Source organism: Bufo bufo, chromosome 6 (genome assembly GCF_905171765.1).
Source record: "Bufo bufo chromosome 6, aBufBuf1.1, whole genome shotgun sequence".
NCBI lineage: Eukaryota > Metazoa > Chordata > Amphibia > Anura > Bufonidae > Bufo > Bufo bufo.
In genome coordinates, this window is record NC_053394.1 from 82,340,547 (window position 1) to 82,484,725 (window position 144,179).

Here is a 144,179-nt window from a genome sequence, read left to right on the forward strand (position 1 = left end):
TCTACCTTCCAGCAGATGTGGATCAGCAAACCAGAATACGATGAAGCTGGCCCCTCCATTGTGCACCGCAAATGCTTTTAAATGTTCTTTCTTTTTATATTGTCTTCAATTCCAAGATATATCTTCAAGTGTACTCCAAGTACATGGCCACCATTTCATTCCAAAATATGTCTTAGGCTCTAATTCGATAAAGTATTATTATTTTTTTTGTTTGTTATGAATAAAGCTTAATCTATTCTACAAATGTACTATGTAGTGGTTTATAATACTGTATAACGGATATGTCTGTACTGTATATGGACACGCAGTTAGAGTGACACCTAGTGGACTAGCTATGAATGACAAAAAAACGGATAGAGTATAAATAGGTGGTAATCAAGCAATTTTGGTAAAAAATTACAGGTCATAGCAGATGGCTGCTGCAGAACCTCTTTTGAAAAAGAACTGTGGGGTCATGTCAATAGCTGATTCGCTGACCTCCAGTTCCATTTTATGTTTTTAAAAGGCCTCTGCAGCAGCTGTACTGTGTATCACATAAGTCAGACAGCACTGTCATAGGTTGGGTTTTCTAAACCAGGAGCAAATCTTCATTTTGCTGCCCAAACCCCGTATCTGAATACCCTGGTCAAGACAGTGGCCAGTCCCTGGGTCACCTGCTCCGCCAGCACTCCCCCCCAGGTCAAGACAGTGCACTGCCAGTCCCTGGGTCACCTGCTCCGCCAGCACTCCCCCCCAGGTCAAGACAGTGCACTGCCAGTCCCTGGGTCACCTGCTCCGCCAGCACTCCCCCCCAGGTCAAGACAGTGGCCTGTTCCTGGGTCACCTGCTCTGCCAGCACTCCCCCACCAGGTCAAGACAGTGGCCTGCCCCTGGGTCACCTGCTCCGCCAGCACTCCCCTGGCTACACCCCAGCTGATGTAAGTCTATTGAAGTATTGCATATATGAACATAGCACTAGCACTTATTGCTTTGTCACCATCAGGATAATCTTCAGCTTCTGGGCCCCAATGAAAACTCTGGTCTTCCCAACTATAACAAGCCACCCTGGTCTCCTTTTAAACAGCAGAGGTATCTGATGAGCTCAATGGTCCAGGTGCAACGCCCTATAGATATACTCTCCTAATCGCCTATATTGAATTTGTGCAGCAAAGTAATTGAATTGGCTCTTATTGATTGGTTGAGTTCGATTTTATTTTTTTATCTATGAGGTCCATATGTTTTATTTCATGCAGTATTTCATGCTAGGAGAACACACAGCATGGAACAGCCTTAGTCTCTTAACAGTTTTACTAAGCAACAAAAATAACAAGATACAGTCCTGATCAAAAGTTTAAGACCACTTGAAAAATGGCAAAAAAAACATATTTAGCATGGCTGGATCTTAACAAGGTTCCAAGTAGAGCTTCAACATGCAACAAGAAGAAATGGGAGTGAGACAAAACATTTTTTGAGCATTCAATTTAATGAAAACAAAGAATAAACTGAAACAGGCTGTTTTTCAGGTGATCAAAAGTTTAGGACCACACCTCCCAAAAAAAACTAAACCCCCCCAAAACAGAAATCCAACTTCCAAACATGAACTTAGTAATGAGTAGCTCCGCTGTTATTGTTTATCACTTAAAAAATTTGTTTCGGCATGCTTGATGCAAGCGTTTCCATGAGGTGAGTGGGAACATTTCTCCAAGTGGTGAAGACGGCCGCACGAAGGCCATCTACTGTCTGGAACTGTTGTCCATTTTTTGTTGTCCATTAAATTGGATTTAGATCAGGGGAACACGCAGGATGGGCCAAAAGAGTGATTTTATTCTCCTGGAAGAAGTCCCTTGTCCTGTGGGCATTGTGTACTGTAGCGTTGTCCTGTTGAAAAACCCAGTCGTTACCACACAGACGAGGGCCCTCAGTCATGAGGAATGCTCTCTGCAACATCTGGACATAGCCAGCGGCCGTTTGACGCCCCTGCACTTCCTGAAGCTCCATTGTTCCACTGAAGGAAAAAGCACCCCAGACCATTATGGCGCCCCCTCCACTGTGGCGCGTAGAAAACATCTCAGGTGGGATCTGCTTGTCATGCCAGTAACGTTGGAAACCATCAGGACCATCAAGGTTAAGTTTTTTCTCATCAGAGAATAAAACTTTCTTCCACCTTTGAATGTCCCATGTTTGGTGCTCTCTTGCAAAGTCCAAACGAGCAGTTCTGTGGCGTTCAAGGAGATGAGGTCTTTGAAGATGTTTTTTGTTTTTGAAGCCCTTCAGTCTCAGATGCCGTCTGATGGTTATGGGGCTGCAGTCAGCACCAGTAAGGGCCTTAATTTGGGTCGAGGATCGTCCAGTGTCTTGACGGACAGCCAATTGGATCCTCCGGCTCAGTGCTGATGAAATTTTTTTGGGTCTTCCACTTGACTTTTTTGTTCCATAACTCTCAGGATCATTTAAGAAATTCCAAAAGACTGTCTTACTGCGTCCCACCTCAGCAGCGATAGAGCGCTGTGAGAGACCATGCTTATGCAGTTCAACAACCCGACCACGTTCAAAAAGGGAGAGTTTTTTTGCCTTTGCCATCACAACGTGTGACTACCTGACAGAAAATGACAATGAATCCACATCTTTGCACAGATTTGGCCTTTAACCACCTCCGGACCGCCTAACGCAGGATCGCGTTCCGGAGGTGGCAGCGCTGCGCAGAGTCACGCATATACGCGTCATCTCGCGAGACGCGAGATTTCGCTCAAAGCCGGCCCGCGCATGCGCATCGCGGGCTGGCAAAATTAAAAGAAGTATTTCGTCACCAGCCTGCCAGCAACGATCATTGGCTGGCAGGCTGGCGATTTTCAAAAAATCCAATCAAAAGTCATATAACAGATCATATTAGTAAATATGATCTGTTATATGGCTTGTCTGCTCCTGTGCTGGTCCTTTTCGTCGGTTGGATCCAGCACAGGAGCAGACTGAACTGTGAGTACACCAAACACTACACCTTAGCCCCAGATCACCCACCTGCACCCCAATTAACCCTTTGATCACCCCTTTGATCGCCCCTGTTAATCACTAGTGAAAGGAAAAAAAGTGATCAGTGTAAACTGTCACTTTGTTTTTTCACTGGTATTTGCTGTTAGGTTTTAGGGATAGTTTAGGCCCCTTGGTTAGGTAGTTAGCGTCAGTTAGCGCCCACCCCACCGCACCGCAGTCACTTTTATTCGCTGTTTAGCGTATCGCTAATCAGCATTTGTACTTTTATAGTATCTGTAAGTGATCAAAACTGATCACGGTCAGATCTATAATAGTATTAGTGTCACCTTAGCTCGCCCTCCACCCAAAACGCAGTGTTTGCCCGATCAGGCCTGATCGGTCGCCCACACGTGCGTTCACCCACGCCCGCCCCACCGCAGTGACAAAGAATATATATTTTTTGATCACTGCACATTCATTTTACACGCACTGCGGCGATAAAAAAATCAGTTTTGATATTTTTTATCAACCGCAGCAGCCTCCGGTACTTCGCTAGCCTCCCCTTTGTAAGACAGGTTTGCTTTTTTTCTTGGGTAGTCTCAGGGAATACCCCTAAATTTAGTAGTCCAAAATGACAAACAGGGGGTATTCTTCTGAAGAGGCCTACAGGATTCTGACCCAGTCGGATGAGGAGTGGGAACCCTCATCTGACGAATCTAGCGGGTCAGAATATGAACCTGTAGAAAGCAGTGGCTCTCTGACCCAAAGTTCGGACGAGGAGGTTGAGGTCCCTGGCAGCACCAGGCGTACCCGGCCCCATGTCGCTAGACCACAGGTTACGCAGGATCCGCTTCAAGAGCAGCAGAGTGGGGCTGTCGCTGCCGGATCACGTGGTGAGGCATACACCAGCAGCGCAGCCCTTCCTGGACCTAGTACCAGCACTGCCGTACAACCTGGTGAAGTAGCGAGCACCAGAAGGGCAGTTGAAGCTGACAGACAGGCCCGTAGAGCCCCTAGAGTCCCTGAGGTGCTGGCAAATCCTGATTGGCAGTCACCAACTTCAGCCGCACCAGTAGTTCCCCCTTTCACCGCCCAGTCTGGAGTTCGGGTTGAGACGGCTCAAATCGGTTCGGCCCTGGGATTTTTTGAGCTGTTCTTGACTGCGGAGCTCTTGGACTTAGTCGTGGCAGAGACCAACCAGTATGCCACACAATTTATAACCGCAAACCCGGGAAGCTATTATGCCCAGCCTTTCCGGTGGAAACCAGTCCAAGTTTCCGAACTTAAAAATTTTCTGGGCCTTCTCCTCAACATGGGCCTGACAAAAAAGCATGAATTGCGGTCATATTGGTCAACGCACCCAATTCATCACATGCCCATGTTCTCTGCTGCTATGTCCAGGACACGATTTGAGACCATCCTCCGTTTTCTGCATTTTAGCGACAACACCACCTCCCGTCCCAGAGGCCACCCTGCTTTTGACCGGCTCCACAAAATTCGGCCCCTCATAGACCATTTCAACCTGAAATTTGCAGATTTGTATACCCCTGAGCAAAACATCTGCGTAGACGAGTCCCTAATACATTTTACCGGGCGCCTTGGCTTCAAACAATACATCCCAAGCAAGCGTGCCCGGTATGGGGTCAAATTGTATAAGCTCTGTGAAAGGGCCACAGGCTATACCCACAAATTTCGGATCTATGAGGGAAAAGATCAGACCCTGGAGCCGGTCGGTTGCCCTGACTACCTGGGGAGCAGTGGGAAGACAGTCTGGGACTTGGTGTCACCCTTATTCGGCAAGGTGTACCATCTTTATGTGGACAATTTCTACACAAGTGTGGCCCTCTTTAGGCATTTGTTTCTAGAACGGATTTGCGCCTGTGGCACCGCGCGAACTAGTCGCGTGGGCTTCCCCCAACGGCTTGTAACCACCCGTCTTGCAAGGGGGCAGAGGGCTGCCTTGTGTAACGAAGAACTGCTCGCGGTGAAATGGAGAGACAAGCGTGACGTTTACATGCTCTCCTCCATTCACGCAGACACGACAATCCAAATTGAGCGAGCAACCCGTGTCATTGAAAAGCCCCTCTGTGTCCACGACTATAATGCGCTCATGGGAGGGGTGGACTTCAATGACCAGATGTTGTCTCCGTATTTAGTTTCCCGCAGAACCAGACGCTGATATAAGAAGGTGTCTGTATATTTGATTCAATTGGCGCTGTACAATAGTTTTGTTCTCTACAGTAAGGCTGGGAGAACAGGATCCTTCCTCAAATTCCAGGAAGAGATCATCGAGAACCTCCTTTACCCAGGAGGTTCCGTGGCCCCATCCACCAGTGTAGTTAGCCGTCTACACGAGCGACATTTCCCCAGTGTCGTTCCTGGTACCTCAACCCAACCGTCACCCCGAAAAAGATGTCATGTCTGTAGCAGGAGTGGAATAAGGCGTGACACCCGCTATTTCTGTCCTGACTGTGCTGACCACCCTGCCCTATGCTATGGAGAGTGTTTCCGGAAGTACCACACACAGGTACACCTAGCATAGGGATCACATCTCACCAGGACAGGCACACAGGGCTATTAGGGCCCATTCACTCACAGCTGCTGCAAACCTCTCCTTTCACCTGGGATAAAGTGCATAACGTACTTCGCCACATCTTTGGGCGATTTGCGCTTTGCACATTGTCCCATGGGGAAGGAGAGGTTTGTTCTATAAAGGTAAAAAAAAACTAAACAAAAAAAAAAATACCGGTAAGTAAAAAAGTTAAACGTTCAGTTAAAAAAGTTTAAAAAAAGTTTCTATGTTCTGTTCAACAGTTAATAAATTTATTGCGTTGCGGCCTGTTTTTTTCTTTTTTGTTTTGTTTTTTTTACCTTTCAGGTGGACCAACCGATCGACTAGCTGCAGCACTGATGTGCATTCGGACAGAAGCATTGCGCTGCTGTCAGATTACACGCAAGTCGGTGTATGCGGCGCTGCAAGACGAGATTTCTCCTCTGCAGTAAAAGATACGTTTGCCGAGGCATATGAGCTGAGGAGGTGGCGGTGTTCATATACTTTGGCAAACACTTTGTATATATAAAAAAAATAAAATCCCGGCAATGATTTATTCATCCACATCGATTGATGTGAATGGAGAAATCTGGTTTGCCAGGGCATACGAGCTAAGTGGGCATGGATGTTGGGCGGAGCTCCTATGTCCTGGCAGACGCCTTTCCCCTCCTTTTTTTGGCAGAGATTTTTTTATCCACATTGATCGATGCGAATGAAGAAATCTGTGCCGTTCATTTTTTTCTTTCAGCCCAGTGGCTGAACGGAAAAAAAAAATCTCATTACCTGTATGCTCAATATAAGGAGAATAGCAGAAACTCCTAATGCTGGGCATACATGTAATGATTGCGGAGACCCTCAAATGCCAGGGCAGTACAAACACCCCACAAATAACACCATTTTGGAAAGAAGACACCCCAAGGTATTCGCTGAGGGGCATATTGAGTCCATGAAAGATTGAAATTTTTGTCCCAAGTTAGCGGAAAGGGAGACTTTGTGAGAAAAAAATTAAAAAAATCAATTTCCGCTAACTTGTGCCCAAATTTTTTTTTTTCTATGAACTCGCCATGCCCCTCATTGAATACCTTGGGGTGTCTTCTTTCCAAAATGGGGTCACATGTGGGGTATTTATACTGCCCTGGCATTTTAGGGGCCCCAAAGCGTGAGAAGAAGTCTGGTATCCAAATGTCTAAAAATGCCCTCCTAAAAGGAATTTGGGCCCCTTTGCCCACCTAGGCTGCAAAAAAGTGTCACACATGTGGTATCTCCGTATTCAGTAGAAGTTGGTGAATGTGTTTTGGGGTGTCATTTTACATATACCCATGCTGGGTGAGATAAATATCTTGGTCAAATGCCAACTTTGTATAAAAAAAATGGGAAAAGTTGTCTTTTGCCAAGATATTTCTCTCACCCAGCATGGGTATATGTAAAATGACACCACAAAACACATTCCCCAACTTCTCCCGAGTATGGCGATACCAGATGTGTGACACTTTTTTGCAGCCTAGATGGGCAAAGGGGCCCATATTCCAAAGAGCACCTTTCGGATTTCACAGGTCATTTACCTACTTGCCACACATTAGGGCCCCTGGAAAATGCCAGGGCAGTATAACTACCCCACAAGTGACCCTATTTTGGAAAGAAGACACCCCAAGGTATTCCGTGAGGGGCATGGCGAGTTCCTAGAATTTTTTTTTTTTTGTCACAAGTTAGTGGAAAATGATGATTTTTTTATTTATTTTTTTCATACAAAGTCTCATATTCCACTAACTTGTGACAAAAAATAAAAACTTCCATGAACTCGCCATGCCCATCAGCGAATACCTTGGGGTCTCTTCTTTCCAAAATGGGGTCACTTGTGGGGTAGTTATACTGCCCTGGCATTCTAGGGGCCCAAATGTGTGGTAAGGAGTTTGAAATCAAATTCTGTAAAAAATGACGAGTGAAATCCGAAAGGTGCTCTTTGGAATGTGGGCCCCTTTGCCCACCTAGGCTGCAAAAAAGTGTCACACATCTGGTATCTCCGTACTCAGGAGAAGGTGGGGAATGTGTTTTGGGGTGTCATTTTACATATACCCATGCTGGGTGAGAGAAATATCTTGGCAAAAGACAACTTTTCCCATTTTTTTATACAAAGTTGGCATTTGACCAAGATATTTCTCTCACCCAGCATGGGTATATGTAAAAAGACACCCCAAAACACATTCCCCAACTTCTACTGAATATGGAGATACCAGATGTGTGACACTTTTTTGCAGCCTAGGTGGGCAAAGGGGCCCATATTCCAAAGAGCACCTTTCGGATTTCACTCGTCATTTTTTACAGAATTTGATTTCAAACTCCTTACCACACATTTGGGCCCCTAGAATGCCAGGGCAGTATAACTACCCCACAAGTGACCCCATTTTGGAAAGAAGAGACCCCAAGGTATTCGCTGATGGGCATGGCGAGTTCATGGAAGTTTTTATTTTTTGTCACAAGTTAGTGGAATATGAGACTTTGTATGAAAAAAAAAAAAAAAAAAAATCATCATTTTCCACTAACTTGTGACAAAAAATAAAAGATTCTAGGAACTCGCCATGCCCCTCACGGAATACCTTGGGGTGTCTTCTTTCCAAAATGGGGTCACTTATGGGGTAGTTATACTGCCCTGGCATTCTAGGGGCCCAAATGTGTGGTAAGGAGTTTAAAATCAAATTCTGTAAAAAATGACGAGTGAAATCCGAAAGGTGCTCTTTGGAATATGGGCCCCTTTGCCCACCTAGGCTGCAAAAAAGTGTCACACATCTGGTATCTCCGTATTCAGTAGAAGTTGGGGAATGTGTTTTGGGGTGTCTTTTTACATATACCCATGCTGGGTGAGAGAAATATCTTGGCAAAAGACAACTTTTCCCATTTTTTTATACAAAGTTGGCATTTGACCAAGATATTTATCTCACCCAGCATGGGTATATGTAAAATGACACCCCAAAACACATTGCCCAACTTCTCCTGAGTACCGCGATACCAGATGTGTGACACTTTTTTGCAGCCTAGGTGGGCAAAGGGGCCCACATTCCAAAGAGCACCTTTCGGATTTCACTCGTCATTTTTTACAGAATTTGATTTCAAACTCCTTACCACACATTTGGGCCCCTAGAATGCCAGGGCAGTATAACTACCCCACAAGTGACCCCATTTTGGAAAGAAGACACCCCAAGGTATTCGCTGATGGGCATAGTGAGTTCATAGAACTTTTTATTTTTTGTCACAAGTTAGTGGAATATGAGACTTTGTAAGAAAAAAAAAAAAAAAAAATCATCATTTTCCGCTAACTTGTGACAAAAAATAAAAAGTTCTATGAACTCACTATGCCCATCAGCGAATACCTTAGGGTGTGTACTTTCCGAAATGGGGTCATTTGTGGGGTATTTGTACTGTCTGGGCATTGTAGAACCTCAGGAAACATGACAGGTGCTCAGAAAGTCAGAGCTGCTTCAAAAAGCGGAAATTCACATTTTTGTACCATAGTTTGTAAACGCTATAACTTTTACCCAAACCATTTTTTTTTTTTACCCAAACATTTTTTTTTTATCAAAGACATGTAGAACAATAAATTTAGAGCAAAATTTATATATGGATGTAGTTTTTTTTGCAAAATTTTACAACTAAAAGTGAAAAATGTCATTTTTTTGCAAAGAAATTGTTAAATTTTGATTAATAACAAAAAAAGTAAAAATGTCAGCAGCAATGAAATACCACCAAATGAAAGCTCTATTAGTGAGAAGAAAAGGAGGTAAAATTCATTTGGGTGGTAAGTTGCATGACCGAGCAATAAACGGTGAAAGTAGTGTAGGTCAGAAGTGTAAAAAGTGGCCTGGTCTTTCAGGGTGTTTAAGCACTGGGGGCTGAAGTGGTTAAAAGGCATGTGGTCCTAAAATTTGGATCAGCTGAAAAACAGCCTGTTTCAGTTTAATCGTTATTTTCAATTAATTGAATGCTCAAAAAATGTTTTGTCTCACTCTCATTTCTTCTTGTTGCATGTTGAATCTCTACTTGGAATCTTGTTAAGGTCCAACAATGTAAAATATGATTTTTTGCCTTTTTTCAAGTGGTCTTAAACTTTTGATCAGGACTGTACATAAAAAAGACCAATAAACATATCATCGTTAAATGTCCTTAGTTGAATTTGGTATTGGCGTATGCGAACATTGAAAGCACATATTATTTTGAACTGCATTACTGCTGCACCTACCATACATGAAAATTTATGGCACTTTGTGCACATTTTTTCAAAAGTGTGGCCTCTTTTAGATGGGACCCTACACTTTCCTGGGGTTAGGTCTAGAATATAAATTCATGGCAGTAGGATCCAAATGGGGCATGGCTCAAATGGACATCATCTGATTCTGGCAGGGGATTGAAACAGGGACTTGTGTCTGCAGAGAAGTGCTTATCGCAGGAGCCAGGAATGGTGAGTCAAACAACCTCAAGTCGCCAGTCTCTGCATAGTGATCCACTGCCACCGGAAGAAGGCAAGGTAATAGAGTATGCCATCAATGTGATGAGTGCCTTGTGATATGGTACTACACAGTCCGCTTTACCCAACTTGTGGCCAACTTGCTCTTGTGACTCTCCCCTCTAGACCAATACATTTGTGTTTTCAGCGAGTATGCTCTGAGAGAACTTATTGCATTCAAGCTGTGAAGTTTTTGGTGATGCAAAATTATGTCTATGGACAGTTTCACACTAGCGCTTTTATATCCGGCAGGGAACAGCCTGACAGATCTGTCAGCATTCTGGCATTGGCGGAAAGGACTGCGTTGCCATCCAGCCCATTAACTATAATAGGAACTGGCAAATATGCCGAGAATCGGACCTGCGCTGTAGGACTGGATGCATTACCTCTCTTCCAGTCTGTAGGGCTGGATACAATTACCTCGCGTCCACTGAAATCCTATTCAGTATTCAGTTGTTGTAAAAACAAAAAATACAACTCCTTATACTGCAGATATCATCTGCACATATGTATATAATGTTACTGGAAATCAGCTCTGGAAATGTGAGACACAGTAGTGATCATGGGGAAGATATTTTTCAGGATTTCCTTTATATCCAGTAGAAAAACTATATGGTCATTCTCTACATTGTGTTAGTAAACTGGAAAATACCTAAGACGGAGAATACCATCACTCTCTTCCCATTTTCACCATGTATGTAATAATCTCTAGAGCGGGAAGTACAACCTTTTCTGGTTGGAGGCCACATTTTTAGACTGATCCAACCCTAAAGGATGAAAATAAAACTTAAAGGCCATGTAGACCTTTGGGGCAATTTTATTATTATTATTTTTATTTTATTACAAATATGGAACCTTTTTTCTGTTCAGATCTGAGATGCTCTAATATAGGGATCTGCATTTTCTCTCTGCTCTGTCAGCCAGATAATATGACAGCTCCTTATCTCTGCTCTCTGACATTATAGCTCATTTCTTATCTTACTGATACGAATGTGGCTAAAATAAGTGTTTATGACCTTTTAGTAATTTAGAGATAAGGGTTATTAGATGACCGGCACAAAATAAAAGTAAAAAGTAAAAGTCACACAGCTAGTCAAACAGTTAACCCTTTGTAACAGGCTCAATATTTTTAATAAATACCAATTGAAAAAATAATTTTTAGCACAAAATGAGTAAAATGCAATCATAAAAAAAGTTTGCCTCCAAAAGTGTACATTGCCTTTAGGCCCCTTTCACATGAGCGAGTTTTCCGCGCGGGTGCAATGCGTCACGTGAACGCATTGCACCCGCACTGAATCCGGACCCATTAATTTCTATGGGGCTGTGCACATGAGCGGTGATTTTCACGCATCACTTGTGCGTTTCGTGAAAATAGCAGCATGTTCTATATTCTGCGTTTTTCACGCAACGCAGGCCCCATAGAATTGAATGGGGCTGCGTGAGAATCGCAAGCATCCGCAAGCAAGTGCGGATGCGGTGAGATTTTCACACACGGTTGCTAGGAGATGATCGGGATGGAGACCTGATCATTATTATTTTCCCTTATAACATGGTTATAAGGGAAAATAATAGCATTCTTAATACAGAATGCATAGTACAATAGGGCTGGAGGGGTTAAAAAAAATAATTATATAACTCACCTTAATCTACTTGATCGCGCAGCCCGGCTTCTCTTCTGTCTTTTTCTTTGCTGTGCACAGTAAAAGGACCTTTGATGACGTCACTGCGCTCATCACATGGTCTGTCACATGATCCATCGCCATGGTAAAAGATCATGTGATGGACCATGTGATGAGCACAGTGACATCATCAAAGGTCCTATTCCTCAAAGAAGAAGACAGAACAAGTGGATTAAGGTGAGTTAAATAATTTTTTATTTATTTTAACCCCTCCAGCCCTATTGTACTATGCATTCTACATAGTAACATAGTACATAAGGCCGAAAAAAGACATTTGTCCATCCAGTTCGGCCTGTTATCCAGCAAGTTGATCCAGGGGAAGGCAAAAACCCTGTGAGGTAGAAGCCAATTTTCTCCACTTTAGGGGAATAAAAAATTCCTTCCCGACTCCAATCATGCAGTCAGAATAACTCCCTGGATCAACGACCCCTCTCTAGTAGCTATAGCCTGTAATATTATTACACTCCAGAAATATATCCAGGCCCCTCTTGAATTCCTTTATTGTACTCACCATCACCACCTCCTCAGGCAGAGAGTTCCATAGTCTCACTGCTCTTACCGTAAAGAATCCTCTTCTATGTTTGTGTACAAACCTTCTTTCCTCCAGACGCAGAGGATGTCCCCTCGTCACAGTCACAGTCCTGGGGATAAATAGCTGATGGGAGAGATCTCTGTACTGACCCCTGATATATTTATACATGTTAATTAGATCTCCCCTCAGTCGTCTTTTTTCTAAAGTGAATAACCCTAATTTTGATAATCTTTCAGGGTACTGTAGTTGCCCCATTCCAGTTATTACTTTACTTGCCCTCCTCTGGACCTTCTCCAGCTCTGCTATGTCTGCCTTGTTTACAGGAGCCCAGAACTGTACACAGTACTCCATGTGTGGTCTGACTAGCGATTTGTAAAGTGGTAGGACTATGTTCATATCACGGGGATCTATGCCCCTTCTGATGCAACCCATTATCTTATTGGCCTTGGCAGCAGCTGCCTGACACTGGTTTTTGCTGCTTAGTTTGCTGTTTATTAAAATTCCTAGATCCTTTTCCATGTCAGTGTTACCGAGTGTTTTACCATTTAGTATGTACGGGTGACTTGCATTTTTCCTTCCCATGTGCATAACCTTACATTTATCAGTGTTAAACCTCATCTGCCACTTATCTGCCCAAGCCTCCAATCTATCCAGATCCATCTGTAGTAGTATACTGTCCTCTTCAGTGTTAATTACTTTACACAGTTTAGTGTCATCTGTGAAAATTGATACTTTACTATGCAAGCCTTCTACAAGATCATTAATAAATATATTAAAGAGAATAGGGCCCAATACTGACCCCTGAGGTACTCCACTAGTGACAGTGACCCAATCTGAGTGTGTACCGTTAATAACCACCCTCTGTTTTCTATCACTCAGCCAGTTACTTACCCACATACAGACGTTTTCTCCCAGTCCGAGCATTCTCATTTTATATACTAACCTTTTATGTGGTACAGTGTCAAATGCTTTGGAGAAGTCCAGATGCTATTATTTTCCCTTATAACCATGTTATAAGGGGAAATAATACAATCTACACAACCTTGAACCAAAACCTGAACTTCTGTGAAGAAGTTTGGGTCTGGGTACCACATTCAGTTTTTTATCACGCGCGTGCAAAACACATTGCACCCGTGCGATAAAAACTGAACAACGGAACGCAATCACAGTCAAAACTGACTGCAATTGCGTACCTACTCGCGCGGGTTTGCCGCAACGCATCCGGACCTTATCTGGACACGCTCGTCTGCAAGGGGCCTTAAATGGTTATTTCTTAATTAAATACTGTATTTATGGCATATTGAACATACAGTATATACTGTAAATGTCTAGTTACACTTCCACGACTTCCATCTAATGAAAGAATATATGAAAAACACACGTGAGTTGCCACAAAATATAGACATACGTCTGTTACCAGATGTTTGAGGGTCGCATCAATAGTATCAAGGGCCACATGTGGTCTCCAGGTCACAGGTTGTGCACCCTTGATCTAGAGTATTGCAGGATGAACGTGTACAACCACTTCAAGAGTTTTCACCATAGATTCAGGCTGTTCAGCTTATACAGTACGCATGTGATGAGGCTCTACTGATAAAACTACTGAGGAACAGGATATGTACATGAGGTGCAACGGTGTACACAGAAGACAGGGACCCCGTAAGAAAGACAAAGTTGGCTCCCATTATGGTGATGGGTTTTGCAACCCAGGACAGACAGGCCTGCTGTTTGTTTCCCTCTCCACACCCTTTTCCCTGACACTTGGGCTAGTTCCCCACCTTCTTTCTGACCAAGGACATAGGACCAGCCAGATCTGGGCCTCCTTTCTCCATGTGCATGTAGCAGCTAAATGGTCTACCAGATATTGGACCACATTTTGTAATGTGTCTGTGCTTATAATCGGTCTAAAAAGTAGCACAATTTTCTTCAAGTAGGATTCTTAGATTTTTTTGTCTGAAAACAGCTTCATAGGACAGGACAGAGTTTCATAGGAAAGGGATGGTGCTTAAGATGCTTTGTTTTGCACCAAAATTGCCCCACAGTTCTGATGTATAATGAGTTATTGGAAAATTTGCCATTGAGCCCCAATAACCAGTTTTAATCTGTAGGGGAATCTGAAAGCAAGTGTTCATTTTCCCTAAAGCGCCTCCACAGGGAAAATGAAGCATTACACATTTCTCATTGAACTCATTGAGTTGTCCATGTAATGTAAAGACCCGATGGTTCCTCCAGAAAAAGACGCTCTTTGTAGTTGCACCCTCTGACTAATACATCAGGGTGCTAACTACAATATATAGGAGAGGGAAGGTTTCGCAAATAATTTACAAAATTGCATTCCTGCTCCATAGCTTGGGCGTCAGTGGGAAGTAAGTAATCTGATTCTTACTAGAAAGTCCATTAAAGTTAATATACAACTACAGAATGAGAGCTGGGTGACCTCAGTCTATCTGACCTGCCAATGAAATGTGGTTTTTCAAACAATCTTATCAAGGGCACCCACAGTACACTCTATACAGGATACTAATATTTCAGTACTACAGCACAATTGCCATGAATGGGCTGTGATATCAGCAAAAGTTTCATAGGTACAAGGCTACTCCACCCCAAATTCTCCTTGTATCTATTATATCGGGCATTTGTCCTCGTTTTACCTGTGCAGCCGTTTCTTATTCTAGTATATTACATTCTGGCACAACTTCAGATACCAGAGCCATGTGTAAGAGGCTGAATAGAGGCATATGGTGTTCCTGTGGCTCCATACAACTGAGCGGTAGGCAGTATGCCTCTTTATGGTGCTGCCATACCAAGAGTCAGCAACCTCCTGCAGTCCAGCTGTTGTGAAACTGCAGTTGAAAGCAGGCGTAAAACTGCTTCCTCCGCTGCCCTCTCAGGGGCTACTTTTGCATTGTTTACCTTTTGGTGAGAGATCATTGACTGCTATACATGCCTCTGCAACACACTTGAAGACATTTTGCCCAGTTGACAGACGGAGGGGGTGCATCATTGGACTGAGAGAACCAGGATGGTTATTTCTAAGAATTGCCCACCATCTAGGCCAGTGATGGTGAACCTTTTAGAGACCGAGTGCCCAGACTGCAACCCAAAACCCACTTATTTATCGCAAAGTGCCAACATGGCAATTTAACCTGAATACCAATAGATTATATCTCCCATGTACTTTATCATTTAGCTATAATATCCTGCCTACATTCAGTGCGCTGCCTGTGCTGTTCATAGTGCGCCCTGCGCTGATGAATGGCAGGAAAAATCTAAAGCATATTGATACGCCTTAGACTTTTACCAGGGTGCAGGTGCCCACAGAGAGGGCTCTGAGTGCCACCTCTGCCACCCGTGCCAATGGTTCGCCACCGCTGATCTACGCCATTGTGACCTAGCTGTTAGGAGGTGCTGAGAGCAGGGATTACATTAGGGCCTGCGCACACAGTGGAAAAGCTCCAGACGGCCCAGACAATCCACCAACATAAACAGCTCTCACAGTTTTTGTTGTCATGGTCATGGTTTGGTGTCATGGTGGGACCTAGAAATAGGACCTCCACCTATCAGACATTTTTGGCTAATCCTGTGGATGTATAATACATGTCTTATTTACATAAAACCACAAAGCTTCTTCAACATTTCCCTATTGCTTGGATTTAAAGCGACTGTGAATGGATCTACTTAAAGGGGCTGTCTCACTTCGGCAAATAGCATTTATTATGTAGAGGAAGTTATTACAAGGCGCTTACTAATGTGTTGTTATTATCCATATTGCTTCCTTTGCTGGCTAGAACCATTTTTCAATCACATTATACACTGCTCATTTCCATGGCTACGACCACCCTGCAGTGGTGGTCATATGCTTGCACACTATAGAAAAAAGCGCCAGGTTCTCCGGTGGCTGGAACTTTGGGACCACACCTCGGCTAGTGCTTTTACCTATAGTGTGCAGGCACGACCACCACTGCTGGATTGCAGGGTGGTCGTGACCATGGAAACGAGCAGTGTATAATGTGATGGAAAAAAGAATCCAGCCAACAAAGGAAGCAATATGGACAATCACAATACATTAGTAAGTGCCTTGTATTAACTTCCTCTACATAATAAATGTTTATTGATGAAGTGAAACAACCCCTTTAAGCAGCAAACTTAAACGTCCAAAAAACAATATCACACATAAAAAGCTAATAATGGGGCAATGTGCAGCTGCTGGATAATTATATGTAACTTCCCTTCTTATGTAATTTATTATTGCATTGTTACTGTTTGGAACATAATATATGTTGCCTGCAATTTTAGTTTATATTTCTGCAAATACGTATCCTAATAGCAGCCATTGGTTTTCCCGAATCATCATCCACAAGAGCACTGTACACCAGGAGACCTCAACACAGGACATGGATGTATCTGAAGCGCACTTTTAATTACAGGCCTCGTTCGACGTCAGAATCTACACACACCGGATGGTACGGATTTTCATTTTTATGGCCTGTGTGGTCACAGAAATCAAAGTAAACAAAATAAATTTCAAAATGTACAGGAGCAATAAATAAACCATCACATTTAAAATGTATAAATGAGAAAAAAGTCCATGGATTAATTGTGGAAATGGGTTAAGAAAACTGGCAGCCTTATCGTCATCCTTCTGTGGAAGGCGGATACCGACGTTCCTTGATCACCTCAGATCCAGCACGGAAATTTTTGCATCTTTTACAATCACGTGTCTGCAAGTCTGAGAAGGAATGAAAGATGGGGTTATAATCTCATAAATAACATTAAACCAGCCATGCTGCCTGGTAGTGATGATCATGATGATTAAAACAATACCGTTCTTTTGTTGTTAGCTTGAAGAGCCAATGTTGACACACTCACAGGTGATCACACAGTGAAGGGAGGGGCACACCCTTTCTTCCCCTCAGGTCACACCCTCGTTTGGGGTCTACTGCCTGATGGCGGTTGGGGTGCCCTTGGCATTAGAGGTGATGGCCGGGATCCGGGCATGGTGAATACACAATGAATAAGGCTGGCTTTTATGAAACCAGTAACCACGTTTTTACAGAAACTTTTGGCAAAGTGCAAATACACGTACTTTTGGGAGTAGGTACAGTTCTTTTTAACAGTTCTCATAAGGCCACATTCAGATACAGTCTTTCAATATTACTATGCCTCAATCTAGTTCAGCCTGGTTGTACATTATACTCTTCAAGAGGACCTGCCACCTCTCCTGACATGTCTGTTTTAGTCACTAATTGCATTCCCCTCTAATAACAATTCTGGAGCATCTATTTTATGACTGTGTTCTGCCATTCCGATATTATTTCTGCTAGAAGTTTGCAAATAAATGGCCAGTAGTCTGCAGTAAAGGTACTGCTGGGTGTAACCAGTAGTGGGTGTGTCTGACTCTGTCCAATCAGTGCTGCTGGTGGCAGAATGTGCAAGGACACACCCACAAATGGGAACACCCATCTGTATATTTACTGCAAGCTGCTGGCAATTAATTCATAACTTCTAGTAGAAATAACAGAGGAACGGCATAACATAGAGTCATAAGAATAGAGGCTCCAGAATCATTATTACACGGGGAATGCAAGTAGTTACTATAACAGACATGTCTGGAGACATAAAAGGTCCTCTTTAAAGTCAGAATCCTCTTAAAATGTGCTTCTACAATGCCCACTGAGGGGCACAGTCCTTTAACAGACTTATATCTGTCTCTTTCCAATATGACTAGGGATCTGAGATTTCTACTGCTAGTCAAAATGGTGTGAAGTCCCAAGCCAACATTCATGGGTTACTTTCACATGCAGTCGTCCTTCACCAACCAATATGACTGCTAAACCTTTTCAACAGACCTACCGTATTTCTCACCCCATAAGATGCACTTTTTTTTCCCCCCATCACTGCATCTTTTGGGGCAAATACTAATGGGCACTTCCATTATGGAAGCGCTCATTAGTACTGGAGGACCAGGAAGCGGCTAATGCAGCGCTCCCCAGGCTCTGTACTCACCACTTCCTGGTCCTCTGCCATTGGCTGTACTATGGCTGCACAAAGTGTGAGGGCCCTCTGTGAACTCACGCTGTGCGCGTTGGGTCACAGCACAGCCGATGGCAGGAAGAAGAAGAGAGAGCGCTGGAGGTAAGGAGCGGCAGCATCCGGAGCAGGAGAGGTAAGTTTATTTTTTTTATTTTTTTTATGTAATCTGAGGCTGGGGGCTGATGTATGGTTGGAGGCTGGGGCTGATCTGAGGCTGGGGGCTGATGTATAGCTGGGGGTTGATCTGAGGCTAGGCGCCGATCAAAGACATGGGGGGCCTCATCTGAGGCATGGGGGGGTCTCATTTATATTGGGGCTCTTATCTGTGGTCTGATTGGGGATGATTCACATGGGGGTCTGAGTTGAGGTTTGATTGTGGGTCTTATCTGAGGTCTTATTGGGGTCTTATTAACATTGGGGGTCCTATTAACATTGGGGGTCTAATTGGGGCTGTGAGCTGAGGTCTGATTAACATTGGGGGTCTGATTGCTGGTCTGATCTGAGGGCTAATGAAAAATATTGTTTTCTTATTGTCCTCCTCTAAAACCTAGGGGAGTTTTTTGGACCGGTGCATCTTATAGGGCGAAAAATACAGTACTTTCTGTACTCTCTGGATGGATGGATGGCTGAACCCGGACAACCCCTTTTAAGCCTCAACTACTTGGCTGTATCTCCTCACAGGACCCACGTTCCTGAAGTTGCTTGCTTGCCAACTGCAGACTCACTCAGGGAGGAGGTTGAACCAAGCGGGGTGGACATCCACCCCTGCCTGGCAACTTCAAAGCCGGAGGAGTTAACCTTCAATGTGCTCGCCTAAAATCGACATACATTTACAACATAGCATTTAAAAACGTATTTATGCATTAAAATACATAACATTTAGTTGATTTGGTTATGAGGTGGTCAGTAAGACGACTCTCCTAGTGCAAACGCCCCACTGCTCCAATATGTTTTTGTTTTTTTTTACATGACACAATGCTCAGAACTGGAGATATTTGGAACAAGCTGTTTACAAGGGAATAATGCATGGCAATGTAGAGATATATTTGGCATTATCTGAAAATCTACCCCACGCTATTTCACCATGTGTTACTTAGCAACTCAAAATGGAGCTAGAAAGCAAGGCAGTCTCTGCAACTTCGGCTGTCACAGCATCAGCGTCTACCTGATATTCCATCCTCAGACAATAATATTTATTCTCTTTATCCGCTTGTAGGCAGAATAGCACACATAGCTTTGTAAATGTATATAATGTGTATGCATTCACTTACATTGAATTGCCTTGGTTCTTTGCTGTGTGGATGAAACCCTTTCTTTTTACATCCAGAAACTTCCAGCATGCCTGCATTCGTGAGCCGAAAGATCCCAGTACTGAACAAGAGAAAGGAAACAGATAAAAAGCTCAATAAAGCTAAAACCATAAACTGTAAAAATGTTACAGCCGAAAAATAAGGTCATGGCAGCAAAGTAGATCCAAGCACGTCCCCCTGAGCCACTCGTTGAAGGGTGTCCAGTGGTGGTGAGAAGGAGCTGCTTCTAGATTGTTACTATCTGGCCTGGTGTAACTGTAGTCATGGGTAGGCACAGGGAATACAGAGAATAAAATGCAGAAAACGTAACCTTTACTTTAAGAGTCAAGATCATCCCGCGTTTGTCTCTGGAGGTCAATAGCAGGAATCACTATGTATAAGGAGATGCAGGCAGTGGGACTGATCTACCAGATTTATGTGACCTCCATCGACCTTTAATGAGATTGATCTGGTTCCAATGAGATGTCCATGTCTTGTTTAGAAAAATTGTCAGAGGCTCCGAACAGAATTGAACATAACCTTTTCAGTTGTGTCACCTTAAGTTTAAACAAATTGCGTATGTGACTTGATTCTCCTCCTGTGGTTCTGACAATTGATGGAGGATGCTGGCAGGGTACTGAAGGCAAAAGCCTAAGGCTGGTTTCACACGGGCGTTGCGGGAAAAGGTGCGGGTGCGTTGCGGAAACATGCACGATTTTTCCGCGCGAGTGCAAAACATTGTAATGCGTTTTGCACGCACTTGAGAAAAATCGGCATGTTTGGTACCCAAACCCGAACTTCTTCACAGAAGTTCGGGTTAGGTATTCTGTAGATTGTATTATTTTCCCTTATAACATGGTTATAAGGGAAAATATTAGCATTTTGAATACAGAATGCATAGTACAATAGCGCTGGAGGGGTTAAATTTTTTTTATTTAACTCACCTTAATCCACTTGCTCGCACAGCCGGCTTCTCTTCTGTCTTCTTCTTTGCTGTGTGCAGGAAAAGGATCTGTGGTGACGTCACTCCGGTCATCACATGGTCCGTTACATGATCTTTTACCATGGTGATGGATCATGTGATGACCGGAGTGATGTCACCACAGGTCCTTTTCCTGCACACAGCTAAGATGAAGACAGAAGAGATGCTGGGCTGCGCGAGCAAGTGGATTAAGGTGAGTTAAATTATTTTGAAAAAAAATGTAACCCCTCCATCCCCATTGTACTATTCATTCTGTATACAAAATGCTATTATTTTCCCTTATAACCATGTTATAAGGGAAAATAATAATGATCGGGTCTCCATCCCGATCGTCTCCTAGCAACCGTGCGTGAAAATCGCACCGCATCCGCACTTGCTTGATAGAGCATGCTGCGATTTTCACGCAACGCACAAGTGATGCGTGAAAATCACCGCTCGTGTGCACAGCCCTATAGAAATGAATGGGTCGGGATTCACTGCGGGTGCAATGCGTTCACATCACGCATTGCACCTGCGCGGAATACTCGCCCGTGTGAAAGGGGCCTAATAGAATAGGCCAATTATGCAGACTCACGAGCCATTAAAGGAGTAGCTAAGCAGCTGGGACAGTTCAGTTTAGAACAGCAACTTCAGCACTGGCAAGGAATGGATCAGCAACAAAACACCAAATACTTGCTGAGCAAAAGATAACTAGCACAAGGCTTGCATAGATGACAAAAGCCTACTGCAGCCCTAAATACAAGGACAACTGTGAATCTTGCAATGCAGAAAATGACTGCTGATGATATTGAGACTCATTTGGCCATGTTTAAAGGAGGTTTCCAGTCCTTTTATATTGATGGCCCATCCATAACTGATTGGCGGGGATCTGACACCCCGCGGTCCAGATGATCAGCTGTTCTGCAATAGCGCTGATGCCAAAAGTTCAACTGGGACATTTTACACTTTATATATAAAATGGACCCTCATAAAAGGGATAAGTAACATTGCAAATACATTCACCGTCTGATCCTTTGTTACAATCTGTATTATACTCCAGAGCAGCATTCACAGTTATGCAGGTTTCAGAGTTAAGTTCTCCCATGCTACCTCTATATCTATACTGATGGGCGGGCTTTAGCGCTGCCCTAGCCTGTAAAACGGCTAGGGCAGAGCTAAAGCCCGCCCATCAGAGCCGGTGACGTCACCAAACACACTGCTGGGCGGAAGCTTCCACCCAGCAGTCTGTTATTGTAAATAAAAGAGCCCTTGCCCTGCGCGATCCAGCGCAGGGCAAGGGAGAGCATCGGAGCATGAAATGCTCCGATGCCAACATCAGGGGGGCTGCCTGGGTGAAATTATGGGTATGTCTGGGTTCAGCTCTGAACCCGGACAACCCCTTTAATGCAATATTTGGAAAAAATTACATATAGTGCTACAAAACATACTGGTTAATATAGAGATACTGTTGAATATGAAGATGAACACTTCCAATCGCCTCACCTGGCCTCATTGGCGGTGCACCTCTGTTGTAGAGGCTCACCCACACACATTAGTCTTTTGTCGGCCAAACCCACTGAGAAAGGAGAGTTCGACCGACACAATATTTGTGGGAAGTTCCCAGGTCTCCCCCCAACAGATGATGTAGGGGGAGACAAAGATCGGACGAAATGAATATTTTCGCCTGATTCTTTTGTTCTCCTGGGAGAGAAGTGTCTGGCAGTGTCTTTCTCTGTTCTCCCCACAGAATACACCTACGAGCCAAATGTGTATGTCTATGGGGAGGCTGAGAGGGAGTCGGGAGGGGTAGCTGTCAGCCGAACAATCATTTAGCTAAGAGTTATTGAATGTGTATGGTCAGCTTAAGTTGATGTCTGACGCCAAGCTTTTAAACTGTTTGCTATAGTATCGAGTAGATTTATAAATGTAGCTCTTGACTATAAAGCCTCATTTACATGTCAGTGTTTTGGTCAATGATTTCCATCAGTGATTGTGAGCCAAAACCAGGAGTGTAGGCTACACAGAGATCAGGTATAAGGGAAAGATCTGCACCTGTTCTGTATTTAGAGCCGTACCTGGTTTTGAAATCACTGACGGAACACTGATGTGTGAATGAGGCATAAGAATGGCTGCACATGATGCAGATTACACAACATTTTTTGCGCGGATTTCGTGCAGAAAAAACCTGCATAATACAGTACCAGCAAAGTGAATAAGATTCATGGATTTTAAAATCTGCAGCATGTCAATTGTTTGTGCAATTCTGCACTTTCTGTAGAGTGGTTTTCTCCATAGACATCAGTGAGGTTAACAAAATCTGAAAATCTGAACCAAAAATGGCATAAAAAAAACATCAAAACCACAAGAAATAGTGCAGATTTATGTGCACTTCTTGTGCAGATTTCATGCGTTTTTTGCACACAAATCTGCACCATGTGCAGGCATCCTAATACAGACTGTAAAGATCAATTTAACAAGCTTCAAGCAATGTATTTACTAAGTTACTCAACTTTTTATGTATGGTACATAATTTCTACATACAAGATGTAGTAATGTAGTAACTTGACACATCATTAAATACAGTTTATTAAGTGTCAAGTTAATGTTTGAGCAGCATTTTACGGTTTATAAAGGTGCAGCAAAGGTGAACATACCAATTAAATATCAGTGTATAATGTTTTCTATTACATCCAGTCAGAAATTCAAAAACACACGGTAAAACATTTTGATTTTACAATTTACATACTCATTGTGCTTTGGTGAACAGACAATAGCAATGGCTTCTGGTAGCATGAGCTGGTAGGAACAGTGAGTGTGAAGATCTACGCTGGACAAGAAAGCTGTCTGTGTTGGATGTGTCTGCAAAAGAGGAGTGAAGAAAAATAATTCATGACTGACACAAGACATATAAGCAATTTAAAGGCTATGTACACCTTTGGGGGCAATTTTTTTTATTATTATTGTATTGTACTCATTTTTATAAAAAAATGAAAATTATTGAACCACTGTCTTTGTGCAGCCTTGAGTTTTTCTAGTAAAGGGAACTGAATTTTTACTCTGTTCTGTCAGGCAGTTCACCTGACAGGCTCCTTATCTCTGATCAATGACCTCCTATACACTCATTATAGCTCAGTTCTTATCTTTCTGATAAGAATGTGGCTTAAATAAGGGTTTATAACCTTTTAGTAATTTAGAGATCAAGCTTATTAGATGACCGACAGAAAGTGAAAGTAAAAAGTACATTCACACAGCTAGATAAACAGTTAACCCTGTGTGACAGAAAGGCTAAATATTTCTAATAAAGACCAATTGAAAAAAATATTTTTAGCCCAAAATAAGTAAAATGCAATAATAAAAAAAATACCCGAAGGTGTACATAACATTTAATACATTCTGGTACCTAGATAAATTTCAGGTGTCAAATTTAAAGGGGTTCCCCAGGATTTACATATTGATTACCTATACTCAGAATAGGTCATCAATATAAGATCAATGAGGGTCCAACTCCAGGCACTTCCTCTGATCAGATGTTTGAGGAGGCTGCAGCATTTCTGTGAGCGCTGTGGCCTCCTCACAGCTCACCAAGCACAGCTCCATACCTTGTATACAGACTGTGTTTGGTATTGCAGCCCAGCCCCATTCACTTGTGCCTAGACCATTTGACCAATGAACGTGATGTTGCGTAACCTAGAAAGAGGCCTAAGTGCTCATGGAGTGCTGAGGCCTCTTCATACAGCTCAATCTCATATTGGTGACCTATCCTGAGGATAGATCATCAATATATAAATCCCGGAGAACCCATTTAAAGGGGTTGTCCAGCCTTCACTGATAGACCAGGATAGGCCATCACTAGCTTATAGGAGGGGGACTTAACACCACCCCCCCCCCCAACAATTAGCTGCATCAACCTTGAGGTGGAAGGAGCTTGTTACTACAGTGCTGCTCGCATTTAAGTCATTGACTTCCCTTCTGTATAATGATCAGACTATAGTCCATCCACGTCATTATTAGAGAGATGGAGGCTCAACTGTCATCTACTATGTGAAGCATGTGCAGCCACCAAAAAACCCCAAGGAACACTAGGCGTCCCCAGTACCACTTGTGTTCCTGATTTGCTTTCTCACTTTATTGACTCCATACCGTGCACCATCGAACCCCCAAACAACATCAAAGAAGTAGGAGAGGCACAGGATTTCTATTTTAAAAGTGTTTTACTACTTTATCGCAATATGCTACATCAGCAAAATTTCTATGATTTAAGTCCGAAATGTTGTCTATATTTTGCGGATATACCATGTTGCATTAAAGTACTAAGTCACATTTAGAACTGGAATCTGGAGCCTTGCCATCAAACATCTTGGCAACTTTAGACGTCTTGACTTAACACTGTATGGTTCAATGGTGTAGCACCACCCGTCAGCATGATCTATTACTAGCAGAACTTTGGCACCAGGAATAGTTTTGCATTTGCAATACTTACAAAACTTATTGAACAGGAAGGCCTAGCAGACACAATGTGCAAATATTCCACATTTGGTAAAGAAATTTCACATCGTAATCAGCTTCAAATGGCTTGAGAACCTCCATGGTTCTGGACCAAAATGTCCTCTTGAAGTTGTAATATCAGATATACTATTACTGAAGGTAACATTGTTTGAGGGCATTTCTATCATATACTCTATAGATTGGTATAAAAATCTTATTGGAAAGGATCCAATGACTATGGTCCCCTCTGAAGGAGAATCAGGGCGATTGATAACACCAACATGAATAAATGCCTTTAGGCCCCATGCACAAAACCAGATTTTTTTTGTCCGCATCTAATTCGCATTTTTTGCGGAATGGGTGCAAACCATTCATGACACCTCCCAGTAATTAGAAATGATTAGAAATGCGTCTTTGGTGTACATCGCTATCGCTCTTGATCTCCTCATACACATGCCTACCTGACTTGGCCGAGCAGGTACAAGTTCTAATTAGGGGGACGGGGGAGAAAGCTGTTGCCTGACTCCTCTGACAGCATCTTGTTATCCTGAGAAAACAGGATCAGGCATTTAAAGGGCATCTGTCAGCAGATTTGTACCTGGCTGACCTGTTACCTGTGCTCTTGGCAGCCGAAGACGTCTGTGTTTGTCCCATGTTCATATGTGCCCGCGTTGCTGAGAAAAATGATGTTTTATTATATGCAAATGAACCTCTAGGAGCAATGGGGGTGTTGCCGTTACACCTAGAAGCTCTACTCTCTCTGCAACTCCCACACCCTCTGTACTTTGATTGACAGGCTCAGGTGTGGTGATGTTTTCACTGCCTGGCCCTGTCAATCAAAGTGCAGAGGGCGTGGTGGTTGCAGAGAGAGCTGAGCCTCTAAGAGTAACGGCAACGCCCCCATTGCTCCTAGGGGCTTATTTACATACATTAAAACTATTTTCTCTGCAATGCAGACACACATGAACATGGGACCAACACAGATGCCTTCAGCTGCCAACAGGTCAACCAGTTTCATAAGTACAAATCTGCTGACAGATGCCCTTTAAAATACAACTGCCCAATCTATACATCCCCAATATGTGATGTTGGAGGGACAGAGCTGGTAAGCCCTCATACATATTAGATAGTTGTCCAGTTTGGCCACCATACATCTAATCTGTATGGCCAGCTTTAGCTAGACAAGAACTATCAGAACAATTTACTACATTTGTCACTTACATGGATCCAGCCCAAGGTGAGAAGATTGTGCTGATCTTGTACATTAAATAATTCTTCCACATTCTCCATGTCACAATAGTCCGGCCCTGCAGACTGCTTTGGTACAATTACATGTGTAATGGTCAATTCATCATGGGTCTGCCAGACATGAAAAAACATCAATGAGGAACTCCACACAGTCTAATACATAAAAGGACATGTGCTACATATAATCCTGGTCTAAAGTAGCCAAGTACCGGAGAATGAATGGGCCAGAATACGTCATGATTGTCTAATGCCGCAATATCATTATCCATTATTTATTGGGAACACTCCAGGAAAAACTAATGGCTTAGTTGCTCATAGCAACCAATCAGAGTGATCCTTTCATTTCCAAAAGGACCTCAGTAAAATGAAAGGTGGAATCTGATTGGTTGCTATGGGCAACTAAGGCAGTTTTCCTTTACACCAGTTTTGATAAATCTTCCCCATTGTGTTATATATATCTGGTCAGATAAAAAAAACAGCAATCCTCGACAACCCGGGAACGCAAATAATCTTCTATTTGTGTAACTCACTGTCAGTGTAATCTAATTTAGGAGATCTGAATTGAACTTGCCTGTCATCCCATCTAGAGAAGGAAAGCAACTGCTGCAAATAATGGAACAAATCATGGAACCTGCCTGAAAGCACCCCTTCCTGCCCTGTAATTGTACATGGCTGCCGGGTGGGCCTTGACACAAGCCCCATACATTTAAAGTGCAGGGGCAGTGGTGCAATGCAAACATAAATTTAGAAAAATATCAGATGATCTAATCCATGCATTTAGTCTATAACAGGGGTCAGCAACCTCGGGCACGCCAGGTGTTGTGAAACTACATCTCCCATCATGCACACTTGCTTGGCTGCTCTCTAAACTCCCACACAAGTGGAAAGAGCATGCTGGGAGTTGTAGTTTCACAACAGCTGGAGTGCCGAAGGCTGCTGATCCCTGGTCTATAAAGTAGTTCCAATGTCCAACAATTGCATCTATTAGCAGGGTGCAGCCTCCAATAGTATTGGTTGCTACGCCTAAATCTGGCAACATCCAGTAGTAAAGAAAGACCAGGCAGCACTCTAAAATTCTGTTAAAAAAAAAAGTAGAGCGGATGGACCTGGTTTATCCCCCTGCAGGGGAATAAACTGGGCCCGACACCTCCTTTTATCACCGAAATTTGGAGTGCTGCCATGTCTTTCTTTACTACTGGATATTTAGTGGACCCATTGCCCAGGGCCCCTGAGGGATGGCACCCACATTTTTATTGACCGTGCTGCTGTTTTTTCTATCTCTAAAACTGGTTTTATGCTAATATCGTTCACAGGGGTTTGCCCGTGACATGGTATATTTTTATATTTCTAGGAGATGCCAGAACTTTCCAATTGGTGTGGTTCGGACAGTCAGGAACCTTCACAGATCTTCACAGTCGATCCCTGCAGTGTGGTTCTTCCAGCCACCCTCCGAGCGGAGAACTACGAAACAGCTCCATTCATGGATGCCCAGTGGCAAGAGAAAAGCTGAACTGGCTTCTGCCTGACACCCAGTTGTCATTTTTGTTTCAAGCATTTCCATGAGTAATAATAGTGGATATGTTAGAAAATATGTTCTAAATGGTTATTCCATATGGGAAATAAAAGTATTGGCTGGAGCAGACATGTGAGGAGAGCAGACAGGTTCTTTATATGGCCAGGGCTAAATTATCACTTGTACCATTACCTATGGAAACACGTTACACGCACTACATATGTACTTGTAATATTATTCCTCCATGATTTCCCAATTGCATTATAACGCTAAACAAGGCTGATCAGATGTCACTTATGAAATTACACATAATTACCAGCAAATCATGGCGATAATTTACACTGTTTCAGGGACACAATTTATGTAACCTTCGTCCTAATTTACGTGTTCTATTTTATCACAGATAATCCTAATCGGAGACAAATAATTGAGTACGAATAGCTGCCGATCTATTGCCGAGGGACGGATACCCTTCTATGACAACAATAACTACTTGTTATATGACTATTAAATAATTAGCTTAATTATCCTAATGGCTTCAGGAAAACATTGAGAACCGTAATTTAATGGAAACCACCATTTCTACCAGACTATTACTGCACACTGCGACTCACTAAATTATTCACAACCATTACAATCCCGTCTTCGCTAAACTGTAACTGGGTGAAGGGGAATTCGGGGGGAATTTGTGCACCTGAAATATGATTGTTTTCTATTCAAATGTATGTATGAGAGGAGCAGCAGCACGACGAGTGCTCGATCCTCACCCTTTACAAAATTATTAGTGTTGAGTGAGCATGCTCGGCCGAACTTCTGTTCGGCTTGAGTATCGCTATGCTCGGCACATTGCAGTGCTCGGCCGAATACTACGGATGCTCGAATACAATTTAATACAAGAAATTCAATGGGAGACCTGAGCATCAAACCAGGTACCCCTGCTCTAAAGAAGAGAGGGTGTCTGGTTCACCAAAAAAATGTTATAAATTGATGGAAACCCCATCAAAATGGTTTGAAAACAGCATTAACAGGATGGCTGGATTCGTCTTGGACTCCTATTATCAATGACATACAATAGACAACCACACAAAGGCTATATGCCAAAAGCCAGGTATGAGGAAGGCAACAATATATCCATGAGATAGATAACAGTCAGCATACCTTACAATGGCAGCCTTGTGCACTATGAGACATTGCAAACCAGCTCTCATCTGACTGAGAGCCAGTAAGCCTCAAAGTTGCTTCACATCTGTTGGATGGCTTGGGTGGACCTGCGCACCTAGATCAATATCATTAGGGTGACAAAAAGTTTTCTGATTGTCCTAACATAATATTCAATAACCTTTCTATACAGTTTTGCCATGTAAAAACTCATTTGCATAAGCATGGGCATATGGGAAAGAAATGCAAATGAGCAGAATCTGCCTTGTTTTTTAGCTGAAAAACCATTTGCATGTAAAATTTGCGATCTACACTACTCATAAACAGCGCCATCTATTGGTTTCATAGTCTTATGACAAGACTATTAGACTATGAGTCTTATGACAAGACTATTAATCTTGTCATAAAACTATGAAACCAATAGATGGCGCTGTTCAACTTGTTGGGGCGCTAGTAAGTTGGGCACCCTGCTCAACAGAGTCTACACACCGTGTAGCACTTAGCCTTTTACATGGAAAATTTGCGATAAAAATTCACGATTCTAATATTCGCGATCTACACTACTCATGAACAGCGCCATCTATTGGATTCATAGTCTTGTCATAAGACTATGAGACCAATAGATGGTGCTGTTCACGAGTCATTACAAGCAGGGCAATAGTCCTCAGATACACCCTAGCAAGCTTATATTACCGTAGATAATGTGCTAGAAGATGTGTGAATGATATTAGCAATCCGATATACACCTTAGTGTTAGCGCAGGCTATTTTAGGCTGAGTGCTACACGGTGTGTATACTCTGTTGAGCAGGGTGCCCCACTTACTAGCGCCCAAACAAGATGAACAGCGCCATCTATTGGTTTCATAGTCTTATGACAAGACTAATAATCTTGTCATAAGACTCAAAGTCTAATAGTCTTGTCATAAGACTATGAAACCAATAGACGGCGCTGTTCATGACTCATGAACAGCGCCATCTATTGGCTTCATAGTCTTATGACAAGACTAATAATCCAATAGATGGCGCTGTTCATGAGTAGTGTAGATCGTGAATTTTCCATGCAAATGGTTTTTCAGCTGAAAAACAAGGCAGATTCTGCTCATTTGCATGTCTTTCCCATATGCCCATGTTTATGCAAATTAGTTTTTACATGACAAAACTGTATAGAAAGGTTATTGAATATTATGTTAGGATAATCAGAAAACTTTTTGTCACCCTAATGATATTGATTTAGGTGCGCAGGTCCACCCAAGCCATCCAACAGATGTGAAGCAACTTTGAGGCTTACTGGCTCTCAGTCAGATGAGAGCTGGTTTGGAATGTCTCATAGTGCACAAGGCTGACGTTGTACGGTGTGCTCACTGTTATCTGTCTCATGGATAGATTGTTGGCTTCCACATACCGCATATAGCCTTTGTGTGGTTGTCTATTGTATGTCGTAGATAATAGGAGTCCAAGACGCATCCAGCCATCCTCTTAATGCTTAATGCTACATTTTGATGGGTTTTCCATCAATTTCTAACCTTTTTTTGTGAACCAGACTTCTCTCACTTCTCTCCCAAGCAGGGGGTGTCTGGCGTTCTCCCATTGACTTCCATTATGCTCGGGTGCTCGGTAGATCATACTGATGTGTTCGGCCAGAGCACAAGAGCAAACGAGCACTTTGGTGCTCGATCAACACTAAAAATTATCCAAAGTGCAGTCGTGCACACAATTCTAGACCCCTTTATAGGGCTAGTGTGGGGGTCCCAACAGCACAGCCACCAGTAATTAAACATGTCCTCACAGAAAGCGGAATGGGAGATGAAGGTTGTATCAATGTGACTAAAGAGAAAGAGTGGAGGGACTATCTTAGTAACAGAAAAAGCAACTTCATGAAAGACAATATTGAGGACAAAGCGGGCAGAGAATAAAGGGACGTGCACACGCTAGCTTTTTTATAGAATTTTGGCGCATACAGCCACGCTGAAATTCCGTAGAAAACTTTCCAGCGGCCATGTCCTTTCTGCTTCGTCTATATCTCAGTGGGAGGCAGCAATGAAACGCGGAGCGGCAGTTTAAAGCCACAACATGTCCCTTCTAAAATAGTCATACGACAGTAAGTTGTAGACAAGTCATACACACAGTACCTCAAAAAAGTATTCATACCCCTTGAACTTTTACACATTTTTTCACATTACACCCACAAATTTAAAGGGGTTTTGGGTTTCAGAGCTGAACCCGGACATATCCCCTTCTTCACCCAGGCAGCCCCTCTAAGATAAGCATCGGAGCATTTCATGCTGAGTATCGCGCAGGACAAGGGCTTTTTCATTAGATCTGGTGACGTACTGGGTCTCTGCTAGGCGAAGGCTTCCGCCTATCAGTGGTCTCGGTGACATCACCAGCACTAATGGGTGGGCTTTAGCATTGCCCTAACCTGTAGAATGGTTAGGGCAACGCTAAAGCCTGCCTATTAGTGCCGGTGAAGTCAAAACGTTGTTGAAAACTGAGTGACCCATTAAAGGTGGTCTGTCATCAGCAACATCGCTATGTGACCAAGCATAGTGCCAGACAGGCTTCATAAATTCAAAATTTGCCATATTTAAATGATCACCGGCTCCCTTGCAGATAATATCCGCTTTTTTGATATATCCAAATGATACCTTTAGTGTAATGAGGGTGGGACATTGCACAATAGCTCTGCTCCATTCACTACCCAGCCCCTCCCTTGGACAGTTGATTAACAGGGCCAAGCAAGATTACGTTCCTACTGTCTGGCCCTCCAACAGTGCCACCCTGACTTCAATTATAGGCATCGTTTGCATTTCAATAAATCCAAATGTTATCTGCAATGGTGCCACGGATTGCTATAAGAATTGCACAGTTGGAATTAGGTCAGCTAAGGCTCAGTTCACACTTCAGTTATATGATCAGTTATTTCCATCAGTTATTGTGAGACAAAACCCATAGGGAGGCCTACAGAGATTAGGTATAGTGGAAAGATCTGCATATCTTCTGTGTTTTTGACCCGCACCTGGTTTTGGCTCACAATCACTGATGGAAATAACTGAAATGTGAACTCGGCCTAAGTCATTCTGGCACTCTGCTAGGTTGCATAGCGATGTTGCTGATGACAGACTCTCTATAATTGGAAGTATCCTTTAACTAAATGTGTATATACCGTATTTTTCGCTCCATAAGACACACTCCTTCCCCCCCCAAAGTGGGGGAAAAAATGTCACTGTCTTATAGGGCGAATACTAATGAATGCTTCCATTATGGAAGTGCTCATTAGTACCGAAGGACCGGGAAGCGGTGAATGCAGTGCTCCCTGGGCTCTGTACTCACCGCTTCCTGGTCCTTTGGCGTCAGCTGTGTTGTGACTGCGCACAGAATGAGGACGCTCTGTGACCTCATGCTGTGTGCATCGAGTCATACCACAGCCACGCCAAGAAGAAGAGAGAGAGCTGGATCCTGGGATCCTGTGGCGTCCGGAACAGGAGAGGTAAGTTGCTTATTTTAATTTGATGTGCTCTGAGGCTGGGGGCTGATATGAGGCATTTGGGCCTCATCTGATGTCTGAATGGAGATCTTATTTATATTGTTTGATCGGAGGTCTGATTGTGGGTCTGATCTGAGGTGTTATTGGGGTCTTATTAACATTGGGGGTCTAAATGGGGCTGTGAGCTGAGGTCTGATTAACATTGGGGGTCTGATTGCTGGTCTGATCTGAGGTCTAATGAATTTTTATTGTCCTCCTCTAAAACCTAGATGTGTCTTATAGAGTGAAAAATACGTCAGCTACCGGACATATTATATACCAGTGAGGCATCTTTTGTACCCAAGTTCTTATTTTTAATTATGTGTTTCTTCAAATTGTAAAAAAGTAAAAAAGTATATTCTTACCAGTTTACCACAAAGAATCCCACATGTCTCAATTCCTCTACTTGTATTTGCTTCGGCTAGCTGCAGAAATTTTTGAGAGAGATCTTTGGGCAGAACAACTATCCTCAATCCTTCCACAATTTCATCTGATAGAGATAAATAAAAATGGTTAGAAAAAGCTGCTCATCACAACACAAATTATGTCACCAGCCCAGCCTTGACATCAGGACCAGCTGTAGGTCAGAAGGCACCATGTGCAGAACATTATTGAGCCCCCTCCCTTGAATGAGATTTTGATAATGATGGCTTATCCTCAGGATAGCTCATCAATATCTGATTGGAGTGGGGGGTGCAACTCCCAGGACCTCTGCCGATCAGATGTTGATCCCTGTGGCCTCTTGTTAGGCCATTGACAACACAAAGATTGGTCACATGGCCTCGGTGCAGCTCAGCCCTATGCAAGTGAATAGACCTTGGCTGCAGTACAAAGCACAGCCGCCATACAATGTACAACACTGTGCACCACTGCACACCAGAGCACCACTGCATCCTCAAACAGCTGATCGACAGGGGTACCGGGAGTCAGACCCCCTACAATCAGATATTAATGACCTATCCAATTTTAATTAAGACTGTCCAATAAACACCAGGAACGGAAGTTAAAGGCTATGTACACCTTGTGGGGTAATTTTTGTTTATGATTGCCTTTTACTCATTTTTCGCTAAAAATCATAACTTCAATTGGCCTTTATTAAAAACATTGAGCTGTTCTGTCACAAAGGGTTAACTGTTTTTCTAACTGTCTGACTGGCATTTTCACTTTTTGCCGGTCATCTAATAAACCTTATCTCTAAACTACTAAATGGTCATAAACACTTATTTAAGCCACATTCTTATCAAAAAGACAAGAACTGAGCTATAATGAGTGTTTATAATGTCAGAGAGCAGAGATAAGGAGCCCGTTAGCTCCCCAACTGACGTAAAAGAGAGACAATCGAGAGGCTGCTACTAGAGCATTTCAGCTATGTACAGAAATAGGACGCCATCATAGCCAGTGGCAGACCCATCTGCAATGACTGGTGACGCCACAGGTCACACACCCATATTTGCTGGAAAATTAATGAACTATTATGTCAATGCCCCATTACTGCTGGAGATAGGAGGTGGATGGAAATCTATACTGTGTAAGTGAAGTCTGCCATCATTATCATACACATCCATGTTATAAAGTCTTGGGTATCAAGCACTTACTTTGTACGGCACTTAGAGTTGCTGCTGGCTTTAAAGCCCGGCTTATCGGTGGAGACTGTCCAGCATACAAAGCTGCATCATTTTTGACAGCTTTCCCAGACATTGTATTAGCCAATGAATTGCCTTTGGATGGGGGAAAACAAGATATCATGGTGCCATCTGTTTGCTCAGACACCTTAGACTTAAGGCTAAGGTTCCCTTGATGTTTCAGCTGGTCTCGCATCATGTCTTGCTTCCGGAGCTGGTCTTCAAAAAAGTTGAACTGCTCATTTTCTATTTGTTGCTGTCGGAGCTGTGCCACTCGCTTCTTCTCTGCCTCGAGGAGTTGCTGCTGTTCCATTTTCTTCAGACATTCTGCTTTTCTCTCATTCTAGAAATAAAATGTAAGAAGGTGCATTTATGAGCACCACTTAGAACGCAGTTAGCAATGCTTTATTGTAGTGATATAATCAGAACACTTCCATTAGAAGCAAAGTTCCTGTGCATTCATATGTAGGGTTGAGGGAATGTCATGTCTATGAGCGTGTGCTGTTATAATGTAATCTTTCTAACTTAAAGAGGTTTTCTGATTTAGAAAACCCATTTGAAATATACCCCTATTAGAAAACTGCATGTTATTAGAGTACAGTCGTGGCCAAAAGTTTTGAGAATGACACAAATATTAGTTTTCACAAAGTTTGCTGCTAAACTGCTTTTAGATCTTTGTTTCAGTTGTTTCTGTGATGTAGTGAAATATAATTACACGCACTTCATACGTTTCAAAGGCTTTTATCGACAATTACATGACATTTATGCAAAGAGTCAGTATTTGCAGTGTTGGCCCTTCTTTTTCAGGACCTCTGCAATTCGACTGGGCATGCTCTCAATCAACTTCTGGGCCAATTCCTGACTGATAGAAACCCATTCTTTCATAATCACTTCTTGGAGTTTGTCAGAATAAGTGGGTTTTTGTTTGTCCACCCGCCTCTTGAGGGTGACCACAAGTTCTCAATGGGATTAAGATCTGGGGAGTTTCCAGGCCATGGACCCAAAATGTCAACGTTTTGGTCCCCGAGCCACTTAGTTATCACTTTTGCCTTACGGCACAGTGCTCCATCGTGCTGGAAAATGCATTGTTCTTCACCAAACTGTTGTTGGATTGTTGGAAGAAGTTGCTGTTGGAGGGTGTTTTGGTACCATTCTTTATTCATGTCTGTGTTTTTGGGCAAAATTGTGAGTGAGCCCACTCCCTTGGATGAGAAGCAACCCCACACATGAATGGTCTCAGGATGCTTTACTGTTGGCATGACACAGGAATGATGGTAGCGCTCACCTTTTCTTCTCCGGACAAGCCTTTTTCCAGATGCCCCAAACAATTGGAAAGAGGCTTCATCGGAGAATATGACTTTGCCCCAGTCCTCAGCAGTCCATTCACCATACTTTCTGCAGAAGATCAATCTGTCCCTGATGGGTTTTTTTGGAGAGAAGTGGCTTCTTTGCTGCCCTTCTTGACACCAGGCCATCTTCCAAAAGTCTCCGCCTCACTGTGCGTGCAGATGCGCTCACACCTGCCTGCTGCCATTCCTGAGCAAGCTCTGCACTGGTGGCCCTCCGATCCCGCGGCTGAATCCTCTTTAGGAGACGATCCTGGCGCTTGCTGGACTTTCTTGGACGCCCTGAAGCCTTTTTAACAAGAATTGAACCTCTTTCCTTGAAGTTCTTGATGATCCTATAAATTGTTGATTGAGGTGCAATCTAAGTAGCCACAATATCCTTGCCTGTGAAGCCATTTTTATGCAACGCAATGATGGCTGCATGCGGTTCTTTGCAGGTCACCATGGTTAACAATGGAAGAACGATGATTTCAAGCATCACCCTCCTTTTAACATGTCAAGTCTGCCATTTTAACCCAATCAGCCTGACATAATGATCTCCAGCCTTGTGCTCGTCAACATTCTCCACTGAGTTAACAAGACGATTACTGAAATGATCTCAGCAGGTCCTTTAATGACAGCAATGAAATGCAGTGGAAAAGGTTTTTTTCATGGCAAAGAAGGACTATGCAATTCATCTGATCACTCTTCATAACATTCTGGAGTATATGCAAATTGCTATTATAAAAACTTAAGCAGCAACTTTTCAAATTTCCAATATTTATGTAATTCTCAAATTTTTTGGCCACGACTGTAGAGTCGCTGTTCTGGACCCTAATGTGACTATAAAGAACATGCCCTCATCTAGAGTAGGGATGCACAACCTTTTCTGGCCCAAGGACCATACTGTCAGGCTAAACCATACCCAGGGGTCACAACAAAATGTAAGGGATTATCCCTACCTTTCTATATAGAAAGGATAGGCCATAAATGTCTGATAGGCGCTGGTTCAACTTCCAAAAGTCCCACTTATCCAGAGAATGTGGGAGTCCTTCTTACCCATTCACACTTCAGAAAGAATGAGACCCTGCATGAATAATTCTCTCTATTGTAGTTTATGTGAAGCCACCTCTCCATGGTTACACAGTGCATTAGTACTTACCTGTCCTTGCATTGCACAGGTAGTGCACCCTTGCTCTAGAGCAGTGTCCTCAATTCCAGTTAAACTCAATGTTCATTCAATAAATGTGCCGAAACCTGTAGAGTCTAGAAGATCCGACACATTCATTGCGTAGACACTGATTTGAATTAAAACAGTTTTATGGTTAAAGGCTATGTACAATGCATTGCACTCATTTTGGAGGTAAGAATCATTTTTTTCAATTGGTCTTTATTAAAAATGTGCAGCCATTTTCTCAGTACAGGCCTGACATTCTCTAGTAGCAGGATCTGAATTTTCTCTCTCTTCTGTCAGCCAGCTCATCTGACCGGCTCCTTATCGCTGATCTCCTAAACACTCATCATACTGTAGCTCAGTTCTTATCTTACTGTTACAAATGTGGCTTAAATACATGTTTATGACCTCTTAGAGATAAGGTTTATTAGATGACCGGCACATTCACACAGCTAGAAAAACAGTTAACCCTTTGTGACAAAACGGCTCAATATTTTTTAATAAACAGACCAATTGAAAAAATTTTTTTTTACCCAAAGTTGGTAAAATAATAAAAGAATGTCCTCTAAGGTGTACACAGCCTTTAATTTTCTGTCTGTGGCTGCATATGTGCCGCTAGGTTTCCCCCAAGACTACAGCTCATCCCCAGGGGAGTCACAGCAAAAAGTCCCAGCATTGGGACCCTTTATGCTGCCCTCACAGCCCTCAATAAAAAATGACAGAAATGTTGATCTCAGTGGTTGGTCACTAACGCATTAAAGGGAGTCAGTCACCAGGCAAGGCTACTTTCACACTCGCGTTTTGTGTGGATCAGTCATGGACCTCTGCATCCGTTCAGAACGGATCCGTTTGTATTATCTTTACCATACCAAGACGGATCTGTCTTGAACACCATTGAAATTCAATGGAGGACGGATCCATTTTCTATTGTGCCAGATTGTGTCAGTGAAAACGGATCAGTCCCCGTTGACTTGCATTGTGTGCCAGGACGGATCCGTTTGGCTCAGTTTCATCAGACGAACACCATAACACTGCAAGCAGCGTTTTGGTGTCCGTCTCCAAAGCGGAATGGAGACGAATCGGAGGCAAACTGATGCATTCTGAGCGGATCCTTTTCCATTCAGAATGCATTATAATGCAAACTGATCCGTTTTGGACCGCGTGTGAGAGCCCTGAACGGATCTCACAAATGGAAAGCCAAAACACGAGTGTGAAAGTAGACTAATTCATTGTTATACCACACAATGCCTTGAAGGGCTAGCTCAGCTGAATGCAATGTACTTTTCACTTAGCAATCCGTTGTTAACTTCTGGAGAAAAAGTATTTTTATTACACATGCAGATGAGCAGTTAAGTGCACCAAGGCCACTCTGTGCAATCTGGCTCCTCCTGCTCCCTTAACCAGCCCCAGCCCCTTCCCCTTCTTCTTGATTGACAGAACCAGGCAAAATGACTATGTGGGAACCTGGCCCTGTCAATCAAGAAGGAGACAGAGAGGGTTGGCTTAAGGAGCAGGAGGAATGAGGGTGCACAGAGTGGCTTGGGACCACCCTTGGTGCACTTAACTGATCATTTGCATATGGAAGAAAAGTACTTTTCCCAGGAATGAAGCAACAGATCACTAAGTGAAGGGTATCATTACGTTCAGCTGAGCTAGTCCTACAAGGCATTGTGCCTGGTTTATCAATGCATTTTCCAGTGACAGATGCCCTTTAATGTGGTGCCGTTCTTCTAGTAGCACCCGGCCAGCACTACCAGCGGGATCTGAGTTCTACAACACATTAACACACAGAGTGACAACCCACTGAAATCAGCATGCTCACCTCAGAGGCGCCAGCATTAAGGGTCAGACAAGTTGGACATAGGACGTAGAAGACATCTGGATGTACTGAAGGACTTCCACACTCATGGCAATGGCTGTGACTGCACAATGCTCTCATCCTGGACATGTAACCAGTTAGATGCTGCAGTCAGTAATGACTGCAGCACAGAAACAAAACAAAGGTCAGGGTCATTCAGCTTTTATATTTTGATCATTTCTATTCTCAGCCTGGACATTATGATCTCTGTCACTAATACAATACATACGTTTGTATCACATTGCACATCAATAGCCTTGTAACAGCCATCACAAAAAAGTTATCCAATGTAATACTGACTTTCTATAAAACTTACTATATCTTTAAAGTATTCTTGATATTCTTGGTTATATTTCTTGAGAAGGTCTTTTTTTAGCTCATCTGTCCTTGGAAATGCAACTTCCTTTAATTTCTTAAAGAAAAGCAGAAAAAAAGAAAGAAGTTACTTTGCAATACATGACATCATGTAATATCCTTCTACCATGGGAGTGACTAGTGCAGTCATGTAACGCTGAGGGTCTCAGGCCCCATTGACACGTATGTGATGACATCTGTGGCAAGACGGTCAGCGGCTCATCTGTGAAGATGTCCGTGAAGGATCCGTGTTTGGTTTCTGTGTCCATCTGTATGCCACGCACACTGCTAGGCATATCCGTGATGAATCAGTGGTTTTCACTGACCCTTAGACTTCAATAAGCGTGTTTGGTCCACATCACAGACCTAAATAGTACGTCTCTGTGGTTTTCCAAAAAATCACTGATATGTAAATAAAAACATTAAAATCAATGGGTATGTGTGCTGTCCATGGAGAGCACGGATAGCACACGCCTATGATTCACTGACGTGTGAAAGAGGCCTTACATTCATTACTCTGAACAGAGCAAATGATTCACGAGAAACCTTTTTAACCCCTTAATGACCAGGCTGAGCAGGCCTGGACCAAGTTATTTTTATATTTTTGGTACTTTCATGGTAGCTTTTATAATTTATGATGCCACACATCTGATGCCAAGTGCTCCTTCTTTCACCCACCATCTTCAGCTGGTACTGGCATTGCCACCCACCTCCCCACTCTGTCACCGGGTGACTCTGTGGTCTCCTGATGCTGTTGCCACCTCTACACTATGTCACCTTGCCACTCTGTGGTCTCCTGATGCTGCTGCCACCTCCACACTGTTATTATGCCATGCTGTGGCCTCCTCATGATGCTGCTGCTGCTGCCACCTCTCCACTTTGTGGTCTCCACATGCTGCTGCTGCCACCTCCACACTGTCATTGTGCCTGCCTGTGGCCTCCACTGTCATTGTGCCTGCCTGTGGCCTCCACCTGATGCTGCTGCTGCCACCTCCACACTCTGTCATTGTGCCACTCTGTGGCCTCCTGATGCTGCCACCACCTCCACACTGTCATTGTGCAACTCTGTGGCCTCCTCCTGATGCTGCTGCCACCTCCACACTGTGATTGTGCCACTCTGTGGTCTCATCATGCTGCTTCCACCTCACCACTATGTCATAGGGCCACTCTGTGGACTTCTCATGCTGTTCCCACCTTCGCCACTTCATGAATGGGCCACTATTTTGCCTTTCGGCCTGGCTGACATCATCATTTATTTGACCCTTCTTCTGATGTGTCAGAAGGAAGGAAAAATGAGACGCACATCGGATAATGTCTATGTAACAGCTGTAAGGGCTGCATGACATGGTCCCTATTTTTCATCAGAATTGGCCTATGATTTGGTAGCCAAAAGCAGGAGTGGGTACAAAAGACATGCAAATATTCCATTCACGTGTCATCTCTGTTCTGGATCCACTCCTGTTTTTTTTGGCTTAAGCAATACTGATGGATTACTGATCAAATTCTGACCGAGTAAAGGTGGATGCTCCACAGACAGGATCCGTTTTTTAGGGGTTATTGTTCTGACGGATCAGAGGAAGGGCGAAATAATCAGTGGCGTCAACACAAGCTTACTGCTGACACCCTCTCCACTCCGTCGGGTGGGCTCTACTTGTATAAGCGTTTAATAGAAAAGGTTCTGTAGACATCTATATGGAATCAGCTGCCGACGGTGTAAAAGGAGTGCGCTTCTTCTTGACACTAACATTGACCTGTAAGGCTGAGTTCACACTTCAGTTATTTGGCCAGTTTTGGCCCCGCAACTTCCCAAATAAGTGAAGTGTGCAATGATTTTAAGAGCAACGCCTGTCACCTGCATGTCATACGGACTCATGCATGTCATACTGACTATGCGTGTTACTGCAAGGCACAGTGTTCTACACCACTATAAATAGCGGAAATAGCCGTGTTTTAACGCGATTCACCACAAATAAATTCTGATTGAACCAAATTCTTTCCAAAAATTCAGCGAATTAGCCGAATCGAATTTGGGAGAAAGTCGCTAATCTTTAGTTGTGGTGTTTCTGAAAAAAAATGTTTTATTCCATATCCAAATAAGGGCTTCAGTGCTCCAAGGGGCGTGACCAAAAACGGAAAGGTGAGGGGCCAGGCCCCGCCTCTCAGCGCACTTATAAAATAAAGAACAAAGTCCTTTTTCTTGGGAGTGCCACAACCAATTTTCACACGACAGGAATTATTTTTAGCAGTGGGATCAACCCTACCAGGCAGTATTCCTGGTTTAATAGGATTGACCCTACCGACAGGTGCTTTAATTCCTTCATATTAAATGGGCAAAAAAAATGTTTCCAGAGCCTATGAATATAGAGAAATACATAGGTCATGATAAATGAAATTATAAATACTGCTTACCTTTAATATAACCTGTTTTTCTGGGATTTCACATTGCTGGTAGTCTCGGTGATTAGGAAGTTTCTCAACAAACAATCTGCAGCACAAAAAACATTTTAAAGCCTACGGCAGAACTTAAAGACGTAAAGCTGTAAAACAGAACACACCCTAAACCCTCACGTGATAAATTTGTTGTAGAGAACAAAGGCATTTTCAAGATTCCCTTCATCCAGGTACACAGAGGCCATTCTCTCCATTTCCACTCCAGAACGAAAGTAGCGCCTGGGAGTGATGTCCTCGTTGATGGTGATGTTACAGCCCAGCTTGCTGAGGGCACGGACACGCTCCTCTGGGCTCAAAGATACATCAGTGTGATCTGGCATAGCTGCCAGCTTTTTCTATAAAAAGTAATACAAAAATATATAAACACATTATTGAAACAATTTGATAATAAAATAATGTAATATTTCAACGTAAATGACCAAAACCTACAGTATGTTGGGTTTATCTGCAACGTGGGGAGACAAACCATCTTCAAAGAGCTATCTCAGGTGATAGGCATGTTGGGAAATGTCCACTGTATACTAGGCACTGTACAGAAATCTGAAGTAGGAAAAAAATATAACTGTCCCACCCCATTATCAGAGCAACTAAAATAAAATAAAAATGTTAATGCCTCTTAATACACTAAAATAATAAATGTCTCCAAATACCACGTATGGAAGCCTTCCAGGCTTTGCCAGAAGCAAGGTCTGATCAGACGAAAAGTCAGTGTAAAACTACAATACACTGCAGTAGGTGACTATCACAGTGTATTGTGCCGGATTAGGCTACTTTCACACTAGCATTGTTAGGATCCAGCAAACAGTATGCAAACATCCGGTATTTACATTTTTCAAAGATCAAAAGCGAAAGCAGCTCCTCCTATATCCTGGCGCATGTGCAGACCGGAAAAACGGATCCAACGACGCGGCAATTTCCAGAACACTTGGTACCGGATCCGGCATTAATACATCTCTATGAAAATTAATACCGGATCCGGCAAGTGCGGTATTGTTCCGGGATTTTGGCCGTACAAGGGACATCCTGATGCATACTGAACGGATTGCTTTCCATTCAGAATGCATTAGGACAAAACTGATGCATTTTTTTCCAGTATTGGGACCCTTTGCCGGATTTCAATACCGGAAAATAATAATGCTAGTGTGAAAGTCCCCAAGAGGGATAAAAAAAAAAATTATAATAAATAAATAAATATTTTAAGTAAAAAAAAAAAAGAAAACTCCCTTTCTCATATCCACTGGTTAAAAATATGAAAAAAAAAAAAACAGACTACACATAATTGGTATTGCTACGTTCGTTATGATCTGATCTATGAAAGGATCATGTTACTTATCCCGTGCAGTGGACGCCGGAAAAAAAGAAACCGGAAAAAAAAGTATGCCACCTCACCGCCTAAAAAAATGGTGTAAAAAGAGATCAAAAAGTCATATACACCCCAAAAAAGGTACCAATAAAAACTACAGACTTTCCCGCAAAAAAGCCCTGATACTGACATGTTGACGGAAAAAAAAAAAAAGTTATGAATTTTAGATGTGGCAATGCAAAGAAAAATATATTTTTAATGAAAGAGGGATTTTATGATGAAAAAGAAGTAAAACGTGAAACAAACTATAATTGTATCAACCTGCAGAATAAAGTTATCATATCATTTCTAAAGCACAGGTCACCATTGCATCCTGTGATTGGCTCTAGTGGTCACGTGGCGCCTGTCAACAGGATGTTGATGCCAGAGCATCACGGAGCTGCAGAGACGGCCAGGGACCAATGTAAATGGAACCTCGCAGCGGGGACGAGTTAAATGAACCCCACCGTGGGTCGGCCACTCTCTGAGGCCTTTTTAAGGCTTGGATAACCCTTTTAAAGGCCAAAATAGGCTTAGTCCGTAACAGGTTAATATACCGTAGTATATTGAGAATTTATTAATTTTACAAATGTAGGCAATTTTTTTCCATTCTCCTTGGAAACCTCTTATACAGATTGCATCTGATAAGATGCTTGATGACAGTTTCCGGAGATTAGAAAAACTGAATAGAGCTCTGGACAGGCTGTAATTAGGGTCAGAGTTAAGAAATACGATATGTATCGCTGTTTAGATATATTTATAAAAACTATTAAAAGCGGTCCACACATCAAAAATCAAAGCAAACAACCACAACAAACATATGTTATTCTGAAAATACAGACTAAAGCTCATCAGGCCAGAAACATAGGGGGACATTTATTAAGTCTGGCATTTTACACACCACTCTTAATTTATCCCCTGCTGTCATCAGATGCGGTACAATTATTAAAGGGGTAATCTATCCCCTGCTGTCATCAGATGCGGTACAATTATTAAAGGGGTTGTCTAATGTTAGGAAAATAAAGAGAGTTAGGAAAACAAAGAGAGTGCCACATCTGCCCACGGTACGTGTCTGGGTATTGCAGCTCAGCTCATAGGGCTGTTTTTGGAGGAAAGCCTCCAAGTTTCTCTAATTCTGGACAACCCATTTAAGGCTACTTTCACACTTGCGGCAGTGTGATCCGGCGGGCAGTTCAGTCGTCGGAACAGCCCGCCGGATCCGCCGATCTGGATGTGACTGAAAGCATTTGTGAGACGGATCCGGATGCGGATCCATCTCACAAATGCATTGCAAGAACGGATCCATCTCTCCGCTTGTCATGCGGACAGACGGATCCGTCTTGTATTTTTGCTTTCACATTTTTACCGCAGACCGGAAGGACGGATCCGGCATTCCGGTATTTTGAATGCCGGATCCGGCACTAATACAATCCTATGGGGAAAAATGCCGGATCCGGCATTCAGGCAAGTCTTCAGTTTTTTTCACCGGAGATAAAACCGTAGCATGCTACGGTTTTCTCTTTTGCCTGCACAGTCAAAATGACTTAACGGAAGACATCCTGATGCATCCTGAACGAATTACTCTCCATTCAGAATGCATGGGGATATGCCTGATCAGTTCTTTTTACAGCATTGAGCCCTTTTGACGGAACTCAGGGCTAGAAAAGAAAAACGCTAACGTGAAAGTGCCCTAAGAGGCGCCGTATAATAATTGTGGTGTACCTCTGTAGATCTGTGCAAGAGAGTTGGTGTAGATTTCAGATATCATCTACACCATTTTTCTGATTGTAATAAATATGCCAAACAAGTTTCGCCTGGCCCCACATCACCCATTTCCACCCACTTTGTGGCAAAAGGGGCAAATGGGGCTTGAAACCCCCAAAAAGTTGGAAATTCTTGGGCCAGCAGGCGATGCAACAAATTATGCACACCAGTTTTTGGGAATACAGGAGAAGATACATGCCCCCCCCCCCCCCAATAATCTCTGGATCTATTGCATATTATACACTGCACAAACCAGATGTTACAAATCTGTCTGTCGTTTAACTCTTTAAGGAGTGCATCAAGGAAAGTGTTTCCAAATTGAGCTCTGTTGCATGAAATATAGCCCTCCTACCTCTGTGCATCACATCTAGAAGGTCTGTTGATTTATATAGAAATGAAATAGTACAAGCGAGTAAAGGCTAACCAGAAGTAGAAAGTAGAGATTGCATCATAACTTGCTGAAAAGTATATTACATCTATAAACTATACAGTATAATACATGCATATTATAACGGTACATATAGAGAATAAACTAAAATGATTCACCAGTGATGAAATGGAGATGGACTGCTCCATGCTGCCTTCAGAGTTGATGGGAAGGGGCTGCTAATAGCTTTACAATCCGTCCATCTGCAACCAGAGGAGAAACAAAGGAAATCAATGCTTCACAAGTATCAAATAACGTCAGTTCCTCAGTTCTGTATGAATCATTGGTCGATAGAGTGGCCCCGAAATTATAATGGTCTTAATGATCTCAAGCCTCAGATGCAGGAGGGGCGGCATGACACCGATGTTCAGCAAATACAATCACGGTATTCTGCGCTCATTAGAAACTGCTTTGATTCAAATAAAATGTATGGATTTACAGAAAACGTAGGGGGAGATGATGAAGAGTGAAGGAATAGAAATATCCCTGACAGCATTAGCACCGAGTGAATACGGTATCTCTCCTCTGTGAGATGGTAACCCTGCTGCCTTGGTCCTAGGCATGAATCCTACCAAGGGCAGCAGCTGCATCAAGTTTGCCCTTTCTTCTCGTGTGCTTCCGCCCACACACCTGGGTATACTGCAGTTCTACAGAATATGTGGGCACTATACAAGAAAAAAACATTTCTACTAGTGCAAATAATAAACTGTTGCCATTGAATGTTCTTGCTTAGTAAATTTACCTAGTACTTTACTTTTTTCTATGGAGATGGCAAACATGGTCAGCCTTATGAAGGCTATGTTGAGCTGCCTTTGGTTACCAAGTAACCTAACAGTTAACAGATATACACAGACTGTCCTATGCTCTCCTCTCTCCACATCTGTCCATCTTGTGTATATTACTGCCATAATTATATGAAATTGTCCTGTTAGCCTGTCCCTAAACCAGACATGCATTATCCTGAGATAACAAGGAAGGATAAAGAAATACACTCATTGGATGCCTCAAATGTTCCTTTCCCTTGGACATCCGTCACCCACAGGTTTTTATGTTAAAAGAAAATGCATGCATTTAAGGTATACTTTTCTTTACTGGATAGCTGTGATGGACGCCATCCATCAGCCATAGGTTCTCATATTATGTCTATCCTCAACACTGTTGCCCAACGAATCCACCTCTCCCCCTGTTACTCCTCTGTCTCTACACACTGCCAATTCCTTCACTGGCTCCCCATTACCTGGAGAATCCAGTACAAAACACTATGACATAAAAGGCTGTCTACAACATGTCCGCTCCATACATCTGTGACCTTATCTCCAAGTACCTTCCCACACAGAACTTCTGATCCTCACAAGACTTCACTGTTGTCCTCTTATCTCCTCTTTCCACGGTCACCTCCAAGATTTCTCCCGTGCATCCCTCATACTCTAGGACTCCCTACCACAACATATCAGGCTCTCACCTACAGTGGAATCCTTAAAAAGAAACATGAAAACCCACCTCTTCAGACAAGCCTACAACCTACAGTAACCCTGCTGCCACTATACCCCTGTATGACGAGATTTAACCTCACCTACTGTATGTGTCCCTCATCCTTTGTAGATTGTAAGCACGCAAGGTCCCCTTTGTTCTGTACCATTTTGTAACTTGTCTTGTTCATGCTTATTGCAATTATTTGGTATGTGCACCCCATGGAATGAATGTCACTTTAATAATAAATAAAAATAATATTAGAAAGTATACTTTATTATATATGTGTAGTGCCCTATTGCCCGAGGATACTTTGTATTGTGGATGCTTGTAAACATTTGCCCCCATTACTACTATGCAAAGCCATCAACTCCCAACTTTATTGCACTTTGAATGATAAACCTGCAATATGATTTATGCTGTTCTGTGCACATACTATCTTATATTTTTGAATTTTATATTTTATTGTTATACATCCTGTTTTAACTGTTATTGAACTAAATCTGCACAGTAGAAAGGGTTAATGCATAGCCAACGTATACTAAGAGATTTTGGGACTTTCTAGCTATGCACCGAGAAGTTAGAAATCTTCCACTATAGGGAATTATTCAAAGTTGTGGAGGGGAAAAAACAGACACACTGACCTTCTGACTGTCTGGTTTAGCACTGTTATGTACATATAAAGACTTGTTTATGTATGGAAAATGGTTTTGTCATTCCCAAAGACTTTAATTGAAACTCTATACAAGTCTATGACAGACTGAAATTGCAACATTGTTTCTGTTTAGGCTGTGCTTCTCCACTCCACCTTTCCCACTAGAAGGTTCATGGTCAGTTAGAAACTGTATATAAGGAGAGACGTTAGAGTCCTTAGTTGTCTGCTGATAGGGACCAGTGTTTAGTTCAAGAGACTCTGTCTGTCACAGCCAGACAGTTGAGAAGCTCTGACAGGAGCCTTTCAGATCCTCCTCCTTGAATTTCTTTGTTTTGGTTTAGTTTCTCATCTCGTTAGTCTATCTCAGCTGTCATGCTGTTGGACTGATTGCTGCCCTTTAAGTTCCTCCCCAGAATGCAGTAGTGTGCGGCTTATACAACTTCCTGGAGTGTGTGTGCATGCTGTTCCTTGTTCCCAGTCCACAGTCCCCAGTCGTCTGCAAGATAAGTTCTGTTTATGTATTTATGATTTTCTGGTTTCTGGATCCAGGTGACCCTGACTCCCTCCGTGTCTGTGTAGGGAGTCGGTGGTCGTGTCCCCTCACTATTGTAGGGTCTTCAGGTGTAAGATAGTCGAGGTACGTGGATATGCGCCCATCCACCTTTGGGGTGGTCGCATAGGCTGAGCAATAAGGGAGAGCGGCAGGTCTCTTGCAGGGGTCTCCCCTTTTGTTCCTTAGTTGTGGATCCAGTGAGTCATTGTTTATATTATTGTCTTGTCTCCTGTACACCATCCGTGACATTATAAGCCGCCAAAACCGTCTCAAGCATGGATCCGGTTTCACTTTTGGCTGAGCGCTTCCAGGGTCTTTCATTGGAGGTAGCTGATCTCCGTAAGACTTTTTCTCAGTTTCAAGTGACCGGTTCAGCTTGCGTTCATGGAGATTGTTCTGAGCCTAAGATCTCGCTCCCGGATACGTTCTCCGGGGGTAGTGAGTATTTTGTGCGTTTTAGAGAGGCTTGCAAACTCCATTTTCGCCTTCTTCCCCATTCCTCTGGTGATGAAAAACGGAGGGTGGGGATCATTATATCGCTGCTTAGGGGTAACGCTCAATCCTGGGCCTTTTCGCTGCCGGAGGGGGCACGGCCCCTCCGTTCAGTGGATGAATTCTTTTTAGCCCTGGGTCAGATATATGATGATCCGGATCGTATTGCTCTGGCTGAGTCTAGACTACGTCTGTTATGCCAGGGTAAACAATCCGCAGAGATATACTGCTCAGAATTTCGGAGATGGGCAGCTGATACTGGTTGGAATGATGCTGCACTCCGAAGTCAATTTTGCCATGGTCTTTCAGAGAGATTGAAAGATGCATTTGCCTTTCATGAGAGACCTACCTCCTTGGATTCTGCTATGTCTCAGGCCGTTCGTATTGACAGGCGTCTTAGAGAGAGAGGAGAGATCTCTCCTTCCTGTCATACTCAGTCCCGGTACAGTGCAGCGGTCTCTTTCTGTGCGCAGGGGTCTCAGTCGCTGTCAGCCCCTTCTGAGCAGGAGCCCATGCAGCTGGGGTTGATTGCCTCTGACGATAGAAGATTCAGCCCACATGGGAGGGTTTGTTTTTGTTGTGGAGGTATAAATCATTTGGCAAATGTTTGTCCCTCTAGGAGATTCAGGCAGTTTTCTGGGAGTAATAAACAAACTAAAAGGAAAAAATCTTTTAAAAATGTTCCGTCTGTTACTATTGGCAGGGTTGAGGCGGAAATTGAAGGTTTTCCGTTTGCTTGTAGTTCCCGTTTTGTCCTGTCTGCTAGGGTGGCGCTAGAGAGCAAAATCATTTTTTGTGAGATTTTTGTGGATAGTGGAGCAGCTGTCAATCTCATTGATAATCAATTTGCAATAACTCATGGTTTCCAGGTATGCACTTTGGGAAAGGATATTCCTGTTTTTGCTATTGATTCCGCTCCACTTTCTCAGAAATCATTAAAGGGCATAGTTCACAATATCCGTTTAATTGTGAGTGATGCTCATGTTGAGGATGTGTCATGTTTCGTCCTTAGCGGTTTGCCTACTCCTCTAGTGTTGGGGCTACCCTGGCTCACTAAACATAACCCCACCATTGATTGGCAAGCGAGGCAAATAAATGGTTGGAGTGACTTTTGCAGAGAGAATTGCCTCATGACATCTGTTTCTGAGGTTTCTACTAAGACTGTACCACCTTTCCTCTCTGAATTTTCGGATGTCTTCTCTGAGAGTGGATTTGCCCCCGCACAGGGAGTACGATTGCCCTATTAATCTCATCCCAGGCGCCAAGCTGCCTAAATCTCGTTTATACAATCTTTCCCAACCTGAGAGGGTCGCTATGCATGCTTATATCTCTGAGAGTCTGAGAAAAGGACACATACGACCCTCGAAGTCACCTGTTGCCGCTGGTTTTTTCTTTGTTAAGAAAAAAGATGGTTCTTTAAGACCTTGTCTGGATTTCAGGGAGCTGAACAGTATCACTATTCGTGACCCTTATCCGCTTCCTCTGATCCCGGACCTGTTTAACCAGGTTGTTGGGGCTAAAGTCTTTTCCAAATTAGACCTAAGAGGGGCATACAACCTGGTCAGGGTCAGAGAAGGAGACGAATGGAAGACGACTTTCAATACCCCTGAGGGCCATTTTGAGAATTTGGTTATGCCTTTTGGTTTGATGAATGCCCCAGCCGTTTTTCAGCATTTCGTGAACAGCATTTTTTATCATTTAATGGGAAAATTTGTATTAGTGTATTTGGATGACATTTTGATTTTTTCTCCTGATTTCAAGACTCATAAGAAACATTTACGTCAGGTCTTGCTCATCCTGCGGGAGAATAAATTATACGCGAAACTGGAAAAATGTGTGTTTGCGGTTCCAGAAATTCAATTTCTGGGATTTCTTCTCTCGGCTTCTGGTTTTCGCATGGACCCCGAGAAGGTCCGCGCTGTGCTTGAGTGGGAGCTTCCTGAGAATCAGAAGGCGCTGATGCGTTTTTTGGGCTTTGCCAATTATTACAGGAAATTTATTTTGAATTATTCCTCTGTTGTTAAACCACTCACTGATATGACCAGAAAGGGGGTAGATTTTTCTTCCTGGTCGGTAGAGGCGCGTAAGGCCTTTTCTAATATCAAGGAGAGTTTTGCTTCCGCTCCCATCCTGGTACAACCTGATATTTCGTTACCCTTCATAGTTGAGGTTGATGCTTCTGAGGTAGGGGTGGGTGCGGTCTTGTCTCAGGGTTCCTCTCCTGCCAAATGGCAACCGTGTGCCTTTTTCTCAAAGAAACTCTCCTCCGCAGAGAGAAATTATGATGTGGGAGATAGGGAATTGTTGGCCATCAAGTTGGCTTTTGAAGAATGGCGCCATTGGCTAGAGGGAGCCAGACACCCTATTACTGTGTTTACTGACCATAAAAATCTGGCCTACTTGGAGTCAGCCAAGCGTCTGAACCCGAGACAGGCCAGATGGTCTTTGTTCTTTTCAAGGTTTAATTTTGTTGTCACGTTCCTCCCTGGGGTTAAGAATGTGAAGGCAGATGCCCTGTCACGTTGTTTTCCGGGAGGTGGGAATTTTGAAGACCCGGGTCCCATTTTGGCTGAGGGTGTGGTGGTCTCTGCTCTTTTTCCTGAATTGGAGGCAGAGGTGCAGGCAGCCCAGTCAGAGGCTCCTGATCTTTGTCCTCCTGGGAGGTTGTTTGTGCCTCTCGCTTTGAGACACAAGATTTTTAAGGAACACCACGATACGGTCCTTGCTGGGCACCCGGGGGCAAGAGCCACACTGGATCTCATCGCTCGGAGATTCTGGTGGCCTGCGCTTCGTAAGTCGGTTGAGGGTTTTGTGGCAGCTTGCGAGACTTGCGCTCGTGCCAAAGTCCCTCATTCACGGCCATCAGGTCCTCTCCTTCCCTTACCCATTCCTTCCCGTCCTTGGACACATCTGTCCATGGACTTCATAACGGACTTGCCTCGTTCCTCGGGGAAGACTGTGATTCTGGTGGTGGTGGACCGTTTTAGCAAAATGATGCATTTCATCCCTTTTCCTGGTTTGCCCAATGCTAAGACGCTGGCGCAGGCATTTATTGACCACATTGTCAAATTGCATGGTATTCCTTCAGACATAGTCTCTGATAGGGGCACGCAGTTTGTTTCCAGTTCTGGAAGGCTTTCTGTTCTCGCTTGGGGGTTCGGTTGTCATTCTCTTCTGCTTTCCACCCGCAGTCGAATGGCCAGACAGAGCGCGTCAATCAGAATCTGGAGACATATCTGCGCTGTTTTGTGGCGGAGAATCAGGAGGATTGGTGTTCTTTTTTGTCCCTTGCTGAGTTTGCTTTAAATAACCGTCGTCAGGAGTCCTCTGATAAGTCACCATTTTTTGGTGCATATGGGTTTCATCCGCAGTTTGGGACTTTCTCGGGAGAGGGGTCTTCTGGTTTACCTGATGAGGACAGATTCTCCTCGTCTTTGTCATCTATTTGGCAAAAGATTCAGGATAATCTAAAGAGCATGAGTGAGAGATATAAGCGTGTGGCAGATAAGATACGTGTGCCTGGTCCGGACCTGAATGTTGGTGATCTGGTGTGGTTGTCTACCAAGAATATCAGATTGAAGGTTCCCTCCTGGAAGTTGGGTCCTAGGTTTATTGGGCCTTACAAGATCCTGTCTGTCATCAATCCTGTTGCCTACCGTCTTGATCTTCCTCAGACTTGGAAGATCCATAATGTTTTTCATAAGTCCTTATTGAAACCTTATGTTCAACCTATTGTGCCCTCGCCTTTGCCTCCTCCTCCGATTGTGGTTGATGGAAGTCTTGAATTTCAGGTCTCTAGGATTGTGGATTCTCGTCTTGTCCGCGGTTCCCTCCAGTACCTCGTTCATTGGGAGGGTTATGGTCCTGAGGAGAGGATGTGGGTCCCAGTGACGAACATTAAGGCCTCTCGTCTCATCAGGGCTTTCCATAGGTCCCATCCTGAGAAGGTGGGCTCTGAGTGTCCGGAGTCCACTCGTAGAGGGAGGGGTACTGTCACAGCCAGACAGTTGAGAAGCTCTGACAGGAGCCTTTCAGATCCTCCTCCTTGAATTTCTTTGTTTTGGTTTAGTTTCTCATCTCGTTAGTCTATCTCAGCTGTCATGCTGTTGGACTGATTGCTGCCCTTTAAGTTCCTCCCCAGAATGCAGTAGTGTGCGGCTTATACAACTTCCTGGAGTGTGTGTGCATGCTGTTCCTTGTTCCCAGTCCACAGTCCCCAGTCGTCTGCAAGATAAGTTCTGTTTATGTATTTATGATTTTCTGTTTTCTGGATCCAGGTGACCCTGACTCCCTCCGTGTCTGTGTAGGGAGCCGGTGGTCGTGTCCCCTCACTATTGTAGGGTCTTCAGGTGTCAGATAGTCGAGGTACGTGGATATGCGTCCATCCACCTTTGGGGTGGTCGCATAGGCTGAGCAATAAGGGAGTGCGGCAGGTCTCTTGCAGGGGTCTCCCCTTTTGTTCCTTAGTTGTGGATCCAGTGAGTCATTGTTTATATTATTGTCTTGTTTCCTGTACACCATCCGTGACACTGTCAGACTGCACGAGTGACCAGAAGAAGACACTGACAGGGATACTCTGCCACAGATCCTGAGTCACCATACCTTTAACAAAATGGCCAGCTAGATGATAAGCCTCAGACTCTGGGCCACGTGCTCTTTCACCAGGGTAACAGCCTTCTGAGAGAGAGGGACAGCTAGTTCAGGCCTTTCCTAGGCACAGAACCTTCTTCTGCCAGGGATGAGACTAGAGAAGGCAGCAGTGAATTGCAATCTGCCCTTGTTGACTCCTTCCTCCCCAACATTGCAAATAGTTCCTCACACAAGCATGAGAAATTCCAGTAATAAATAGCACTATAATATGCAGTGTCATTTTCTTCTCCACTGTCTAGACAGTTATAGTAATCTACTTCTAGGAATTTAGAAGTATGGATGAATGAATAAATGTTGTCTAGGCCGCTTCAGTGAAGATCACTATGCCAACACAGAGAAGGAAGGGAGCAGGGAAGCTACTGATCATGTTAGACCACCACTGAATGCAGGAGAAGGTGAACTAGAAAGATAAACAGCAGGGGGCGCTACTAGAGAATAAAATGTAAAGTAATTATTTTTTTTTTTAAACTGTATTTTTATTACATGTGTACTGCAATAATACTTTGTATGAAATCCACTGCTCATTGCATAGTAATACTTTTCATGGGACAACCCCTGTAACTCACTGCTCACCTGGTTAACACAAATTTTGAGAGCTTTGGGAATGGAGAGATCTCCAATCTAACAACTAATAGCACACTTCTCTATAAACAATGTATACAAAGGCAAACAGCAACTATCCAAATCCGGGGAACCTGATGGCACTGTATACAATACAGTCATAGTGATCCCCGAATGACTGGAATAAAAAACAGTTTATAGGTTCAGTTTATGGCTATTTATTGGAGATGAGAAAGAAGGTAAAAGAAAAAACAATAAAAAACTAAACAAAAGCAAAAATACTATAAACTACTACTAACTGATGTGTACAAGACTGAAGGAGCCCCATCAGTCAGTGGTTTCAGTGTATCACCCTTATTGAAGCAGCTCTGTTATCTATATTTTTTTTAAATCCAGAAACAAGGAATCCAACATTGTTGTATCAATGGAATGTAGGCATAAAAGCCATACATAAGTGACTTAAAAGGATCAGGATGGAAAAATCAATAGATGATCTGCACAGTGATCCCAATGTTCCTGCTCTGTTTAATATTTATAAGCCATGTGTCTTCTTCCTATAACCGGAAACATGTCTACAGGCGGCAGGACATCATCCCTTGAAGGTTAAACAGAAACATCTGGATTAGGAGTTTGCAGATAAAAAAAAAAAAACTACAGGCGACCAATAGAGCACAAATGTAGAAATCACATAAAAAATATGAAATATTACTAAATGGTTTTAAATATTGGAATGTTGACGTTCTGTGGAGTGAGAAGCCCATTATTTGTGCCCCACATGTAATATCATGTAATACCAGGTATTGGGACTGGGTACCTGCAAGATGAGACTCTCTATAATATATGATTGAACATGTGATTTATCCATTCTGCTATGCAATACAAAATATGGTACTGATCACTAATAAAGTGGGCTATAAAATATATTAAAATGTATTAAACTTTCCTGCAGATTTTTTGTAACCAGAATAAGGACTGTGCCTGCTTCTGATAATCCAAATCCCTAATGGTTTTAAACAGGTGCCATTCTTTAAGCCTTATGTAATACAGGACAGAAAATAAACGATTGCATTGTGAGTCATATGGTCCTTTCTGTGATACAGCACAGTGATGCATGGCATGCAATACAGCATACTAAGCTTCATCAGACATGTCAGGAGAGGTGACAGGTCCTCTTTAACAGGGATATCATATATTTAAACAATCCGCTGTTCGCCTCACTCTTGTAGGGTAACCTCTTTACATGCAGGTAGCGAGGGTAGTGACTGAGAAACTTCCATTGGTGATGAGAGAGTCTCAGAATGTGGAATAATATCTGACAGGGCTTAAAGGGGATAAAGAAAATGTAAATACTTAAGTTTAATACGGTGGATATAAAAAGTCTACACACCCCTGATAAAATGTCAGGTTTCTGTGCTGTAAAAAAATGAGACAAAGATAAATCATTTCAGAACTTTTTCCACCATTCATGTGACCTATAAACTGTACAACTCAATTGAAAAACAAACTGAAATCTTTTAGGTGGAGGGAAGAAAACAAAAAAAAACTTAAATAATGTGGTTGCATAAGTTTGAACACCCTCTTATAACTGGGGATGTAGCTGTGTTTATAATTAAGCAATTACGTTCAAAATCATGTTAAATAGGAGTCAGCAAACACCTGGCATCATTTAAAGTGCCTCTGATTAACCCCAAATAAAGTTCAGCTGCTCTAGTTGGTCTTTCCTGAAATTTTCTTAGTCGCAGCCTACAGCAAAAGCCATGGTCCACAGAAAGCTTCCAAAGCATCAGAGGGATCTCATTGTTAAAAGGTATCAGTCAGGAAAAGGGTACAAAAGAATTTCCAAAGGATTAGATATACCATGGAAGACCGTCATCATCAAGTGGAGAAAATATGGCACAACAGTGACATTACCAAGAACTGGACGTCCCTCCAAAATTTATGAAAAGACGAGAATAAAACTGGTCTGGGAGGCTACCAAGAGGCCTTCAGCAACATTAAAGGAGCTGCAGGAATATCTGGCAAATACTGGCTGTGTGGTACATGTGACAACAATCTCCCGTATTCTTCATATGTTTGGGCTATGGGGTAGAGTGGCAAGACAAAAGTCTATTCTTACAAAGAAAAACATCCAAGCCAGGCTACATTTTGCAAAAACACATCTGAAGTCTCACAAAAGCATGTGGAAAAAGGTGTTCTGGTCTAATGAAACCAAGGTTGAACTTTTTGGCCATAATTCCAAAAGATATGTTTGGCCCAAAAACAACACTGCACATCACCAAAAGAACACCATACCCACAGTGAAGCATGGTGGTGGTAGCATCATTCCAAGGGGCTGTTTTTCTTCAGCTGGAACTAGGGCCTTAGTTAAGCTAGAGGGGATTATGAACAGTTCCAAATACCAGTCAATATTGGCACAAACCCTTCAGGCTTCATCTTTCAGCATGACAACGACCCAAAGCATACATCCAAATCAACAAAGGAATGGCTTCACCAGAAGAAGATCAAAGTTTTGGAATCGCCCAGCCAGAGCCCAGACCTGAATCTGATTGAAAATCTGTGGGGTGATCTGAAGAAGTCTGTGCACAGAAGATGCCCTTGCAATCTGACAGATTTGGAGTGTTTTTGCAAAGAAGAGTGGGCAAATTCTGCCAAGTCAAAAATGTGCCATGCTGATAGACTCATACCCAAAAAGACTGAGTGCTGTAATAAAATCAAAAGGTGCTTCAACAAAGCATTAGCTTAAGGGTGTGCACACTTATGCAACCATATTATTTTATTTTTATATTTTTTCTTCCCTCTAACTAAAAGATTTCAGTTTGTTTTTCAATTGAGTAGTACAGTTTATAGGTCACATTAAAGGTGGAAAAAGTTCTGAAATGATTTATCTTTGTCTATTGACATTTTAACAGGGGTGTGTAGACTTTATATCCACTGTATATTCCCAAATACTTTTCATTAGTTATAATGGCTTATTTTGCCTGGGGAGCAATCATTAGGGGAAATAAAATGGCCCCCTTCCTATTAGTACACACAAAACCTGTCCTAATCACACAGGAAGAAAAGTTACTTCAGAACACTGAGATAAAGAGCTGCCTCATCCTCCCCTCTGATCTGCTCGTCAGGGATTATATGATTCTGAATACCTATTGGTAGAACCTGATCCTAACCTGGGCCTATTGGTAGCACCTACCATTAGTAATAAATTCCCAAACAAACCATCAATACAAAAATGGATGGGTCTAACAGGTTTTTATAGATGTGGCTCCTGTATGGGATGTAGATCCACTACATTCCCTAAAAAAACCATGGAGGTTAAATCTACCAGCAATACCCACATACATAAAATTAGAGAGTTCTTGACATGCAATACAGAAAGTGTCATATATATCATCCAATGCCCATGTAGAAAACAATATGTGGGCAGAACTAAAAGGACCCTGAAAAAACGTATCGCTGAGCACATCTCAAACATAAAAAAAGGATACGACAAACATACTCTGTCACTCCATTTTAAGATGGCACACAATCAAGACCCACAAGGAATGATTTTCGCAGCTCTAGAAAAAGTTAATATACACTGGAGAGGAGGAGATCATATAAGCAAAATGTCCAGAATTGAATCCCCAAAAATTTTTGAATTCAATTCCATCCTCCCTCTAGGATTAAATGCGGAAATAGAAGTTTTTGGCTTCTTGTAAACACTTTGGCCTCTTATCTTCTATATATTCATATTAGGAACACAATACAACTACTGTATATTCCTGCGTATAAGACTACTTTTTAACACATGAAAATCTTCTCAAAAGTCGGGGGTCGTCTTATACGCCGGGTATGGCGGGCTCTGCAGTGCCGGGACGCCCGAATTATCAACAGAGAGAGCCCGGGCTATTGCCTTGTATCCCCAGCAGCTGAGAGCTGCGATGTAACCCACGGCATATGCCCCCCCGCGCTGTACCTTGTATGCCTCCCCCTGCTCTGTACCTTGTATGCTCCTTGTACCGCCATCCTCCCGGCCGCTCGCATCTCGCTCCTACGCATGTGCAAGATTTCAATCGGCGAGCGTGGATACACGGGATCCTCACGGCCGCTCGCATCTCGCTCCTGCGCATGTGCGAGATCTCCGGGCGGCGTATCTAAGTGCGGCGCAGATGTGCATATGTGAATGTGAATATGAAGAATAACATAACAAAAACATGTTCAGGGTATAGGTGGCACATGTTTAGGGTCTGGGAGGCAGGGAGGGAGCACAAGGAAGGTGGTGGGATGCAGGGATGGTGGTGATACCATGGGATGGCGGTGGTACCTAGGGATGGTGGTGGGATGCAGGGATGGCAGTGGTATCTAGGGATGGTGGTGGGATGCAGGGATGGCAGTGGTATCTAGGGATGGTGGTGGGATGCAGGGATGGTGGTGGGATGCAGGGATGGCGGTGGGATGCAGTAATGTACTGCTGTGTGTTGAAAAAGGGGTAGTCTTATACGGCGAGTATATCCCAAACTCTATATTTTCAGTGTAAAAGTTGGGGGTCGTCTTATACGCCCAGTCGTCTTATACGCCGGCATATACGGTAATTTATGCACATTTACTGAAGATGAATAAATCGTTTGTGCCAGTGTTGTATATGGATATGATAAATTCGGTATGGAAAAGATAATGATCAGGCTAATTATATTGATTATATAAATATCTTATCATGTTGCGGATATTCAGATATATTGTACTTATATACCATATCAAAGTTTTTACAAATATATATACATATATATATTTTTTATTACATTTAACCTTTTTATAATAAAATAATTTTTTATATCATCCATAATGTTTTATATCAATGCCGTTCTATATTACCATAAATTTTGTTTTTGAACTGTGATATTGAATATGTTCTGTTCGGTTTGACCATGTCTGCATCTATAGATGCATCTATATGGAAATTTGTATCCATGTAGATCAAATGTAAAACACCTGCACTAGATGCGGATTGGGCCAAATCGAATAGAATAAAATAAAATGAAATTATATCCAAAACCGTATTGATAGATATGTAGAAAGATGACTTACAGTGTATATGCAACGTAATTTTGTGTAGTAACGTTGCTTCAACTCATACTACCCCTACAGTCTCACTATTTATATTTTTAATTATTTTATAAAGGTTTTATTGTTTTTATTTTTTATCTCTTTCATCATATTACACTCTTGAATTGCGGTAATTACTGTGTATCATTTTTGGCCTTGCAGCATCCCCATACACATCCACATGGAGATTAAATTTGTATCTATGTGGACAAAACGCATAAAAACCGCATTAGATGGAGATGCAAATAACACCAAACAAAAACCGTACTAAACCGCATCAAGGGACATATGTAATGACGATTTAACATATATATGGAATATGCGATCTATAAATAACTCTGCATGAACATACTGTTTTAAACTAAACTATATTATACACAATATCACACTTTATTTATATAGGAATTCATCTATATGAAGGATTGTTTTAAAGAAACTTTATAGATATTTAATGTCAGCCAATGCGTTTATTTTATTAGTTGTTATTTCTACATATACTTTTATGCATAATTTTACTATATCTAGTGAATTTTTTATACATATATTTATACCATGAGGATTAAAGCGCAAATAGCCAGGAAATCCATATCCAGATTTTCGATTTTACTCGGATGGATTCAACGGATGGATTCAGCCCTATATAAACCCCTATACAACAGACGAGACTTGACCACTGAGGAAGGAGTCACTGCCAACTCCGAAACGCGTCTGGTGTACACAAGTCTCAAGTAAGGAAGAAAACCGCAGCCTACCATCTGCGCAATACCTCTGAATTTTTGGAAGCGCTTCTGCAAAGCCGATCGGAAGAAACACAAGTCCATTTGTGTCTATATCAAAAGACACCAAGTAACGCCGAACATTCAAGTGGGTCTTAACCACTCCAGACCCCGGCGTCTAAACGGACAGTTTTTTTTCCCTGCCTTGGTATTCAACTCACTTATACAAAAGAGCGGACCGGAACTGAGACCAGCTATGCTGTAACACGTGGGGCGCCACGCTAAGCACGAGTGATCGGTCACTCCACCGCTTCAGAACAGTGAGTAGTGTGATTACACACAACAAGGTTTAACAGGTTTAACAGCAGACTAAGGCCTCATGCACACGAACGTTTTTTTTCACGGTCCGCAAAAACAGGGTCCGTAGGTCCGTGATCCGTGACCGTTTTTTCGTCCGTGGGTCTTCCTTGATTTTTGGCGGTTCCACGGACATGAAAAAAAAAGTCATTTTGGTGTCCGCCTGGCCGTGCGGAGCCAAACGGATCCGTCCTGAATTACAATGCAAGTCAATGGGGACGGATCCGTTTGACGTTGACACAATATGGTGCCATTTCAAACGGATCCGTCCCCATTGACTTTCAATGTAAAGTCCGAAGTCCCTTTTATACCATCAGATCGGAGTTTTCTCCAATCCGATGGTATATTTTAACTTGAAGCGTCCCCATCACCATGGGAACGCCTCTATGTTAGAATATACTGTCGGATATGAGTTAGATCGTGAAACCTCATTTCCGACAGTATATTCTAACACAGAGGCGTTCCCATGGTGATGGGGACGCTTCTAGTTAGAATATACTACAAACTGTGTACATGACTGCCCCCTGCTGCCTAGCAGCATCCGATCTCTTACAGGGGGCCGTGATCACCACAATTAACCCCTCAGGTGCCGCACCTGAAGGGGTTAATTGTACTATCATATCCCCCTGTAAGAGATCAGGGCTGCCAGGCAGCAGGGGGCAGACCCCCCCCCCCCTCCCCAGTTTGAATATCATTGGTGGCCAGTGCCCCCCCCCGCCCCCCCCTTCCTCCCTCTATTGTAATAAATCGTTGGTGGCACAGTGTGCGCCCCCCCCCCCTTCCTCCCTCTATTGTAATAAATCGTTGGTGGCAATTATTGGCCCCCCTCCCTCTATAGCATTAACAACATTGGTGGCCAGTGTGCGGCCTCCCATCTTGCGCCCCCCCCCCCCGATCATTGGTGGCAGCGGGTTACTAGCAATAGTACAAGATTCATACTTACCTGGGAGCTGTGATGTTCGTGTCCGGCCGGGAGCTCCTCCTACTGGTAAGTGACGGTTCATTTAGCAATGCGCCGCACAGACCTGTCACTGTCACTTACCAGTAGGTGGAGCTCCCGGCCGGACACGAACATCACAGCTCCCAGGTAAGTATGACTCTTCAACTATTGTACTATTGCTAAGTAACCATGGCAACGAGGACTGTAGTAGCGTCCTGGTTGCCATGGTTACCGATCGGAGCCCCAGCGATTAAACTGGGACTCCGATCGGAACTCCGCTGCCACCAATGATGGGGGGGGGGAGATGGGAGGCCGCACACTGGCCACCAACGTTGTTAATGCTATAGAGGGAGGGGGGGGGGGGCAATGGGGGGCGCACACTGTGCCACCAACGAATTATTACAATGGAGGGAGGGAGGGGGGGGGGGGCGCACACTGTGCCACCAACAAATTATTACAATAGAGGGAGGGGGGGGGGGCCGCACTGGCCACCAATGATATTCAAACTGGGGAGGGGGGGGAGGGTCTGCCCCCTGCTGCCTGGCAGCCCTGATCTCTTACAGGGGGATATGATAGTACAATTAACCCTTTCAGGTGCCGCACCTGAAGGGGTTAATTGTGCTGATCACGGCCCCCTGTAAGAGATCGGGTGCTGCCAGGCAGCAGGGGGCAGTCTTGTACACAGTTTGTAGTGTATTCTAACTAGAAGCGTCCCCATCACCATGGGAACGCTTCTGTGTTAGAATATACTGTCGGTTCTGAGTTTTCACGAAGTGAAAACTCAGCTTTGAAAAAGCTTTATGCAGACGGATCTTCGGATCCGTCTGTATAAAAACTAAACTACGGATCACGGACACGGATGCCAATCTTGTGTGCATCCGTGTTCTTTCACGGACCCATTGACTTGAATGGGTCCGTGAACCGTTGGCCGTGAAAAAAATAGGACAGGTCATATTTTTTTCACGGCCAGGAAACACGGATCACGGATGCGGCTGCAAAACGGTGCATTTTCCGATTTTTCCACGGACCCATTGAAAGTCAATGGGTCCGCGAAAAAAAACGGAAAACGGCACAACGGCCACGGGTGCACACAACGGTCGTGTGCATGAGGCCTAACTCTGCATATGCTGTGAAGACAACCAGCAGTAACAAAAAGACTGTGTATATATACTTGCCAATTACCGGTTACAACCGCAACCTACTCATTACATATCAGCAGAGACATTGCACATCAAACTCTACGTATGGGAACTGTATCAAAGACTGTATACAAAGATAGACAGTCACGATCCTCTATTGCAAAGTAACATACAATAGCGATCCTGCTACACATTCTGCTATTTATTCCCTACAGATGGTTATTTAATTTTATGATTTTAAGTAAATGTATTTTTAATGTAATATATTGAGGTACCCCACTTGTTTTGAATTAATAAATAGTTTTAGAAACGTATTGGCTGCAGCTCCATGTGACTTTTAGATGTAGGTGTGCCCCTCTCATTTATTCAGCATGATTCTGAATACGATGAATTCAGCTGAATCTCTGTAGGAATGGAGCTCATGAGGAGACATGAAGTACAGAGAGGAGGTGAGGATGTATTTGGCTAATGATCAGCAGCACGTTTGCAGTCTGCATTACCACAGCCCCACATTACCACGGACTGTCCTGTCCATCATCTCCATGCTTCATGTCTCCTCATGAACTCCATTGCCTCAGAGATTCAGCTAAAGATCTTCTCAGCTGTATTCAGGATCATAAACCCTGACAAGCAGAGTGGAGAGAAGGATGAGGCAGCTCTTTAGCTCAGTGTTCTGAAGTAACTTGTCCTCCTGTGTGATTAGGATAGATTTTGTGTGGACTAATAGGACGGCGGCCATTTTATTTTCCATGATTGCTCCCCAGACAAAACAAGCCATTATAACTAATGAAAGGTATTTATGAATATATTTGTAATTAATATTTAAGTATTTTCAGTAATTTTATTTTGTTAATTGCCGGAGAATCCCATTAATGGGGTTTTCCGGGCTCCTGATATTGATGACCTATCTTGAGGATAGGTCATTAATATCTGTTCGGTGAGGGTCTGGTCACCCACTCACCCTGCACCCCTACCAATTAGCTGTTCCCTGCAGCCTCTGGCACTGGAACAGCTCTGTTCAAAGAGTAGCGGCTTTACAGGGTTATTGCAACTCATCTCCCCCTGAAGTGAATGGAAGATGAGCTGCAGTTCCCAGCCCACCCAATACACTTTGAACTGAGCTGTGCTTTTTATTCCATTTAGAGTTCTAGTTCCAACGCCAGGGGATGCAGAGGCCAATGATATTTGGGGATGTGGGGTGTCGCACTCTCACCGACCAGATATCAATGACCTATCCTCAGAATAGGTCATCAATATCAGAAGCCCGGGAAACCCCTTTAAGTATCAGGCAAGGATGGAAAAATAGAAGGTGAGCCATGCAGGCATGTTTTTCATAGCAGCTACTGTATCTTCAATTCCTTTAGTTGACTGACATGATGCCTCCAGGTAATGCCAGTAGAGACCTGCACTGTGTAAGGCTAGGTTCACAACACAATCAGAGGCTCCATTAGGAGCAATGGCAATGTCTTTGTTGCTCTTAGAGGCTCATTTGCATATATTAAAACACTATTTTTCTCAGCAATGCGGCCACATATGAACATGGGACCAACATAGATGCCTTCAGATGCCATGCGCACATGTAACAGGTCAGCCAGTGTCATAGGGACAAATCTGCTGACAGATGCCCTTTAAATGACAGAACCAACTGCTTAAGCGAACTGTAAAGAATTACCCCCCCCCCCCCCCAAAACCCTTCTGACTGTCCCCAAGGTCAATTACATTGACTTCAAAAAGAAGTTTCACATTTGCTTCGTAGTATAAGGCTCTGTTCACATTGGGGTTACTGTTCTGTTCCATCAAATCAACTCTTCTTCTTTATCAGCTAACCCATATTAGGCTGGTTAGCTGGTTTGTGTGGCATTATTTGATGCAGTGCTATGAACCAAAGTCACAGATGGATCCTGCAGGAAGGAGAAATATAAAGTTCTTCCTTTATATTTCTAATTTCCTGCCAACACCTTCTGGCATTGGCAAAAAAAAAAAAACACAAAACGCTGTGTGTGACACCAGCCTGACCCAGGATGTATTACAAATAGCTGTGAAGATGTTACTCTAATCTTCAATAGGTTCACTAATATATTAGCGTATGCTTAAGGGGGTTATTTCTTAAAGACAACCCCCTCTCTAATAATAGCTGCCAAGTTGCATGAGAAAATGTAACACATGGGTGGGACGGGTGCGCCGGAGAGGGAGCCACTCTTCATAAGCAGCTTTTCTCTATGGTTCTGTCTTATAGAATGGGTTCCCAGGGGGGACTTTCTTCAGCAGCCTGTAGCCTAATGGCAAGAAAGTCAAAGGAAATCAATATTGTCCCAGTTCTGCAACTAATGAGAGCCATTCCAATAACAACTGTATGAAGGCATCAGGAATCATTATTTATGTGGGATGGATGGATAGAGAGGGTTAGAAGAGATAGATAGATAGATAGATAGATAGATAGATAGATAGATAGAGGAATATATAGCTAGATAGATAGGACAGAGAGATAGATAGACAGATGGATAATAAATAGAAAGATAGAAGGATAGATAGATAGATAGATAGATAGATAGATAGATAGATAGATAGATAGATAGATAGACGGATAATAAATAGATAGATAGATAGATAGATAGATAGATGGATAATAAATAGAAAGATAGAAGGATAGATAGATAGATAGATAGATAGATAGATAGATAAAATAGATAGATAGACGGATAATAGATAGATAGATAGATAGATAGATAGATAGATAGATAGATAGATAGATGGATAATAAATAGAAAGATAGAAGGATAGATAGAAGAGAAAAGAAAAGAAGCAGCACTCAAAAAATAAATGCGGGTGCAAAAAGTCCTCCTTATGAGACCTGTGACCAAGGTCCAGATTGTAGACATACAGCAAAAACGAAGGCAGCACTCCAAGTTTGTGAAAAAAAGTGGAAGGTTTATTCACCCAACCAGCAGCAACGTTTCAGCTCTCTCTATGGAGCCTTTGTCCAGCTGAGTAACATGTGCATAATGGCATACATAAATAGTGGCAGTGATTAACATGATTACACACCAATTCCAATGGTCATAAACATAAATAAGATGAATATAAAAATTTACAGTCATATAAAGAGTATAATTCATCCATACAACTAGTGTACATATAGTGACGAGTAGGCGCATACATAAAAATTCATAGTGTAATTCATAATGTGTACAATATGCCCCAATCTTGCATAATCAGTGATTATTACAGAAGTGAACAAATATGTGAATAAATTAAAGAAATTACTTAAAAACCTTTAAATGGGTAAGAGGCTGAAGCAACATGGTGGAGACTGCTGGCGTCCGGAAACAGCAGCTGCGCATATGCCGCGCCGTATATTATCGCGAGACTTGTATCGAAACTGAGTGACGTTGTTGGCCATAACAAAGATGGCCACAATAGAAAAAATGGAGTAAGGGCGCATGCGCCACCAGGCGTTAACGCCCATCCAACTTCACAGAGTACTAGTTGATAAAATATATACCGCATTTTCAGCAGAGAAGCCGATCCATAGATCGGGGGCCGGCGGTTCAATGCCGGTCACCGTCAGGACATCCGTCATGACAGGGGGGCGTGGTTCTCATACCAACTCCACCCCATCGTCCAGATATATCGGCGCATCCGCTCCAAAGCGCTCGTGCCTGTCATGTAGTAACCGATCCAAATCAGGGATCAGTCATAACAGACTGCAAGAGCGCAAGGATCCAATGCATCGGTAAACTTGCAATAGTAAAGATATATGAAAATTTTATGAAAAAATGAGGATAACAGCAGGATTATCCAACCGTCCGTGTGGTGTGACCCCAGTCCCACTTACAGGGGCTAGAGCCACAGCAGACAGACAGGGACAATCACTTCACCATTCAGCATCGCAGATAAGTACAAGAATGTAAATGAGGATCGCCGACACAGTTCCTCCAGTCTTCACCCCAACTACCATTCATAGTATGAAGTCATAGTAAGATCCTGTATAAAACAGAGAAGATAAGGAGAAAACCAATTAGATAAATAGCACATGTTATTTTCCATAAACGTAATCAGAGAAAGAAAGGACATGCATAGTCAGCAGTCAGACTATCCTGAACTCCACATTTAAGCCCTGGGGTTTCAGGGTGCCCAAAGTATAGATCCAGTATAGTTCACGTTTTTTTAAAAGTTTGACACGATCACCCCCACGTCTGGAAGGGGTTATTTGTTCCAGAATTCTAAATCTTAGGTCATTTTGTGTGTGTTTGGCATCAGCAAAATGTTTTGACACTGGGAGGTCCATTTTTTGTTTCCGAATGGAATAGCGATGTTGGTTGAGACGGGTTTTGACGTCCCAAGTAGTCTCCCCAATGTATAAAAGGTTACAAGGGCAAATCAGCAAGTAAACAACATAGGACGAGTCGCATGTTAGGTACTGTCTGATTTTCACATTCTGTCCTGAAATTGGATGGGGAAATGTATCACCTTTCAGCATCAGCTTGCAGTTAATGCAATTATAGCATGGGTAGCAACCCTTCCTGGTGGACCCAAAGTAAGACTCGCATGTCTCCCTGGATGTGCCAATATCTGATTTGACCAGTCTGTCGCCTAAATTGCGACTGCGTCGATAGGAGCAAAGAGGTGGGGCCTTAAATTCCTCAATTTGTTCAAAGTTACTAGCCAGAATGCGCCAGTGTTTTCTGATAATTGCCGCAATAGTCGTACTATTAGTATTATACTCAGAGACAAACGGGATCCGGGGCTGGGATCGTTTAGGATCACCTAGTCCCGCCTTAATAGTCTCTTTGGTAAGGGGTTTCACCCTATTGGTGTGTTCTTGGATAAGCTTTTTAGGGTAACCGCGTGTCTGGAATTTCTGGCCCATCTCTTTTAATCTGACATCAACTAGTGCTGGATCTTGTACAATTTTCTTCACACGAAGGAGTTGACTAAAGGGGAGTGACCTAAGCATGGGTTTTGGATGGTGGCTCTCGTAACGCAACAGTGTGTTTTTGTCGGTTGGTTTTACATATAGGTCGGTTATTAGCTTGTCATTTTGAATGCTAACCTGGGTATCTAAAAATTGTATTGTGGATTCAGAGTGGGAGAGTGTAAATTTCACACTGGGATCAATAGTATTAAGGAAAACGTGGAAGGCGATGAGGTCCTCCGTGGCGCCGACCCAAATCAGGAAAATGTCGTCGATGTATCGCCACCACCCCAGCACATGGCTGAAGTGGTGGCACACATAGACGACAGACTCCTCAAGATGGGACATGTAAAGATTTGCGTAAGTCGGCGCCACGTTGGACCCCATCGCGGTACCACGCAATTGTAGGAAAAAGTCATCCTGAAATAGGAAATAATTCCTGGTCAGGATGAACCTGAGAAGGGAACTTAAAAACTGTTGACAGTCAATACTGTATTGTGTCTTTTCTAGTGTCTGTTCGATAACTCGTATACCTAACTCATGTTCTATAGAGGTATAGAGGCTTACCACATCGAATGAAGCCAATATTGCCCCCTCTGGTATGGACAGATCTGCAATTTTGGTTAAAAAGTCATTGGTATCTCTGACATGGGAACATGATGCTGTTGCATAAGGACGCAAGATTTTATCAAGGAAAATAGCTACCTTACAAAACAATGAGTCCACGCCCGAGACGATGGGGCGTCCCGGGGGTGGAGTCAGGGATTTGTGTATTTTCGGTAAAGTATATAAAATGGGCGTTGTCGGCTTGTCACAATATAGAAATGAAAAAATATTGTCATCAATTATACCTTTTTCTTTTGCTCTAATCAAAATATCCTTTAGTTCTCTTAACAGCACAAACTTCGGATCATTATAGATTCTCTCATAAACCTTAGTATCAGCCAATTGCTCTCTAATTTCGGCCACATAGGATCCGGTGTCCATGACCACAACCCCACCACCTTTGTCGGCGGACTTGATGGTGAGGCTGTGGTCCGAAGCCAGATCTCTAAGCGCCGAAATTTCTGCTGAAGTGATATTGGCAAATTTCAATGGGTGCTGAAGTGTATCCTGTTTGAGGCCTTCGATGTCGCGTTTGACCGCGAGACCAAAAGCCTCAATAGCAGGGTGGTCAATAACAGGAGTAAAGTCACTTTTAAGAAATAACCCCAAATTTTTCAAATTCAATTCGCTGATACCTGTATTCTCAGACAAAGGTCTAGCATCCTGCTTCGCAAAAAATACCTTCAACTTAATATTACGTATGAATCTCTGCAGATCCATTTCTAAATCAAACCATTTGGTGGCATTTACAGGGCAGAATGATAGACCTTTGTTTAGCAAGGACAATTGTGCAGCACTCAATTGTGCCGAAGAAATATTTACCACTGTGTCATGCCCTATATCTTGCGTCTTAAAGTCCTGCCCTGTTGGGGCTGTACATTTTTCCCTTTTCTTCTGTTTATGTTGTCTCCTCCCCCCTCTGCGAGTCCTGTTGACTCGGGGGTTGCCCCTAAAAAAGGTATAATTGATGACAATATTTTTTCATTTCTATATTGTGACAAGCCGACAACGCCCATTTTATATACTTTACCGAAAATACACAAATCCCTGACTCCACCCCCGGGACGCCCCATCGTCTCGGGCGTGGACTCATTGTTTTGTAAGGTAGCTATTTTCCTTGATAAAATCTTGCGTCCTTATGCAACAGCATCATGTTCCCATGTCAGAGATACCAATGACTTTTTAACCAAAATTGCAGATCTGTCCATACCAGAGGGGGCAATATTGGCTTCATTCGATGTGGTAAGCCTCTATACCTCTATAGAACATGAGTTAGGTATACGAGTTATCGAACAGACACTAGAAAAGACACAATACAGTATTGACTGTCAACAGTTTTTAAGTTCCCTTCTCAGGTTCATCCTGACCAGGAATTATTTCCTATTTCAGGATGACTTTTTCCTACAATTGCGTGGTACCGCGATGGGGTCCAACGTGGCGCCGACTTACGCAAATCTTTACATGTCCCATCTTGAGGAGTCTGTCGTCTATGTGTGCCACCACTTCAGCCATGTGCTGGGGTGGTGGCGATACATCGACGACATTTTCCTGATTTGGGTCGGCGCCACGGAGGACCTCATCGCCTTCCACGTTTTCCTTAATACTATTGATCCCAGTGTGAAATTCACACTCTCCCACTCTGAATCCACAATACAATTTTTAGATACCCAGGTTAGCATTCAAAATGACAAGCTAATAACCGACCTATATGTAAAACCAACCGACAAAAACACACTGTTGCGTTACGAGAGCCACCATCCAAAACCCATGCTTAGGTCACTCCCCTTTAGTCAACTCCTTCGTGTGAAGAAAATTGTACAAGATCCAGCACTAGTTGATGTCAGATTAAAAGAGATGGGCCAGAAATTCCAGACACGCGGTTACCCTAAAAAGCTTATCCAAGAACACACCAATAGGGTGAAACCCCTTACCAAAGAGACTATTAAGGCGGGACTAGGTGATCCTAAACGATCCCAGCCCCGGATCCTGTTTGTCTCTGAGTATAATACTAATAGTACGACTATTGCGGCAATTATCAGAAAACACTGGCGCATTCTGGCTAGTAACTTTGAACAAATTGAGGAATTTAAGGCCCCACCTCTTTGCTCCTATCGACGCAGTCGCAATTTAGGCGACAGACTGGTCAAATCAGATATTGGCACATCCAGGGAGACATGCGAGTCTTACTTTGGGTCCACCAGGAAGGGTTGCTACCCATGCTATAATTGCATTAACTGCAAGCTGATGCTGAAAGGTGATACATTTCCCCATCCAATTTCAGGACAGAATGTGAAAATCAGACAGTACCTAACATGCGACTCGTCCTATGTTGTTTACTTGCTGATTTGCCCTTGTAACCTTTTATACATTGGGGAGACTACTTGGGACGTCAAAACCCGTCTCAACCAACATCGCTATTCCATTCGGAAACAAAAAATGGACCTCCCAGTGTCAAAACATTTTGCTGATGCCAAACACACACAAAATGACCTAAGATTTAGAATTCTGGAACAAATAACCCCTTCCAGACGTGGGGGTGATCGTGTCAAACTTTTAAAAAAACGTGAACTATACTGGATCTATACTTTGGGCACCCTGAAACCCCAGGGCTTAAATGTGGAGTTCAGGATAGTCTGACTGCTGACTATGCATGTCCTTTCTTTCTCTGATTACGTTTATGGAAAATAACATGTGCTATTTATCTAATTGGTTTTCTCCTTATCTTCTCTGTTTTATACAGGATCTTACTATGACTTCATACTATGAATGGTAGTTGGGGTGAAGACTGGAGGAACTGTGTCGGCGATCCTCATTTACATTCTTGTACTTATCTGCGATGCTGAATGGTGAAGTGATTGTCCCTGTCTGTCTGCTGTGGCTCTAGCCCCTGTAAGTGGGACTGGGGTCACACCACACGGACGGTTGGATAATCCTGCTGTTATCCTCATTTTTTCATAAAATTTTCATATATCTTTACTATTGCAAGTTTACCGATGCATTGGATCCTTGCGCTCTTGCAGTCTGTTATGACTGATCCCTGATTTGGATCGGTTACTACATGACAGGCACGAGCGCTTTGGAGCGGATGCGCCGATATATCTGGACGATGGGGTGGAGTTGGTATGAGAACCACGCCCCCCTGTCATGACGGATGTCCTGACGGTGACCGGCATTGAACCGCCGGCCCCCGATCTATGGATCGGCTTCTCTGCTGAAAATGCGGTATATATTTTATCAACTAGTACTCTGTGAAGTTGGATGGGCGTTAACGCCTGGTGGCGCATGCGCCCTTACTCCATTTTTTCTATTGTGGCCATCTTTGTTATGGCCAACAACGTCACTCAGTTTCGATACAAGTCTCGCGATAATATACGGCGCGGCATATGCGCAGCTGCTGTTTCCGGACGCCAGCAGTCTCCACCATGTTGCTTCAGCCTCTTACCCATTCAAAGGTTTTTAAGTAATTTCTTTAATTTATTCACATATTTGTTCACTTCTGTAATAATCACTGATTATGCAAGATTGGGGCATATTGTACACATTATGAATTACACTATGAATTTTTATGTATGCGCCTACTCGTCACTATATGTACACTAGTTGTATGGATGAATTATACTCTTTATATGACTGTAAATTTTTATATTCATCTTATTTATGTTTATGACCATTGGAATTGGTGTGTAATCATGTTAATCACTGCCACTATTTATGTATGCCATTATGCACATGTTACTCAGCTGGACAAAGGCTCCATAGAGAGAGCTGAAACGTTGCTGCTGGTTGGGTGAATAAACCTTTCACTTTTTTTCACAAACTTGGAGTGCTGCCTTCGTTTTTGCTGTATGTCTAGAAGGATAGATAGATAGATAGATAGATAGATAGATAGATAGATAGATAGATAGATAGATAGATAGTGTGGGGATTCGCTCTGGTAGGCAGGTTAGCGGTCATAGTATAGAGACAACAATAAAGTCTTGGAATTAAACAGTTCATTGTTTATTCACACATTAAGTAAATGACAAAACAAAAAGTCTGCTTCAAAGAAAACAGTCACCTTGTGATTCTGGTGTTCGTTCACACCATGCGGCAAAGAAAAAGTCCTTGGACAAAGCCGAATCCACCTGCTTTCACACCAACAAGGTAGCAGGCCTTAATCCTTAACTCCCAGGTCCCAGCACAGAGACTGACAGAGCTCCACTGTCACAGAGGAGTAATCTACTCACAGCTGACACTGCTGGCTGGGTTTTTTATAGGCCAGTCAAGACCCGGCCTGGAACGTGGGGTGTAGTCACCCACCCAGCACTTTGGCTACTCCCAGTAAAAGCCGTCCCGGATCAGCTGTACCGCCATACTAAAATAGCAAAGTGTCAATCAGCATTAGCTGCCGCTGACACCTGAAAATACCAGCTCTTACTTCACCGAGGCCAGGAACCTCGGTGACACATACCTTCCGTCAACGACGGACCCTTGCGCCTTCCTACAATAGATAGATAGACAGATAGAGACTAATTTGTAATATTCAGATTTTATGGCAGAACTGTAATCTCTAGGTCTGTACATAGATCACTAGGCACTATATAGAAATATATAAAGCAAACACAAAAGGTACTGACAGAAAAACCGCGAGACTCTCGTATTATGTTACAGCGAGCTGCCTGATAAGGATGGAAAAGGGGGGAGGGGTGTCCATCTCTACACTCCAGCAAGACATAGCAGCTCATTACCAAAAATGAATGAGTCATAGGCATGTATTAGTCAGCTGCACGAAAAGCAATTATCGCTTTCTCCTTAGGAGGCTACAAACACATTCGTATTTGATCGACATATTGTGGACTTTTATAACATCATTCACAGGATTAGCTGAACACATCAATTATCATCTAAAACACAGTCGGGGGTCATGCATGAAAGGAGCCATTTCAGTGCCATTTCTGACATTTACTGTGTTCTAAAAAGTAGCACAATTTAGATCACACTCGACTACTCGCCCAGAAATGGCGAGAGATTCATAAAAAAAACTGTGCAAGCAACACTAGGCCAAATCCTAACACTGAATTCACAAGTTCATTCACCCAATAGTTTACTTTTTGCCTCAATCACTCTATATACCGTACTTTTTCTCCTTTGTCTTTTTTTTTTTTTTTTTGAGTACCTGCACATGATGCAGATTTTCGGGAGGAAAAACTGCAGCATAAAACAGTATCAGCAAATTGAATGGGATTTTTACAATTTTTTTCTTCTCTGTAGAAATTGACCTGCAGTGCGGATTTTGAAAAACCGCAGCTTGTCAAGTGTTCATGTTATTTTGCACCTTCTGTAGTGGTTTGCCCCATAGATGTCAATAAGGTTGTTTACATAAACAGAAGACCCGCAACAACAAAAAAATGCACCAAAACCGTTATAAATAAGGGATTGTTCACATCACCGTTATGGCTTTCCGTCATAACATGGTTATAACGGAAAATAACAGAATCCATAAGATGGAAATCATAACGGAAGCCTTTAAGAGGCATTTCCTTTTGATCCATCATAATAGAAGCCTATGAGAAAGCCTGACGGATCCGTCTGGTTTCCGTTATGCTGGACGGAAAACAAAGTCCTGTCGACTTTGTTAATTTTATTCTTTTTGAGGTGTGATATAAGACACATATGCACTAATTCAGACCTATGTAAATGGACGGGGCACATGTATTTAGAATATGTAACAGCTTAATTGAAGGACTACTCAGTCCCATCTCGACCTTTCATGGTTACAATTGTTTTTAACATTCAAATATAGGCAATGGATTCCCCTATAAAGGCACGGCTGTCATTTGACAGTGATTATTATGAGTACTATTTTTTATAGGCTATGAACACCATTGGGGGCAATTTTTATTATTGCATTCTAATTATCTTGGGCTAAAAAAACTTTATTTTTATTTTTCCATTTGCTGTTTATTAAAAATGCTTAACAGTTTGCCTTGGGGTTTAATCTGCAAACTGTTGCTTTTCCTTCTCAGTGAAAGTTGTCAGAAAAGTCGCCCTGATAGCTAGATCTGTAGAGCTTATCTTTAATTTCCTAACATCTCATAAACACTCATTTAAGCTAAATTCTTATGAGCGTGAGAAGACTTTAGCTTAAATGAGTGTTTATGCGCTGTCAGGAGTGAAGAGATAAGGACTACAAACTGAGCCATCAGAGCAGCTCTCTAAAAGGTTTCATTAGGAAGGAGAAGAAACAGTCTGCAGAGGCAGTGAAAGCCGGGGATTGTGGAAGACAAACTTTTGAAAATGTTTAATAAAAAACAATTTCAAATTTTTTTTTTTAGCCCAAAATAAGTTGTTTAATGGAACTTTCAACGTATAAAAAACAATTAAAAAAAATGAAGTTTTGGTGATGACTTGAATGGAACCAAGCAATGAATAGATAAAAACCATAGAAGGGCATAAGTAGTAGATAACCCCAAAATCTCAAAGTGTTCAATGCGATTTGACAATAAGGAAAGGGTGACACAGGTAGCATTGACATGGCTGTCATAAGGCCAAAACCTGCAGCCACTGGGCATTAGCCCAATAGCCTAGTGAGGTTTTTTATGCTGATGCAGGGGCGGATTGGGAACTTAAAGTGGCCCTGGAAAAAAAACTAAAAGAGACCCCATGTTGTAGGTGGGTCCAAATTGACAGAAGAAGGGACAAAACAAAGGGACTGCAATACCATAGTGCAGTACAGAATACCACCCCAGCAGAACCAAATACCACAGGGCAGCACAAAATACTACTGCCCCAACCACAGTATTCAATTAAGTTCAAGAGGGCACCTGTGGCTGTTAAGCATCGGATCATTATCTACCTGGCTTGCGGCCATCAAGAGGGCTTGAGTGGCCCCCTGGGCATCAGCCCACCAGGGAATTTTGCTGTAGGGTCTATGGTCAATACACCCTGTGATGAATACCACCCCTCGTGCCCGCTGACGTCAACCACGTCGAGCTCACGAGACCTGGTATGATCACAGGGTTTACCAAAAACGTGAAGTTACGCCCTCCAGGGGAGCACGTAAGGTCAGGTTGGTATAGCTTACACACACCTCCTGTCCACGCGGGCACAGAGAGGCAACAAGCTGAGAGCCTTTTCACTGCCGCAGTGAAACAGCGACTCCTCAGCCTGGGTATCTGCCACCAGTTCTAGTTTGATATAAGCCCGGTCCACTAACGGGATTATATAGGGTCAGAAACCAACCCGCGGTAGCTTATAACTAGGCCAAAACACGGACGTGGGGATTCGTGATCGAGATACAAGATAGCACAAGATTAAATTATAGATTTAATCGCCGTATGGGCACACTAGACATAACACAATATACACAGACAATATATACAGTGGTCCGAGGTTACAGATTACAGGTTATAGGGTTAAGCAGGGTAAAAGTCAGTTACCAAGTATGATGAAAGTTCCTTGGAGATGTTCTTTGCTGCAGTCCACATGAAGGGCCATGAACTCAGCTATTTCCTGGGTCCCTCTAAACACATGTGTAGGATGTGACCCCTCTTCAGAGAAAGACCCACCTACTTGCTGGCACCAGACTTTTAACCTGTAGCCGGCCCCTCCCCTCCCGGCCTCAGGGAGGGGTCCACTCCCCCTCTTCTGGGCTGGCAGCAAATGACCCACAAAACCCTTTAGGGTTCATAGCTTCAGACCAGAGGGTCATAGGGAGATGGTCTGGGACCAATGGACCTTCCTGGGTTCCGGCTACAAGTAGAGCCCAAACCTGGTACCGTTATGGGGTTTCTATGGGGAGATATGGATATCTCTCTACCCTGACCTAGTCTCATTAAACAAAGACCATGGGAACATACCTCGTGGCCACCGGGACACAAATATGTATCCGGTTTGCACCTGCGATGGCCAGGCGGTTCATAATTCCTTATGAACGGTAGGTGCCAACATGTCTGGGAGGTCTCATTGATCCTGGGCAAAGGCAGATACCCCCTGCTGGGGGTTTTTCTGCAATATTGACCTTCTCCTTGAAGCCTGGACCCCCTGGGGGGGGGGGGTGGAAACTAATTTTGCATGTACACTGAGTATGCCAAGAGGCCTGGGGCTTTGAAGCAGGGAAGCAGGGCCCTCCTGTGGAGGTCACTACCTCCGCTATCTGTCAGTACATGGGGGTGTGAGGACATGGCTGACAGTAAATATTAATCCATATTCCTCACACACCCCTGATGTACATGCAATTATTTACTGATACAATTACTGATACTTTTTTACAACAGTGTAGTAGAATGAGATGGATGACTGTTCACACCAATAATAAGAATAGGAACCCAGTGCAATAGCAAGACTTAAAGAGGACCTTTCACCGGTCCTGACATTACCATATAAATACCTGGCAGTGTAGAGTATATTGATGAGATGGGATATTGCTTATATTTTCTTCTATGCTCTGCTCCGTTGGGGCGCTGTGCCCCTAGTTTTGGTTTCCCTCCCTGTATGTAAATCCATACCATCGGTACAGGGAGGTGGAGACGGACGTGTTTCTCAGGGGGCGTCGTCTCCTCCCTGGTTGTGAGCTGGCCAATCGCAGTGGAGAGCGTCACAGCCAGAGAGCAGGAGACGCCCCATGAGAAACACGGCCATCTCCACCTCCCTGTACCGATGGTATGGATTTACATACAGGACGGGAAACCAGAGCAGGGGGGCACAGCAGGGGAATGGAGTAGCTCACAAAAAAAAAAATTTGCGATATCACATCTCTTCAACATATTCTACACTGCCAGGTATTTATATAGTAACATAAGGACCGGTGAAAGGTCCTCTTTAAAGAGATCCTGTCCCTCCTGACATGTTTAGTAAATACATTCCCCATGAAATAAAACTCCTGCTATAGCTTTTCTTAGAACTCTGCATTGTGCTGTTCCTCTGATACTCCTCCTAAATACTTATGTATAAGATGACAACTGATGGCTACCTTTCTTTGTCAATGGTTTGTGTCCTTACACAAACAGCCCTGACTGGACAGTGTCAGATACAACTCCAACGAGTCATGCCATTTTATTCATACATTTCAAGGAGAAGTAATAGAGGAACGGCAGAACACAGAGTTCTAAGGAAAGATATTCCAGGCTTGTTATTTCATGGGGAATTCAAGTATTTAGTAGAACACAGTGATCTTCAGTTCTCTTATTAGACTCTTAGCGCACAATTTTCGTGATAAATCGGTGTCATAATTTGTAGCCTGTTCTTGTAAAAACAGAACATAAAAGAGGAAGAGAAAATAATAGTCCTCCCAACACTAAAAATGGATGTGCCTCCCAGCATCTATATAAGCCACCTGTTATATTTAAATATTCATAAAGTATACCAACCCGGGAAAAGACATTTCATGCAAAGAACAATATTTGTAAAGTAGAAATGTGAGCAGCTAGACAGATGTATGGCACTGGAAGCCGTACTTCTTCTTCCACCATCTGCAATAAAACTACCTCTGTGTTCATCACCTGCATGGCTATCAATCAGCGGGTACTGACGGTTCAATAATGCAGGGCAGTGACCAGTCAAGATGACGGTGCCCATAGTCGTGTCATCCAGCTTTATATGAAGCCTGACTTCAATCCCTCTGTCCTATTATTATGTCTGTGTATATATATATATATATATATATATATATATGTGAATGGGTAGCTCAGGATGAAAAGCACTATAGATCGCTGTAATCAGAAGAAAATGTCTGTAAAAGTAACCAAAATGATGATGTTATGAAACATCTATATGTAACTGTAACAAAAATAATGATATTTTAAAATATTTATTTTTAACATTTTAGAAATGAATAAAATATATCTTTATTATTATGACAGAGCCATTGATTGACATCAAGTTGATACGTAGAGGATACGTGTCCGACCTAAGGGACCCCCATTGATCAAAAGAATGAGATGCTGGAGTCTCCACAGTGAATGGAGCAGAGGTCACGCATGTACACTGCCACTCCATTCAACTCTATTGGACTGCGGAGATAGACGAGCACTGCACTGGACTTCTTTTCGGCAGTCCCACTGAGTTGAACGGAGCACGCAGGACCATCGCTCCATGAACTTCTGTGTCTCCGACACTTCATTCTGCTGATCGATTGGGTCGTAACCCCTACTGATCAGCTGCTTATCCCTATCCTGTTGATATCCTGGGATATGTTCTTATGGTGTAACAACCTTTTTAATGATGCCAGATAGACTAAGTGGTCTTATAAGGCAGGCTGCATGGCTCTGTCATTGTCTGATCCTAGTTGTCTCACCTCAGCAAATGGCATTTATCATGTAGACAAAGATAAAGGGGTGGTGCAGCCTGGTTGTATTGATGATCTATCCACAGGATAAGTCATCAGTATCTGATTGGCGGGAGACCAACACCCGACACCCCCGTCGATCAACTGTTTGAAGAGGAGGCGCCTCTCCATGTGAGCACCACTTCCTCTTCATTACACTGCCCATCATCTCAGAAGTGCAGTGTAATTACAAGTACTCACTCCATTTACTTAAAAGATGTGCGTACTAATTACACCACACCACCACTACAGGGGAGAGGACGTGCAGACGACTCTGATGGCCAGGACTGTGGGAGTGCAAAGGCCGATGCTTTCTATAGTGTGCAAGCATGACCACCGCTGTTGAATTGCACTGTGGTCATAACCACTGAAACGAGCAGTGTATAATGTGATGGAAAAATGAATCCAACCAGCAAAGGAAGCAATATGGACAATCGCAATACATTAGTTAGTGCCTTGTATTAACTTTCTCTACATGATGTATGCCATTTGCTGAAGTGAGACATCCCCTTTAATCATCAACTCCCCCATATATTTTGACATGTAATAGGTATATCCCCATAGGAAATATGGTCATTAAATGGGTTGTTCAGCAAAATAAAAAAGTTGTTTCAATCATTTAGAAATTGATTAAACTTATTAATGAATTTTTATTACAATAGCTGTGTCTCAATATCAGCCCTAAACCGTTCCACTTCCAAATTCATTGCAGGTAGCCCCCCCCCCCCCCCCATCCCCCATAGATTCAACATGTGACTAGTGACATACCATACTTGACCATACATACCATACCCTGACTCTGTATCAGCTGTAATAGAGAGGCTAGCTTAGCTACTGAAGTGAGCCAAAAGGTCGGCTCCCTTTAAGCACATAACCAGTCAGGTGCCATCTCTGTGGGGGATGGGGAGGCTCCCTTTCTGTCCTGGAACAAATCTGGAAGTTGAGCGGATCCGGGACAATATCGGAAGATCAGCACAGCTATCATACTAAAAGTAGATCAGTAATTTTAAAAACATTGAAACAGCCCCTTTAAGGGTTTCTTCCAGGACTTTAACATTGATGGCTCATCCTATTGGTTTGACCAATGGGGCCCAGCTGTGTTCAGCAGAGTTTCTTATTGATTCCCCAGGCACCTTGGCTATTCTGTACAGCTCAGCATAGATACTGTGTAAAGTACGCCGCAAAAGACAAAGATAGCAGCTCCTAACAAAGAGAGACAAATATACACAGTAAGTACAAGTCAGAAGTCCGTAATACTCTTCAGTTACTATCATTGTAGACTTCTTGTCAAATATATTGTCACCCATTGCTACAAGAATGAGATATATTCTAAACAACCTGTCCCCTGTGCCATATGCAAAATATGGACAACACGAAATGACCTATATTCTGCTAATGGTCTATATATTCTAATAATATATTTTATCAATTTTACTCACTTATATAGCACTGGCATATTCTTTACAGACATTAGCATCACTTGCTGTCCCCAATGGGGCTCACAATCTAAGGTCCCTCTCAGTATGTCTATAGAGTCTGGGAGGAAACCGGAGAACCCGGAGGAAACCCACACAAAGGGAGGGGGGACATTCAAACTCCAGGCAGATGTTGTCCTTGGTCATATTTGATCCTAGGACCCCTGCGTTGCAAGGCACCAATGCTAACCACTGAGCCACCGTACTGGTCACGTATCACTCTAGTTCATGAAGAGGACAATCCTGGTGACTGAAGTTTAGTATATCTGGGAAATGTTGGTGATGACCTAATATAAGTCACTTCAAAGTACAGTCAGAACAGGTTTAGCAGCATGTATGTACAACCTAAAGAATTCTTCTACAATTCTACAATGCCTAGGGCTCACCAGTAAAATTCATTCTGGGTGCTCATTGCACAGATACATGCAAATATTACCTGCTCACACAGCAGCAAGATGCTACAAGATGATTGACTATGGGGGTCCCTGTAGCGACTTCAAGAAGGCGGGTCCATGGGAAAAAAAAAAAAAACAGGCTGAACTTCCACTGTACCTACAAGTCACCTCAGCCACCTAGCGCATCTATAATAAGTAACTGATCAGCTTGTTACATATCGCCCCCTATAAGATGTACCTAGGTTTTAGAGCAGAAAAATAAGAAAATAAATATTTTTCGACCTCAGATCAAGCCACCAATCAGACCCCCAATGTTAATACGACCCGCAATCAGACCTCAGCTCAGACTCCCAATCTTAATAAGCCCCCATTCAGACCTCAAATCAGACCCCAATGTTAATGACCCCCATTCAGAACTTAGATCAGGGACCCAATGTGAATAAGACCCCCAATTCAGACCTCAGATCAGACCCCCAAATGCAAATGACCTTCAATCACACCTCAGATCAGACCACCAATGTGAATGACCCCCATTCAGACCTCAGATCAGACCCCCAGTGTGAATGACCCCCATTCAGACCACCTCCATGCTCAGAGCTCAACTTACCTCTCCTGCTCTTGGCGCCACAACTGATCCTAATATCCAGCGCTCTTCTTGGTCTTCCTGCAGTGCTGTGAACTGATGTAGCACAGCGCGAGGTCACAGAGCACCGACATCCTCAAGCTGTGCGCAGGTCACAGTACAGTATGCGGAGCCCTGCAGGAGAAGACCAGGAAGCGGTGAGTACAGAGCTAGCACAAGGAGCGCTGCATTCACCGCTCCCTGGTCCTGCTGTACTAATGAGCACTTCCACAATAGAAGAGCTCATTAGTAATCACTTCATAAGATGTACTGACATTTCCCCCCAGGGGAAAAAAAGTGTGTCTTATAGGGTGAAAGATACAGTAATCTACCCAGGTTTTTACATGTACATAAGCTGGTTCAGATGTTGTATATCTATAAGTAGTGCAGTCACTCTAATGTGCCATGTGCCACTTGTGTAGGGGGAGTGGGGTTTAGGGGCCCACCTTGTTCAGGGGCCAACCTTTACCCTTGTGAGCCATTCCAACACGGAGCTTTGGTGAAATTACTGGTAAATACTTTATAAAGAAACTCCCCAACATACAGTGATCTGAACTGCTGGTGGGTCTAAGTGTGTCCATACACCTTTAATAAAGGCCAGCTGAATGCTAGGAAGAATATCAGGGTCGGGTGTGGAAATTCAAATCACTCAATCATTTTCTCACCCGATATCTGTTGAGAAGAGTCAGGAGTTCCTCGCCACATACTCATTAGACTGTCAGCTGGTTGCATCAGAAATGGCAGGTTAGGAAGAAAACTAACTTGTGTGTATGGGGCCTTTAGAGTGATATATATTAGCTTCATGTAAAAAAAAACTTTAAATTTCACCTGTTGAGTATTAGCAGAAACAGTGTCGGACTGGGGCACCTAGGACCCACCAGTAAAATTTATTTTGGGGGGCCACTATATGGATACATTTAAATATAATAAATAACCTAACAAGTTTTTTATATGAACATCGGCTGATTGAGGTCCTGTACATGGAATATATGTATTTAGTGCAGTAAATCTACTGTGTTATGTGCCACTTGTGCCGGGGGTGGGAGACTAGGGGCCCATCTTGCTCAGGGGCCCACCGGGGAATTCCCCTGTACCCCTGTGGGTCAGTCCGAGCCTGAGCAGAAAACAATGTCACTGTCATCAAATATACACTAAGCAAATACTGATTACAGATGTAACCTAAACTCAATACTCATGATTTGTAATGAATGGAAATCTGGATGGCAAATTTATAGCAACAAAGCTGCACCTATACACACGTCAGGAAAATGCAAGGAAATAGTGATCTTCACATATAATGTCATTGCTCAACCACAGATGTGAACCTAGCCTTACTCATCTAGGAAGACCTGTTCTTACCACAGGTAGTGATTTCAGGGATAGGTGGGACCCACTACTGTATTAGACATTTAAGGCATATTTTGTTTCAGTTCAGGTTAACTTTAAGGAACTGAAATGTCTTTCAATCTCCACATTGGATTGCTTTTTATGAAAGGATAGGTTGAGATGACAGATCCTCTGTAGCCCTCATTAGGAAAAAAATTAAAAATTCCCAATGTCAGTGAGACTCAGAGAAAGGTCGCGCAGAGAGGGTTGGTGTAGGACTATGGTTATACTATATCCTGTTATCATTGTTAGATTCTATTCAATTAGTTTGTAACATCAACGTGTACACAGGGGACCTGGTAACCACTGAAAGGTTTCCCTTAGGACATGGCTAAACAGTAAGGTAAGACAATGTGTCTAACAAATCACTTGTAATGTGTCAAATGTTACACAAGCTACAGATACATATCACAAGGTGCAGCCTTCTATGTATGTAACGTAAGCCAGTCAGTGAGTTACAATGGTAAATGTATCCGCTGCATATTTCGTTACTGCTCAGGTTGCCCATAAACAAGACATTCTGTAGCTTCTTTGATTAAAATTGAAAGCGTAAATAAATAAATAAATAAATCATGCAACGTTATTCCCCACCAAACACAACTGTCCGTTTTTTATTTTATGTAAAATGCAGGTTTAACAGGGTTTTTAGAGACGATAAAAAATTTGGCCAGAGCGAGAAAAATGTATCAAAATTAGTGTTGATCGGGCATGCTAGTGTTCGGCCGAAAACCATGTGTGCTCGAGCGCGATGCTCGAGTCTCCTCCATGCACGTTTGTTGGCTGCTAAACAGCCAATAAACGTGCAGGTAAGTACTGCACTTCACTGTAATGCCGTAGCCATGTTGGTTACTGGAATTAGAGTGATTGGCTGGCCGGAACGCGTCATCGGGTGCTATAAAGCACCCGATGACACGTGGTTCGGCTCAGTCTTAGTGAGGAAGAGCTGTGCTGTTAGAAGGGGCAGATAGTGTAGGGAAGTGAATTTTATTTTTTTGTTAGGCAGGGTTGGTGTTAGAGACCCAAAAGTCCTTTTAAGGACTATTGTTGTATCTGGCAGCAATATATATTTTAGCGCAACCTGCGCTAAATAGCTTGCAATTGTTTGGCCGCTGCAGACAACAACATTATCTGCGCTACATCTCCTGTGTAACGTGTGCACAGCCTAATAATATTTGTGATATCCAGTGTACTTTTTCCGTAGACGATGTCCGCTGCGGACAGTGACATTACCTGTGCTACATCTTCTGTATAACGTTTGCGCATCCTAAAAATATCTGTGACATCCAGTGTACTTTTTCCGTAGACGCTGCGGACAGCGACATTATATGCGCTACATCTCCTGTTTAACGTGTGCGCATACTAAAAATATCTGTGACATCTAGTGAATTTTTTCCGTAGACGGTGTCCGCTGTGGACAGTTACACTACCTGCGCTACATCTCCTGTGTAACGCTTGCGCATCCCAAATAGCTGTGACATTCCCTGTAATTTTTTATTAGCCACTGGTGACAGCAGCGACATTACCTGCGCTACATCTCTTGTATAACGTTTGCGCATCATAAATATTAGTGACATTCAGTTAAATTTATTTGTGCATACACTTACAAATAGTGATGGACAAACATCAGCCGGGACGTTTCACTATCAAATGTTCGCGAACCACGCGTTCTTGGCGGGCCCCATTCACTTTAATAGTAGGCGAACCTGAAAAACCTTCAGGTCATATTTGCAGCCACAAAATACTTACTAGAAGTGCAAAAATAGTCCCTCAACATGGACAGTGACATACCAGAGGGGGATCAATGGCAAAAATTCTCACAAAAATATGTATTTTAATCAGGGGCAATTTTTATGCGTCTTAAAGGGAATCTCTCAAAAATGTGCCCTGCTGGAGCCTAGTGAAATTTTATTTTAAGCCACGGGAGTACAGGCTCCAAAAATTAGGCATTCACCTGACAGAAAAGAACAAGTGATTATGTGGCTGGAGGTATATTAGACGGTCAGTGCAAAACAATTTTACTGTAGGCCAGTGGAGTACAGGCTCCAAAAATTATGCATTCACTTGACAGAAAAGAACATGTGATTATGTGGGTGAAGGTATATTAGGCGGTCAGTGGATAACAATTTTACTGTAGGCCACTACAGGCCCCAAAATTTAGGCATTCACCTGACAGAAAAGAACTTGTGATAATGTGTCTGGAGGTATATTAGGCGTCACTGGATAAAAATTTTACTGTAGGCCACTTGAGTACAGGCCCCAAAAATTAGGCAGTCACCTGACAGAAAAGGCCTTTTATGCCGCTGTATATACATAAGAAAAGGACCATTCTTTGTTCTGTTCTATTAACTTCCGGGGACCTTCCATTGCGGTGTGCCAATGGCCACAAATTTTCTAAAGGCCTCCGAGTCCACCAGTTTATATGGCAGTAGTTGGTGGGCTACAAGTTCCGACAAGCCAGCGGTCAGCCGTTGGGCAAGAGGGTTATCGGCGTCATCAACTTTTTACGCTCGAACATTTGGGCCACGGAAGCCTTCCTTCTGCCTGATGAACGCGACGATGGCACAGTGGAAGGTGGAGTGAAGGACAAATGGGAGGAGAGAGGAGAAGGAGAAGAGGCAGGACGTGGAGCCCTGGTAGTGTGGCTTTGTGGGTTCTGACGGCGTGGCTCCCACTGGGCTCAGTGATGGGAGGCCAGGTGCCTTCTTAGTGTTGGGCTTACAGCGACTTATGCGTTGACAGTACAGGCTGCAGATGGCAACGCTATTGTCAGCAGCTGACACGTTAAAAAAAAGCCTACACTGCGGAGCCATGTGACGGCGTCCTGGGAGCGCAAGATGTGACCGTGCATGGTGAATGGCTCGCTCCAGATACATTTACAATCTGCTTTTTGCCTCCTGTGCACTGTGAGTTCTGCCTGCTTCTCCTCCTTATCTGCTGCTCAGGTTCTCTCCCTCTAAACTCCCCTCCTTTTCCTCTCTTTTGGGCACCCATGTGACGTCCATCGACACGTCATCATCGTCACCTTAACCACCACTGACATTAGAGATCTCGGAGTAGGCAGCAACAGCGGGGACCACCCTCCTTGGGCTGATCTGTGTCGTCAGACTGCTGGGTGGTGGCCGTTGCGACCTCCTCTTCCTCATCCGATGCCAAGAATGGCTGCGCATCGGTAAGGTCTGGGAATGGATGGGAAAATAATTCCTCTGACTCGAGTGGAGGGGCTATGGTGGTGATGGTGGTGGTGTCTTTGGGGATGCACACAGCAGAGAGTGAGGAGGGTGCAGATACAGAGGATGAGGAGGGTGCAGAAGCGGAAGCCACTGAACCAACTCCTGTGCATTCTTTGACGTAATCGGCACGCACCTTCTCCAACTTCCCACTTAGGCTGCGGCCTGGTGCCCGACCCCTACCATCCCTGCGGAACGGCCTGTTTCTTCATCTGCCTGTCATTTTCAAAATGACCCTGTGCCAAAGTCCCTAGAGAAGAGCAGTATTTGTGAAAGCAGGTATATTGCAGGCCTCAATCAGTATTTGGTGGAAGCCAGTATATCGCAATTCTCAATCAGTATTTTGTAGAAGCCGGTATATTGCACCCTCAATCAGTATTTTGTGGAAACAGATATATAGAACACCTGAATTAATATTTTGTGTAAGCAGGTATATCAAACCCCTCAATCTGTATTTTGTGGAAGCACGAATATCAAACCCCTTAAATCAGTATTTTGTGGAAACAGGTATATCGCACCCCTCAATCTGTATTTTGTGGAAGCAGGTATATTGAACCCCTGAAACAATATTTGGTGGAAGCAGGTATATCGTACCCCTCAATCAGTATTTTGTGGAAGCCGGTGTATCACAGGCCTCAATCAATATTTGCTGGAAGCAGGTATATAGCACCCCTCAATCAGTATTTTGTGGAAGCCAGTGTATTGCAGGCCTCAATTAATATTTGGTGGAAGCAGGTATATCGCACCCCTCAATCAGTATTTTGTAGAAGCAGGTATATCGCACCCCTTAATCAGTATTTTGTAGAAGCAGGTATATCGCACCCCTCAATCAGTATTTTGTGGAAACAGGCTTATAGAACACCTGAATCAATATTTGGTGGAAGCAGGTATATCGCACCCCTCAATCTCTATTTTGTAGAAGCAGGTATACCAAACCCCTTAATCAGTATTTTGTAGAAGCAGGTATATAGAACCCCTGAATGAATATTTGGTGGAAGCAGGTATATCACACCCCTCAATCAGTATTTTGTGGAAGCTGGTGTATCGCAGGCCTCAATCACTATTCGGTGGAAGCATGTATATAGCACCCCTCAATCAGTATTTTGTGGAAGCAGGTATATCAAACCCCTTAATCAGTATTTTGTAGAAGCAGGTATATTGCACCCCTCAATCAGTATTTTGTGGAAGCAGGTATATCAAACCCCTCAGTTTTTTGGGGGCAACAGGTATATCACACCCGTTGCAATTAGTTATTCCAATAGCATTTGTTCCTCTATATAGATGCGGTATTGCAGCAGAACCGCACACAACTGCTGCACAATACAAATGCACTATAATATACTTTCTTTGTTAGAAGGTATATTATAAGTATATCACACCTATCGATAGCTCACATATACCAGTCCTTAAAAGGACTTTTGTGGCCATATTAGCTAGCGTTTGGTGTTCCTAACAGGCTGTCCCTGCTCCACAAAGCAACCTCTCCCTACACTGGCAAAACACAGAATGTAAAATGGCTGCCAGATCGGGTTCTTTTATAGGGGTGTGTGTGTCCATGTGCTGAAACGTCTCAATTGGCTGTCTTGTCCCACCTGATGGATGTGTCATGGGTCAAAGTTCTCCGCAATGCAAAAGAATATGGCGCATGCGAACCTCGCCATATGTTCGCTTGTTCGGCGAATCGAGAACGAGCAAAGTTTGCTGCGAAACGACCGCCGGGCGAACCGCAAGGCCATCTCTACTTACAAAACCTGCGCTAGTGTACGTGTGACATACTTGCAAGCATATATACCATTTAATATGTAGAAGGCTAGCAGTAAGGGATGGGAAAGTGGCCGTGCTGCTGATGGTGCAGGCAGTGGCCCTGGGAGCGGTGAAACTGTGCCTGTTGCCAGAGCACAAAAAACACACTCATCCACGATACCTAGCTTCATGTCCCAGGTTGCCGGGCGGCGCAGGACACCACTCTCTAAGTCAGACCAGTTCGACCAGGTGGTCGGTTGGATTGCAGCAGATAATGTTTCCAGTCGGTTAAGCACCACCCTGTCTTCCACAAAGTCCAGTCTCGGTATCCAAGAGTCTGGTCAGCAGAATTCTCACCCTGATCCTCCTTCCTCCCACCATGGAGAGTCTTGCCAAACAAGTGATCACACACTTGGATATTCCGATGAGCTCTTTGCATTGCCATTCCTTGATTTGGGCTTCTCGCCAAGCCCGCATGAAGAGGTACATGAAGAGATCGTGTGCACCGATGCCCAAACTCTTGAGCATCCACAGTCACAAGAAGATGATGGTAGGGAACAGCAATTAGTGTTTCACGAGGTGGATGATAATGATGAGACACAGTTGCCAAAAGGGCAACCGCAATTAGTGTCTTAAGAGGTTGATGATGAGGATGAGACACAGTTGTCAATAAGTGAGGTTGTTAGGTCAACAAGTCAGGAGGATTACAGGAGTGAGGAAGTAGAAGAGGAGGTGGTAGGGGGGGAGGGATCCACAGCACTGCAACAGGCTGAAAGAGGCAGTGGGGTGGCAAAAGGGAGAAGGTGGGCCACACCAAACAGGCCAGCAATTGTTCCCCTGAGCACCCCCTTGCAGCAATCTCCCTTGCCAAGGGGTAGGTGTTCCACAGTCTGGTGCTTTTTTGAGGAAAGTGCGGACGATAAAAGAATTGTCATTTGCAACCTTGCTCTACCAAAATGAGCAGGGGCGTGAACACTAGCAACCTCACCACCACCAGCATGATCCGCCACATGGCATCAAAGCACCCTAATAGGTGGGCCGAACACCTGGGTCCACAATCAGTGTCTGAGGGTCACACCACTTCCTCCTCTTTCCCTGTGTTACGTGCTGGCCAATCCCCTGTCCAAGACACAGGCCCGGATGCCTCCCGCCCTGCACCTGGACCTTCGCAAGCACCATCAGCCAGCACATCCACTTCTGTGTCCCAGCGCAGCGTACAGATGTCCATTCCCCAGGCCTTAGAACGAAAGTGCAAATACCCAGCCACCCACCCACAGGCCATAGCACTAAATGCGCACCTTTCCAAATTGCTGGCCCTGGAAATGTTGCTATTTAGGATTGTGGACACTGAGGCTTTCCGCAGCCTGATGGTGGTGGCGGTCCCTCGTTATTCAGTCCCCAGTCGCCACTATTTTGCCAGGTGTGCCGTCCCCGCCTTACACCAGCATGTGTCCTGTAACATCACCCATGCCCTGACCAACACAGTTATCGGGAAGTGCTTGTGGCCAGGGACACTACATTTTCCTGATGGCACACTGGGTGAACGTTGTGGAGGCCAGGAGCAAGTCGTACCCTGGGATGGCACAGGTGCTACCGACGCCAAGGATTGCGGGTCCTACTTCCATCAGGATTTCCGTCACCACCTACATTAGTTGTGTCTGATAATGGCCGTAACTCAGTGGCGGCTTTAGAGTTCAGCAAGCTCACACACATACCATGCCTAGCCCACGTGTTCAACTTACTGGTTCAGCAGTTTCTCCAAACCTACTCCGATTTGCCTGGGCTACTGGTGAAGGTGCGCCGCATGTGTGCTCATTTACGAAAGTCATCTACTGCTGCCGGTCTGGCAACGCTGCAGCAGCGCTTGCAATTGCCAGCTCACCGACTGTTGTGCGACGTGAGCACATGCTGGAACTCCACAGTCCACATGTTGGCCAGGCTTTGTGAGCAGCAGAGGGCAGTAGTGGAATACCAACTGCAAAATGGTCGTCGCCTTTCCAGTCAGCTTCCGCTCTTCACAAGCGGAGAACCCCTTTACCCTATGTTATCTATAATAGTACATAGGACTGCAGGTACTTTATCTGTACTCAGAGATGCCCTTTAAGAACATGCAATCCACTTCACAATACTTAAACTTGGATGTCCAGGAATACCAACTGCAAAATGGTCGTCGCCTTTCCAGTCAGCTTCCGCTCTTCACAAGCGACGAGTGGGCATGGATGTCTGACCTCTGTGAGGTTTTACGCAACTTTGAGGAATCAACACGCATGGTGAGCGGCGATGCCGCCATTATCAGCGTAACCATCCCACTTCTGTGTCTCCTGAAATGTTCACTGCTTTGCATGTGGAAGAGGTGGGAATGGGGGAAGACAGTACACAGGGTGATAGCCAGACCACCCTCAGTTAGTCTTCTCAGCGCAAATTGGAGATGAAGAGGAGGAGGAGCAGGAGACGGTTGCCTCTGCTACAGAGGTTAGTACCCATGGAAGTTTAATTCCATCTGTTCTGCGTGGGTGGGCAGAAGAGGAGGAAGAGGATGAGGAGATTGAGAGTCATCCTCCTGATGACGACAGCAAAGTCTTGCCTGTTGGTACAGATGAGGAGGAGGAGCAGGAGATGGTTAATATGTAAATCCCGAAGAACCCCTTTACCCTATGTTATCTATAATGGTACATAGGACTGCAGGTACTTTATCTGTACTCAGAGTTATCACTGTGTTATCTGGGGTGTTACATAGACTGCAGGTGACATCTACTACATTATTTGTACTCAGAACCAAACACCCCTTTTATAATCCGCTATTGATCCTGGGATACTTCGTTAAGGGGTTTTCTGGGTTTTACTATGGTTTTTAACAGATATGCTGATGCAGTTGCTTACCTTGTGTACATCTTCCCCATGCTTTTTCTTTCCCTTAATTTGGACTCTCTTGACCCATTTTCACCATTTAAACAAATCACTCTGGTTACATCCTGTAGGTAACACTTCCTGTTGCTGTATCCAACCAAACCCATGATGCACTTCTCCTTTGTCTGCCCCAGCACCGCCCCTAACAGCACCTGTCTAGTTTATAGCTCCTCCCACCCAGCTAGTTACATAGACACTCCCCTATCACTGACACGCCCATGGACATAACATCACAGGAAATAAGAAAGAGCTGCAGGGACATAATCATGTGATCACAGCCCAGACCGGAAGATTGGAGCAATAAAGGTAAAAGAAATACATTACAAAATTACAGCTACCTTCATAAATGATGATTTTAACAGAGGTTGATGCAAACTGGATAAATCCTTTAAAGTCCCTCTGTGTTCCTTTACAATTATAATATGGAATCTAAGATGTAAAAAAAAAAAAAATAACTTTCCTTGTTCCTTAGCACAGACACACATTCTATGATTGTGTTTCCAATAGTGTTTTTCAGCAACTTTGTTGCTATGGTGAAAAAGCTATGGTCATGGAAGCCTTCTACATTTAAAAGGGTTGTCTGGGTGCTTAATACTGATGACCTATCTTCAGGATATATCATCAATATCTGATCACCGGGGATGCGCCACCCCAGCCAATCAGTGTTCTGAGGAGGCCACGGCGCTCCAGTGAGTGCTGCGGCATCCTCACAGCTCTGTCCATCATATAGCGGCTGTGCTTGGTATTGCAGCTCAGCCCCATTCACTTGAATGGGACAGATGAAGATGATGTCACAAGCCTAGGAAGAGGCTGCAGTGGTCAACCGGAGTGACACATACTCTTCAAACAGCTGATCGCTGGGGATGTCAGGAGTTGGGCCTCCACTATCAGATATTGATGATCAATCCCGAGGACAGGCCATCAATATGAAAATCTTGGCAAAACCCCTTTGCACTGGAGGACCTTATAGTCCATATCAAAGAGACACTATGGGGGTACTTTATCATGAAGGTAATTCTTTAAGTAAGTTTTTGCTTGAGTACTTTGAGACAAATATCCAGTCAGCTTTTTTCGCACCCTCTGCACTTTCAGGGCGAATGCATACGACCGTATGCTTGGATCGGATGATGAACCATTCATTTCAATAGGGACACAAAAGAGGCGGACATCACACCATTCCACGGCCTCTCAAAAAAGAAAGGACATAGGCTATTCTCGTCCATTTTGTGGACAAGGATAGGACATTTCTACAGAAGTAAAAAAATAAATGGTGGCATGCAAGTGGCCAGGATCTGTGATTTTTGGACCGCAAAAAACTTACCACTGACATAGGCAGGCAGTGAAAAAATCATAACACCTGGTCCTGTCAATCAAAGGGGAGAGGGAGTGGCAGTTACAAGAGAGCAGAGCCTCTAGGTGTAACGGCAACACCCCCATTGCTCCTAGAGGCTTATTTGCATATATTAAAACATCATTTTTCTCAGCAATGTGAGCACATACACTGCGTGCAGAATTATTAGGCAAATGAGTATTTTGACCACATCATCCTCTTTATGCATGTTGTCTTACTCCAAGCTGTATAGGCTCGAAAGCCTACTACCAATTAAGCATATTAGGTGATGTGCATCTCTGTAATGAGAAGGGGTGTGGTCTAATGACATCAACACCCTATATTAGGTGTGCATAATTATTAGGCAACTTCCTTTCCTTTGGCAAAATGGGTCAAAAGAAGGACTTGACAGGCTCAGAAAAGTCAAAAATAGTGAGATATCTTGCAGAGGGATGCAGCACTCTTAAAATTGCAAAGCTTCTGAAGCGTGATCATCGAACAATCAAGCATTTCATTCAAAATAGTCAACAGGGTCGCAAGAAGCGTGTGGAAAAACCAAGGCGCAAAATAACTGCCCATGAACTGAGAAAAGTCAAGCGTGCAGCTGCCAAGATGCCACTTGCCACCAGTTTGGCCATATTTCAGAGCTGCAACATCAATGTACAAGGTAAGACATGGACAAGGTAAGAAAGGCTGAAAGACGACCACCACTGAACAAGACACACAAGCTGAAACGTCAAGACTGGGCCAAGAAATATCTCAAGACTGATTTTTCTAAGGTTTTATGGACTGATGAAATGAGAGTGAGTCTTGATGGGCCAGATGGATGGGCCCGTGGCTGGATTGGTAAAGGGCAGAGAGCTCCAGTCCGACTCAGACGCCAGCAAGGTGGAGGTGGAGTACTGGTTTGGGCTGGTATCATCAAAGATGAGCTTGTGGGGCCTTTTCGGGTTGAGGATGGAGTCAAGCTCAAATCCCAGTCCTACTGCCAGTTTCTGGAAGACACCTTCTTCAAGCAGTGGTACAGGAAGAAGTTCTGCATCCTTCAAGAAAAACATGATTTTCATGCAGGACAATGCTCCATCACACGCGTCCAAGTACTCCACAGCGTGGCTGGCAAGAAAGGGTATAAAAGAAGAAAATCTAATGACATGGCCTCCTTGTTCACCTGATCTGAACCCCATTGAGAACCTGTGGTCCATCATCAAATGTGAGATTTACAAGGAGGGAAAACAGTACACCTCTCTGAACAGTGTCTGGGAGGCTGTGGTTGCTGCTGCACGCAATGTTGATGGTGAACAGATCAAAACACTGACAGAATCCATGGATGGCAGGCTTTTGAGTGTCCTTGCAAAGAAAGGTGGCTATATTGGTCACTGATTTGTTTTTGTTTTGTTTTTGAATGTCAGAAATGTATATATTTGTGAATGTTGAGATGTTATATTGGTTTCACTGGTAAAAATAAATAATTGAAATGGGTATATATTTGTTTTTTGTTAAGTTGCCTAATAATTATGCACAGCAATAGTCACCTGCACACACAGATATCCCCCTAAAATAGCTAAAACTAAAAACAAACTAAAAACTACTTCCAAAAATATTCAGCTTTGATATTAATGAGTTTTTTGGGTTCATTGAGAACATGGTGGTTGTTCAATAATAAAATTAATCCTCAAAAATACAACTTGCCTAATAATTCTGCACTCCCTGTATGATCATGTGACCAACACAGATGTCTTCAGCTGCCAAGAGCACATGCAACAGGTCAGCCAGTTTTATAGGTACAAATCTGCTGACAGATGCCCTTTAAAAACATGCAATCCACTTCACAATACTTAAACTTGGATGTCCAGTCTAATTTAAATAAGATTAATTTTACCATGAAAACTTCTACAATTTTATAGTATACAATGGGACAAAATGTGTCAGAATGCTTACTGTACCTCAACAATTTTTCAAATTGGCTATCGAAGGACCAACGGGAGTCGTAGGAAGTGCCAAATTTGCTAATGATATGCACCATATGCGCCATTATGTGCCGCAAGTCAGAAAATAGTGCATCAATTGGATAATGAAGGTATGTAACTGATAAATCTCCAAATGTTACGTACTATTTGCAAAATCTCTGCTTGTTGTCAGATAACTGAAACATTTTGTTCACGAGAGAGGCTGAAACCTGACCCGTTGTTGTCTCAAAACAACTACAAAGTATCAGGTTTAGACAATTCTCATTTTATGTACTGTACATCCAGAAGCTGAAGACAACTGAGGATTTGATACAATGGTGGAAAGCAGACTGGGAACTTCAAGTGGCCCTGGAAAGAATCTAAAACTGACCCCATGATGTAAATGGGTCCAAAAGTAGGCAGGGACAACAAAAGTAGGCGGGGCCAGCAATACCATAGTGCAGAACAAAATACCATCCAAGCAGAAACAAATAGAGCGCAGTACAAAATACTGTCTCAGCAGAACCAAGTACTACAGTGGAGCCAAATACCACAATGCTGAAGAAAATACTACCGCCCACCACAGTATGAAACTGTATCATCGCCCTGAGGATGGCAATACAGGTGAATTCAGAAGGGCGCCTATGACCTCTGGCCAGGTCCTACATTAATTGATGCTGAGAGCATCAGATCTTGATGTTCCTGGTTGGCTGCCATGAGGAGGGCTTGGGTGCCTTCCTCCCCCCTTCCCCCCGGGTCCTTTGGCTCACTGGGAAATTTCCCTGTAGGTTTTGTACCCAGTCACCTCCGATGTTGGACTGTGAGTGTAATAAATCTCCCCCTAAGTGTCTAGGCTGGGTGGTCCTCTGTGGGGTGAACACCTCAGACATCAGGCTGAGGCTCTTACCTACACTAACACAAATGTGTACTTCCTTACCCTACCTAGAAGACTTGACAGTCCGAATTGTACGGTCACTGTACAGTTCATACAATGGTTGTATTTTATGTTTTTCTAACCATAATGTGTATTACGTGAGGTAGAGGGTAATAGAACTCCTTAAAGAGACCAGCTGTGTATGGAGACATTGACAATGCTCCATGGGAAAAAAGTATGCAAAGGGGTATCTCCCAGGGAAAGGGAACCATCTCTCTAGAGCCACCTTTTGGAAGTGGATCCCCATGAATCAAAGTCCAGTTTAATACCTGACAATAGGACTGGTCATAACACACTGATCAGCAATCTTGGGTCTGATCGACGACACCAGTCTTTTTAATATCCTTTTCTGTCAGCTGTAACTATAGTAAATCACCTGTAATTCAGTGCCATGCCGTGCGGGTATTAGATCTCTGGACGGGCCTTTATACATCAAACACTGGCAGCCTATACCATAATAGACTAGCATCTGGAATTTTATATCATGGGAAATAGTTTCACCACGTGCCTGCTGATGAGTACATAGCTTGATCTAGCTATGCAGTTTTCATTAACAGTTCGGGTCACCCAGGTCACAAGGACAGCGAGGTGTCAGCTCTCACCCCGTCAGCCTCCGTGTTCCTCTAGAGGCAACGAACAATTAAAAGGAAGTCTGGCAACATTTTTGCTGGTCAGCTCAGACTTATTAAACCATTAATGACTATTACAGATTAACCCAATGGTATCACACATGAATGTAAGTATTAGTAGATCGTCAAATATTTTAATTAAAAAAATAGATTAATGTTTGACAATTCCCACATCATTTTACTACTTCATTAACTCTATTACATCCTGTTACATTCTATCCCTATGGCGAATCTCAGGCCACTGTCTTATAGATGCATTTCAGTGTTCTTATTTGGGTCTATAATGATCTACAGGCAGGACGGTGGCTCAGTGGTTCGCACTGGTTCCTTGCAGCGCTGGGGTCAGAGGTTCCAATCCGACCAAGGAGAACATCTGCCTGGAGTTTGTATGTTCTCCCCGTGTTTGCGTGGGTTTTCTTCCGGGTTCTCCGGTTTCCTCCCAGACTCTATAGACATACTGATAGGGAACTAAGATTGTGAGCCCCATTGGGGACAGATTGATGTCCCCAGCTTGAGGAGGAAAGGTGAATCTATGGATATGCGTAGGAAAATCAATGCCAGTGAGCAGTTCATAAAGCCTGTGAGAAACTATTACTGTCTTAACATCTCCAGAACCTGAGATCAGTGTTGAGTTGTACCATAGAATATATTAAAAAGTTACACAATGTATAGCGCAGAAATCAAAAAGTGGAAAATGGGTGTAATTTTACGTATACACAGTGAATCATCCTGTCATTACCATAAAAAGGACTTCAAAGGTTTCACTTTCTTTATAAGAGGCTGGGGCTACATGGCGACAGCAAGCCACGGAAAAGTTGTGCAGCTGAAGACACGAGACTATTTCAGAGCTGTGATTTGGCTGTTACTTGAGGTTTTTGGTGTGCATTTGATTGGGTTTTGCATTATAAAGGGTGAAATCCGCACACAAAAAAAAATTAAAAAAAATGCACAAACAGTGGACATACTTCAGATTTTAAAATCTGCACGACAGGTCGATAGGACGATTTCCGCATGGAAGATAAAAGCAAAGTGTACATGAGATTTGTCCAATCCAATACACTTTTCTGGTACTGTATTAGGCCTCATGCACACAGCTGTTGTGTGCCCGTGGCCGTATTGTGGCCCGCATACAGCGGGTTCGCAATATATACGGGCACCGGCCCGTGTGCACTCCACATCACGGATGTGGACCCATTCACTTGAATGGGTCCGCAATCACGGAGATGCGGAATGGAAGCACGGATCGGAACCCCACCGAAGCACTACGGAGTGCTTCCGTGGGGTTTCTGTCCGTGCCTCCGCACCGCAAAAAAAATAGAACTTGTTTGATTTTTTTTTGCGGTGCGGACGGATCACTGACCCATTCAAGTTGAATAGGTCTGGATCTGTCTCAGCCACCGCACAGACGTTGCATGTGCATTGGGGACCGCAAATTGCGGTCCCCAATGCACGGAACGGACGCACAACGGCCCTGTGCATTAGCCCTTACACTGCATTTTTTCTGCACAAGAATTCGTACGTAATCCACAACGTGTGCAGGTAGTTTAAGGGTGCTTACACATGCAGGAGATTTTGTTGCAGAATATTTTCCATTCACCTGAATGAGGCTCGCAGAAATCCATGTGCTTCCTGCCCAAACAATCCCATTCAGATGAATAGAACAGATTTTCAGTAGAGGTAGTTTCTGCAACAAAATCTGCTCGGCATGAAGGCACCCTAGTCTACTCTGTTTACCTGTAGGACCGTCACCTAGTTGTCTACTATGTTTAACTGTAGAACCTAGTTGTCTACTATGTTTACCTGTAGAACCCGTCACCTAGTCATCTACTCTGTTTACCTGTAGGACCTGTTCATCTACTCTGTTTACCTGTACGACCTCTTCATCTACTCCGTTTACCTATAGGACCTAGTTGTCTACTATGTTTAACTGTAGAACCTAGTTGTCTACTATGTTTACCTGTAGAACCCGTCACCTAGTCATCTACTCTGTTTACCTGTGGGACCTAGTCATCTATTCTGTTTACCTGTAGAACCTAGTCATCTACTCTGTTTACCTTGCCACATAAAAAGTGTAAAAACTGGGCCCAGGAGAACTGGTCTGTGGTGGTGGGGAAGGTTAGGGAGAGGGGTTTTTGAAGGTTAGACTGTCTTTCTGTTGCTTGCCATTTCTATGCACATCACTGTATACTGTAGAGCTGTCTCCATGCATGTGGTGCAAACAAACAAACCCTCTTCCTAATTTTTACATCTATAAAAGTGTTAAGTGAAATTCCCCTTTAATTAATTGTCCTTACCAATGTCACCACTGACAGAGAACAGAAAGAGGACCTTGCGGCACCAGATTAGTTTCATACAGAAAATGTCACCTGACAACTACGTAGACATCAAGAGCTTTCAGCATACCACCTACAGTACTTGACTTATCTTCACGAGTTTCAGCACCAGATGTAAAATGTAAAGCCCCCCGCCCCCCCATCTTCTCACCACTGAGGAATGACACAGATGGTGCCTTTAAACCCGTACTTAGACTGTAAGCTCTAAGGATATGGCCACACTGTCAGGGTCCCTGGATGCAGTTTTGGAACCCGAAATCAAGAGGAGACATCACATCTGTTCTTTATACTTTCTCTCCTTTTATGATCCACTCCTGATTTTTGTCTTCCGAAACTGCATCAGGAAACCTTACTGTGCAAGCGTACTCTATGAGACAGGGTCTTGTTCCCTTCCTTCTTCCATTTCCACAATATTTGTCACTTTGTATCTACGCAGGCTGGCGATACAGAAATAGATGTTCCAATTCTTCATACATAGGAAACAAACCGTCTGCGTTCTTCAATTTATCATAAAGATAATCCAGTGACTTACCAACACCGCAGCCCCCGATGCAGCCCTCGCTTCTCATCAGCCTCTTTGCTTTTCTGGCTTTTGCTGGAAAGAACTGCAGCTCCTGGCGTTTTGTAATAGAACAAAATGAGATGACAGCAGCCTGGTGGTGTGTCCCCACCTCTCTCCTGCCCCCTGTATAATGGCTTGTTTACCAGATGTTGCTTTCATGTGCACGTTGTGACAATGCTGGACCAGTAATGTGCACCTGGCTCAGAGAGCGGGGTCTCTACAGCAAGGATAGGAGACTGTGATGGTATATGGGAGAGAAGGGCTGAGCTGATAGTCCTGAGGATCATGCAACCTGAGGTTGATGATTAGTGAGCAGCATGGGAAGGAAAGCCTCTCCCCGCCTCTCCAGGAAGCACAATGTCTGCAGCTGCTTATTGCTGGCCTCATGTGGCATTATTAATAGGAGCCATGAGGAATGCATCACTCACACTTCCTCCCAGCATCACAGTCATCTTTGGAGGCTTTGCGTATGTAGAAGAGTGTGGCCATGATGGCTTTTAAATCGAAGGGAAGGGGGGATTTATCAATACGGTGTCATTGGGGTTATGCAAAACAGATGCATTGAAAATAACATATTGATTACATTTCAGATCGCTCATGATAGTCCTGTTAGAAAACTGGTGGAAACTCTGTGCCACATCTGACCTTTAAGGGTACATTCACACACGGCAGATTGGTTGCAAACATTTCTGCGACTGTCCTGGGGCTTGTAGAAATCCGTGTGTGCGCAGAGGAATTATGGAGCTGATTTTCAGTTGCAGAAATTTCTACAATAAATCTGCCGTGTGTGAATTCATTTTAAGGGCTCATGCACACGACTGTATGTATTTTGTGGTCCGCAAAAAGTACGGATGGCGTCCGTGTGCTTTCCGTGTTTTGCGGAACAGCTGGCCCCTAATAGAACAGTCCTATCCTTGTCCGTAATGCGGACATGTTCTATTTTTTTTTTTTGCGGAACGGAAATAAGGACATACAAACATGCGGAAACGGAATGCACACAGAGTAACTTCCTTTTTTTTGGACGGACCCGTTGAAATGAACGGTGCTGCATACGGTCCGCAAAAAAACTGAACGGACGCGGATAGGAAATACGTTCGTGTGCATGAGCCGTAAGTCTATGTTCATATCTGCATTGTGAAATCCAGCAGGTTTTTCCGGCAGAGGAACAGATTGCTAGAGTTCACTTTATCTGGCGTAGCTGGATAATGCTGCGAACCCGCCGGATCCTACAATGGGATACGACAGGGATCTGGCCATATGCCAGTGGTTAGTGGCATTATCTGGCTGTGGCACATACTGTGAACTCTGGCAGGCTGTTCCTCTGCCGGATTTCACAACGCAATTGTGAACTTGGGGCAAGGGCAAGTTTTTTTTGAAAATACATTTGCTTCATAGTTGTTCCATATTTTGTTATGTTGTCCATTTTTCATCCATATTTGTTCCTTTTTACGTTAGCGTAGTATGTACCGGTTTATGGAGTAAGGCTATGTTCACAGTAGCTTTTGTAAATCCGTCAGGCAGTTCTGGCAGTGAAACAACCTGCCAGAGCTCACTGGATCGGGCATTGCCGGACACAAGGCACCGCAAACCTTAGGCCTCTTTCACACGAGCGTCGTGGGTGAGGTCCAGATGCATAGTGGGAAACCCGCACGAGTGCGCTCGCAATTTCAGTCAGTTTTGTCTGCGATTGCGTTGTTCAGGTTTTTCCACGCGAGTGCAAAGCGGTTTAATGCGTTTTGCACGCGCGTGATCAGTGATGGCCAGTTTGCCGTGTTCGCCCGCGAACACATGCTTGCTGTCATCTTAAATCACAAGTCCGGCGAGGCACAGGTAAGTCCTTACCTGTGCCTGCGCTGCGAGCCGGTCTGATTCTGAAACAAATGCGGTCACTGGGAGCAGGCAGTTCTGAGAACAGCTGGCGGGGGCCTTCATCGGGCTGTTCTCAGAACTGCCTGCTCCCGGTGACCGCATTTGTTTCAGACCGGCTCGCGGCGCAGGCACAGGTAAGGACTTACCTGTGCCTCGCCGGACTTGTGATTTAAGATAACACGGCGAACTGGCCATCACTGCGCGTGATAAAAACTGAATGTGGTAACCAGACCCGAACCCTGACTTCATCACTGAAGTTTCGGTTTGGGTTCGGTGTTGTGCAGATTTTATTATTTTCCCTTCTAACATGGTTATAAGGGAAAATAATAGCATTCTTAATACAGAATGCTAACAAAAAAAAAAAAATCACATCATCCACTTGATCGCACATCCGGTATTGTCTTTTTTCGTCTTCCTGCAGGACCTGCGCTGACGTCATCGCGGTGAGCGCGATTTTGAGAATCTCATCTACTTTAAACTGTAGATTTTCTGCACAACAATCCATGCATAATACGTACCGTAATATACCCTTATTCTGGCATTTCCAGGCGCCACACGCTATTATTATTGTCACAACATGGGTTGTTACTTCTTATTGAGAGTGAACATTACAAATGCTTAAAATATGTGTTTATCAAATGTCTATAAAAACAAGAGTTCAGAAGAGAGACTTCACGGTGCTACCTCCAAGATGCAGTTAGGGTACAAAAGGAGTAAGGTCGATCATTAGCCCTCCCCTCCTTAATTGACAATATACAACAATACTCACAGTGAGCCTCATAAATAGGAATAAACATAGTGATAATAATAAATATTAGTTAAAAGGGTTTTCCAAGAACTGATGACCTCAGGATAGGGGGTATCCGACACCTGGGATCAACAGTTTGAGAGGGCACCGGCACTCGCAGGAGCGCTGCGGCCTTCTCACAGCAGGCCAGTGACATCACGTTCATCGGTCATATGGCCTAGGTGCAGCTCAGCCACATGAAAGTAATTGGGGCTGAGCAGCCCTTCCAAGCACAGGCGCTGTGTAATGTACGCCATTGTTCCGGGTGTGCAGAGAGAAGATAGCGGCGCTATTATGAGCACCCATGCCGTATCAAACAGCTGATCGGAGGGGGTCCTGGGTGTCGTGTCGGACCCCCACTAATAAGTTCAAAAATCACAGAAACCCCTTTAATATAGGCAAGCGTTATATAGGCTTAAAATGACAAGAAAAAGAGACGTAATAAAATTAGAAAATAAACGTATTTTTCAATTTTATTCATCAATAAAAGTAACATCTATCTATGTAAGGCTACTTTCACACTTGCGGCAGAGTGATCAGGCAATCTGCATGCAAACGGACAGCATTTGTAGACAGATCCGGATGCGGATCCGTCTCACAAATGCATTGCAAGAAGGGATCCGTTTCTATTTTTTTTTCCAAATTTTTAAAAGGTCTGCGCATACGGATCCGGCATTGCGGTATTTTTAATGCCGGATCTGGCACTAATACATTTCAATGTAAATTAATGCCGGATCCGGCATTCCGGCAACTGATCCAGAATTTTTGACGGAGATAATACCGCAGCATGCTGCGGTATTTCCTCCGTCCAAAACACCGTTCAGTGACTGAACTGAAGACATCCTGATGGGATTACTCTCCATTCAGAACGCATTAGGATAAAACTGATCAGTTCTTTTCCGGTATTGAGCCCCTAGGACGGAACTCAGTGCCGGAAAAGAAAAACGCTAGTGTGAAAGTACCCTAAGGCTCATATCCATGCCTTATTATAGAATATTTTAATTGTATCTATGATGAGTGCAACACGCTTAGGGTACTTTCACACCTGCGTTAGGTGCGGATCCGTCTTGTATCTTTTCAGAACGGATCCGTTTAGGCCTCATGCACACGACCGTTGTGTGCATCTGTGGCCGTTGTGCCGTTTTCCGTTTTTTTTTCGCGGACCCATTGACTTTCAATGGGTCCATGGAAAAATCGGAAAATGCACTGTTTTGCAGCCGCATCCGTGATCCGTGTTTCCTGTCCGTCAAAAAAATATGACCTGTCCTATTTTTTTGACGGACAACGGTTCACGGACCCATTCAAGTCAATGGGTCCGTGAAAGAACACGGATGCACACAAGATTGGCATCCGCTTCCGTGATCCGTGGCCGTAGGTTACTTTTTATACAGACGGATCCGAAGATCCATCTGCATAAAAGCTTTTTCAGAGATGAGTTTTCACTTCGTGAAAACTCAAATCCGACAGTATATTCTAACACAGAGGCGTTCCCATAGTGATGGGGACACTTCTAGTTAGAATATACTGAGAACTGTGTACATGACTGCCCCCTGCTGCCTGGCAGCACCCAATCTCTTACAGGGGGCTGTGATCCGCACAATTAACCCCTCAGGTGCTGCACCCTCCCCCCCTCTATTGTAATTGCATTGGTGGCCAGTGTGCGGCCTCCCCTCTCACCCCCCCCCCCTGCCCGATAATTGGTGGCAGCGGAGATTCCGATCGGAGTCCCAGTTTAATCGCTCTGGGGCTCCGATCGGTAACCATGGCAACCAGGACGCTACTGCAGGCCTGGTTGCCATGGTTACTTAGCAATATTACAATATTAGAAGCATCATACTTACCTGCTAGCTGCTGCGATGTGTGTCCGGCCGGGAGCTCCTCCTACTGGTAAGTGACAGATCAATGCGCCGCACAGACCTGTCACTTACCAGTAGGAGGAGCTCCCGGCCGGACACACACCGCAGCAGCTAGCAGGTAAGTATGATGCTTCTAATATTGTAATATTGCTAAGTAACCATGGCAACCAGGCCTGCAGTAGCGTCCTGGTTGCCATGGTTACCGATCGGAGCCCCAGAGCGATTAAACTGGGACTCCGATCGGAATCTCCGCTGCCACCAATGATCGGGAAGGGGGGGGGCGGAGAGGGGAGGCCGCACACTGGCCACCAATGAAATTACAATAGAGGGGGGGAGGGGGGCCGACGGAGGGGGGGGCGGGGAGGCCGCACACTGGCCACCAATGATATTCAAACTGGGGAGGGTGGGGGGTCTGCTGCCTGGCAGCCCCTGATCTCTTACAGGGGGCTATGATGCGCACAATTAACCCCTTCAGGTGCGGCACCTGAAGGGTTAATTGTGCGGATCACAGCCCCCTGTAAAAGATCGGGTTGCTGCCAGGCAGCAGGGGGCAGTCATGTACACAGTTCGTAGTATATTCTAACTAGAAGCGTCCCCATCACTATGGGAACGCCTCTGTGTTAGAATATACTGTCGGATATGAGGTTCACAATGTAACTCATATCCGACAGTATATTCTAACATAGAGGCGTTCCCATGGTGATGGGGACGCTTTAAGTTAAAATATACCATCGGATTGGAGAAAACTCCGATCCTATGGTATATTAACTCCTGACTTTACATTGAGTCAATGGGGGACGGATCCGTTTGAAATTGCACCATATTGTGTCAACGTCAAACGGATCCGTCCCCATTGACTTGCATTGTAATTCAGGACGGATCCGTTTGGCTCCGCACGGACAGGCGGACACCAAAACGACTGTTTTTTCATGTCTGTGGATCCTCCAAAAATCAAGGAAGACCCACGGACGAAAAAACGGTCACGGATCACGGACCTACGGACCCCGTTTTTGCGGACCGTAAAAAAAACTGTAGTGTGCATGAGGCCTTAGTCTACTGTCACACTAGTGTAGTGTACGGGGACTGTAATTCCCGTCACTACAGAAGGGTCACTTGGTGTGCTGTCGTCCCCCCTTATTTATGGGGAAGTTGGTATAAGTCATCTTTATAAAATGTAATGTAATGTAATGCTATGTATTTCCCTGTTGCTGTAAAATGTGCATGTACAGGCCTGCTAGGGGTGTCATTCCAGCTCTTAGTCACTAGAGGGAGCTAGGGAGCCCTAGTTTATATAAGGCCCAGTCAGGGAAAGGAAAGTCAGTCTAGAGTTGTAGTTGGAGTCTGAAGTCTGTAGTCTAGTCTAACCAGAGATTAGACTATGTCAGAGTCAAGTCCAGGCCTGAAGCCTGTGGACCAGGAGAGGGTAATGCAGTCCCTGTAACTGGGTTCCAGATCCAAGGAAAAGGTTCCCCTCCTGAATTTATATATGCCGAAGCAGGAACACCACAGCTAATCAGCCTGAGGACACTGAGGGAGTTCAGAAGTTTCTAGAGCCTGAGGAAACTGAGAGAGAGACAGAGGCAAGTCAAGAAAAGCAAGAGGTACTCAAGACAACAGAGGAGGTACTTGATAGAGATAAAACCAAGGATATACGCCAGAGCTAGGGCATTGGACCTTGGAGAAGAGTTTCTATGTTCCAGGATCAGTCAGGAATAGAGTGCAAGCTGCCTGTACTGCAAGTCCTGTGTTTAACACTCTAAAGTCACCTTGCTATATATATATATATATATATATTGCCTGCATCAACTGTATTGAAAATCAACTGTCTTCAAAGGAACTGCGCTTCCGTCAATGTCCCTAAATGATGACTACTAAAGTTTGAATTCTGTTTTAACATCACGTGGTTCCTCAGTTATTCCTGCTATCAGCAAACGGCGTGCCACCGTTTAATTGGCACTGGCGTCACGAACATTTCTCATCATCACCTGCCCTTGCAGAGAGTCAGCCGTCTCAGGTTAGTGTCTATTGCACTACAACACCCAGGAACATTTCTAAACCTAACTTGAGTACGCTGCACTAGCGTTCGGTGCTCCGCTTGTGAGTTCCGTTTGAAGGCTCTCACAAGCTGCCCCGAACGGTGCCAAACTGATGCATTCTGAGCGGATCCGCATCCACTCAGAATGCATTAGGGCTGGACGGATCCGCTCAGAATGCATCAGTTTGGCACCGTTTGTCCTCCGCTCCGCTCAGCAGGTGGACACCTGAACGCAGTTTGCAGCGTTCGGGTGTCCGCCTGGTCGTGCAGAGGCAACCGGATCCGTCCAGACTTACAATGTAAGTCAATGTTGACGGATCCGTTTGAAGTTGACACAATATGGCTCAATTTTCAAACGGATCCGTCCCCCATTGACTTTCAATGTAAAGTCAAAACGGATCCGTTTGCATTATCATGAACAAAAAAATATATATTTTTGCCGGGCTGGATTCCTGTTCAGAGCAGGAGCGCACGGCGTCATTGGTTGCTATGACGCCGTGCACTTCATGACGCCGCTGCTGTACAGTAATACACTTGTATAGATCATACCAGTGTATTACTGTAGTGCAGCGGCGGCATGAAGCGCACGGCGTCATAGCAACCAATGACGCCGTGCGCTCCTGCTCTGAACAGGAATCCAGCCCGGCATACCACGGACCGCTCTCGGCCGTGGAACACGGCCGTGTGCATTCGGCCTTATGCAAACGGATCCGTTCTGAACGGATCTAAGCGTTTGCATTATAGGTGCGGATCCGTCTGTGCAGATACCAGACGGATCCGCACCTAACGCAGGTGTGAAAGTAGCCTAGAACATTTTTTTTTTGTTCATGATAATGGAAACGGTTCCGTTTTGACTTACACTGAAAGTCAATGGGAGGCGGATCCGTTTTCAATTGCACCATATTGTGTCAGTGAAAACGGATCCGTCCCCATTGACATTGTTAAGTCAGGACGGATCCGTTTGGCTCTGCATCGTCAGGCGGACATCAAAACGCTGCAAGCAGCGTTTTGGTGTCCGCCTCCAGAGCGGAATGGAGGCTGAACGGAGGCAAACTGATGCATTCTGAACGGATCCTTATCCATTCAGAATGCAATGGGGCTGAACTGATCCGTTTTGGGTCCGCTTGTGAGAGCCCTGAAACGGATCTCACAGGAGGACCCAGAAACGCCAGTGTGAAAGTAGCCTAAGGCGAGAGCTGTACTAGCCGACCCTCTCCTCCTAACCCTGCAGTCCTTGCCATGGTCCTCTCACTCAGGATAATGTTCTATGACCGTACCACCGGGCAGCGTAAAGAATATTTTTACATGCTCTTTGGATTTTTAAAATGGCAATTCCTACAGCTGAAACCTTCATAGTTTGCAAGCAGCACATCACATGGCGCTGTGCTCCACTATATTCTTTTAGCCTGACACCATCTGGCGGCAAGAAATATTAACAACAATGACCTATTGAGCATTGACGTCTAATTTATTTAAAGAGAAATTCCATTGCAAATAATTGAAGGTTTACTTTTGGCTACAGTTTGCCTCAGTGTTTTGGCCACTGTCACATGGCAATGTTAGGCCCCTTGCAGATGAGCGAGTATTCCGCGCGGGTGGAATGCGTGATGCGAACGTATTGCACCCGCACGGAATCTGGACCCATTTAATTCAATGGGGCTGTGTACATGTGCGTTGGTTTTCACGCATCACCTGTGCGTTGCTTGAAAAACGCAGCATGTTCTATATTCTGCTATTTTCACGCAACGCTGGCCCCATAGAAGTGAAAGTGGCTGCATGAAAATCGCATCCGCAAGCAAGTACGGAGGCGATGCGTTTTTCACGGATGGTTGCTAAGAGATGTTGTTTGTATACATTGAGTTTTTTTTTATCACGCGCGTGCAAAACGCATCAAAACGCATTGCACCCGTGCAATAAAAACTGAACGCAATCGCAGGCAAAACTGAATGACTTTGCCTGCGAAATCGCGCATTTTTCACTGAACGCATTCGCAACGCATCCAGACCTAATCCGAACACGCTCGTCTACAAGGGGCCTTAGGGTCTGATGTGTATGTGCATCAGTAATTTCTTTAACACATCCAGACTATGCTGTGGGTTTGTATATTCGCATCTGCACTACTGTAAGAGCTTGTAGGAATCTCTTGGACCCTGTAGCAATTCTGATTTTATCATTTAGGCCCCGTTTGCAGTTGCGTTTGGAATCTAGTAGCCTGATCCAGCTTTAAGCCTCAGGCTGCTGGAGTCCACCTTGTCTGGTATTGCCGGATATGACCATGTGCCACTGACTATAATGGAATCCAACGGAGTGTATATGTCGAGAATCAGCTAGTCAAAAACCGTGGCATGCAGGGGGTTTTTCTGGCCAAATCTGGACATATTTGTCTGAGAGCGGCCAGATCTCCTCCGGATCCCATTAAAACCAATGAGGATCCAGCAGTACACGGTGGTATCTGGCAATGCTGGATAAGGCTACTGGATTCTAAAATCAACTGTGTACAGCGCCTTAACTGTTTGAAGACGCACCAGTATGTAGTGACTTTTGGTATCTAGAGTGAAATCTCTCTTGAAGACCACCTCTTTAAAAAGATCACCCCATTATTCAGACTAAGGCCCCGGGTCCACAATACATCGGCCATGTTAACTCCATGCTGCTGTATGGACCCCTTGACTTGAACATGAGGAAAGATGAGGAAGAATCTGTAATTTATATTGATCCGAAACGCGTAGATGGAATGAGTTTGTTGTTTGGTTTTAAGCACTTTTCCTAATAAAATACGCACTACGATGTGAAGCTGGACAATCTGTGTTCTTTGATACTTCTCAGCCTTGGTTACGGTTTTGTGCCCGTGCTCCTCTGTGGTGCATGGTGAGGTGAGCACCAACTCTGTGTTTTCACCCAGGACCACGATCTGCAACATATGACAAAAGATAGGACATGTCCTATCTTTTTCTGTATGCTGAAAATCGTGGACCCATTCAAGTCAATGGGTCCTCACTGCAGCACAGAGTTTATACGGCCAGTGTTTTGCAGACCCGCTGTTTGCAGTCCGCAACATGGGCACGGCGGCCATATGGTCTTCTGACTGGGGCTTAATTCCTGTGAAACATTTTCAGGTGGAAGAACATTTGGGTTCCAGTGACCACTAAGGCCTCTTTTACACGGGTGTTTTCTGCCCGGATAAGATGTAGGTGCATTACGGGAACACCCGCGATTTTTCCACGCGAGTGCAAAACATTGTAATGCGTTTTGCACTCGCGTGAGAAAAATCGTGCATGTTTGGTACCCAAACCCGAACTTCTTCACAGAAGTTCGGGCTTGGGTTAGGTGTTCTGTAGATTGTATTATTTCCCCTTATAACATAGTTATAAGGGAAAATAATAGCATTCTGAATACAGAATGCATAGTAAAATAGCGCTGGAGGGGTTAAAAATATATTTTTTTTTAACTCCCCTTAGTCCACTTGATCGCGATGCCCGGCATCTCCTTCTGTCTCCTTTACTGAACAGGACCTGTGGTGAGCATTTATTACAGGTCAAGGACCTGTGGTGACGTCACTCCGGTCATCACATGATCCATCACCATGGTAAAAGATCATGTGATGGATCATGTAATGACCGGAGTAATGTCACCACAGGTCCTTGACCTGTAATGAATGCTCACCACAGGTCCTGTTCAGTAAAGGAGACAGAAGGAGATGCCGGGCATCGCGATCAAGTGGACTAAGGTGAGTTAAATTATTATTATTATTTTTTTTAACCCCTCCAGCCCTATTGTACTATGCATTCTGTATTCAGAATGCTATTATTTTCCCTTATAACCATGTTATAAGGGAAAATAATAAAGATTGGGTCCCCATCCCGATCGTCACCTAGCAACCGTGCGTGAAATTCGCACCATATCCGCACTTGCTTGCGGATGCTTGCGATTTTCACGCAACCCCATTCACTTCTATGGGGCCTGCTTTGCGTGAAAAACGCAGAATATAGAGCATGCTGCGATTTTTACGCAACGCACAAGTGATGCGTGAAAATCACCGCTCATGTGAACAGCCCCATAGAAATGAATGGGTCGGGATTCAATGCAGGTGCAATGCGTTCAACTCACGCATCGCATCCGCGCGGAATGCTCGCCCGTGTGAAAGGGGCCTAATGCGTTTTGCACGCGTGTGAGATAAATCGGCATGTTTGGTACCCGAACCTCTTCACAGAAGTTCGGGTTTGGGTTAGGTGTTCTGTAGATTGCTATTATTTTTCCTTATAACCATGTTATAAGGGGAAATAATACATTCTTAATACAGAATGCATAGTACAATAGGGCTGGAGGGGTTAAAAAATAAATGATTTTTTTTTTAACTCGCCTTAATCCACTTGTTCGCGCAGCCTGGCTTCTCTTCTGTCTTCTTTCTTCAGGACCTGGGTAAAGGACCTGTGGTGACGTCACTGAGCTCATCACATGGTCCATCGCGGATGCTTGCGATTTTCACGCAGTCCCATTCACTTCTATGGAGCCTGCGTTGTCTGAAAAACGCACAAAATAGAGCTTGCTGCGATTTTCCCGCAACGCACAAGTGATGCGTGAAAATCAACGCTCATGTGCACAGCCCAATAGAAATGAATGGGTCCGGATTCACGCATTGCACCCGCGCGGAAAACTCGCCCGTGTGAAAGGGGCTTAATGCTTATGGTTTGATATAAAAAAACATTTAGAAGAATAGGTGCACTACTGTGGTGGATGCAATCAACAAAATCTGACTAAACCCTCACACTGATGTTAAAATTAGACTTTAATAATAATATTTATTTATATAGCGCCACAATATTCCGCAGCACTTTACAAGTTCATAGGGTTCATATACAAAACAAAAATAACTGGATAATATGTAACTGAAACACTAGGAGTCGGGGCCCTGCTCGCACGAGCTTACAATCTATATGAGGAATTGGGGGTGACACATAAGGTAGTTGATTGTGATAAGTAGGATTTGAGCCATTATTGAACTGACAGGAGTGATGCCGGCCGATCTGCTAAGGGTTTGGGACTACTAGAGTTTAGGCCAGAGGAGTTGGTGGGGGGAGGTTTAGTCGGGGAATAGACAGTTTAGATAGCTTGATAAGCCTGCCTGAAAAGATGTGTTTTTATGGCACGTTTGAAGGTGGAGAAGTTGTGGATTGACCTAGTATTCCGGGGCAGAGTATTCCAGAGAGTAGGTGCAGCTCGAGAGAAATCTGGAAGACGGGAGTGAGAGGTACGAATAAGGGCTCTTTCACACCTGCGTTCTTGTCTTCCGGCATAGAGTTCCGTCGTCGGGGCTCTATGCCGGAAGAATCCTGATCAGGATTATCCTAATGCATTCTGAATGGAGAGAAATCCGTTCAGGATGCATCAGGATGTCTTCAGTTCCGGTACGGAACGTTTGTTGGCCGGAGAAAATACCGCAGCATGCTGCGCTTTTTGCTCCGGCCAAAAATCCGGAACACTTGCCGCAAGGCCGGATCCGGAATTAATGCCCATTGGAAGGCATTGATCCGGATCCGGCCTTAAGCTAAACGTCGTTTCGGCGCATTGCCGGAGCCGACATTTAGCTTTTTCAGAGTGGTTACCATGGCTGCCGGGACGCTAAAGTCCTGGCAGCCATGGTAAAGTGTAGCGGGGAGCGGGGGAGCAGTATACTTACCGTCCGTGCGGCTCCCCGGGCGCTCCAGAGTGACGTCAGGGCGCCCCAAGCGCATGGATCACGTGATCGCATGGATCACGTCATCCATGCGCATGGGGCGCTCTGACGTCATTCTGGAGCGCCCCGGGAGCCGCACGGGCTGTAAGTATACCGCTCCCCAGCTCCCCGCTCCTACTATGGCAACCAGGACTTTAATAGCGTCCTGGGTGCCATAGTAACACTGAAAGCATTTGGAAGACGGTTCCGTCTTCAAATGCTTTCAGTACACTTGCGTTTTTCCGGATCCGGAGTGTAATTCCGGCAAGTGGAGTACACACGCCGGATCCGGACAACGCAAGTGTGAAAGAGGCCTTATGGAGGTTATTAATCTTAGGTCGCTAACAGAACGGAGAGCATGAGTAGGGTGGTAGATGGAGATGTATGGAGGTGCAGCACTGTGGAGAGCTTTGTGGGTGAGGGTGAGAAGTTTGAACTGTATTCGGTGGTGGCTGGGCAACCAGTGAAGTGACTGGCACAGACTAGTAGCATCAGTGTAGCGGTTGGATGGATAGATGAGCATGGCTGCAGCATTTAGAACAGACTGAAGGGGGGAGAGTTTAGTGAGAGGGAGACCGATTAGTAATGCATTGCAGTAGTCAAGACGAGAATGAATCAAGGCAACAACAAGGGTTTTTGCCGTTTCCACTGTAAGAAAAGGGCGGATTCTGGCGATATTCTTGAGGTGCAGACGAAAAGAGTGTGTAAGTGATTGAATATGGGGAACAAAGGAGAGATCGGAGTCAAATGTGGCCCCAAGACAGCGGGCATGTTGCACAGGAGTTATGATAGTGCTGCAGACTGAAATTGAAATATCAAGTTTAGGTGAGTTAGAGGAGGGGAGCTCCCTCTGTCTCCCATAAGCATAGGGTGGCCAGACGTCCGGTTTTAGGCCGGACAGTACGGTTTTTAGAATCCTGGTCCTCCGTCCAGCACAAGGCCAGGACGGAGAGCCAGAAGTCCTCCTTTTTTGTTGTACAGGGTGACGGGACTGCGGATCCACTCAGGCATGGTCACTTTAAGTAAATGGCAGGAGGCAGGGCCTGGCAGCACATTTGGATCACTCTGCACGCTTACATGATGTCAACGTTATCAGCGCTGCAGCTGCACCAGCCAATTCTGGTTTGTGAGGGAAGGAGGTTGGTAACAGAGGAGCGCTGCGTGGGACGGGACCTCACTGGTGCGGGCCACCTCCAGCCTGTGTATGGCCGGGCAGCCTGCGGAGAGCATTTGCAGCCAGGAGCAGAGCAGGTTTGTTCGGGAAGCCGAAGGATAGTGGAGGACGAGCTGCTGGGGGCTCCCTGTGTGAGAGTGTGGCACATGCACAGTGTAAACTTTTTTACTTGGCGTGGAGGGTCCAGTCCGGCCGTGGCAGGCTATGGGCACAGGTGTACGGGAGTTATTTGTATGTAGGAGATCCTGGCACAGAGGCGGATCTGCATTATTATCTAAATGGATCACCTGCAGATCATCCCCAGTCTTGTAGAGGACATGTCTGCACCTGCAGTCCTTTCACAGTAGTTATTAACCCCTCAGCAGTCCCCCCTTCTGAAAGGGTTAATAAATACTGTGAAGGGTCCCCCTCCCCTCCCCCAATGGCGATGGGGGCGTGGATTCGTGGAGGTGGGAGTGGTTACCAGTTTGGGGGCGTGGTCAGTGAGGCCCGGCTTTCTTGGGTGAAGCCAGTGGCCACCCTATCAGCACCCCACAAATGTAATCGTGGGATGCTGATGTCTTTGCATAGCAGGACAGGAGGTAGTGAAGGCCCAGGCCTGCCAGCATTATTTCCTAGCAGGTTATGCCTCTCTGGTGCAGCCTGCTGGTGACAGTGCTATACTGACAAACAGTCAAATCCATTTGTACTGCATTAGCAATACAGATGTATTAAAGAAGCAGTCAAAAGATCGCCTATTAAAGTCCCCTTGTGATTAAAAAAAAAAGATTAAACAGTTTTAGTAAATAAAAAAAATTCCAAGTAAAAAAAATATACCTTTTTACATTGAACAGCTTTTTGCTTTTGAGTGAAAAAATATAAAATCCCCTCCACATATTTGGTATATTAGTATCTGTAACGACCAACACTACACAATTATGTAATTTAACCCATTCCATGAACACTGTAAAAAAATGACAATTGTTATTTTTTTCATATTTGCCAAAAAAAAGTATAAAAAAGTGTTATGTACCCCAAAGTGATAGCTTTGAAAAGTACAATTCACCCTACAAAAATCAAGCCTTCACACAGCTCTGTAGGAAGAAAGGTAAAGTTATGGGTCTTGGGAGGCAGTGGAGCAAAAACTTTATTTTTTTTAAAGGGTTTTATTTGTGCAAAAGTAGAAAAGCATAAAAAACTCTAGGTATTTGATATCACTGCAATCATACTGACCAAGAGAGTAAATGTAACATGTTATTTATGCCTGAAACATGGACACTGCAAAGTTTCTAATCTAAAACCCCAGCGGCAGTATAGCAGTTTTTTCCCATCCACCCAATAAACCGTTAATAAAAGTTAATCAATGCGACATGTGTACCCCAAAATGGTGCCATACAAACTATAACTTGTCCAGTGAAAACCAAGCCTTTATACAACTACATCGACAGAAAAATAAAACGGTTACAGCTCTTGGAAGTTGACAATGAAAAATGAAAAAAAAAAAATGTGATTGGTCACTAAGGCCCAAAAGCAGACAGGGGGAAGTAGTTAAAAAGGGAATTAAAAGGGTAAAAAACAACAGCAGGTGTCTATGCCATGGACTCTACTTTAAATGGCCATCTTAAAGACAACTAAACTCTATCTCAGACAGATTAGCAATAGTTAAAGGAGGAAGAGACCACTTTGGTTTACTAGAGAAGTAAAGGTCCCTTTAGTAGGTGTTCCTTCCCAGCAAGTGCCTGCTCATCAGTGAAGGAGACCACTGCATTTACATGCATAGATCCCCTCCACAGTATGGGGAGGAGTGATCGTTAATGCCATTGCTCGTTCCCATACAGAATCATTGTTCGTCGGCAGCAGAACGTTTAGACGGCATGATCTGCTGCTGGCAAATGACGATTTAGGTGACCACACAAACTATCATATTACCTGATGAACAAGCATTTCACTTGTCCATCGGGTAATCAGTGGCACCTTTATACCGCCAGCTATACCTGCTGACGAGGGTTCCTATGACCGCTTTTTAGAGATTATCTGTCCAATTCTCAGCCAATGTAAAGCTGCCTTAACGGGGTTTTGTCAATTCAGCAAGTGGCATTTATTATGTTAATACAAGCCACTTACTAATGTATTGTTATTATCCATATTGCTTCCTTTGCTGCCTAGATTCATTTTCCCATCACATTATACACTGCTCGTTTCCATGATTATGTCCACCCTGCAATCCATCAGCGGTGTCCGTGATTGTACAATATAGGAATAAGTGCCGGCCTTTCTGGTGGTCGGGACCGTGGGACCGCACATATGCTGGTGCTTTTTCCTACAGTGTGCAAGCACGACCACTGCTGCTGGATTGCAGGGTGGTCATAACCATGAAACGAGCAGTGTATAATGTGATGGAAAAATGAATCCAGCCAGCAAAGGAGGCAATATGGACAATCACAATACATTAGTAAGTGCCTCATATTAACTTTCTCTACATTTGTAACACCCCAGAGTGGTGTTACCACTCCTGCACCCTATCTCTAATAGGCTAACTTGTATGTCAGGGGCGTTGCTAGGCTAAAACATTCGGGGCCTGGGCCCTGGATGTTTTGTCCCAGGCCCTGAATGTACTGCCTGCCAGGCAGATACAACTGTATTGCCGTCCTGAGGACAGCAATACAATTAAATCTAATGCAGTGCAAGATCTGAAGGACCTGTGATGACATCACAGGTCATGTGATCACTGCAGAAGGCAGGGGTTGAGAAGTACCTGCGAGGATGTCACCATCATGTGACCAGTGCAGGAGAGGACAGCAGTGAAGAGGAGAAGTCCTAGGAAGAAGCTGTGGTGAGTTCTGCTACATGAGGAGAGGTAAGTGAAGGGAGAGGCAGAGCAATGCTGGGAGTTGTGATTATTTAGGCTACTTTCACACTTGCGGCAGAGTGATCCGGGGCGGGAACTGCATGCCAACTGATGGTCTTAAAAATGCATTTAAATGCCAGATCCGTCTTTCCGGTGTCATCCGGAAAAACGGATCCGGCATTTATTTTTTTTCAACTTTTTTTCAGTCTGGACGGATCCGGCATTGCGGTATTTTGAATGCCGGTTCTGGCACTAATACTATGGGAAAAAATTCAGGCAAATGTTCCGTTTTATTTGGCCAGAGATAAAACCGTAGCATGCTACGGTTTTATCTCCGTCTTAATCAGTGAAAAAGACTGAACTGAAGACATCCTGAAGCATCCTGAATGGATTACTCTCCATTCAGAATGCATAGGGATAAAACTGATCAGTTATTTTCCGGTATAGAGCCCCTGGGATGGAACTCTATGCCGGAAAAGAAAAACGCTAGTGTGAAAGTGCCCTTAACTGGAACTGTATGTTAGGGCTGAAGGGAGGGATGTTATCATGTGACTAAATGTTCAGGAGTGATGTTATTTAAATGTGGCTGTATGTTGGAGGTGGCTGTGGGAGGGGGTGATGTTATTTACATGGGACTGTATATTGATGGTGGCTGGGGGAGGAAGTGATGTTATTTACATGGGACTGTATGTTGATGGTGGCTGTGGGAAGGAATGATGTTTACATGGGACTGTATGTTGATGGTGGCTGTGGGAGGGAGTGATGTTATTAACATGAGACTGTATGTTGGAGAAGGCTGTGGAGGGGGTGATATTATTTAAAAGAGGCTGCATGTTGAAGGAGGCTGGAGAGGGGGTGGTGTTATTTACATAGGACGGTATGTTGATGGTGGCTGTGGGAGGGAGTGATGTTATTTACATGGGACTGAATATTGAGGCGGTGATGTTGTTTACATGGGACTTCATGTTGAAGGTGGCTGGGGAGGGGGTGATGTAATTTACATGGGACTGTATATTGGAGGGGCTGAAGGGAGTTATTTACATTGGAGGGGGCTGTAGACAGAGAGGGGTGGTATTTTCATGGGACTGTATATTGGAGGGGGCTGGAGAGATGGTGTGATGTTATTTACATGGGACTCTGGCGGAGGAGGGAAATACTGTTATTTACATGGGACTGTATGGTGGAGGGGCTGAGGAATTATAATTTGTGAGGACACTAAGGCCTCTTTCACACGGGCGTTGCGGGAAAATGTGCGGGTGCGTTGCGGGAACACCCGCGATTTTTCCGCGCGAGTGCAAAACATTGTAATGCGTTTTGCACTAGCGTGAGAAAAATCGCGCGTGTTTGGTACCCAAACCCGAACTTCTTCACAGAAGTTCGGGCTTGGGATCGGTGTTCTGTAAATAGTATTATTTTCCCTTATAACATGGTTATAAGGGAAAATAATAGCATTCTGAATACAGAATGCATAGTAAAACATCGTGGAGGGGTTAAAAAAAAAAAATTCACCATGGTAAAAGATCATGTGACGTACCATGTGATGACCGGAGTGACGTCATCAAAGGTCCTTGACCTATAATTAATGCTCACCACAGGTCCTATTCAGTAAAGGGGACAGAAGGAGATGCCGGCATCGAGAACAAGTGGACTAAGGCCTTGTTCACATCAGCGTTCAGCCTTTCCGTTCTCCTGCTCCGTTATTGGAGCAGGAGAACGGAAAGGACGGATTCGGCACATAACTGAGCCGAGCGGAGCCTACGGACCTCATAGACCCCCATAGACTATAATGAGGTCCGTTAGGTTTCCGCTCAGAAGATGATTTTGGAGCGGAGACAAAAGTCCTGCATGAGCCGAATCCGTCCTTTCCGTTCTCCTGCTCCAATAACGGAGCAGGAGAACGGAAAGGCTTACCGCTGATGTGAACATAGCCTAAGGTGAGTTAAATGATTTATTTTTATTTTTTAACCCCTCCAGCGCTGTTTTACTATGCATTCTGTATTCAGAATGCTATTATTTTCCCTTATAACCATGTTCTAAGGTGAAATAATAATGATCGGGTCTCCATCCCGATCGTCTCCTAGCAACCGTGCGTGAAAATCGCACCGCATCCGCACTTGCTTGCGGATGCTTGCGATTTTCACGCAACCCCATTCATTTCTATGGGGCTTGCGTTACGTGAAAAACGCACAAAGAGGAGCAATGCTGCGATTTTCACGCAACGCACAAGTGATGCGTGAAAATCACTGCTCATGTGAACAGCCCCATAGAAATGAATGGGTCAGGATTCCGTGCGGATGCTGTGCGTTCACCTCCCGCAACGCATCCGCGCGGAAAACTCGCTCGTGTGAAAGGCGCCTAAGAGGAGAAATATAACTACAGGGGGCACTGCAGGGGGAGCATTATAACAGGAAGGGGCAATATAAATACTGGGGGCATTTTAAATCCAGGGGACATTAGGCGTTCTTATTACAACTGCCTTAATTCTACTAAGAGCACTATGGGGCCTTATTACTACTGAGGGGTCTGTGAGGGCATTATTAATAAAGGAGGGCTCTTCTACTAATGGAGGCACTCTTGGGGCGCATTATCACTGTTGGGGGCAGTATTACTAATGAGGGCACTCTAGAAGGGAATTACTATTGGTGGTACTTGGGGGGGGGGGGGGGGGCTTATCTGTATGGCACTCATTTTTCTTCAGGATAGTATTTGGGAGTATTTGGGAGCACAGCAAGCAGCAGGATAGCACTCTGGGGACTCCAGTTTGGGGGATGATTATAGAAATGTGAGGAACCTAAGATGTCTGTGTGTCACACTCTGCAGAGACGAGGCGCAGCTGAAAGAAGTTGTCTGCACTGAGTGGAGAAGATGATGACAGAGAAGATCTACATCAGAGGAGTCGTCACCTGGGAGGCACTGGATGTGAAAGGTACGTGCTGCTGTTTATCAAGTACAGTAAAATGCAGTGTGTGGGGGAGGGTCGACTTAGGCTACTTTCACACTAGCGGTAGCCTTCTCCAGCAGGCTGTTCTGGCAGGGGAATAGCCTGACAGATCCATGCTACCTTTAGTGCACCGTGCAGCTGGAAGTCCGCTCAGGCCCCATTCACTATAATGGTGGGAGGCTGGAGGTCCGGCCGCAGTACAGCAAACATGCCGAGAGGTGGGTTGAAAAAAACAACAGCATGCTGCAGTTTTATTACAGCCGCCTCTCGGCATGTTTGCCATGCTGCGGTGGACCTCCGGCCTGCCCCATTATAGTAGATGGGGCCAGAGCGGTAGTCCGTGGGCACGGTGCACTAGCGGCAGCACAGATCTGGCAGGCTACCGCTAGTGTGAAAGTAGCCTTAGAGAACTGGGCCATATTGAGACCCTAGCAGCGCCCCTGCTGTATGTCATCTTATGTATTTTTGTCCAGGTCCTCTACACTGTGCATAACTAATCTTGTTATGCAACTGTTTATTACATGTAATGTGCCTGGTTCACCAGCAGCTTGCAGCAAACACAGCATAGCTGTACTTAGGTGGAATGGAGCTCTCCATTCTGCATTCCATTCTAATCCCCCCCTCTAGAGAGAAGTGGGCTAGTCCTACTTCCTGCAGGAAGGGTGGGGACCAGTTAGAGTCACTTTTAGTTTACCCCCAGCAAGGGGTAGGGTATTCAGGGGCACATCTCTGCTGGAGGTGACCATGCCAGCCAGAGCACCTTAAGCTCTGCTGGTCATGGAGGTAGAAACCTAAAGCCTCAGGATCCAGGAGAAAAGTTCCTTGGCTGAACATAAGTTAGACTAAAGAGTGAAGTGCAGCATCAAGAATAAGCCAAGTTATTCAGTCAGCTTGTCAGCATAGAAGAAAGAAAGAGATAAAGCAGAGTTGAGTTTGCCTGCCAGTTCATGCTAAAGCCTTCTGGAACCAAGACAAAGCCAAAAAAATTGTTTGAAGAAATGTTTATTCAAGTAAAGCTGCCACTGAACTTCATCAAAAGGTCTGGACTCAAGTTTTCTATTTCAAATCCCTCAATTATTCCCTTTTTTTATTGCTTCGGAGCCAAAGCCTGGGGTCCAGCTGTATCCAGGTAGGAGCACCGTGACACATAAAGAGACATTTAGGCCGCACTACACCACTCGGCATTCCTACTACACCTGGGACGCAATATAGAGGGCCCTGGGGGGAGGCGGCCCATTGCACATTATAAACGCTATTTGCTGAAGTGACACAACCCCTTTAAGTAATATAGTAAAAGAAAAGAAGGCTGCTTCTAAGCAGTATGAAGAAATCACAAAATCTACTAAGAAGAGGAAAAGAACTTTCTTCGGGTATATTAGTAATAGGAAGAAAAAATATTGTGGGGTTACAAAAATTAAAAATAGGCAAAACAACTATATTGATGGGGACACAGCTGTTGCTGACCATTTGAATAGTTACTTTTGTTCCATAGCTTTAAAAATCGTAACTTGTCATTACATTACTACCAGCTGTACAGGCTGAGACCCAGTGTTTTTGGAGGATGATGTTATGTGTGACTTGGTACATTTAAAGCCTCAAAAGGCAATGGGATTAGTTGGCATCCACCCCAGAATCCTCACAGAACTCCAGTCTGTGGCTGCTACTCCTCTTTGGGCAAGTTCACACTTCAGTTATTTAGTCAGTTATTTCCATCAGTGATTGTGAGCCAAAACCAGTAGCGAGACCTACTCAGAGATCAGGTATAATGGAAAGATCTGCACCTGTTCTGTGTTTTTGACTCACACCTGGTTTTGGCTCACAATAACTGATGGAAATAACTGATCAAATAACTGAAGTGTGAACTTGGCCTTACTGATTTGTTTAACTAGTCCCTCCAGACAGAAGATGTTCTTAAAGATTGGAGAATGGCTAACGTTCTACCTATCCACAAGAACGTTAGCAGAAAAGAAGGTGGAAACTACAGACACAGTTAGCTTGACATCTGTAGTAGTAAGATCATGGAAACCCTCCTGAAAAACAGGATAGTTGACCACCTAAAAACCGGCAACTTGTTGGATCCAAAAAGCATGGCTTCACCAGGGGCAAATAATGTCAAAGTAATCTTATTGATTTCTTTCACTATATCACAAAATTGCTGGATGATGGTGGCGCCTACCTGCGCTTTAACAAGCCTTTGACACAGTGCCACATAAAGAGCTTCGATAAATTGTTGAAGATTGGACTCAATCCCTGGATAGTTTTGTGGATTTGCAGTTGGATAATGATTAGACACCAGAGAGTTGTTGTTAATGGTGTGCATTCTGAGGAGAGACAAGTTATAAGTGGTGGACCTCAACGGTCTGTCCTGGGTCCATTTCTTTTTAAAATTTTTGTAGGTGACCTAAGAGAAGGTTTGGTAGGCCAGGTTCGCCTGTTTGGAAAAATAGAGGTTCTGGCAATCATATGGAAAACAAATATTAAAAATCACAATTTTATTAATATTCTATTAAAAAGATATAACAAATCCTTGAGTAAAAGTTTAAAAAAAAATTGTTTCGAACCAAAGTGCACTCTGTTTAAAACAACACAATCCCTGGAGACACAGATGTTCACAGGTTGGTATTCTGGCTGCTCTGGCAGCACAGTATTAACTGTTTTAATATACTGTAAAATGTAGACCATATGGAGATATGGTTTGTAAGGTTAATATCCAAAAAGCGTCTCGGGCAGGGTGCTGAATATCCTTAAAATAGTCCTGTGTAGATACTTACTAAAAGTACATACTGCATTGTATGAAGAGTTATCGGCAATGCTACATGGGAAGCGAATATGCAAAGAGGTATCTCCCAAGAAAGAGAACCATCTCACCAGTTTCCACACAGGACAGGTCTTTTTAAGGAGATTCAGCGCCTTTCCTAAGCTGCTTGCATGGCATCACACTAAGCCAGCCAGAATCCTACTCTCTACTGACAAATGGCAAGCACTCCGAAACAGCTGTCTATGGATGGATATCTAGCCTAGCTCAAATCCCAAGGCTATTTGGAAAGTCAGATCTTGACTCATAGGAAGCCACTTCCAATAGGTTGCGCTGGCAAGATGGTTCTTTCTTGGGAGATACCCCTTTGCAAAAAGCTTTTAAAAATTTTACTTTTTGCTCCCAATCTCCATCTTATAGAGGTCTGATAACCTTTTTTTTTATAGCAGTCACCCTGAATGAATCCAGATTACCTTGATGTTCGTAAAAAAAAAAAAAAGGTTTTGCCACCCATGATACATTTCTAGTTGTAGAATTATGTATTTCAATACTTATACATTTTCTTATCGATGTGGTTGTACATCCTACATATTGTAAAGTGCATGCGTTTGCAATGGACCTAGGGTATCCCTTTCCCCTTAGGAGGTTTCTACGAAATATGGCCCTCTTACAGAGCAAGTAGTCATGACGCCAGTTGCAGTTAAGCAACGAGGACATGGAGTCCCTTTTTTAGATGGTAGTGCAGCGACCGGGTCCACAGGGGCATCACGTGAGCTGATGGTGGGCCGATGGGAGTAGTAGTTAATTTTACTCACGGTTAGCTGAGCCTCCCTGGGCCGGCGTGCAGTGATAAAGAAGACAGCACTAAATCCTCTGGGGCACTCTCCATTGCAGGGAACACCAGCCAGATTGAAGTTGAGGTGCCCTTGATAGTAATGGGTATGCTTAGGGTGCTTTGGTGGCTGGGCCCCTGTGTTTGTGATGCCAGCACCGTTAGGTGCAAATGAAGTTGGTAGGAAGGATGAGGAGTCAATTGTAGAACTTTTACTAAATCACTTGTCTTCAGGTAGTCAGTACAGTCATTAGTACAGAAGAAGGTAATAGTTCAAATATGTTGTAATCCTCTTATGAAGCTGGGCAGTTGTCATTTAAAGAGTTTTCCTAAGGCAGTTGCTCTAACAGGCTAGAAATAGATTGTTGCAGTTTTATACTAGGTCCACTTGCTAGCCCTCAGGTACTGAATATAATGTTTTCTTACTTATGTTGAGCAATCCAATAAGGGCGTTCTCCCTCATGGCAGGCAAACTCTCTGCTACATTGTTTATGCAGCATGCTCTCCTGAAGATGCTCAGGTCCACTATGTCCATAGAGGCATGTGGTAAAGGACAATTAGGCGCCTATATTTATTCAGCTGTGTCCAGGTACTTTTAAGTCTCTCCCGGTCACTGGTGCTTGTGAAGTCCATTGGCTAATCTAAGCTCTAATCTCCACTAGACCTTCTCCATATTCAGACATAGACTTACTTGTCTGTGTTGTGCTGCTGTAAATACTTTGTTTGTCCTCTCTAGACTTGATAAGGGCCCAGAGGGTGAAAAGGCAGCTATATTGTGGACTGGGCCTGTTCTGCTCCTCCATACACTTACTTCCTGTCTTCTCTCGCTCTCTCAACTCTAACCTCCTTCAATTCACTTTATTAGCATACCCCAACTACTTATATAGATGATGCCAGCACCATCTAGGGGTGTCTAGATGAAATAACACTGCTAGCCTGGTATTAGGAATTAATATACATTCAGAAATGCATTCAATACAGATGTAGAAATTTGTCCACACATAAGTGGGATGCTGCAGTAGTGTTGGTACCCAGGTGTAGGATTGCCAGAATGGTGTAGAGTAACCTACAGATATAGCATCGCTAGCGCTCCCTTCAGAATCGCGGCAGCGCAAAGCGATTTCCAATTCAATTAGCAAACCCGAATCGCGTAAATAGCCATTGAGAAAATTCAGGGTGCAATGTTGGTTTGTGAACACCAGATGGAGCATGGAACTACAGTCAGTAGTGCAGGTTATTTTCCTGCTGGAGACCCTTTCACTGCTGGTGCCTTTCACTGCGCTTCTGGTGGAGTACGTGTTTATTAACTAAAATCAGGACAATAGCTATCTTATTTAATCTGTTTTGTCCATAGTGATAGTGCCAACATTACAATAAAAGATGGACACTTTACTTTCAGTGAGTTCGCGATCCCGAGATAACACCTGGTGTTATCAAAATCCAATCCACTTGTACAGTCACAGATCTAAAGACATACTGTACATACGCACAGCCTTTTGTCATTCATGTCTTCTTTTTAATTTATGGATTGTCCTTGTGCACGTTTTTTATTCCCCTAACAGTGATTTGTTAATAACAGGGTAGGCTGAGACGCCCTATAAATAAATACCATACACTACTGACCCTATATGGAACACTAGATATACAGTATATAGCTATATACCTGATATCTAATTTCATCATCCCCAGTAGTGATATTTCTATCTATGCCCCCTTTTGCCTAAATGCCAGTATCGCTATATCAGGATAATACACACATCTCCTGCAGCCTGGTCCTTATAAATAAGCCGAACATACTGTACTGTACTGTACACATGGCAAGGCACACCTTACCCTTCCATCTCCTAACAGATCCTCCTCCCCACACAGAGTTACAGTAACGCACAACCTACATAGAAAATGCCAGACCGCTAATACTGATTAATTTCTTTATTACAAAAATCACAATTAAATGAATCACAATTAAATACATACATGGTTAAAAGAATTGGTACAGGAGATAAAAAACGACATCACTGGAGGAAACATACAGTGGATGCAGGTCCTAATTAATCCGACATGATTGTTTACAAAAGTGCATATATAGGATTCAATTGAAAGCAAGATATAGGACAATTACCCATACTGTGTCTCCTCCAGGATGGCGCCAACCCCAACGCGCGTTTCGGCGTATATATATATATATATATATATATATATATATATAAATAAAAATTGCAAAAAAGGGCAGCACTCCAGAAAGTAAAAATGAAGAAAATCTCTTTATTCACCCATATGGGACATGCGACCTATGCAGGAGCCTTTCTCAAGTGTATGTGTGTATATATATATATTATTACAGTAGATACACTGTACAGTATATACACTCTGAACCTAAGCCATTCCAATATTTATATATGTCGACATTACATAAAGGCTGAGTTCACACGGGCGATGGGGACGCTTCAAGTTAGAATATACTAAGAACTGTGTACATAACTGCCCCCTGCTGCCTGGCAGCACCCGAACTCTTACAGGGGGCTGTGATCCGCACAATTAACCCCTCAGGTGCTGCACCTGAGGGGTTAATTGTGCGGATCTCAGCCCCCTGATTGGGTGCTGCCAGGCAGCAGGGGCCAGACCCCCCCTCTTTACCCAGTATTAAAAGCATTGGTGGCCAGTGCGGCTCCCCCCCTCCCCAGTATTAAAAGCATTGGTGGCCAGTGCGCCCCCCCCCCCCTCACCTGTGGTGACGTCACTACGCTCATCACATGGTCTGTCACATGATCTTTTACCATGGTGATGGATCATGTGATGACCGGAGTGACGTCACCACAGGTCCTTTTCCTGCACACAGCAAAGAAGAAGACAGAAGAGAAGCCGGGCTGCGCGATCAAGTGAAATAAGGTGAGTTAAATTATTTTTTATTAATTTTTAACCCCTCCAGCCCTATTTTTAACCCCTCTAGCTGTTCACCAGAGTGCTTTTAATACTAGGGAGGGAGGGGGGGCCGCACTGGCCACCAATGCTTTTAATACGAGGGAGGGAGGGGGGGCCGCACTGGCCACCAATGCTTTTAATACTGAGGAGGGAGCGAGGGGGGGGGCCGCACTGGCCACCAATGCTTTTAATACTGGGGAGAGAGGGGGGTCTGGCCCCTGCTGCCTGGCAGCACCTTATCGCGGACATTTAACCCCTCAGATGCCGTGGTCAATCCTGACCACGGCATCTGAGCACGCTGAAACCGAAAGTGCGCACTTTCGGTTGTGCTCCAGCTCCCCTGTGTGGCGATCGGAGGAGCCGGAGCGTATATGCAGCAGCCCCTGTCTTTATGAATGACAGGAGGCTGCTGCATAGTAGCAAGTAGTAAATTCATTATAGATTCCAATGCAAGTGCATTGGAGTCTATGATGATAGCAATCTAATGATTGCATGTTGCTATAAAAAAAAAAAGTAAAAGTAAAAGAATTATAAAAAAAAAAAAAAAAAATTCTAATCACCCCCCTTTTTCCCAAAATAAAAATAAAAGAACTAAAAAAATTAAAAAAATACAGCTCATGGGTGTCGCGATGTGCGAAAACACCCATAGTAAAAAAATATAAAAAATATAATTTTGTTATCACTATCAAAACGCAAGAAAAACTATACATATAAGGTATCATTGGATTTGTACTGACCTGTAGAATAAAAGTAACTGGTCAGTTTTATCGAACTTCGTAAATAAAAAACCTGTAAAACTGTGGTGGAATTGTTTTTTTTTTGCAATTTCACCCCATTTGGATTTTTTTCCCCGCTTCCCACTACATCATATGCAATATTAAATGGTGGCATTGGAAAGTATAACTTGTCCCGCAAAAAACAAGCTCTCATATGGCTATGTGAACAGAAAAATAAAAAAGTTATGGCTCTGGGAAGGCAGGGAGCGCAAAACAAAAATGCAAATAAAAACAACCTCCGGGCCTTAAGGGGTTAAATTATAAAAATATTTTTCCAATACGATGAATGGCGTAATGGAAAAAAGAGTCAAAATGGCCGATTTTTGCCATTTTTTTTTTTTTTATTGCTTTTCTTAACCGAATTTTTTTTATAAAATGTGATCAAAAAGTCACACACACTCCAAAATGGTATCAATAAAAGCTACAAAAAATGAGCCCCCACACAGCTCAGTAGATATAACTATAAAAAAAAGTTATGGTGATGTAAAAAAATAAATAGTTTTTCAAAGTTTCAATTTTTACACAATTTATACATAAAAAAAAACTACTATACATATGTGGTATCATTGTAATTGTACTGACCCAGAGAATGAAGGGCATGGGTCAGGTTTGCCGTGAAGCAAACACCGCAGGGACAAAACCCCATTTGGAATTTTTTTCTTGCTTCCCACTACATTGTATGCCATATTAAATGGTGGCATTAGAAAGTACAACTTGTCCCACAAAAAAAAGCCCTCATACGGCTTTTTAAACGTAAAAATAAAAAAGTTATAGCTTAAGGAAGATAGGGAAGAAAAATAAAAACACCAAAAATGAAAAAACCTCTGGTATCCTAAGGGTTAAAACATTGAAAACCCCTTTAGCGCTTGCAGTGTTGTTATACTGGTTCTGCGAGCATATTTGCTGTTCATCTAATTTGCACTTTTTGACAAACAGCAGTGGGGTTTTGAAGGGGAGGAGGCTTGTTAAACTGTGTACAGTTCATATTGATCTTCCTATCCTTCATTCAGTGTGATGTCACTTGCGATTTACTACAGTGTTACAGCACTGGTTATAGATTTTATTTACTGAAAATCTTACCCAACAATCTAACTTAAAGGTGTTCTCCACTTTGAGCAAGCTGGGACCCCTAGTTATCAGATTTACTCTGGGGAAAATTCCTCTGCAGCGTCGCCTAAAGAAAAATGAAGATCTATCTACTACCCATTGAAATAAGTGGACTGTATGTGTAATGCATGGATGTGCCAAATCCTGCACAGTGACTCTCCTGTCAACCTACAGTGCTAATTGGGCATATCAAAAATTGTTTTCCTAATCCAGACAACACCTTTAAAGGCTATGGGCTAGAGATGAGCAATTTTTTTTTTTATTTGTTTTGTTTCCGATTCGCTGAATTCTAAAAAAAATAATTCAGTCCGGTCTATAAATCAATTCTACCTCAATCAAATATGTCCACCTATATTGGTATATAATATTATAAGTTCTCCTATTTTTATTTTTTTCTCTCAAATTCAAAAAACAAACAAACATAAGCCAGCCATAGAAAACCAAAGAGAGACCCATGGAAGCCAGTTCTTCTTCCTAAATTACAAGAGTACTAAGTGTGCCAAGAAAATATTGCTCTGACAAGCCTTGGGGTGCTCATTCGCATTCGGGAGACCACCTATTATGCAGTCAATGCTGCTCTAGGTTTCTGGGAAACATACATGCAAATTAGCATATCTACATCTGCTGGCATCAGATATGATAAGTGTTTTTTTTTCTTTGTGAAAGGAAAATTAATTTGCAAACCTTGGGTTTCTGGCAAAGATATTTTCTTTCCTTCCAAAAGAAAAGAACACCAAGCCTATCGGATGTCAAATGATGCTGGTCTCACTAAGGAGAAAGAGCACCCCAAGGCTACCCAGCTGACCAGAGCAATTTTCTTTTGAGACACTCTTTTGTCCTTTATGAAGGAGGAGTGTAAAACTGGGACATTGAGTCCGCTTGTCTTTTTCAAAGGAGAACTGTCTTGCACATCTCATTTAGAAAAGTATTATATTTTGGTCCCTCTGCTACTATGTGATTTGCCTGAAATGAATCACAAAAAATTTGGGACAAATTTCCAATGAGTATAATCAATTTGCTCATCTCTGCTATGGACACCTTTTTGGAGATATTTTTTTATTATTATTGCATTCTACTTATCTAGGACTAAGAATAGTTTTTTTCATTTGGTCTGTAATAAAAATGTTCAACAGTTTTGTCTTTCTCAGCTTTCAGTTTCACTACATCTGCAGACTGCTGTTTCACCTTCTCTATGAAATCAGAGCTGCTCTGTAGCCTTTATCTTTAGTTCCCTAAAAGTTCATAAGCACTCATATAAGATAGATTTGTATAAAACTGGTAAGATTTTAGCCTAAATGAATGAGTAGTGTTGAGCATAGTAACATAGTACATAAGGCCGAAAAAAGACGTTTGTCCATCCAGTTCGGCCTGTTATCCTGGAAGTTGATCCAGAGGAAGGCAAAAAAAAACTGAGGTAGAAGCCAATTTTCCCCACTTTAGGGGAATAAAAAATTATTTCCCGACTCCAATTAGGCAATCAGAGTAACTCCCTGGATCATCGACCCCTCTCTAGTAGCTATAGCCTGTAATATTATTACGCTCCAGAAATACATCCCGGCCCCTCTTGAACTCTTTTATTGTACTCACCATCACCACCTCCTCAGGCAGAGACTTCCATAGTCTCACTGCTCTTACCGTAAAGAATCCTTTTCTATGTTTGTGTACAAACCTTCTTTCCTCCAGACGCAGAAGATGTCCCCTCGTCACAGTCACAGTCCTGGGGATAAATAGATGATGGGATAGATCTCTGTACTGACCCCTGATATATTTATACATAGTAATTAGATCTCCCCTCAGTCGTCTTTTTTCTAAAGTGAATAACCCTAATTTTGATAATCTTTCAGGGTACTGTAGTTGCCCCATACCAGTTACTACTTTAGTTGCCCTCCTCTGGACCCTCTCCAGCTCTGCTATGTCTGCTTTGTTTACAGGAGCCCAGAACTGTACACAGTACTCTATGTGTGGTCTGACTAGCGATTTGTAAAGTGGTAGGACTATGTTCTCATCACGGGCATCTATGCCCCTTCTGATGCAACCCATTATCTTATTGGCCTTGGCAGCAGCTGCCTAACACTGTTTTTTGCAGCTTAGTTTGCTGTTTATTAAAATTCCTAGATCCTTTTCCATGTCAGTGTTACTGACTGTTTTCCCATTTAGTATGTACGGGTGATTTGCATTTTTCCTTCCCATGTGCATAACTTTACATTTGTCAGTGTTAAACCTCATCTGCCACTTATCTGCCCAAGCCTCCAATCTATCCAGATCCCTCTGTAGTAGTATACTGTCCTCTTCAGTGTTAATTACTTTACACAGTTTAGTGTCCTCTGCGAAAATTGATACTTTACTATGCAAGCCTTCTACGAGATCATTAATAAATATATGGAAGAGAATAGGGCCCAATACTGACCCCTGAGGTACTCCGCTAGTGACAGTGACCCAATCTGAGTGTGTACCGTTAATAACCACCCTCTGTTTTTGATCATTGAGCCAGTTACTTACCCACATACAGACGTTTTCTCCCAGTCCGAGCATTCTCATTTTATATACTAACTTTTTATGTGGTACAGTGTCAAATGCTTTGGAGAAGTCCAGATATACGACATCCATTGATTCGCCGCTGTCAAGTCTAGAACTTACCTCCTCATAGAAACTGATTAAATTAGTTTGGCATGACAGATCCCTCATGAAGCCATGCTGATATGGTGTTATTTGCTTATTTCCATTGAGATGCTCTAAGATAACATCTCTTAGAAAACTTTCAAACCGTTTACCCACAACAGATGTTAAACTTACCGGCCTATAGTTTCCATGCTCTGTTTTTGGACCCTTTTTGAATATTGGCACCACATTTGCTATGCGCCAATCCTGTGGGACAATCCATGTCAGTATAGAGTCTGCAAATATCAGATGGCTATGACATTACTATGGCTATGACATTACTTAATTCCCTTAGGATACAGGGGTGTATGCCATCCGGTCCTGGCGATTTGTCTATTTTAATCTTTTTAAGTCGCTGTTGTACTTCTTCCTGGGTCAGACAGGACACTTTTAATGGGGAATTTATTTTTACATTCTGCATGTCATCTGACAGTTTATTTTCCTCAGTGAATGAAATATTTAACAGCTTTGCTTTCTCCTCGTCGCTCTCTGCGCCTCCCCCTTCATTACTCTTTAAAGGGCCGACACCTTCAGATTTATACTTTTTAACATTTATATAATTGAAGAACATTTTACAGGGAGTGCAGAATTATTAGGCAAGTTTGTATTTTTGAGGATTAATTTTATTATTGAACAACAACCATGTTCTCAAGGAACCCAAAAAACTCATTAATATCAAAGCTGAATATTTTTGGAAGTAGTTTTTAGTTTGTTTTTAGTTTTAGCTATTTTAGGGGGATATCTGTGTGTGCAGGTGACTATTATTGTGCATAATTATTAGGCAACTTAACAAAAAACAAATATATACCCATTTCAATTATTTATTTTTACCAGTGAAACCAATATAACATCTCAACATTCACAAATATACATTTCTGACATTCAAAAACAAAACAAAAACAAATCAGTGACCAATATAGCCACCTTTCTTTGCAAGGACACTCAAAAGCCTGCCACCCATGGATTCTGTCAGTGTTTAGATCTGTTCACCATCAACATTGCGTGCAGCAGCAACCACAGCCTCCCAGACACTGTTCAGAGAGGTGTACTGTTTTCCCTCCTTGTAAATCTCACATTTGATGATGGACCACAGGTTCTCAATGGGGTTCAGATCAGGTAAACAAGGAGGCCATGTCATTAGATTTTCTTCTTTTATACCCTTTCTTGCCAGCCACGCTGGAGCTTGGACGCGTGTGATGGAGCATTGTCCTGCATGAAAATCATGTTTTTCTTGAAGGATGCAGACTTCTTCCTGTACCACTGCTTGAAGGTGTCTTCCAGAAACTGGCAGTAGGACTGGGAGTTGAGCTTGACTCCATCCTCAACCCGAAAAGGCCCCACAAGCTCATCTTTGATGATATCAGCCCAAACCTCCACCTTGCTGGCGTCTGAGTCGGACTGGAGCTCTCTGCCATTTACCAATCCAGCCACGGGCCCATCCATCTGGCCCATCAAGACTCACTCTCATTTCATCAGTCTTGAGATATTTCTTGGCCCAGTCTTGACGTTTCAGCTTGTGTGTGTCTTGTTCAGTGGTGGTCGTCTTTCAGCCTTTCTTACCTTGGCCATGTCTCTGAGTATTGCACACCTTGTGCTTTTGGGCACTCCAGTGATGTTGCAGCTCTGAAATATGGCCAAACTGGTGGCAAGTGGCATCTTGGCAGCTGCACGCTTGACTTTTCTCAGTTCATGGGCAGTTATTTTGCGCCTTGGTTTTTCCACACGCTTCTTGCGACCCTGTTGACTATTTTGAATGAAACGCTTGATTGTTCGATGATCACGCTTCAGAAGCTTTGCAATTTTAAGAGTGCTACATCCCTCTGCAAGATATCTCACTATTTTTGACTTTTCTGAGCCTGTCAAGTCCTTCTTTTGACCCATTTTGCCAAAGGAAAGGAAGTTGCCTAATAATTATGCACACCTAATATAGGGTGTTGATGTCATTAGACCACACCCCTTCTCATTACAGAGATGCACATCACCTAATATGCTTAATTGGTAGTAGGCTTTCGAGCCTATACAGCTTGGAGTAAGACAACATGCATAAAGAGGATGATGTGGTCAAAATACTCATTTGCCTAATAATTCTGCACGCAGTGTAGGGTTAGTTTTACTCTTTTTGGCAATTAATCTCTCGGTCTCTAGTTTGCCCACTTTTATTTGTTTTTTACATGTTCTATTTTTTTCCTTTTAAAGTTTTTCAGTGCTTCCATGCTACCCTCCTGTTTTAGTGATTTATATGCTTTCTTGTGTTTTAAGTTCGGCGTCTAAAGTTCAGGTTCGGGTTATCACGGTATGGATTCTAAATTCCGTTATGGTCCGTGGTAGCGGAATCCATAACGCAATTCTTTGATAACCCGAAGCCGAACTTTAGACGCCGAATTTAAAACACAAGTTCGCTCAGCACTATTTATGAGCAGTCAGTGAAAACTGAAAGCTGAAAAGTTTTAATAACTACCAACTGGAAAAATGATTTTTATCTTAAGGTAAGTAAAATGTAATAATAAAAATGCCCCTCAAAGGTATCTATAACCTTTAAATGGCTGTTCCTGTTTTGTGATATTGTTGACCTGTCATCAAGATTAGTGTTGAGCACGAATATTTGAATCGCAAATTTTAATCGTGAATATCGCCACTTCGAGAATTCACGAATATCTAGAATATAGTGCTATATATTCGTATTCGCGAATAGTGTTGAATATTCTAATCACAAATTTATCGTGAATATATTAGATTACCGACTTTCGCAATCAAGTAAACAATGACTGCAAATCACGAATTCTCGAATTTGCTAATTTATGGTGAATATTCGGCCAAAAATTCGCAAAATATTGTAAAATTCAAATATTGCCTATGCTGCTCATCACTACTCAAGATTGGTCATCAATATCAGATCGGTGGGGATCAGTATCTTGGCACCCCCACGATCAGCTGTTTGAAGGGGCTGCAGCACTAGTGTGAGAGCTGCATCCTTTTCAATGTTAACCTGCCCGCTGTGTACATTGCAGTAGTTGTGCAGGGTAATTATAGCTTCCTCTGCCATTCACTTCAATGGGACAAACAGCTGTAATTACACTACATGACCACTACAGTGTAGACAGTCTGCATGTAAACAATAAAGAGGATTATTTAAATTAATGGTGGCTTTCTTAGAGCACTGTACCAACATTTCTGTAAGGCTAGGTTCATATCTCCATTGGGCATTCCATTCTTCTATTCCATCATAGAAGCAGAAAAAGGAAATGCAAGCGAAAAGCGGACTTGTCACATGACAGAAACCAATGGCACCCAGTTGGGTTTCTGTCATGGTAGCTGTCATTTTACCAGACAAAATGGCGCTGTATGTTGAGTCTAGCACTTTTAATGGAATCTGTGATGGAGGCCTCCAACACAGATGTGAACTTATCCTAAAAGACATCTCCAAACTTGATTGGCAGTATATGGAGCTCATTTATTCTGAAAATTGGTAAAATCTGCGATTACAGATCAAAGGACATATCGAAAGATCGTTTTAACCTTTAATGTTTCACGTGTGTTGAGCCGCTCTTCTAAATGATGTGCTCAGCAGAAACTAAATGAGCTGAACTTTCCCTTTCAGACTGAGCTCCATACGTACAATGCAATCATATAAATGTTATTTTTGGAAACTCGCAATCAAACTAGAAAAACCAGTCTGGGTTATTTATTCTTAGTTGCCTGTTGGGGTGAGGCCATGTTTTTGCTTCAAACATCAGTGCACCCACCTGAAGATCTTGCTACTGAAAGTCAATTCTATCAAAATGTAACTTTTAACCATTAAAGGCAAAAGTAATGCTCTCTTACCCCTCTTTGTTTTTTTTTTATATTACGACACTAGTCTATAAAACTTGGTGTGACACTTCTTTCATTCCTCAGTGACCACTGTATTCTATAGATTCTTCCTTAATGAGTATCTCATTTCTTCTTGTCTTGTTTTCTAGGACATTTTATTTTGTTTGAGCTCAACAGGTTTACATGTAGAAGGCAATTAATCTATAACGACAGGAACAAATGTTATTTTGTATCAGTCATCCCATTGTTATAAGTTATGAAATGGTGACAATATTCTTGAATTAAGGGGTCACTACGATCACAAATGTTCTCTGACTATGGCTTAGAATATACTACAGTATACATGTTAATACCTCAAGAAAATGGTATCAATGGGAGATGTAAAGTGTATGTACATTAGGGCTCATGCAGATGGTAAAGGCACATCCACTGACCCTATACAATGAAACAAGGCGTCCCTACAGTTCCACATTACTGACTTTTGTCATGTGGTGCTTCTAGAGGAGAATACCCCTGTATGAGTGCTTTCTCACATGGCAAATTGGCAGAAAAATCCCCATCCTAAATAGTTCCCCAGGTTTTCGTACAGAGTTTTTGTCTAGTCTAAGAATCTGTATCTGTGTTCCACAGTGGAAAACATAATGTTTTGTGTATTTTATGAACCCAATATCTCCATCGATTTAAATCAGAAATTCACTAGCCGAAAATAAAAAAAAGAACATCTGAAAACTTAACCCCTTAAGGCCCCTTTCACACGGGCGAGTATTCCGCGCGGATGCGATGCGTGAGTTGAACGCATTGCACCCGCACTGAATACCGACCCATTCACTTCTATGGGGCTGTTCACATGAGCGGTGATTTTCACGCATCACTTGTGCGTTGCGTGAAAATCGCAGCATGCTCTATATTCTGCGTTTTTCACGCAACTCAGGCCCCGTAGAAGTGAATGGGGTTGCGTGAAAATCACAAGCATCCGCAAGCAAGTGCGGATGCGGTGCGATTTTCACGCACGGTTGCTAGGAGACGATCAGGATGGAGACCCGATCATTATTATTTTCCCTTATAACATGGTTAGAAGGGAAAATAATAGCATTCTGAATACAGAATGCATAGTAAAATAGCGCTGGAGGGGTTAAAAATAAAATAAAAAATAATTTAACTCACCTTAGTCCACTTGCTCGCGCAGCCCCGCATCTCCTTCTGTCTCCTTTGCTGAACAGGACCTGTGGTGACGTCACTCCGGTCATCACATGATCCATCACATGATCTTTTACCATGGTGATGGATCATGTGATGACCGGAGTGACGTCACCACAGGTCCTGTTCAGCAAAGGAAACAGAAAGAGATGCTGGGCAGCGCGATCAAGTGGACTAAGGTGAGTTAAATTTTTATATATATTTTTTTTAACCCCTCCAGTGCTATTTTACTATGCATTCTGTATTCAGAATGCTATTATTTTCCCTTATAACAATGTTATAAGGGAAAATAATGCAATCTACACAACCCTGATCCCAAGCCCGAACTTCTGTGAAGAAGTTCGGGTTTGGGTACCAAACATGCGCGACTTTTCTCACACGAGTGCAAAACGCATTACAATGTTTTGCACTCGCTCTGAAAAATCGCGCGTGTTCCTGCGACGCACCCGCACATTTTCCCACAACGCCTGTCTGAAAGAGGCCTTAGGGATCGGGCTCATTTTCACCTTAAGGACCAGGCCATTTTATGCAAATCTGACCAGTGTCACTTTGTGGTGATAACTTTAAAACACTTTGACTTATCCAGGCCATTCTGAGATAGTTTTTTCGTCACGTATTGTACTTCATGACACTCGCAAAATGAAGTAAAAAAAATACCAAATTTACCGAATTTTTTTAAAAATTATCAAATTTCCAAGTTTCAATTTCTCTACTTCTATAACACATAGTAAGGGTCCATTCACACAACCGTTTTTTCTTTCCTGATCTGTTCCGTTTTTTCTGGAACAGATCTGGACCAGATCTGGACCCATTCATTTTCAATGGGTCCTGGAAAAAAACGGACAGCACAATGTGTGCTGTCCGTTTCCGTTGTTCCGTTCCGCATGTCCGTTTAAATATAAAACATGTCCTATTCTTTTCCTGAAAAATCGGATCCTGGTACAATGCAAAGTCAATGGATCCGCAAAAAACGGAAGACATTCGGATGTCATTACGTATGTCATCCGTTTTATACGGAATCCGTTCCTGGAAATTACATTTTAATTATTTTTTTTAAAGAAATCCAAACAACTTTATTTGCTTATTGAAATTTATACATGTTTCCGTTTTTTGCGGATCCGCAAAAAACGGATGACATACGGAAACATTTTCAGGAACAACGGATCTGCAAAAAAAGGACAGAAAATCGGATTATAGAAAAATACTGACGTGTGAATGTAGCCTAATACCTACAAAAATAGTTATTACTTTACATTCCCCATATGTCTACTTCATGTTTGGATTATTTTGGGAATGGTTTTACAAACGTCGTTAACCCTTTAGGTGTTCCACAAGAGTTAATGGCAAATGGAGATCAAATTTCAGAATTTAGATTTTGGGCAAATTTTCCATTTTAATCCATTTTTTCCAGTAACAAAGCAAGGGTTAACAGCCAAACAAAACTCAATATTTATTGCCCTGATTCTGTAGTTTGCAGAAACACCCCATATGTGGCCGTAAACTACTGTATAGGCACAAAGTAGGGAAAGGTACGCCGTGTGGTTTTTGGAAGGCAGATTTTGCTGGACTGGTTTATTTACACTATGTCCCATTTGAAGCCCCCCTGATGCACCCCTAGAGTAGAAACTCCATAAAAGTGACCCTATTTTGGAAACTACGGGATAAGGTGGCAGTTTTGTTGGTTGGTATTTTTGGTTTATCTATATTATATTTTTGTGAGGCAAGGTTACCAAAAATAGAAATTCTGAAATTTTATTTCCATTTGCCATAAACTGTTGAGGAACACCTAAAGGGTTAATAAAGTTTGTAAAATTATTTTTGAATACCTTGAGGGGTGTAGTTTCTTAGATGAGGTCACTTTTATGGAGTTTCTACTCTAGGGGTGCATCAGGGGGGGCTTCAAATGGGACATGGTGCCAAAAAAAGGTTATCAAAACCTGCCTTCCAGAAACCATACGGCATTCCTTTCCTTCTGCGCCCTGCCATTTGGTCATACAGCAGTTTACGACCACATATGTGGTGTGTCTGTAAACTGTAGAATCAGGGAAATAAATATAAAGTTTTGCTTTGTTACTAGAAAAAAAATACAGATTAAAATGGAAAATTTGCCAAAAAATTGCTGTTTTGGCACAATTTTTATAAAAAAATTTCGACCATGTTCATCTGAGGGGTTAGGTCATGCGGTATTTTTATAGAGCAGGCTTTTACAGACGCGGCGATACCTAATATGTCTCCATAGTCTAAGAGTTAGTTTTGTTTTTTTGTTTTTAGCCGATTATCTTAGGTAGGGGCTCATATTTTGCGGGATGAGAGGACTGTTTTATTGGCACTATTTTGTGGGGCATATGACTTTTTGATCGCTTGCTATTACAATTTCTGTGATGTAAGGTGACAAAAAATCCCTGAGGGGTTAGGTCATGGGGTATTTTTATAGAGCAGATTCTTACGGACGTGGCGATACCTAATATGTCAACTTTTTTTATTTATTTTAGTTTTACTAAATAATATTTTTTATTTTATTTTTATTTTTAGTGTCTCAAGTCTGAGAACCATAGTTTTTTATCCGATTGTCAGTGGCTAAATTGGGATATAAATTTAGTACTCCATGGAAGTGTGGTACTCCCTGAAGAAACCGTCAATGCAGAGGCCCGGATGATCAGGGCACGTGTCACACTGAGTAGTGGTGTCTTTCCGTATCCCCCTCCTGTGACACACTCTGCACTTTTTTGGGGTCCGTCCCTTCTTTCCAGTATGGGAGACCACACCTGGAAAGTGTTGGCCAGGGACGATCCGGGCGCCTCCAGTTCCCGAGGCACTCCGGCCTGCTCTTTCCCGGTCAGAAAAGATAAGGGCCTTGAGGACTGCCTCATAGAACTGAAGGAATGTCCCTGTGTTGCCAGCGCTCCGGGACAGCACAAAAGAGTTGTACAAGGCAACCTGTACTAAGTAGACCGCAACTTCTCTTTACCAAGCCCGGGTTTGCGCATGGCATTATATGGCTTGAGGACTTGATCAGAGAGATCAACTCCTCCCATATACCGATTGTAGTCGACGATACAATCGGGCTTGATGACCGTTGCCGCGGTACCTCGCACAGGGACAGGGGTGATGCCATTACTGTGAATTGTGGACAGTACAAGGACTTCCCTCTTGTCCTTATATCTGACCAGCAACAGGTTTCTACTGGTAAGGGCACGGGTCGCACCCCTGGGGATAGTTACCTGGAGGGGGTGGGTAGGGATGCCGCATTGATTTTTCCACACGGTCCCACAAGCGGACGTGGATCTGGAGGCGAGGGACTGGAACAAGGGAATACTAGTATAAAAGTTATCCACGTACAGGTGGTAACCCTTATTTAGCAGTGGGTGCATAAGGTCCCACACAAGTTTCCCGCTAACACCCAGAGTGGAAGGACATTCTGAGGGTTGAATACGGGAATCTTGCCGCTCGTACACACGAAACTTGTAAGTGTACCCTGAGATACTCTCACAAAGTTTATACAGCTTTATGCCATACCTTGCCCGCTTTGAGGGAACATACTGGTGGAAAATGAGTCTCCCCTTGAAAGCAATGAGAGACTCATCAACTGCGACCTCCCTTCCAGGTACATAGGCCTGTACAAATTTGGCCCCAAAGTTATCGATGACTGGCCTGATTTTGTACAGGCGGTCATAGGCAGGATCACCTTGGGGGGGACATGCTGCATTATCTGCATAATGCAGGCATTTCCGGATGGCCTCAAACCGGGAGCGTGTCATGGCCGTACTGTAAAGTGGGGTCTGGTAGAGGACGTCCCCACTCCAGTAATGCCTGGTTGGAATCTGGATTCCTGGTTGGCCTACAAAATCAGGAATCACGGGCTCAAAACGCTCTGGGGTATACCAGACAAGTTCGCCGGCAGGGGGCTCAGGTAGACTTAACTGATGGGCCGGAAAACTAGTACGAGCCCCAGAGCTGCTCATACTAGTGTGGGCCACAGGGTCCCTAGCATGGCGGTCCCCTTGCTCCGCCTAGGGGCGTCTCCGCCGCCTTGGGGGCTCATCATCATCGCTAGATGATGAGGAGGACGCGGATGACAAAAGGAAAGTGGGGTCATCCTCGTCCTCACTGGGGAGTATGCCTCCTCGGCCGAGAACATACGGTGGGCCATAGGGGAGTGTGTGTGTGTGTGTGTGTGTGTGCGCGTGTTAAACTTTATTTGGTGTGCGTGTGTGTGGGGGCACGGGTGTTCGTGAACTTACCCTAAACCTAACAGACAAAATGAAAAAAACGAACTAAAAAAAGAGCAAAAAATGTTATTTTTTTTATTTTTTATTCTAACTCGCTGATCAGCCGTCCAAACAGTGGCCAGACGCTAAGAGTGTCGGCCACAGTCGGCGTACGCAAAAAAAAAAAAACTTCTAGCGCCCCAAAAAAAGTTGGGGGGGGGGCAGGGGGGCAAGCTGCAGCACCCCTGGGGGGGTCTAGGGTCACACTGTGCTGTGGACCCCAGACACCCAATTTAGTCAAAAACTTCCACAAACTTTCCCTGAATATCCTTGCCTAACCTAACCTATCCCTAACCTTTCCCTAAATACCTTGCAGGTGGTGCACAGATAAGGGTGCTGGCTGATGATCTCTGCAGGATCCGACGTGCAGCGCTCCTCTCTCCTCGGCTCCCGGACTGAAAAGGAGGAGGAGAGGAGCACTGCAGTAATTTAAATCTCCTGCCCGCCCAGCCGACCAATGAGAGGCGATGTCCCCATCACCTCTCAGGATCGCAGGATGGTGATTGGTGGTGTATTATCACACCACCGATCACCATCCTGTTCCAGGTTATCGGGTCCCCAGAGAGCCGAATGACCTGTAAACGCAACAAACCGCAGGTCTGAATTGACCTGCGGTTTGCTGCGATCGCCTACACGGGGAAGGGGGGGGGGGGTCACAGGGTGCCTGCTGGGCATTGTCCCAGGGTGCCTGGTCAATGATTTGAGCAGGCACCCAGTTCCGATCATCGCCCGCCGCGCGGCGGTGATCGGAAATACATAGGACGTACAGGTACGCCCTGTGTCCTTAAGTATTGGGACATCAGGGCGTTCCTGTAAGCCCTATGTCCGGAACAGGTTAAAGGGGTTATCCAGGAATTAAGAAAAGAACATTAACTTAACTATAACATAACTTAATTATAAATATATTCCCAAATAACTGGCTCATTTTGTCTAGGGAGCAATCATAAGGGGCAATAAAATAGCCGCTGTCCTATTAGTACACACAAAACCTGTCCTAATCACACAGCAGTACAAGTTACTTCAGAACATTGAGTTCCAGAGCTTCCTTAGCCTCCTCTTTGCTTATCAAGGATTATGATCCTAAATACAGCTGAGAAGATCTTCAGCTGAATCTCTGTAGAAATGAAGTTCATTAGGAGACAGCTAAAGTACAGACAGGAAGATGGGGATGTGACTAATGAGCAGTAGCACTTGTGTATAGTCTCCATTACCACAACCCCACATTACCACAGTCTGTCCTGTCCATTCCTACAGAGATTCAGCTGAAGATCTTCTCAGCTGTATTCAGGATCATAATGCCTGACAAGTAGAGCAAAGAGGAGGATGAGGCAGCTCTTTAACTCAGTGTTATGAAGTAACTTGTCCCCCTGTGTGATTAGGAAAGGTTTTGTGTGTACTAATAGGACTAATTTCTCCTAATGATTGCTTCCTAGGTAAAATGAGTTATTATAACTAATAGAAGATATTTGGGAATATATTTAAGTACGGTATTTTCATTTTCTTAATTCCTGGGGAAGCCCTTTAGTGGGTAAGCTGAGATTGACAAAGTATAAACTGCTAGTGGTGTTTGGTCAACGGTCTTACAACCAAGGTGTTTCACACTTTTTTTAAAATATATATTCTTTATTATTATTATTATTTTTATAGCATACAAAAAAAATTACAATCTTTTAATAACATTCCATAATTCATAACATTCCCCACCCCTCACCCTTTTTTCAATGGCCGCTTCTAAAGACAAAATAAAATAAAAAAAAATGTATCCTCACTCCTCCACTCTACCTCTCTCTCCCCCACCTCCATCCCCCAGCCTATACCAACTATTTCTGCCATACTTTAGCAAATCTATGTTTTTTCTTCCTATTTACCAAGTGAGATTCCTCCCACAAACCAGTGAATTTCTGGTAAGCCTCTCCCATTCCCTGATTGTGGGTACAGCACTACCCCCCCAGTGTCGGATGATACATCTCCTAGCATAAAACAGCAGTTTGGAGGCGACTTCTCGATGTTGATAGATATCCATTTTGTCCATCACCCCCAGTATGCATATCTCAAAATGGCTGGGGACTTTAATCCGATGGTATTGCTCTATTCTATCCCTGACCTTTTTCCAGTACTCTTGGGTCTTCAGGCATGTCCAAAGTATATGAACATCGTCCACCCCTATCTCCCCACACTTTAAACATCTAAAGATTTTAGGTTTATAGCACTTCATTAAAAACTTGGAGGAATAATAAAGACGATAGAGTATATTAAATTGAGTAATTCTATTTTTCCCCTGTATGACCAAATCCCAAATTGCATTGGGGATCTATAACATCCTGCCATTTATGCATTAAGCTTTTACTTGCTATTTCCTTAGTCTTTTGTTTTAGCAGACAATAGTACAGTATATTTTGGAGACAAGTTTCCCCCCTGTTGTTAATCCAACAATATCAATTAGCGGCTGTGGAAGGGCAACAATTTGTGTACCCCGTCCCAGCCGCTTTCTCAATATTTGTTTAAATTGTAGATAAAAAAAACACAGTTCTGTATTACTCAATCCATACTCCTTTTTAAACTCCTCATAAGATATTATATCCCCATGTCTCCATACCTGGCCCAGTTTGTAGACTCCATGTTTCCACCAAATCTCTTGTTCAATTACCGTTAGTTCTATTAGTTGGGTATTATCCCACAATATGGTGTCTGCATGGAGTCCAACCTGGGTCCACAAGGCCCTTACTTCCTTCCAAACCTTTTCCATCAGCACAAATATCGGTATCTTTCTACTTCCCTGTTGTGTCAAAACCCCCGCTTCTGTCAGCTGAAAAATAGTACAGTTCTCTAGCCTTTCATTTATCCCTAGTATCATAGACTTATATCTTTTCGTGTTGCTCCACATTATCATAAATAAATAAAAAAAATAATGGCTGCACACATATAAGCAGTAAAGCTGAGAAATGGGGATCATTCTAAATTCAAGTGGTACTATACCTACTATTGGAATCAATGGAAGCTCTTAGCGCACATTTTGATCAAACTTGTGTCGGGCCCATCCACCACGCGTCAAGGTGGCTTCCGCGGACGGGTCCCTATCACTAATATACCGCCTCTCTTGGACTTATCCAAGTCCACATTATCAGGGCAGTGAAGGAACCAGCTTCATTTGTACTTTGCTCAGAAGCTCCAGGCAGATGGGCGTGTGCTCAGTCTAAAAGAGGCGCCACCCTCAGATAATGCTCCACATTATCATGTTTTTTATTTCTCCGGATCTAAAATAAAGTTCCATATCTGGAACTGATAATCCGCCCTCCCTCTCATGGATACACAATATATGTGCTTTTATCCTTGGGTTTTTCCCTCGCCATATCAAGTCCGTTAAAAGACTAGCTATTTTTTTGAAGATTTTCTTGGGGATTATTACCAGAGTATATAATTTAGGGAAGGTAATAGACACATTTTCACTAAGGAAATCCGACCTGCCATCGAGACATATTATCTTTTCCAGACATCTATTTTCTTCTTAATTTCTTGTATTTTGGGAAACACATTCAACTGAACATATTCCTGGGTATTTGGAGATATTTGAATACCCAGATATTTGACAGATTCATTGCTCTTCTTGATTTCCAGTGATCCTGGTATAAAATTGTTCAGAGGATCAATCGGGACACAGGCCGATTTGGACCAATTTATATTGAGACTGGCATATTTGCCATACTGTTCAAATACCTCAAAGATCTTCAAAAGTGATCTATGTGAACCTACAAACAGCATAATATCCTCCGCATACAAAGCAATTTTTTCCTCGTACTCTCCGAACCTGAACCTCACGATTTCTTCATCTTGCCTTATCATATCCGCCAACGGCTCCATAGCTAAAGCAAAAATCAGGGGGGAAAGGGGGCACCCCTGTCTAAACCCCCTGCCAATATCAATATTATCAGAATATTCCCGATTTAGTATAACTTTTGCTGAAATTTCGGTATATAACAACCTTACCCATGATATAAAATAATCTCCAAATCCCATTTCCTTCATTGTTGTAATCAAAAAGGGCCATTCTACAGTATCAAATGCCTTTGAAGCATCTATGGTAACAATCAGTCGTTCACCGCAATTCGTGGGGTCAAGCTGGGTGTTAACGAAGTAGCGCATGATATTATCGGTTGTAGTCTTTCCTGACATAAATCCCGTCTGATCCTTGACAACATTTCTAAGTCTGGCCGCCAAGATCCTGAAATGGGACGGTATGAGTCCGGAAGGGTTGGGTCTTTCCCTGGTTTTAAAATCTGCGTAATTAGTGCTTCTCTCACAGAGTATGGCAACTTCACTACCTTCCTCGAATCCTCCCACATTGTCAATAGTTTGGGAATTAATAATTCTTTGTATTGGGCATAGACCTCAAACGGGATACCATCTATTCCTGGGGCCTTATTTTTTGTGATCCCAGACAATATTTTATCTACTTCCGAAACATTTAGGGGGACCTCCAATTTTGGACTTTGCTCTATTGTTAGCCTAGAGATAGTAATATCCTCCAAGAATTGTTGTATTTGTGTCAAGCTCTTGTTTATCTTACTACTGTACATATCTTGAAAATGTTCTTTAAGCAGTTCTAATTTATCCTCTTGTTCAGTGATTTTATCTCCTGATTTATCAATTAAACAATGAACATAGTTGTTGTTTTTTTTATCTGGGTCCCCACCAAGGCCGCTAACTTTTTACTGGGTATATGTGCGTAAATATAGTTATCCCTCACATAGTTTTCTTTTTGTTGTTGTGCTAGTAAGAGCCGCTCGTCTTCCAATTTGGATACTGCCTCTATCCATTCTTTGTAATTTTTATCTATAGGGTTTCCAATATACTTATTTTCGTGTTTTCCCGCCTCTTGTTCCAGGTCCATTATTTTTTCCCTTACCCCTTTTTTATAAACTGCAGTGTATTTGATAAAAATCCCTCTAATATACTGTATGCCTTTGCGGCCTCCCAAACTATATTAATTGTTGCAGAACCTTCATTCCAATCAAAAAACTCAGTTATTTCGTTTAGAATCTTATCGTGTATACCCATTATATTTATCCACCCAATATTTATGTGCATCCCCTTTTTTCCTCGTGTTTTTATATTTATGATAATTGGGTTATGATCTGAAATCCCACGCTGTCCATATTTAACCTGCTCAATATCTGACGATCCTTTATCATTAGTGAAAACTAAATCAATCCGTGATAGACTCCTATGAATATTTTTATAGTTTGGGGTGCATTACCCTCCAGATATCTATCCACCCCAGTTCCTCTATAGTGTTTTTTAGTTCCCGTACTAAAAATTTGAGCATTCCCAACTCTACATCTATCTATTGTACTATCCATAACATTATTGAAGTCACCCATTACTAAGAGTGGTTTATCCCCTACCTTAAGTACAAAATTATGGATTTTCAATAAGACCTCCAACTTAAAAGGCGGCGGTATATAGACATTTGCAATTACCCATGGTCTTCCTTCCAAGAGACAGTCGAGTAGAACAAATCGACCCTCCCTATCTATAGCTGTTTCCCCTATTTTAATATCCACATCCCTGTGTATTAATACGCTCACTCCTCTGGCATATGATGAATAAACTGAATGGAAAGAGTGCTGTATCCACGATCTTGACAAGCCATTTGTCGTTTCACCTGTCAAGTGTGTCTCTTGTAAACAAACTATCGCAGGTAAGAATCTGTGTATTGCGTCAAAAACTGCCACTCTCTTTACGCCCCCTACTCAGGCCCCTAATATTCCAAGAGATGATTCTCATAGAAGCCTATTTATATATCTACCCGTTTCCAAAATGTATTATGATATTTTAAAAGCCCCCGGGGAGGAGGGAGAGAAAAGAAGAAGGGGAGAGGAGCGCAAAAAAAACAAAAAAAAAAAAACGCAAAACAAAAACAAGCGGCACCTTGAAATTCCCCTCCCATCTGAATGAGCCAGGAACTCCAATCCTGGTTCTCTATCATGGCATTACCCCCTCCCAGCCGACCCCCAGCCCAGTACCCCTCAGCTCCTTATCGTTTCTCTGACCCATGCTCCGGCCGCTTCCGCTGTATCAAAAAAACTGTTTTTGTTTTCCCATTCAACCCTCAATTTAGCTGGGAACATCATTGAATATTTAATCGTAAGATTTTTTTCACCTCTATAAACCGGCTTCTTTCTTTTACTGTTTCTTTTGCATTACTATTGCACCTGAATATTCCATTTGCCCTCTCCTCCTGGATCTACGCATTATCTCATCCTTGTCCCTAACCGATAGTAGATTGAGGATTATAGGTCTTGGTCTCGCTCCAGGTGGAGGTTTCTTTGACGGGAGTCTATAGGCTTGGTCCACCAAGTTTTTATAATCCGCGATTATCCAAGCGACCAATTCTAGTGGTCCCCAGTCCAACACCCCTTAGCCTCCATCCTTTCACCACCAATGCCTCGACATGTTATATTCAGTTTTCAGAGGAAGAGAAAAGCAGGCGCAGTACAGCTCACCTTATCCTCAAAGCGGGGGGCAGGGGAGGGACAGAAACTTCCCCACAGCTCACCTCACCCGTCTGCTCCACTTGTTCTTTCCTTCTATATCTTCAGAGGGACAGAGCGGCCAAATGGAGGGGGAGCCGAGCAGCAGATCCACAAAATGACAGCGTCCTGACGTCCTGGCATCCTTTACTCTGGGCGATGTATCATCAGCAGACAAAGGGAATAGGGGGGGGGGGTAAAGCATTGGCCGGAGCTGCTTCACTCAGGGTACATTCACAGCGGGCCGGGAGTACGGCGTCGGAGGGAGGAGCAGCGTCACCTACGTACGCCCGCCCACATGCCGCCCCTTCATGCGATTATGGCCCGGGTGTTTCACACTTTATTTTGGGTTCTGCAGAAGGATAGATGTTGAGGCAGGATCACATTAGTACTATGTGGCATCTCCCCTTGCTGCAATAAAGAATGCCACTCTGGCATGGTGACAGTCATACAGATGCTGGATCTCCTCCTGTGGTGTGTCATTCCAAGCTCTTTCAACTTATACCTGTAGTTCAGCCAAGATGGGTGTTAGGTACTGTGCATGGGAGATCTCCCACTCAGTCGAGTCCCAGACATTTTCGATGGGGGAGAGATCTATCTAGTTGGCCAGGGAGGTGCTGGACATCATGAAGAAAACATTGCATAGAGCAGGCAGTGTGTGGGTGTTAGGAGTCAAAAAAGGCAGAAGGACTGGACATACCAAAGGCTGGTCAATGTTCTGGTCAACAAGTTTCAATTTAGCTACTGTTTGTAGTTGAGCATTTGAATGCATTTCAGTGTTTCAATGTAGCAGTTTATTTCAATGCATTTGTATTGCGTCAATATACCAGGTAGCTTTAGTGAATGTATAGTACTGCAATAACTGAGGAGCACTAATATCTTAAAAAATGCTAAATAATAAAAATTCACTTTTATTAAGGTGGATTTAGGCGAGCAGATAATTGTGATTCAAATACAAGCAATGGAAGATAGATTAGAAACATTTACATGCCACCATTCTCAAGATTGAACGATCTGACCAAAAACGCTCGTTCAAAGTCTGTGAGATCTTTGCTGCGAACAAGTACAATTAATCGTTTGTCGTTAATGAATTGCATTATGTAGATGTGCATCGTGTACACTGTATACATTCTTGACGATAGAGAGCCCTGTGTAGGCAGGCGTGTTAACGAACAAAACACCAAATTATACACAATAATCCTTTCATTTAAATGCTACCTGTCTGCTGGAACGTTTGGTCGGTAGTCGCTCGTGACGGTGATCGCTTAAATGATTATCTGTTCGTCTAAATCCACCTTTAGTGTAAAGCTAAAAAAAAGGAAACTAGAAAATACCTAAACTTGGCATCCAGTCAGATAGGTGCCCTTAATGGATGTTCAGTAGCACCAACTAGCCTGTGTTTGTCACTTATATTTAGACTGAAGCACACCACCCAAGTGTCCCTCTTTTTGACCCAAGTCCCTCTGT

At 43.5% G+C, this 144,179-nt stretch overlaps 2 protein-coding genes and 1 long non-coding RNA gene across 4 annotated transcripts in view; 1 reads left to right on the forward strand and 2 right to left on the reverse strand.

Annotated features, from left to right (window-relative positions):
- The window catches only part of ACTA2 (actin alpha 2, smooth muscle), a 7,738-nt gene extending 7,497 nt beyond the window's left edge, over positions 1–241 (forward strand). Inside the window, exon 9 of the mRNA XM_040437869.1 lies at positions 1–241. This exon is cut by the window's left edge and continues 63 nt beyond it. Within this exon, the coding sequence (XP_040293803.1) occupies positions 1–81 (81 nt within the window). The 3' untranslated portion in view covers positions 82–241.
- Positions 242–16,598: 16,357 nt separating this feature from the next.
- On the reverse strand, positions 16,599–96,989 carry STAMBPL1 (STAM binding protein like 1). 2 transcript variants are annotated; one of them, XM_040436313.1, is made up of 12 exons: positions 96,802–96,989; positions 96,629–96,710; positions 44,850–44,933; positions 41,315–41,532; positions 41,156–41,231; positions 38,709–38,804; positions 34,009–34,378; positions 32,779–32,903; positions 26,193–26,330; positions 23,233–23,345; positions 19,508–19,607; positions 16,599–16,932 (listed from the first exon to the last, which is right to left on the reverse strand). In XM_040436313.1, the coding sequence occupies exons 3-12, from the start codon at positions 44,877–44,879 to the stop codon at positions 16,876–16,878; spliced, it is 1,323 nt and encodes a 440-aa protein (XP_040292247.1). In that variant the 5' UTR covers positions 44,880–44,933; positions 96,629–96,710; positions 96,802–96,989; the 3' UTR covers positions 16,599–16,875. The 2 variants fall into 2 exon arrangements, with proteins under 2 accessions (XP_040292247.1, XP_040292248.1); XM_040436314.1 differs by adding an exon at positions 41,627–41,737 and having other exon boundaries at positions 96,629–96,989.
- A 1,765-nt stretch (positions 96,990–98,754) lies between these two features.
- LOC121004176 lies at positions 98,755–107,546 on the reverse strand. The gene is made up of 3 exons (XR_005779672.1): positions 107,518–107,546; positions 106,087–106,089; positions 98,755–98,875 (listed from the first exon to the last, which is right to left on the reverse strand). It is a non-coding gene; the product is annotated as an uncharacterized LOC121004176 (long non-coding RNA).
- Positions 107,547–144,179: the final 36,633 nt, after the last annotated feature.

Excerpts from the sequence above, each read along its gene's own strand:
- STAMBPL1 (XM_040436313.1), bottom strand. The coding sequence starts at position 44,879 with ATGGAGCAGTCCATCTCCATTTCATCACTG. Across the intron at positions 38,805-41,155 it reads AAAAACAGGTTATATTAAAG|AAATTAAAGGAAGTTGCATT; the intron begins GTAAGCAGTATT and ends CTTTTCTTTAAG. Across the intron at positions 32,904-34,008 it reads AACTCTAAGTGCCGTACAAA|ATGAAATTGTGGAAGGATTG; the intron begins GTAAGTGCTTGA and ends TATCTCTATCAG.